The sequence below is a fragment of the Silurus aristotelis genome, assembly GCF_946808225.1.
Source record: "Silurus aristotelis genome assembly, chromosome: 2".
Lineage (NCBI taxonomy): Eukaryota > Metazoa > Chordata > Actinopteri > Siluriformes > Siluridae > Silurus > Silurus aristotelis.
This window is the reverse complement of record NC_139575.1, coordinates 22,351,595-22,476,450: the sequence shown is the minus strand read 5'-3', so window position 1 is coordinate 22,476,450 and position 124,856 is coordinate 22,351,595. Positions and strand designations below refer to the sequence as shown.

The following is a 124,856-nucleotide window of genomic DNA, read 5'->3' as shown; positions in this document are numbered from 1 at the left end:
ACAAAAAGATTAAATTATTTGCAGCAAATGGCAAAGGTCTCTGTTCAAAACAGGTCAGCTTTAGGGTTAGGGTATACCATTTTCCCCTAATGTACAGTCATTGTACTTCTTAGAACAACATCTGTCACATGGAGAAGGTTTCAGATGATTCTGCTATTGTATGTGTGTTGTGAATGACAAGAGGGAAGTATAAAGACTTAAAGGACAGTTTTTTTGAGTGCTGTAAAGGAAACTACCTTCACATTAGCATAACAAAAACCAAGGGGGCTTCTCATTTCTTAAATTGCACCTTCTCATTTCCGTTGCGTGCTTCCCATCCTCATTTCTTAACCCCTTACTTTGAAAATGCAGAGAAAATGAACAAGGAAAGGAAAATAATTACAGGAGTAATCAAGAACTGCTAACTGTGGAACAGATTTTATATTAAATTGATTATACTCAATTGACCACAAATAATACAGCATTACATATGTTAATATGCATGTTCTCTAATCAACATTTTAAAAGCTAAATGTTAATTCAACATCGTGTTTTTGGGTATTTTGTTTGTTCATTATTGTTATTTGTAATTTAATAATATTAAAATTAGCTTTTTGCAATAAGTGAAGCGTTTTAGAGGTAGCCTTACAGCACACACTGTAATAAAAAAGCTTCCACATAGGAAGCACCTGCATATTTGAAGCTTCTGCATATTTTTGATCTAGGAACCCCCTGGTTAACATTAAACAACGAATAAGAATTGGCATGTCCTTAAAAATTGCCATGTCCTGGTCAGGGAAATGTTGTATCAGGTGTCCAATGACATGAGGTGGAAATAGGTCTAACATCATATTCATTGATCATATTCATTGCAATTCTTCATGCTAAAAAAAAACCTGCCTCCCTGTAGCTTCAAAGATTTTGAACAGTGGCCCCAGGGCCGCTGGAAGTAATTTTGAACAGGGGGTGCTGTGAATTTTTATTTATTTTTTGACAAAAAAACCTATGGGCCTATTTAGAATACATTTTAAAAAATAACATACGGCTGTGACGATGGCCCTTTTTTTTTTTTTACCACCGTGGTGGTAGTGGACCAAATACCGGCGGTGTTGCGGTGGTTGGGGGGTTGTTTTGAAATAATAATAAAAAAAACAAAAAACAAAGAAACAACACACTAAAGCCTGTAAGCATTGAAATAAATATCAGTAAATACTGGTAACTTACATAATATAATAAAGTTGAATCCATTAAAAAAAAAAAAAAATTTGTTTTATATTTCCACACAAAGACGCGTTATAGCCTACCGCTCTGCGCTTTGAGAGGGATGTGGAACACGAGCAGGAAAGAGACCACCGATATCTTTTTCTGATATCTTCATGTTGTTGTAAAAGGTACGAAGAGCTAATTTTATCTTCCACAAGGGCAAGGCATTTAGGCTATGTTTGCACGCTGCCAAAGAAAGCCAAACTAAAATCACCCGCGCGTGTGAAACGCGCTTTACAAATGAACTTGAAAAATCAATAGAATTAAAATAATCAAAATAATTAAATTAAAATCCAAAATACACTTAATAGCCTACATGTGTCAAAATCATTTCCTAAAATATTCATAAGGAATTTATAAATTGTGCAAAATATTTTTAATAGGCCTACATTTTTTAAAAATCTCTCTCTCGCACCCCCACTTCCTGCGGCCATGAGTGGCCCTGAAGAAAAAATCACCAAAAGGGTAATAAAAAATGGTATCGCAAAATAATAATAATAAATGAATAGGCCTATAAAAACAAGCAGAAATTTTACACACACACACACACACACACACACACACACACACACACACATATATATATATATATATATATATATATATATATATATATATATATATATATATATATATATATATTTATATATATATATATATATATATATATATATATATATATATATATATATATATATATATATATATATCCATCCATCCATCCATCTTCTCCCGCTTATCCGATGCCGGGTCGCGGGGGCAGCAGTCTAAGCAAAGATGCCCAGACTTCCCTCTCCCTAGACACTTCTTCCAGCTCTTCCGGGGGGACACCAAGGTGTTCCCAGGCCAGCCGGGAGACATAGTCTCTCCAGCGTGTCCTAGGTCTTCCCCTAGGACACGCTGGATATATGGTGTATATATATATATATATATGATATATATATTTATATATGGTTTTATATATATATATATATATATATACAGTGAGGAAAATAAGTATTTGAACACCCTGCTATTTTGCAAGTTCTCCCACTTAGAAATCATGGAGGGGTCTGAAATTGTCATCGTAGGTGCATGTCCACTGTGAGAGACATAATCTAAAAAAAAAAATCCAGAAATCACAATGTATGATTTTTAAACTATTTATTTGTATGATACAGCTGCAAATAAGTATTTGAACACCTGTCTATCAGCTAGAATTCTGACCCTCAAAGACCTGTTAGTCTGCCTTTAAAATGTCCCCCTCCACTACATTTATTATCCTAAATTAGATGCACCTGTTTGAGGTCGTTAGCTGCATAAAGACACCTGTCCACCCCATACAATCAGTAAGAATCCAACTACTAACATGGCCAAGACCAAAGAGCTGTCCAAAGACACTAGAGACAAAATTGTACACCTCCACAAGGCTGGAAAGGGCTACGGGGAAATTGCCAAGCAGCTTGGTGAAAAAAGGTCCACTGTTGGAGCAATCATTAGAAAATGGAAGAAGCTAAACGTGACTGTCAATCTCCCTCGGACTGGGGCTCTATGCAAGATCTCACCTCGTAGGGTCTCAATGATCCTGAGGAAGGTGAGAAATCAGCCCAGAACTACACGGGAGGAGCTGGTCAATGACCTGAAAAGAGCTGGGACCACCGATTCCAAGGTTACTGTTGGTAATACACTAAGACGTCATGGTTTGAAATCATGCATGGCACGGAAGGTTCCCCTGCTTAAAACAGCACATGTCCAGGCACGTCTTAAGTTTGCCAATGACCATTTGGACGATCCAGAGGAGTCATGGGAGAAAGTCATGTGGTCAGATGAGACCAAAATAGAACTTTTGGGTCATAATTCCACTAAACGTGTTTGGAGGAAGAACAATGATGAGTACCATCCCAAGAACACCATCCCTACTGTGAAGCATAGGGGTGGTAGAATCATGCTTTGGGGGTGTTTTTCTGCACATGGGACAGGGCGACTGCACTGTATTAAGGAGAGGATGAATGGGGCCATGTATTGCGAGATTTTGGGGAACAACCTCCTTCCCTCAGTTAGAGCATTGAAGATGGGTCGAGGCTGGGTCTTCCAACATGACAATGACCCGAAGCACACAGCCAGGATAACCAACGAGTGGCTCTGTAAGAAGCATATCAAGGTTTTGGCGTGGCCTAGCCAGTCTCCAGACCTAAACCCAATAGAGAATCTTTGGAGGGAGCTCAAACTCCGTGTTTCTCAGCGACTGACCTGACTGACCTGACCTGACTGATCTAGAGAAGATCTGTGTGGAGGAGTGGGCCAAAATCCCTCCTGCAGTGTGTGCAAACCTGGTGAAAAACTACAGGAAACGTTTGACCTCTGTAATTGCAAACAAAGGCTACTGTACCAAATATTAACATTGACTTTCTCAGGTGTTCAAATACTTATTTGCAGCTGTATCATACAAATAAATAGTTAAAAAATTATATATTGTGATTTCTGGATTTTTTTTTTTTAGATTATGTCTCTCACAGTGGACATGCACCTACGATGACAATTTCAGACCCCTCCGTGATTTCTAAGTGGGAGAACTTGCAAAATAGCAGGGTGTTCAAATACTTATTTTCCTCACTGTATATATATATATATATATATATATATATATATATATATATATATATATATATATATATATATATATATATATATATATATATATATATAAATATAATATAAGAATGAATAACATTCTCGTTTAATTATATTGTAAAGATAAAGAGACTGAAAAGGGAAGTAGTGTGTTCTACTTGTTCCAATGTCTTATGTTTTAAATGTGAATAAAAAGTCTTTGTGCAGTTTTAACCCAGCCATTAGGGTTGCACAAAAGAGTGCACTCTTAGTGCCAAAAGGAGAAGTGTAGGACAATGGAGGTTAGGGTGGGCACTTTAAATGTTGGTAATATGACTGGTAAAGGGAGAGAGTTAGCGGATATGATGGAGAAGAGAAAGGTAGACAGATTGTGTGTTCAGGAGACCAAGCTCCTGTCTGACCTGACGGACGAGATCAGACAGGAGTCTCTGCGGACTAAGTCAGTAGGAAAGTCAGTAGGAGTAAGACACATGTGTGTGAATGAGAGGGAGGGCAGTGGAGTGGTGCAGTTGCAGGGAGAAGAGGTGGAGAAGGTGGAGGAGTTCAGGTACCTGGGGTCAACAGTGCAAAGTAATGGAGAGTGTGTTAGAGAAGTGAAGAAAAGAGTGCAGGCAGGGTGGAGTGGATGGAGAAGAGTGATAGCAGGAGTGATTTGTGATAGAAGAGTATCTGCAAGAGTGAAAGGAAAGTTTATAGGACTGTAGTGAGACCTGCGATGTTGTATGGATTAGAGACAGTGGCATTGAGTAAAAGACGGGGAGGTGGAGCTGGGGGTTAAAATTAATTTGCATTTGATTGTAATATAATATTGATTGTGTATAATATATAAAATAATAAATTGATAATAAATTGATTGTGTATAATATATAAAAGTTTTTTATATACACACATACATATTTATCACTCCTTACATGTGCCCCTGCACTTCCTTTTGTGCCCCACCAGAGGGAGCACGCCACCCAATTTAAACACAGAAGACAAGTGGATCGAAACTAGAGCACAACGCTGCACAATAAGAGCCATATACTTTTTTTTATCTTCTCATTTTTAAATTACATTTTGATCGTTGTCCTTTATTAATGTCATTTTTTTTCTTGTAAAACAGAGTCAAATTAAGCTTATAAAAGAAGCACAGGCATTAGTTGAAATAAATTCGGGGGTGTTTAGGGACTTTTTTTTTGTAGTAAGTGACCCTAGGACACAAGGTATTCACTGTCAGGGAGAGGCCTTTCTGTTTTGTGGTCAAAAAAAAGAAAGAAAAGAAAATAACACTATCCACACTGTCAAAGAGGCGTTGATGTCACGTGACCACGCGCACTTACGGAAGCGGCTGTCATGATGCATATCGCACACTGCGCGCTGGAACAGCACAGGTAAGCAAAGCGACCCGGATCTCTTACTGTTCTTAATTCATATCGCTAATAACACAGACATTCTGCATGCATTCATCTTTACAACCCTTACTAACATTCATCACATATTCATTTTCTGTAACCGTGTTATCCTGAGCAGGATGTAGGATTCATTGATCATACATGTCTTTTATACCTATGCATAAGGTAAGGAGATACATCCTGATCCGTATGTATAGGTATGTAGTATGTATAAATTGGTGCAGCATTGGCTAAATCAGGAATGCATCAGTCTAGAATAAGTAATACCTCCTCATCCTGTAGATCCCTTCTGTCTGGAATGTGACCTTTTAGTTAGCAAAATCAATAACCAGATCAATTACAATACTGATATCTCACCAGGCTTCTTTATGCAAATGCAAACCTTTGATTTGTTTTTGTTTGCAGTTTTAATAAACCTTGCAGCTGACCACATGAAAGAAAAATCACATGATCTTCGGTTAAATCTAGAACCCCTTAATGAGGTTCTTTGTTTGTCTATCTACAAGTATACACTATAATTTATAGCTGTAAGCTATAAACCCAAAACTAGACAAAGTACAAGCTTGGTGTGTGTGTGTGTGTGTGTGTGTGTGTGTGTGTGTGTGTGTGTGTGTGTGTGTGTGTGTGTGTGTGTAAGAGAGAGATCTCAAGAGTTCTACTACAGGAAATCACATCACAGTTGTGTGTTAAGTGTGTTTTGCAGAACTGCTCTGATGTTCTGCCACGTCAAAGTTATGTCCGATGTTGAGTCTCCATCTATTCATTTTGTATTTCAACCAAATAATACAGTCAAGAATCAGTTTTATTTTATTATCCTATATCCATTATACGCTGTCTATGATTTTACTAAAAGATAGACAGCATATACTGGATATAGGATCAAATTCATATGGCCTAAACCAGACTGCTTTTTTTTTTTTTTATAACCTCAGTGGTAGAACTGTTAGTGCTGTCAGCATGACTGTTCCTCACTCTCAGCAACATCACTTCTTAACTGAAGTTTGTGTGAGATCTTAAAAAAACTACTGTCCAAATTTAAACAGTATTATATTTGTTTCTACATGTTTAGTCATTTTCTGTTTGTGAAAATATAAACATCTCTACATAGTATTCATTTGTGAAAAGCTCCAGTTTCACCAAGATGTTCAGAAAACCTTTCTGCAGTTTTATAAAAAAAAAAAAAGAACAAGTTCCTCTTTTACTTTTTGTATTTGCATTTGTCTAGAACATCTATTGTATTAGCCCAGACATGCAGTGAAAATATATTTGATTCTTAACATGTGTGGATTATCTAAGATGTAATGCCTGACACAGCGTAGCACCCACACAGCCTCCTCCCTAATGTGAAAATTCCATTAGCATGGCTTACTCCAAATAGGGAGGATGGTGGAAATTCCTTATAAAAACCTCATGAGGTCAGAAGTCACTCATATTCTGTATTTGACCTCTTCTCTCGCTCTCTACAAATTAAAATAGAGTGGAACAACACTAGAATGAAAGACCAGGTGATGTTTTTCCCCCCATCATCAACTGTTCAGTATAGATGAGCCCATGCCCTTGATCACCTCAGATTCCTTCTGCACACTATGGTTGTAAAGGTACTGGCAGATCAAATCAATCTGACCATTTTCCCTTGACCACTCTTATAAAGCTCTTGACCTGATTGTATGCACAGCCCCGGTACCGCATTATTGGCTGACTGGAAAACTGCATAAATGTGAAGGTGTTCCTAATAAAGTGGACTGCAAGTGAATAATGAATATTTATAAAATAAGTGCGCTATATTAGATTTGTAAAAAAAAAAAAAACGTTTTACCTACAATTATTTTTTCAACATGCACATGACTTATGGTTTGGTTATCTACTTGTGTGAAAAAGAGGTTATCTGACTTCTGAGACTGAACACACTAGTACACACTCCACCTCTGTTTTAGCCAAGAATCATTTCCAGTCAGGGGTCACTACATCGCAGTAAAATTCTCAGTGTTCCTTCATAATTTAGCAACATCAGTGTAATTGTTTAGAATTGTAATCAACTTGTTTATTATAAAAGTACTTAATATTTATCCCAGAATAAATCACTTAATCACATAAATCAATTCAGTTTAATAAAACATTTTCTAGATTCATTTTATATATATATATATATATATATATATATATATATATATATATATATATATATATATATATATATATATATATATATATATATATATATATATATATATATATAACACGTGTTAACTTAATTTTTTTGTTCATGGAATTAAGTCATTTTGAAAAGGCATGACCATAAAATAGAATGCAAGAGCAATCAGACCTGCCCCCACTCCCTAAAAGTCTTTTACTGTAACTGACACAGTCTTTTGGCCAAGGTACTAAACAATCTAAATAGCTTTGTTGGCTTAACCTTGCTTGTGTGGACTCAAATCCAGAGCCGGACATTTATCATTAACCCGAGTGTCTTCTTCTCTGGATGAGCTGATACTGTTGAAACTCAGGCAGTACAACCAGGGATGAGCATCTAAGTGCTCATTATCTTATTCAGACACTTTGTCATAGATTTTAATACTCAGTTGAATACAATATAATGAATGGATTAATTATTTAATAGGACAAATTAAACTGACAGATGAGTATGTATGCAGTGTGGATGATTCATGTTGTTTTCCTGTGTAGTGACAGTCCGTTTAGACATATTAACTAAAGAAGGATGTGTTTATGTAGGGTGTTAACCTAATCAGCAATTACAACTCATGTTCACACTGTAAACAGTGGCGCTTGTAATTTTTATAGTTTATAATGCTGTTGTTAAAGCTATAGTGATGTGCATTTGCTATAGTGCATAATAATACTAAATAATGAAGCCTCGGCAGAGACATTTTCGTCACTACATTATTGCTATGGTTAAATGTAAACTGTTATACAGTATAAGGGATTTTAAGAAGGGATTTTTGCTGTCAGTATAGTCCCAGGCTTCAATGTTGATTTTATTGCTTGAGTGTGTTAGAGCCTTGAAGTTACTACCAATAACTTAAAAAAAAACAAAAAAACAATTAATTTCAATATAATGTTAATAATAACAATAACATTTTAAATGTCAAAAAGACACATTGGATTAGTTATAGTATAATGTTGGGGGAAAAAGTTCATTAGGGTTCAATAGGATATGATATTTAGATTTTGATAGTAACATAACTGTACAATTTTTATCGTGACATCATTAGTACTTTAATATGACTGAACAAAAGAAGTGACTGGTAAATTATATATGGAGTAGTATGGCTAATACTTTCATACATCATTCATATACAAAGTTTATAATAATTTTAGCATTTGCATCACACTTTTGCTGTTAAAAAATAGCTTAAAATGGATTAGTTTGGACTTTTGTGGAGCAAAGTTCAACAGCACTACCAGTGTGATGAAATCCTAGCATGGGTTTCTTTTTAGCCAAAAAAGTACATTTATGCAGCCTATCAAGGGGTAAAATGCAGATAATGTTCACCCATGATGCTGATGCTTGTGTAAAATTTTATCAGCATTGATTAGGTGTATAATTTACTCTTATCAACCCAAAATGCCTTTGGAGGAGAAACTGAAAGTTGATAGACTAAGCACACAAAAGGACAGCAGCTTTTTATTTTTTGTTGTTTTTAAAATAAAAGATGACATTTTTTCTATAAACAAAGCTTTCCATTTTCACAGATATCAAACGTTAACATTTCTGTTCCTACAGAGCAAACTAATTATAATAAGTTAATTAAATATTTGTTTTGTTCTAAAATGTTCCATTATTTGTAAAGTTCAGGTATTATTGCGGTCAGTAAAATTTACCGGTTAACCTAAAATTGTATCTTTGAACCTACTTTATAACTTGGGAGGGGGTATGCCAGAGGAACCGAAATATTTCTTTAGACACTATTTGGCAAGAGGTATTTGGACACATGATCTTTGCACCCTATTGAGGTTTTCCTCCTCCTTTCATCCATTCCATTAGTTACTGCAACAGAGGACACTCATTTGGAAAACTGTCCACATGTGTGTGATCTATACCACACGCCTTCTTCCAGCTCCGGCCCGACCAATTAAAAAGACGGCAATAGGCCATGCTCTCACTGCCACACACCCATATGTGGTTTTTCTTCAAACTGTTAGAAAGTTGAAAACCTGAAATTGTTTAGAAAATATTTTGTATACTATAGCAATAACAGTTTTCCTTCAGTGAAACTAAAGTGTTCCAGCATGACAATACTATAGTGAAGTTCATGGTGGAAGAACTTAAGTGGAACCCTATCCTAAACCCCAGTGACCACATTTGGGATGAATGGGAACTGGACCTGCTTGACCAACATCAGAGCCTGACTTTACTAGTGCTCTTGTGACTCAATGAGCATTAATCCACACAGCCTCACTATTAAATCTAGAGTGGAGTGGAGGGTATCACAATTGCAGAAAGGGACAAAACCCAGATTTAGATTGTAACACATTTAACACGCACATATGGGGATGATGATTTTTTTGGTACAATCACAAGTTTTTTAACTAATGAGATATTCATTATTTAAAGTCTGCACTGTAGAAAGATTAAGATATAATTTATTTAGATAATTCATTTGTCCTGTCGAAATATGTGTTTGTTTACAAGTTTATCTGTTTGTTCATTATGTTTTGTTATTCTGCAAAGGGTTTGGTGAAACCATGTGGAGGATACGATGGTGTCTGCTGCTGCTGGCCACCACATGTTGGCAAAGCGCCCACACCAAGGACAACGAGGATCCTCCGAGCCCTGGCCATGTGTCTGTGGTTATTGTGGGTGGCACTGGTGACTTGGCAAAAAAATACCTCTGGCAAGGTTTTTTCCATCTTTATGCCACTGAAGTAGGCAAAGGCTACACCTTCTCCTTCTATGGAGGTGGCCTCTCATCAACTGAGAAGGGCACTCCACTGCTGTTTGAGATATTGAAGGAGTTAAAATGCCCATCTGAACTTACGACTGAACGATGTGCTCTGGTTAAAGAGCAGTTCTTGCGACTGTCCCAGTACCTACAGCTTAAGAGCATGGAGGATTATGAGAAGCTCAGTGAACAGATCCAGTTGCAGCTGGATCAGGAAGGCATGACAGAAGCAGGACGACTATTTTACATGTCTGTTCCAGCCTTTGCTTATGCTGAAATTGCAGAAAAGATCAATAAAACGTGTCGTCTCCCAGCTGGAGCATGGCTCAGGGTTGTTCTGGAGAAGCCATTTGGACACAGTTTCAACAGCGCCCAGCTTTTAGCAGCACAGCTGAACAATTTCCTGAAAGAGGAGGAGATGTACAGGATTGATCACTATTTAGGAAAGCAGGTGAATGCACAGTTATCCTGAATTTCTGAGTTAATGTGATTCTAAATTAGAATAAGTTTTATATGTTATTCATGTTTTATTTGTTTTCTGTCTTCAGGTTGTCTCCCACATATTGCCGTTTAGGAAAAAAAATCATAAAATGCTAAAGCCAATTTGGAACAAGCACCACATCGAGAGAATAGAGATTGTATTGAAGGAAACATTGGATTGCAAAGGTAATGACTGTGTCATACACGCATGACTGCTTACTACTGCAAACAAATGGCTGCAACATAGGAAAAAAAAAAGCAAAGTTTACATTGTGGTCGTTCTATTGTTTTAAAACCTAGATAAGCATGCATAAGCCATCTGGCTAATGTTTTTTTGTTCTGGCATTTATAGGCCGGATTCAGTTTTATGACCAATATGGGGTCATCAGAGACATGCTCCAGAACCACCTTACAGAAATGATGACCCTTCTGATGATGAACATACCTGCTAACCTCTCAAACAGCGATGAGGTCCTACAGAACAAGCTAAATGTCTTTAGTGCCATTGAATACCTTGATAGGAACAATGTAGTTATAGGTCAGTATGAGGGCTATAATGCAGAAGTCCAGATGGAACTCAACAAAACAAAGGATTATTTTAGTCGTACCCCAACTTTTGCAGGTGAGTGTATGACCTTAACTGGGTGCTTGTTGTAAAATATTATTAGTACCGATATGACCCATTGAAAATATGTTTGCAGGCGTGGTCATCTTTGGACGTGGTCCTCAGTATGCCGGCATTCCCATATTTATGTCGTCCGGTAAGATGCTTGATGAACGTGTTGGATATGCTCGAGTTATATTCAAAAATGACAACTTTTGCATCCAGGACTACAACAGTGTCCACTGCAAACCAAAACAGATTGTATTTTATCTTGGCCATGGAAGTCTCCAGTATTCAGCAATACTTGTTAGCAAAAATTTGTTCAAGCCAGATCTGGTAAGTGATTGGAAAGAGGTTACTGGGCAGAAAGATGTTTCGGTGCTTGGGTTACCACTCTCTGACTTTTACATCCAGACTCCAGAGGTGCCCACAGAGACTTATTATGAGCTGATATCTAATGTGTTCTATGGGCGTAAGGATAGCTTTGTCAGCGCTGAGAACCTAATGGCATCCTGGGCTTTCTGGACAGCGCTCTTGAAGAGTCTGAACAGTGTCTTTCCACGTCTGTACCCGGGTGGTGCCACTAATGGTGACCTCCTTAACTTTCAGCTGCAAGGTCGGCTAGTGTCCTTCATTAGTGATGAGGAGGTGAATATCATTAGGCAAGGTGTCGAAGAGAACTTCCAGGTCATGCAAGGCAAGTTCCGCAGTGCTGACATGGTGTCTGCCTGGTCCAAAGAACTAGTTGAGCGCTTAGCTTCTGACCTGCACAACGTGGCCGAAGAGGTAGTTCAAGCTGAAGGTCAATTTCATCTGGCCTTGTCAGGTGGTTCCAGTCCCATTGCCCTGTTTCTTCAGCTTGCACAGCACCACTACAACTTCCCATGGCACAGCACTCATGTGTGGTTAGCGGATGAGCGGTGTGTGCCACCCACAGAGTCAGATTCCAACTTCCGTACCATTCACGACCAGCTACTGCAGAATGTCCACATTCCTTACTTCAACACCCATCCCATGCCTGTTCATCTAAACCAGCGGTTGTGTGTTGAGGAAGATGGAGGTGCGCTCCTTTATGAGAAGCAAATAAGCCAGCTTGTCAATGGCTCTCGTTTTCATTATATATTGCTTGGTGTAGGCGCGGATGGCCACACTGCTTCACTATTCGAAGACACCAATCTGAAAAATATTGGGAAAAACCTAGTGGCCCTGACTGAAAGTCCAACGAAACCTCACCAGCGAATGAGTCTTACATTCACTGCCATCAACAAAGCTCATAGGGTAGGAATACTGGTCATGGGGAAGAGAAAACATGAGCTTGTTGTTCAACTCAGTAGAATTAAGGGGAAAACTCCCAAGTATACAATCACAAGTGTACAGCTAAATGATGGCCATTTAACATGGTATATAGACTATGATGCACTTTTAGGATAAGAGGCAGAATCAATAGGAATACTAGAACTTGACCTACGTAGCGTTATACTCAGTGTACTATAATATCAGGGATCCACTGGGTGTTTGATTGATTTCAATAGCACTCTGTTAATTATAAAACACACACATTTTTTAATTCTCGCCACAATAATGTGTGCAGAATAAAAAGAAAATTCAACATAAAAAAGGGAACCTTCTTGCAATAAGTGAAATATGGGTACACCACAATGATAATAATTGTCACCTCTTGAAATCCTATATGAAATAGTTTATTTGAGAAAAAGAAAAGAAAAAAGATGCCAGTTTGTATAGATAACTTGGAGTAGGTTTAAATTTACAGATCTATTATAAATAGCAAATTGAAAGGTCAGTTTTAGTACTGCACACTTGTCCATCTTTTCATCCTTTTAAATAATTGATTGCATTCCATGATTTCTATTTCTGATGCCTTTTGTTCAGGTTGTAAACGGGAAAGTACGGCACTGTGAATATTAATATTAAAACAACAATAAATGTGATATTTCAAATTGTTGTTGCGCTATTGTAAAAGGGAAAAAAAAAAATTAGGAGCATGCTATAATGTAAAAACTCCTGCTGTGACCAGTGGGTCATACATGCAGCCCTGTAACTGCCTTTAAAACAAGTATTTAGACACACTAATCCTCAAGGTGTGTCTTTAGCCTGTTATGGCTGTTTTTTTTACATGTACACATGGATGAATGGTATCATAACATTCTGAATCATCACATAAAATGAGATTTTTGGAACTGTTCTTATCTGTGATTAGTCTAAATGAGTGAATGTAAGGATTTTCTTACCTCACAGGCTTTTAAAATACTGGCTTTCTATATTTCAGCTGTAGAAGCAGGCTTTCACGTTTTGCCAATTCCACTTTTGCTTTTTTAAGTCGGACATTCCAGAACTATACAATTACAAAATAATACCTCACAAATAAAGTGCCTTATCATTTGTATCAGTTAAAAACACAAACCTGTTGGTGTTCTTTCAAAGGATACCTTTCTATTTCATTAAAACGTGTATTGTATACAATACAGGGAAGTGGTGATGACACTGGAATAGAATTGGAAAGAGTTTTTTTTATTATTGCTTTCAGTTTAAATGACATAATTGTCTGTTTTAAATGCTTTGGTTGAGTATCAAATGCAAAGTACTGTAAAATCTGCAATGTACAATCAGACAAATAAAACATGCTTTACAGATTGACTTTCCATTCAGTATGTTTCAGATTTTCTTACAGAAAGGATTTGTCAAAATTTGAAATAAAGTGTTATTATTAGAGTGTGTGTGTAAAACCATTCTTTGTGCATTGAATATCAGTGTTGAGCAGAAAAGAACAAGCTCTGGGGGTTTAACATAACAAGACATATCATATGTCAACTTCTATATTCATTTATCTTAGTTAAAAGCAGATTCAGTCATTCATTAAATATTCTAAAAACTAACATTTCAAGATTGACAACGGTCATTTAATTGGATTATTTATAGATTTATTGATCATCGAGGGAAATTCACACTGTTTTTTTGTTGGACAGATAGATGTCTTTTCACAACAGACATTGTCTCAAAGCAGCTTTACAGAATTTTAAGAGTTAAGGTGAACAATGTGTATTTATCCCTGATGAGCAGCCGTGGCGACTGTGGCAAGGAAAAACTTCCTTAGATGTTATGAGGAAGAAACTTTGAGAGGAACTTTGAGACTCAAGGGGAACCCATCGCTATTTGGGGGGATATCTGAAAAAGTGTAAAGAGATTTTATAATGTTTTCATTTATGTCTTTGAAAATGTTCTTGAAAATAGTATAGGAATTACTGTAAAATCTATTAAATGTTTATTTTAACAAATATACAATCTTTGTCAAAATGCCATTTAAATACAGTGACGATCTGCAGATGGATTTACTTTGCATGCATTACCAAAATCATTTCACAATTTTAGATTGTATAGCCAGCAGTGTAATTAATATCCTCTGTAACAGGAGCTCACCCAGCTCACCTGAACACCCGTCTCAAGCTCAACAGAAGGCTCTGAATAAAACATAGGGCTGTATGAAGCTGTGAGCTAGACAGTGGCTCACACGCCAGCCTATAGGCATGCTTCTCTGAACCAGTTTGGATACTTTCCGTAGAACATCCAAAAGCAGCCTCTTATCAGAAAGAATGCTGTATAGACATGTATAGAATTTTTTTGGTTGCTTTAACATTTCTTATGTATAAAGTCATTCCTTCAGATATTCTGGATGCACTTATTTACCTGTTGATATGATACAACCCCATGAAAGTACCAGTGAAAAGAGATAGAGCTCTGGCGTGGTATTCTCCTGGGGGAACAAATAATATATCGCTAGAACATTATAATTCTGGCAGCCCTAAAGATGACTCAATCTGAAGTAAATACACTCACACACTGGGAGGCATTGAAAGTCAGAATGATGGTACAAAGTCCTTGAGTGAATGAGAGCACGCCGAATGTGTGATAAGCTGCTCTAATACTCTTGGGTACAGGATCAGTGAGAGTAAGGGTCACTGCTAAGCCTTCAGCAGACACAGAAAAGGTGATACAGGTGTTAGTTTGTACGATATTTGCATGATAAACATGTGGAATAATCACTAGCGTAGTGAATGACCACCTGTAGCCACCACTGAAAACACAATGAAGGCTATGAGGTTGTTCAAGAGCGGCTTCTCACAGTAGCGAGAAGACTTTGGCCTGGAAAGACATCATTTACAAACAAAGCATTAGAAGAAATGTTAGTTTAAGAATGGTTTTAGCACTAATTGTTTAATTATTTTAATGAAACAGTATGGAGCTGTGTAGATTGTTTAGGACTGTGTAGGACTTGCCTTGTCAATATGTATACTTGGGGTGTCAGAAAAAGCACTACAAACATAAAAAGCACTATTTGGCTGCAAAAAAAAAAGGAGAAAATCCACATCATTTCATAATATAATGTCAGGACATGACTAAGCCTGTACAAAATCAAACTTTAAATCATTCAGCATCATGCAACACTTCTGGATCTGGTTAAAAGCAAGTCAAGCATTGCAAAATCCTCCATAAGTCAGTTACATATCAGCAGCTTACAATTTAAGTCGTTGGTCGCGTGGAAGCCATCTGCTGCTCTGAAATGCAGCATGAACCAAGAAGTGATGAAACATTTTTTTTGCTAAGGGCATAGAGTCGCTCGAACAAGCTGTGAAGATGCAAAACGTGAAGAACAGGTTGCACAAGAGAAACAGTGTGGACAGTTACAATAAACCTCAGCACTCAAAAACACAAAAAAAACCCAAATAATCACTCATTCTTGTGTGACAAAGAAAAATTAAATTTAAAAATAAAAAGATAGAAAATGAATTCCCCAGAATGCTGTTGGTCTTCTTGTGGGCTTAATTGAAGAATATAGACTATTGCATGTAAACTTTGCGTATAGCACCATCCTGTGGATAGACTGAGCACAAACACAAACAGGAGGTTGTCAATTACTATATAATTTCTGGGAAGAAAATCATATAGTCAACCAGAATTCACATGTGGTAGGTTATTTTCATATCAGTAGTGTATAGTAATATGGTAATGATAAGTATTAAAATAGTAAAATAGTATTTTTTTTTCTAACAAAGCTTCTCATTTTCTAGACAAAATGCTAATTACACATTTTACCTATTTCTTTGTAGCCTGGATAAATGAATCACCTGGACCATCATGCACGAACATGCTGAGACCTTCCAAACAAATTACAAATGTAACTAACCACCTACTGTAATCCTTTGTAGCTGCCTGGGGCAGATTATGTACACCACATTGTAATGATCTGAATGAACCGGAAAGGTGCTAAGAGATGCCTGACAGGCTTAAATTACTTAGGAGAGTAATGTGAACCTTGCAGAGCCTAAAGAAAGTGCCTGGTGATGCCCAGGTATCAGTCGTAGCATTTTCTAGAGAGACGTGTCTATAAATAATACCCATGAAGAATGATGCTCCTTGTAAAATGGCATGTCAGAGTAAAATCTTTGCTTGCAGACATATAGACCACCAAATAGGCCAAAGTCTGAACAAATGGTACTGCACTTAATAGTGTGAGGGATATTTTTTTTTCTCAGGGGAGCTTAAGAACAATGTACTGTAAGAATATGGTCTCCATTTTAATCCTTGGCTTGAGTTATTGTGTGTTTCCATGTATGTTTTCACCCTGCCTGTGTGGGTTTTGTCCAGGTTGCAAGTATACAGTGTATAATAGTTTTATTTTAAATAATAATCATTTTAGCTTCTTTGTTGCTTAAACTTTGCTGTAACATTACAATTTCCCTTCTGGGATTAATAAAGTACTCTCCATATATATTTAGTTAGTTAGTTAGTTAGTTAGTTAGTTATATAGATAGATAGATAGATAGATAGATAGATAGATAGATAGATAGATAGATAGATAGATAGATAGATAGATAGATAGATAGACAGACAGACAGACAGACAGACAAATAGATACATTATTCATCCTATCTGGAAATTTACAGCTTCCAGCAGTATCCACGAACATAGGCAATAAGGCATGCAATAAATACTACTAAATACTAAAAATGTAAAAGTAAGGTAAATAAAAAAGAGAGTGTTTGTTAAGTCTGTGCAAATTGTGTTTTCGAATCCTGTGCGACTAAAAGCGTTTTTGGGGAGTTATGTTCAAACCAGTGTTAATGTGCATAGTGTAAGGTGTGTAGTGCAGTTCAGAAGAGCTGAGGAAGTTTAGAAGTTTAGCTGCATGACATGGGGAAGCAACGACTTCCTCAGTCTGTCAGTGGAGCAGAGCAGTGACAGCAACCTTTCACTAAAGCTGCTCCTCTGCCTTGAGATGATGCTGTACGATGTAGTGAAATTTATATGATTGTCTTTCAGCCACTGATGTCAGGCTTTCCAGCTCCGAGCCCTTAACTGAGCCCGCCTTTCTCACCAGCTTGTCCAGACACGAGGTGTCATTCTTCTTGATACACCAGCCTTCTGAGGAATTACAGCCAGCGCTGTCGTCTCCTGCACAGAGCGTCTGTGTTGACAGTCCAGTCCATTCTATCATCCACCTGCATTCCCAGGTATTTGTAGGTCTTTACAATCTTCACACAGTCACCGCTGATAGTCACAGGCTCGGGTTGAAACCTGGGTCTCCTGAAGTCCACCACTATTTCCCTGGTCTTTGTGGTGTTGAAGTGAAGGTGGTTAAATTCACACTATGCAACGAAGTCCTGTACACCTCCTCCTGTCCTCCTGATCTATCAATCTATCCATCTGAAAAGGCACGAGCTTTACTCCGGACCAGCAGATGGCGCTGGTTATATTTCACAGCCAAGAAACAGCTTCAAGGGGAAAAAAAATCCGCGCAAATTAAAGTATAAAGCAAATTGTTGTGAATTTTATTTTCCAGCTTTATTGCATTACTTTAGATAAACTTCAAAGTGAGTAATAGAAAGTAACCGTCTGTAGAATAGAAAGCGGCATCGCAATGGATGAGCAAGAGGCGTACACTCAGGTAGGAGCCTGTGATCAGTGAAATCATTTAATTGTAATACAATTGTAATTGTTATATCATGGCATAATTTTTTGCATTGGTCTGTTTATAAACCGCACTCGTGCTTTATCATAATAAAACACTTTGTTGGCGATCTCAGAGACTGAAGGCTGCTGTCCACTACACGGTGAGTAAAATCTGCCAGAGTACAGCGGCGGAGTGTGAGAAGGAGATGAGCAGGCAGGCTGTAGCTGCAATCGCTGAAACCACTTTCAGACAATGCGGTGAGTTTATCAGCCAACTCGAATGCTTCTTTTCTCATAAACCTTGTTTCTACATTCTAACATGTCTTTCTACATTGTAGAGATATTTGCTAAAGATCTGGAGGCCTTTGCGAGGTAGATGTGACTTTCTGCACTGTTTCCATTCCCCAATACTGATCCTGAAATAGTGATGTATATTCCCATCAGTGAAATACATCATTCAGTCCATATGCATGCAAGGGTTTCTTGAGTGTATGCTGACAGACCTGCAATAACACACCTTATGTGCTCTTTCCAGACATGCCAAAAGACACACGATCAATGTGGATGATGTGAAACTTCTAGCAAGAAGAAGTACAGCACTGGTATGAGTTTTGGAGGCACACACCTAAAGTAGATTCCAAACAAAATTCAATATATATATACTGTGTGTGTGTGTGTGTGTGTGTGTGTGTGTGTGTGTGTGTGTGTGTGTGTATATATATATATATATATATATATATATATATATATATATATATATATATATATATATATATACAGTGAGGAAAATAAGTATTTGAACACCCTGCTATTTTGCAAGTTCTTCCACTTAGAAATCATGGAGGGGTCTGAAATTGTCATCGTAGGTGCATGTCCACTGTGAGAGACATAATCTAAAAAAAAAAAATCCAGAAATCACAATATATGATTTTTAAACTATTTATTTGTATGATACAGCTGCAAATAAGTATTTGAACACCTGTCTATCAGCTAGAATTCTGACCCTCAAAGACCTGTTAGTCTGCCTTTAAAATGTCCACCTCCACTACATTTATTATCCTAAATTAGATGCACCTGTTTGAGGTCGTTAGCTGCATAAAGACACCTGTCCACCCCATACAATCAGTAAGAATCCAACTACTAACATGGCCAAGACCAAAGAGCTGTCCAAAGACACTAGAGACAAAATTGTACACCTCCACAAGGCTGGAAAGGGATACGGGGAAATTGCCAAGCAGCTTGGTGAAAAAAGGTCCACTGTTGGAGCAATCATTAGAAAATGGAAGAAGCTAAACGTGACTGTCAATCTCCCTCGGACTGGGGCTCCATGCAAGATCTCACCTCGTGGGGTCTCAATGATCCTAAGGAAGGTGAGAAATCAGCCCAGAACTACACTGGAGGAGCTGGTCAATGACCTCAAAAGAGCTGAGACCACCGTTTCCAAGGTTACTGTTGGTAATACACTAAGACGTCATGGTTTGAAATCATGCATGGCACGGAAGGTTCCCCTGCTTAAACCAGCACATGTCCAGGCACGTCTTAAGTTTGCCAGTGACCATTTGGATGATCCAGGGGAGTCATGGGAGAAAGTCATATAAGACCAAAATAGAAATTTTTAGTCATAATTCCACTAAACGTGTTTGGAGGAAGAAGAATGATGAGTACCATCCCAAGAACACCATCCCTACTGTGAAGCATGGGGGTGGTAGCATCATGCTTTGGGGGTGTTTTTCTGCACATGGGACAGGGCGACTGCACTGTATTAAGGAGAGGATGAACAGGGCCATGTATTGCGAGATTTTTGGGGAACAACCTCCTTCCCTCAGTTAGAGCATTGAAGATGAGTCGAGGCTGGGTCTTCCAACATGACAATGACCCGAAGCACACAGCCAGGATAACCAAGGAGTTGCTCTGTAAGAAGCATATCAAGGTTCTGGCGTGGCCTAGCCAGTCTCCAGACCTAAACCCAATAGAGAATCTTTGGAGGGAGCTCAAACTCCGTGTTTCTCAGTGACAGGTCAGAAACCTGACTGATCTGGAGAAGATCTGTGTGGAGGAGTGGGCCAAAATCCCTCCTGCAGTGTGTGCAATCCTGGTGAAAAACTACAGGAAACGTTTGACCTCTATAATTGCAAACAAAGGCTACTGTACCAAATATTAACATTGACTTTCTCAGGTGTTCAAATACTTATTTGCAGCTGTATCATACAAATAAATAGTTAAAAAATCATATATTGTGATTTCTGGATTTTTTTTTTTAGATTATGTCTCTCACAGTGGACATGCACCTACGATGACAATTTCAGACCCCTCCATGATTTCTAAGTGGGAGAACTTGCAAAATAGCAGGGTGTTCAAATACTTATTTTCCTCACTGTGTGTGTGTGTGTGTGTGTGTGTGTGTATGTATGTATGTGTGTGTGTATATATATATATATATATATATATATATATATATATATATATATATATATATATATATATATATATATATATATATAAACATTTTAACGCCTCCATGATCACACAAAATCTCTTAAAATATTTCTTGGAATACAGTATTTGGACAAAACTTTGTGACACCCGACCACATGATCTGCATGTGCTTTCTGAACATCTCATTTATTGGCCAGGTGTGTTGAAGTTGGCTCCAGCTGTTGGTGACATTCAAAAGTACAGATATAAATAACAACACTATACATTTATCTTGTAGATCAATAAAATAAAGAATTCACAATATGCAGAGTATCTGACGGATCAGTAATTTGCATAAAGTGTGAGAGTATATGGTAGTGCTAATAGCAGAAGTGTGCAACACATAAGACAAAGAAGTTACTCCAGGACTTTTGTACAATATACAGCAGCAATAGTGTGTGTAATATATGTAGATGAAGTGATATGTTGCTGTTCTTACAATGCAGTACTTATAGATATAAAGCAGGGCATATAATTAATGTCAGTTGTTAATGAGGGTGATTGCCTAAGAAAAGAAACTGTTCCTGTGCCTGACAGTTTTGGTGAACAAAGTTCTGTAGCACCTTCCAGAAGGGAGGAATTGAAAGAGGTTGTGTCTGGGGTGTAAAAGGTCATAGTGATTTTTCCTGCCTGTTTTCTGTTTCTTGTACAGTACAAGTCATGGAGAGTGGGCAGGGGAGCACCAATTATATTTTTTCTGCTGAAACAGGAAGTTTTGAATCGACTGCTTATGTTTTTAAACTTATAGGTGAACTATATAGAACTGTAACAACATTTATATACATCATATATTGTCTTTATAGACAAGTTTGTAGACACCTCATCATGAAATTCACATGTGCTTTTTTATACATCCCATTCTGGAGACTTAAGGGTGTTTGTAAAGTCAGGTACTCTTGTAGTGTAAGGTGACCTAGGGTGCAGTCAGAGTTCCAAATCATCCCAAAGGTGTACAATAGGTTTAAGGTCAGATCTAATGCAGGCCACTCAAAATCTTCCACTCCAACTCATGTAAACTGTATCTTCATGGCTTTGTGCACAGAGGCAGTCATGCTGGAACAGGTTTGGTTCTCCAGTTCTAATGAAATGGAAATTTAATGACATCCAAAGACATCCTATACAGTTGTGTCCCAATACTTTTGTCTACATAGTGTGTGTGTGTGTGTGTGTGTGTGCGCAGTACATAAATTAACATGTGCTCTCATTAAGGTAGGAAACAGAAAACCTGTTTAATGTAATGACTGACTTCTCTTTAGAATCACAGTCTAGTTCTGATTGTGAAGAAATGTTTAAAATATATATAATCAATGTGACTACTCTCACTATAGACTGTTTAACTTTAGAAAGTGTGTAGGCAGTGCATTTAGTGTTTCTCTTGATTATAACGGTTGAATATTTCTTTAACTATACACACTTGAAAAGTATTTGATCTCATACCAAGTTAGCAATAATTCTGACTCCCACAGACCCAAATTAGTCTTGTCTCTTTAAGAAAGAGCTCCTAATATCAACTCATTATGCATATAAAAGACACCAGTCACAGAATTAACCTTCCATTTAAACTTGTTCACCAGCATGGGCAAGACCAAAGAGCTGTCAAAGGACATCAGGGACAATATTGTAGACCGGGACAAGACTGAAATGGGCTACAAGACCATCAGATTGTTGTCTTGGCAATATAGTTTTGGTCATGGTCATGCTGGAAGACCAATCCATGACCCAGTGTTCTAGCCAGGACTAATGTGGGTGTGTGTGTGTTAGAATTCTTGCTTATTTGGTACTGGATCAAATTCCAATAAATTCTATACCATTACATAGTCTTTTTTATATATATTTTCTCTGTTAAAAGAAACCCACCATAAAAATTAACTGTTCATTTCTTTGTAAGGGGGTAAACTCTCAAAATCTGCAGGGTATCAATTATTTTCCACACTGTATCTCAAGGCTGAAAGAGCACTGTTCTAATTATTGTAAAATGCACTCTTAAATGTGTTCTGCCATCACAGTCCAGCCACATCCAGCAAAAGAGTGAAGAACTGGCGGTAAACAACCAGGAGCTGAAGGAGAAGAGGAAGAAGAATGCTGCCAAGAGAAAGAGTAAGGAGATGGAGGGAAATGAGGCAGATGAAGCAGGAGACACAGAGAACTAATTCATATGAACAAGGTCACTGGTGGACACTACAAATATGGGCAAGAAGTGTACAGATATTATTAAAGGGGGACAAAACCCAAAGACAAGTACAGCCTGAATGAATTTCTTCAGGAAAATGTTCACCAGCAGTGCATCAATGAATCACTCACAGCCATGAATCAAGAGTGTGTTTTATTGTAATATAGAAGATGCAAAACATTTTTCACTGCCTGTGAATATTAAAGTGTGACTGTATAAAAGTGTGTTCATAGATTTGAAGGGTGAGACATCTGGTGATTAATATTATTTTTCAAATCCCAGAGTTGACACCATTTTGGTGAAAAAAATAAATAAAATATTGGTGACAAAAAAGGCCAATTATTGCATTATGAAGAAAATTCACATTTTGAACACAACCAAAATTCTGCCATCATTGCCAGTTTGCACCAGAATGTTTGGGCATTATTCTAGAACCAGATTAAGCCCAGTTAATCCTGCATTAAGATTTTAACAGCCCATGGCTAAGCTTGATCTGGCTCTATTAAAAGCCCAATATTGTGGTGGCTGTTGCTTAGCTACATTCTACAGTCTGTATTTCTGTTACCAGAGACGCTAATGGTGTAATGTGGAACCAGATACTCCTCCATCTTCCTCCGTCCCCAAACGGACTTGCCACCTGGGGTTCAGACGCAACCTGCAGCCAGCCATTTTCCAGGCCCCTAAATGTGTGAATTCAGTTAGTCTTTGAATTTATTTTTTATCCCCCATTAAAATTAGAGGTAAATCCAGTATAAAAAACTGATTCAAATTAAGTTTTATTGGATCACACCCTTCTTTTCACAAGCCATATAAAATATTTTTTGAAAACATTAAGCAAATGTTATCTAGAATAATTTCATTCCACAGACATCCACATCACTCAACATACAGGTCTCACTTACACAATCACTCGTTCTCCCACCCCCTCAGTGGCCACTGAAGATGTCATCCACAAGTTCACACTTACAGGTCAAATCACAAGGAAAAGCACACACACCATACAGCATTCAGATCAGTTTTATAGAAGCAAGAAGCAAAAAAAAAAAAAAAAAAAAAAACACTCATCACAACATTCCACTAGCTATTTAAATACATTGTCAGTATTTGATGGGAGAAAAGCAAAATGGGAAGCCTAGGAGGGAAAATGTGATTCTTTAGGTACAAGTAAGCTAATTGTCCATCTGTTCAGGATTGTGTATAGGTGAGGCTGGGAAGTGTCAACAAGCTCTCATTCACTCGCTCACAAAGCCACCCAGTCAACATATCAGCTCTTTCATCGCACTCGCATCAGTCTTTTTCGCTCGCTCGCTCCCATGCCTTCCTTTCTCTCTGTTCGCTCACTCTTCGCCACCACCAAGCGCACTCAACAGTTGTTAAAAAAGTTCACGTTTTCTGTACAGTTCTTGTGAAAATCAGAAAAATATGCTGACAAAAAAAAAAAAAAAAAAAGGGACACCCACCGTGTCAGCGAGCCGAGTGACGAGAGCTTTTAGACATGAGGAAGATGGGATTATGATCTCAGCCGCAGTGCTGCCACAGAGGGCCTTCTTCCCAGGCAAAACCCACAGATGGCAACTGCAGAAGAGATTTTGATGAAGGCTTTTAAAGTTATCTTGATGCAAATAATACATGTTCTTCAAAAAAAGACTGTTTCAACCAGATTCTTCCCAATGCAAGATTTAAAGAGGTACAAATTTGGTGGTCAGTAAAACATGCAAGTTTTTCTGACCACTGAGTAAACAATGCATTTTCGGAATCCAGTTGAAATTTTCCTCCCGAACCTAAATTAATTAACCAATACAGCATAAAGAAGAGGGGAATAAATTACATAGATGATTGTGGTGTAGCACTGCCAGTTTTAAACTTGAATCTTATTTGACATCTTGTTTAAATGTAGAAAAACATTATGATCTCCCCAAACTCCCCATTTGCTCCTGCTCCCACTCCCACAATGCACAAAAAGAGTTAAGTCTTTTGGAAAATACTTACCAAACACACACTAAAAATACCAACACTTCAAAAGCAAACCCCACCACTTTACATCCCCCACCCTGTAGATTTAGACTCCATACTGGAGCCAAAGCTAGAGTTAAACCCGCTGCCACTACCAGCGGCATTAGAGCCTGCGCCCCAGCCGAGTGCAGCTGAGCTGCTGCTGTAGTTGCTGTTTCCTGTGCTGTACTGCGTCTGGTCTCGTGCTGAACTGGCGCCGCTGGCGCTCGAGCCAGGAGTAGCCGATTGACCCTGCTGCGCCAACATCCCCATCATTCCCCAGCTACTCTGCAGGGCGGCCTGAGCAGCCGCCATCATGGCTGGGTTCAGGTTGAAGTTGCTGAAGTTTCCCAGGCTGCTGGAGCTGGTGCGGCTGCTGCTTCCAAAAGCTTGAGCACCGAACCCGTTCCCATAGCGAGCCCGATCCATCATGTGCCCTCTGCCACTGTGCTTGGGTTCAGCGTTGGATATATGCACACTTACTCCCTTGATTATTAGGTCCTCCCCACACAGAGAAGCAGCAATCTGTACAACAGAGATAAAAATGAGAGAAACTACTCCTTCATATTAGATTTGGAAAGAAATTAAATACACACAAAATGTGGGTCTGCGTTAAGGCTGTGTGCCTAAACTGTACCTTAAGCAACTAACATGACGTACCTGGTCGTCAGCAAAAGTAACAAACGCAAAAGCTCGGAAAGGTTTGGGGATGAAGACATCCGTGACTTCGCCATACTGCATGAAGAATTGACGCAGATCGTCAGAGGTCATGTCCTCAGTGCAGCGGCCTACAAACACTTTCCTGCTCCTCATAGGCTCATCAGGACCTTGCTGTTAGACGCGACACAAAAAAAAGGCTGTTTGATGCGAGGCAGCTTCAAAAAACATTTACATAGATGACGTAAATATAGCGATAAATCTTGAAAAAGCTACATGTTCTTGTTAACCTTTGAGTTGGGCAGCTTGCAGTCACACCACCTTCCATCAATCATGTGCCGCTGGGTTATCACTTTACCCTGGGTCTCCCAGTCAGTAAATCTAACAAATCCGAATCCCTTTGAATTTCCAGTCTTTGCATCCCGTTTCACCTGCACAGAAAAAACACGAACTTCAACAACGTTGAAAGAAAACGCCACTCAAACTCCACTTGAGGACACTTCCTATGCACATGAGTAATATTGTTAACGTACCTGCACCATGATTACATCACCGAAGGTACTGAAGTACTCTTTCAGGTCCTGTTCGGTAGTTTTCCATGGCAAGCCCAACACGATGAGATCCGATGTCTTCTGGTCTCCCCTCTTCATCTTTGCAGACGAGGCGTCTATCTCGTCCATTTTGCGTTTGTTGTCCGCAGATTCTGGAAATCCAAGAACAGTGCAATCTGAAATATTTCAAGGGTCAGTTGAGTTTGTCAATTGAATAATGATTCATATTGGGATGGACTTTTTTTTTTAAGTTTAAAATCTGTCCTTTTGTAGCTGACATGCAGACCCCTTAAGGACTGAAAAAACACGAACAGATATTACTTTTTAAACGAGCGTTTAAAATCTCAAGCTACAGTTTCAAAACAGATTTAATTAAATAATTAATTATTCTCCTTAAACGATTAGATTAAAAAAAAATATATATATATACATATATATTCATCTCCCACCTTTAGGGTAATTCACGACGAAGATGAGGTTGCCCCAGCCATTCTCTGGCGCGTGCAGCACTCCTTCCACCAGGCGCACGCCGCGCATGCACTGAGAGATGGGGCTTCGGTAGCGCAGGCCGCACGCGCCCGGGAACTGCGCCGCCACCGTCGACAACAGCACGGTGCCGTCGTCCTCAGTCGGGATCTCCATCGGCTCTTCGTTCTCCTCCTCTGCCACGCGAATGTACATGTCGGCCATCTCGTCGCTGTTAAAAATAAATACAATTAATATTTACACAGACTGAATTAATAATAATAAAAAAAAGACGGCTAATGTTAGCAAGGTCGGCTACTAGTGCGGGCTTAGGGGCCGCTTTTAAAACAACGCAATTCTTTTTTTTTTTTTGGATGTTTGGTTTTGAACACATTTCAGTTAAATGTACCTGGTCTGTAAGGGTTATGGAGTGACCTCAAATGTTAGAAGGCAACAGAACGAGCGAGGCGAGACAGTCGGATTTCTGCTCTTCCTTTGTTAGCAGGCTGCTGTTCGCAGGCTGCCTCCCCCTCTCGAAACGTGCTACAGCTGCTGCGTGAATGAATGAGGGAAGCCGAGCGGCTAAAGTTTCCTTAAGCCCGAAAAGATCCCTAACAGAGCAATACTCCGCTATTACACCGATCTAACACGCTTTTAGCCCGAAAACACGCGCAGTTCTTCTCCCCCGTGTCTTCTCGCCTCACGCGCCTCGCTGTTTTCCTCCAGAAAGAAATTACCTAAGTCCTGGGGGAAATACGTCATCCTTCGGAAGAAGCCATTTTTGTTGGGGGACGGCGACGGCAATATATATAAAGATTTAACGCACAAATACACCAATTATTCCGTTTTCAAGTTCAAATAAGATGCACATCGAGGTTAGATCGATCATTAGAACATTTATTCGGCTACTTACAGCAGTTGTGTCTCCTGGTTATTCTCGTATTCGTTAAGCATTTTCTGTACCCTGAGACCTCACAGACAAGCTGAAACAGGAAATGACCGGATGAAACTCACGCATGCGCAGTTGTACTGGGGAAATAAAGACTTTTATTTGTTTTCTAATTGGTATCCTGTTCTAGTGTCTAAGTAGGGAACTGTCGTGAACACATTATATTTATATTTATATATATTTTTATTAGATTGCACAACATACAGCGTATAAAACGGAACACTGAGCGCTAAAACAATAAATAATACAAGCACGAGAGAAAATGTTCAGGCCACTTGATAATTAAATGCAAAAACAACAAAATAAATAAAATAAAATGAGACCGATGGAGACTTTTAGTAAGTTGCATAATGAACATTTAACATTTAGCAGAAATTAACCAGAATTTTCTCTATGAGGGATCAAAACGCAAATTTGATTGAGGGATATGTCTTAAAATAATTGTTGCATTTACGGAATTTCATCCAGAAAAACTTTAAATGATCTCATTTATTCAATTGAGCAGTTGAGTGTAATGGACTTTGCTCATGGGTTCAGCAGTGGCAGCATTTGGAAGTGTTCACTCAGTGTTTAAGGCGATGAGAGTTTCACTGTTCTGTAAAGTGCATGTGACAAGTAAACAAAACAAAACAAAAAAAATTTCATAATTGGTTGTGCTGGGATTTGACCTCATGACCTTCTGATCAGAAGACTTAACCATTTACCAAACACCTCCCCATAAGAAGTTACCCAGGGTTCCGTTATGTTATTATGTACTAATATTAAAAATACATAATTCAATAAATAAGTAACGTAACGTTGTAATCTGTTTTACTACTGCAGTTTTATTTTCAAAGTTCAGCAAAACAAAGTACAATAAGAAACAATCGGTTTATTGTACAATAGAGTTCAATGCCTAACAAATCAATTTAGTGACCTCTAATTAGAAATATATAGCTAGTCCTTATTTTCCAAACAATTTTCCAAATGGCAATTTTCCTCTATTTTTTCTTTTCTTTTTTTTTTTCTTTTTTTTATGTATGACACGACGAGCCAAATCAAAGCCTACATGCCCTAGTTTGGGAATCTCTGCTCTAAACCCTGTAACTCCGAAAGCTATTAAAGAAGCTGAATTGGCTCTAAAAGTGAACAGTCGTGCCTGAAGATGGAGCTACTGGATCAGTAAAACTTTTCATAAGCATGAGCTTTATGGGGAAGTTGGAGAGACATGCAATGTTCTGCAAATCTGACTCAGATTGATTATAACCTTCAAAATATAGACTTTTCCGAAACTTATTCAAAACAACCTAGACACTTAGTTACACAACACTCAGTCCAGTCCTGTTTCAGTTATGCTCAAATACTTACAAAACGTACAAACAAACGAAAAAGACAATATATTAAGATCTAGTATATTAGATTGTGCCATGTATTAACAATATGTTGTAAAGATACTTTACATGGTGCATAGTTTTGCTGGCTTCTTCTTCTTCTTCTTCTTCTTCTTCTTTCGGCTACTCTCATTAGGGGTCACCACAACAGATCATTCGTCTCCATACCCCCCCTGTCCTCTACATCTGTCTCTTTCAACCCAACTACCTGCATGTCTTCCCTCACCACATCCTTAAACCTCCTCCTTGGCCTTCCTATTTTATTCCTACTGGTGGCTCCATCCTCAACATTCTCCTACCGATATACCCCATGTCCCTCCTCTGCACATGTCCAAACCATCTAAATTTCGCCTCCCTCACCTTGTCTCCAAAACGTCCTACATGAGCTGTCCCTCTAATAAACTCATTTCTAATCCTGTTCATCCTCATCACTTACAACGAAAACCTCAACATCTTCAGCTCTGCTACCTCCAGCTCCACCTCCTGTCTTTTACTCAATGCCACTGTCTCTAAACCATACAACATCGCAGGTCTCACCACAGTCCTATAAATGTTTCCTTTCACTATTGCAGATACTCTTCTATCACAAATCACTCCTGCCGCTTTTCTTCATCCACTCCACCCTGCCTGCACTCTTTTCTTTACTTTTCTAACACACTAACCATTACTTTGCACTGTTGACCCCAGGTACCTGAACTCCTCCACCTTCTCCACCTCTTCTCCCTGCAACCCACCACTCCACTGCCCTCCCTCTCATTCACACACATGTTCTCTGTCTTACTCCTACTGACTTTCATTTCCCTTCTTCCCAGTGCGTATCTCCACCTCTCCAGGCTCTTCTCAACTTGCTCCCCACGCCCATCACAAATCACAATATCATCCGCAAACATCATAGTCTATGGAGACTCCTGTCTGACCGGGTCCGTCAACCTGTCCATCACCACTGCAAACAGGTGGTGATGGACTTCTTCATTTTCACATTTGATAAAATGTGTTATAGTGATTTTTAAAGATTGTAGTAATGCCCACCCCAACCCCCAATTAATAAATAAATAATTCAAATAGTTCTAGTTTATATGGTGACCATATTATTTAGATAATATTTATTTTTTTATGGGAGGGCTGTACATTTCATTTGTATATAAAAATTATATACAGTTTTATACAATAAATACAATTGATTGTCATATTTAAACACAAATGACTAATTGGAATTAGGTGTACATGGTTCAGCATGTATTTATACGTACCATTGTTTGTATAACCTTTTTAACACTATTAAAGATTTAATTACTCTTACCTCACATACCAATTGTACAATTAGTGGACATTTCTTTGGCCTAGCATTTTTATCCAATCATGTGGGAAGAAGCCTCTTCTTGATGAGAGAGGTCAGAATGATGACTGATTTTGGAGGGGTAGTAACTAAAATAATCACTCTCTAAAAACTGTGGTGGGCAGAAAAGCATCGCAGAGTGCACTTTAGACCTGAGGTGAATGGATTAGCAGTGGTACAGCAGAAAACCCACTGAGGACTACAGTATATACAATATATCTATATTACCAATATTCATTCACTTGCTGGACACTTTAAAAGAAACACCTCTATACTGTACTGGATCATTCGTGCATGGATCCCAGCAGAGAATCTTATAGCAACAGCAGTGTATATACAATACTGGTCAAGATCTTTGGGTAATGTTTACATTAATGTAAAAATGCAGAAAAGGTGTGATCTCAGTAAATGGCTTAAGAGCATGCCGTTCTTCTATGATTTTTATGAAGAACATTGTCTGGAATTTATATGGAATTAATTGAAATACAGAAAAACATCTAGTGAACAGTAGTTGTGAAGGCAGAAACACCTTTTCAATAGGAGCAGTCAGAGGAAAATCGACAGACTGGTTCAGGCTGACAGGAAGGATACAGAAACTTAAATAACCACTCCTTACAACAACATAGAGCAGACAAGTGTCTCAGAAAATACAAAATGATCATGACTTGGCTTGCCAAACGTGGACAGCTGAAACTTGGAAAAGGACCAAGAGTTATTTGCCCACTATAAGGACTAAATCCTTTTTTTTATTTTTTTGCATTCACAATTTGAAACCCTATGTTCTAGTGGCTTGAGATGGTCCAACAAATAAGTCACTTTGGTGTTTTGTTTTTCATATTTCAAAAGGCAATAATCTTTCAACATTCATATCAACAAGCATTAATTACCTGCCTTAAATATTGTCCATAAAGTTGTTAAATTTTAGTTATTTAAAATTTTTAAAAGAAGACAGAACACAGTTTTTATATCAATATATTTATATACTTTACAAAACAATAGAAATTCTACCAATAACAATATATGTTCACAGTTGGTGTATGATACCACATTGAAATCATGTCTATATAAGATAAACCAAGGGCACACGGTGACAGTCCATCAAGCACAGTTTAAGGATTCTCTGTTCAAACACATCTACTAACCCTGGTCATTAACTGCCAAGTTAATTGAGGTGTGCGTGAGCAGGAAATTAATATAAACTGGGCTGGAGTCCTGCATTTCAGGCTGCTGTTGTGCACCCCCTGAGTTAGATGGAACATGGCATATTTTAACATATTATAAAGAAAAACAGCAATCCAACAATTTCCTGTCATGAAGGTTGCATCATGAATGTGATAAAATGTACATGAGGAGCTTGGTTTTGAACAGTTTATGTGGGTATTAGGCAGCTATCTATGTGCTAGTGTGATGCTGACTTGCAGTTGTTTTCAGTCCATTTCCACTGCTTATTGTCCTTCCAGTAAAAGAACGAGCTCAATGGCCAGAGTGGGTGGAAATCATCTAGGCATCAGACAGTAACACTGACAATATAGTGCAAAGTAGACAGCTGCATTTTGTAGTGTGTAGGTGTGTTGGAGAATAAGTTGTGACACTCAGCAGGATAACAAAAAGCAGCAAAAATAAATATCAAAAGAATTTTTCATCAGTATACAAAAAGTCTTTTGACTTTTCTTTTTTCTTTAACTTTATCAACGAGTCTGGCAAAAATAAAGGCCTCAAGGAAATTCTGCCAAATGAACTCGTCCACATTGTTGTCATGCGGAACCATCTCACTTCACACCAGAGACTCCATGCTCTCCGCTGGATTGACTTTATCTGTTTTTAGAACCCTCCTATAACTGTCCATATAGGAACAGAACATTTCACTGCCTGTACAACCAACCAGGCTGAGCATTGCTTTGTATAGATACTGATAGTGCTCCTGAAAAAAAAGAGGTAGAGAGAAATGACAGGTAAATACATATAAAAATATATTTAACATTTAGCTTTAAACTATCAATAATGTCTCTGTCTGTCTGTCTGTCTGTCTGTCTGTCTGTCTGTCTGTCTGTCTATCTGTCTATCTATCTATCTATCTATCTATCTATCTATCTATCTATCTATCTATCTATCTATCTTATATGGTTAATGTGGATATTTGTGGATATTTGTGCTTATTCAGAAAAAAGAGAGTAGTCGGAAAAGTTAGATAGGTAGAAGGCCTGGGGCTTAGTCAACATTCCAATTCATCCAAAAGGTCCTCAGTAGGGTTGAGGTCAGAACTCTATAGCAGGCGACTCAAATGAGGAGAAATTTAATACTACCACATCCGAAGACATTTTAAACAATTTTGTACCTGCAAGTTTGGGCTAACAGTTTGGGAAAGAAAAGTTGGAGAAAAAGTAAAGTGTCCGAATACTTCTGTCTGTCTGTATATCTGTCTGTCTATCTACCCATCCATCAAAGCGTTAATTATGCATCCATCCACCTGCATTAATTAAAGGACAAATCCACCCTCAATGGCTTACATATTCATCTTTTTAATTAACACTTCAATGGCATCCAAGATTTATATTCTAATACATTCCAGAGTTATTGTTGAAGCTTTGACTTTTAGATTCTCAAATAAGATACTGATGCAGCAGCGCTTTACTTTACAAATAGTTCAATATAAACATTTTTATTGCATTTATCTATTTTTGTATGATTGGAAAACACACAAAATTATACTGCTCTTAAAAAGCTTACAATGTCTGTGAAGACCCCTGGACGCATGAGATTGATCATCTTGGCCACCTGGTAGATGTCGACTGCACTCTCACTCTCCAACTGCTGACACAGGGTGGTGAGGGCACACAGCATTCCTGCAGAAACACCTCCAAACCTGAAAAATTAAAGCAGGAGGAGTGAGGTACCAGATCATATTTCTATATACAAGAGTTACTGTAACATCTACACATCATATTGTGCAGAATACTCACTCATCATGTACAACAGTGGGACCGTCTCTGGTCATGGTCTCCTCTTTGATAATATTGATGAGCTCGAATGTACTGCTAACAGGACCAGTGAGTTCAGGCCAGTTTGGACACTGAAAATGGCGAACTTCGAGCACGTAGTCATCCTCAAACACACACAGAGAAACATAAGTGTAACTAGGACAGTTTCATTGTCTGATTAATAGCTTACTGTATCTACTGTTTTTTACACATGACAACTAGTGTTTGAGCGATTGGTTTACTCTGAAGTGCCCTATGTGCGAATAAGATGTGCTGCTTTGTGATAGATTGGCAGGGTGCACCCCTATCTAATGGCTAGTATTATGCATTTGTGGTGAGGCTACTTGCATTTCCTACCTCCAAGCAGTAAAAGTAACAAAAACATGCCCAGAATGACACCAAATCAAAATCAGCACTCACACTGTTGCTGTTTATTTAACAAGGACAGTGTTGTTCCCACTAGGGGTTGACACGACAGATTATAGGCCCACATATTAGATTTGGCGTATGAGTTTTATAGCAAATACACTTCCTTACACAACCCTCCCATTTTATCCAGGCTTGGGACCAGCTCTAAGCTTTTGGTCGTATTAACCCCTCAGTGGCTGGGTCGGTCTCCTGCCCAGGAATCAAACCCAATGGCACATTAGTAGTAGTGTTATAAGATGATTTAACATGCAGAAAGAGTATTCAGTTCAATCTATAACACTGACCATATTAATAACAGTGATAATCATCACATTCATCACTCATATAACTTGCTCACTTGCTTCTAATGCTGTTGGTGCACGTTTTTCAATTTCCCTCGTAAATGTTGCATGAATGCTTGATTTTTTACTATTTGTAGATTAATACCAGTAACCACTCATGCATGTAACTGTAACAGTGCAAGATGTATTAGCTGTTTATGGGGCTTACATGCTCTGACTGAGCAAACAAAAGACACACGTTTATGTAGGTGTCTCTGTTGTTTTCTATTTTTCCACTGTTTGGTAGACGCCCTTATACAAAACTGCACTTATCTCATTCATAGATAAACAAGTGAGCAGCTATGGTGTTAGGGGCCGTGCTCAGGGGCCAATGAAGTGGCAACTTGGTGTGGCTTGGATTTGAACTCACAGCCTTTGGATTCAAAGTCCAATGCCTTAAACATTATGATTTCACCCCTCCACTTCATTCCACTTCTTACTTTGAGGTGGGAAAGGATTTAAGTACAACTTGCAATACTTACAAGGGTTATGGGTTATTTTTATTTATTTTTTCAAATATCTACCCTCTTCTATCTGTCCAATTCTATTTAACTAGAGTGGATAAACCTTATTGATTCTTGAAGTTTTGGAGGAGAAAAAAACTAAAAATAGGTTTTCTTTTTGTGATTCAGGGGGTAATGAATGTTGTGATGCTGCTATGGTGCTGTTAACACATCCAATAAAAAATAATGCTTAAAACAATGCTTATGTTGTCATTTTCTAAAAATATTTTTCCTGTATGTAAGAAAATCAGATTGTTATATAGTAAATACAAGCATTTGTGTTGCTGAGAATAGAAAGTACTTGTGTGGCCTCGAGGATAAAGTCATGGATGATGATCTGCCCTTCATTACACAGACACAATTTGTCAGTGTTGATGAGGGTTACAGTAAATGCTGCACAGCTCATGGGCTCTTCTCTGCTGGGCCAGTATACAAACTCATCCTCCGTCTGTGAGGATACACAAGCCACATAATCAATCAGACCGCAGATTTTTTTTTATCTGTAGATATGATTTATTTGCCTTATTTTATAAAAATGTATCCTAACTGCTAGACTAGTACTATAAGCTTCAGTCCCCATCTTACATATAATGCTAAAACCAGCATATAATGTACTGCATAGTGTATACTTTATATTATACTGTATACATTTAAACAATTTCCCTATGGGATCAATAAAGTATTCTGATTCTGTATGCAGGACTGTATGTTTGATATTAGCATCCCCACACTACCACACACATCTTGTGGTCTTCGTAATACATTTTGTTATTGTTGAGTGCAAGCTGGGTTCCGATACAGTTCACTTATAATATTCTGGCTGCTTCTGAACATATTTGTTATTCTAATTAATTGGAAAGTTATAGAAACTGAGATAATTTATACTTAAATATCCAACATTCTACTTACTAGGCTGAGATTATCAGGCAGCATGATGATGATTTGAACGTTGTGATCCCAGATCATCCTCCAGAAGTCTGTGGTTGTGTGAGGCAAAGGATGCTGGGTAATGATGAACTCATTGCTCCTGTAGTAACCCTGTCATAATTCAACACATATTTTAGCTTTAGATTTATCTATGATCAAATATGGTATTAAATTTCTTATCCAGTTGCGACCAGAAATCATTTAGTATGTACCGTAATGTAAGAGGCATTGATGTATTCTGTGCCCTTCATTCCACGGAGAGGAGAAAGTTGGACCCGAGCTTGTTCCGCTGCACAGAGAAAAGTAACACAAAACTGAAACCCATGCAGAGTACATAACACAACATTATGGCCACTATCCTTCTAGAGAAAGATTATTTTGTAATATTTGTGATTTGAAATTAAATCTAATTTGTAATAAACGCAGAAGCACAAAAAACAACCTTTTATAATTCTGAAAATATGAATTTTATAACTCCAATTCTCATGTTGACATCCTTATAATGATGCCTGATATTTAATGAGACTCACATGGCACCACTGAGGAGTTTCGGTTCTTCTGTTTGTTGCAATCTTTCTGGGCAATGTAGCACTTCTGGATGTTACACTGCATCACCAGCTGAGAAGACGTATAACAATTAACCAGCAGGGGGAGCAAGTTAGTTTAACTGAGCAAAGAGTGGAAACATTGCAGCTTGCAGGAAAGCATGCTAATAAAGTCTAATAAAGCCACAATGAAGATTAAATATGCAGTATACGTCCATCCATTTTCTTATCCTACATAGGGTCACAGCAGGGGTGCCTGGAGCCTAAATCTGGAAACTTGGGGAAAAGGGCTGGAGACACCCAGGATGTCGAACCAACCCACTGGAATGCACAATCCTATACACACACACACACACACACACACACACACACACACACACACACACACAAACAAACTCACACGCACACACACACACACACACACACACACACACACACACACACTACAGACAATATTTAAACAAACTAATCAGCCTACAAAGCAGAAACTCCCAAAACACAGGGAGAGCATGGAAAATCTGCGTATACATGGAGGTGGCAGAATTTAAAACCCCAACTCCAGAGGTCTGAGAGAAATGTGCTAATGCTGCCAAATTTTCCATTAGCTCAATCAGCAGCTCTTCCAACTGCGTACTGATATTGCCAATCATAGATTTTTCAAACGATATTGGCAATCAGAATGTTGATTTTTACATACGTTTCTCTCTCAATATTAAAGCTTTTATTTAGGATCCAAAGCCTTTTCTGAGAACACTGCACATGAGACAGCAATACATTTTTAAAGAGGCATCATTCTGAGCACATACCATCACATTTAGAAGCAACTGATCTTTACCAGTCCACTTGCACACGATTTGTAAGGTGAACTCACAGAAAACCCAATGAGACCCAGGGAGTATGGGCAAAAAAAATAAATAAATAAAAATGTTTGCTTGCTAATAAAATCCCAGCAATACACTAGACTTGAAACTGAAGTAAAAATATTTCACATTCAAACAGCTGCTTTGAGTATGTACAGTCACTTATAAAACACAAACAAATAAAATATCACAATATCTAATACACAAACAAATAAATATAAAAGTATTTTTGTTTAGTATTAATTCTTTTTTTTTTTGTTGTGAAGTATTGTAAAAAATAGTGAAGCGGCACTGCTACTTATTGCACCACTATGCTACCCGGCATTTATGTAATATTTATTTGCAACTCTACGTGGGGAATTAGTTTGTTTTCCTTGATAGCAGATGGAAAGTTCACCTTAAACTGTTTCTCTATGTGAGAAGAGCCAGAAGGGCTAGGGGTGAGGATGCTGTTCACATAGCTGTGAAGCTTCCAGGCAGGAACTTCGGTATTTTTACCAAGCACCGCCTCCATCAACGCATCATGGATGAACACATACTGTTCCTGTAGAACACACACACACACACACACACACACACACACACACACACACACACACACACACATACACACACACACACACACACACACACACACACACACACACACACACACACACACACACACACACACACACAAATCTGAGACTACAGTATGTTTGCCAGCAATATTTTTAATTAATTATTTATTCACATTTTAATTTGACACAGTCCAGTGCACTTTGTTTTGCATTGTAATAAATTCTCAGGGTTCTAGTTCTTATACTGGATCTGTATCACATAACCAATTACATATATTTATATGCACACACACACACACACACACACACACACACACACACACACACACACACACACACACACACACACACACACACACACACACACACACACACACACACACACACACACACACACATACACACACACACACACACACACACACACATACACACACACATTACCACCACTACATACTCACCTCTGTCTGGACGAGGTAATTGCGTTGTGTGCGGATGTGTTTGAGAAAGCCAAAGACATTCACCGTGCCTTTATCCTTTATCTGCTGCAGCATGCTGTCGATCACAATATATGTGCCTGTCCTCCCAACACCAGCACTGCACAGACGAGAGAAACAGATGTAAGCTACAAATCCAAACCTGAAAACATTTTATAGCCATTCACTACAAAAGAGTGTATTTTTTCAAACAAAAATAACTCAAGCGCAAAATATTAGGATTCTAATGGCCTTGACAATGAATCATTAGGAAAGGAAATGAGCAGAAATCAAATAAATCCTACAAACAGTTTACTGCAGCAAAAGTAAGCGCGCAAATGGTTGCACAGGGTATCAAAGGGGTCCCAGGAGCGCATTTGTTTATTATTATTAACTACATACACATGACACCAGTTTTTAGTCTTGCTATTTTCTTACTTGCACAAGCTAAATATAGTGCTGCATTCTTTACGAAAATTCTATGCCACCCTGACTATCTGTAATCACCTGATTTTGAAATGCCAATGCCAAGGAGGTAAAAAAAATCTGTAAAATAAATCTTCTGTTTACAAAATAATAAAAGGTGCACTTCTTAATGTGGAATGTGCTGTGTTTTACAGTTTTATATAATTTTTCATTTATAAATGATTTTAACTGATTGATAAGTATTTTGTATTCCTGTTTTGAATAAATAATACATACAAATAAGTTATTTTGTTTGTTTGATGTTTTTCCGTCATGTAAATGTAAAGATTTATTTTCTTTTACTCAAAGTCTGTATGCTGATGTTCAACAAATCAATGGCATCAACAGTAAATGTCTATCAGACTTTTCTGCAGAATGCAAGCAAAATCCATTCCACCAACACACTTTTATCATTTATGTTATTATCTTAGAGTCATCCTTTCACTGACCTACTCCAGGGGTTTGTGGTAAAAACACCAAAAATGTTTTTTTTGTCAGACTGGTTTTTTTTAGTAGTAATCTCAAACCTCTGGTGTTGTATTGCTCTACTATTGATCATATACAGAGCCTTTGCTGTGTTTCTTGTTTGCTCTTTTTGATTATTATTCTGGCTGCTTGTATTGTGCCCTACTGTGTTTGACTCTTGTCTGCTCTTTCATTCTGAGTTTTGGATCATGTTTGTCTACTCTGTTTGCCTGGATTTTTTATTAAATAACGCATCCAAAACGCAAATCCTCAACCTTCTACAGGGTTGCTTTTGATAGAACACAAAATATTTTTTGTTTGCACCCAAACCTACAAATGAATTGATTTGATACTTAATCAAATTATATTTTAAATAGAAATAATTATCGCAAATCGGATTATATGTGCTATTATTGATATAGGGAATTTAATATTAATGCACAGAAATGTACAAACTGACTTTTAGATAATAAAACTAAATTACATCATGCAATTTATACAAAAAAGATTACAGGTAAGACAGAAAATTGTATTATCTGGTAATGCGTATGCTTCCTATTAAAAGGTTTATGCTTTTCAGAAAAATGGTGCAGTTGTCCGTCAGGAATGTCCCCAAATGCATGCAGAAATGCTTAGTTTGCATAAAAGATTGTAGAACAAGGGAGTGTCCTGCCATATTGTCAGATTGTTAATATTTGTTTATATCCATCCTTGTCCTGCCATTGGTTGTATCCCTCATGTGTTTATTGCTCACCTGTTTTCTGTTCCCCTCATGATTGGTTGTCTGTGCAAATGATTTTGTTTCTCTGTTTTTATTCTTAAACTCTGTTTTCTGTTCCCGATTATTTACCTCAGCCTGGTTTTGACCTGTTTATTGATTAGCTGACTTCAGCCTGTCCCTTGACCCTGATTTATGCTTTACATTTGTCTGATTGCTCCTTCAATAAAACGCTTGAACTTCATCTCACTTCTCATTTCATGTGTCCTATTCTGAAGGTCATATAGATCAGACCCTGAATTGAATGAATTTCCATCTCCAAAAAGATATACTTCATATTCTGTGTGCAGCGTTATGATCTTTTATGATAGTCTCAACATTGAGGAGAATAAATATGCTTTCTTTTCTTAATCAGCCAAAAATATTACATATATTATAGCAACAACAATAATAATGGCATTATAAACATAATCCTACCTGCAGTGTACCAGAAGAGGACCAGATTTTGGAACACGAGCTGCAGAGGATCTGGCAATGAATGTGAGAACTGGCAGTGTGTATTCAGGCACACCCATGTCTGGCCACTGAGTGTAGTGATATTGAACCACTAATCTTTCACTCTGTCTTCCCTTTTGACTCTGCCAAAATATATTCATATATATATTTATATAAATATACAGAAAAACACATTTTGCTTATATTGCCCTAACCAAAAGTAGAACCTCCACACATGGGAAATCCATTTTGTATCTTGCTAAAGCAGTGACTAACCTTTGTGACTCTGGTGTTGCGTATAAGAAAGTGGCGTAGTGTGTACCAGGCATGCATCTTCGTGCTCTTCAGTGTCACTACTATACTTCCATATTCTTCACTGTTCTCTGAGGGCCAGTACTGATCACATTTTCTCTGTGGAAAGAAAAAAAAGACAAAGGTCTGAGCAGGTGGTTACAATCCTATATTAAGGAGTTTGGCTACTCTTATAAGAGTGACTGGAATTGGGCTGTTGATTACTTACTCTGCCCTGCTCCACAAGATTGGTGATCATGACAATGACACTTATGCTTTGTTCCCAGACCATTCTCCAGAAGTCTTCAAACGTGGGTTTCAGTGGCCCCTGTGCAGCTATATATGCCCTCGGTTTGTTGTAACCCTTAAAGAGAAGAAAACTGTCTGAAAACCCACAAGCCTACACATGCATAAATACGCATATGTGCACACACAGACGCATACACACCCCTACTTACATCAACATAGTTTGCGTTGATGTAGTCAGTATGTTTGGAATCTTTTCCTGCCAACGAATGCAGCTTCACTCTGCTGTGATCATCTGTTGGCCAGACAAAACATGCAACCCATATTTACATCACAGCTTATTTCACACTTGTGCAAAGTATTCATTTGTGACGCAACTACAAACCCGATTCCAAAAACGTTGAAGCACTGTACAAATTGTGAATAAAAGAAGAAATGCAATAATTTACAAATCTCATAAACTCATATTGTATTCACAATAGAGTATAGATAACATATCAAATGTTGAAAGAAAGACATTTTGGAACACAATCCACTGTGCCAATCGCTGTTGTTGGCTAAAACTCTATATCTTTAGCCATATCTAAACATGATCCAGAATCGCAGGCGTTTTCTCTGGGCCAAGGCTGATTTAAAATGGACTGTGGCAAAGTGGAAAACTGTTCTGTGGTCTGACAAATCAAAATTTGAAGTTCTTTTTGGAAAACTGGGACGCCATGTCATCTGGACTAAAGAGGATAAGGACAACCCAAGTTGTTATCAGCGCTCAGTTCAGAAGCCTGCATCTCTGATGGTATAGGGTTACATAAGTGCGTGTGGCATGGGCAGCTTACACATCTGGAAAGGCACCATCAATGCTGAAAGGTATATCCAAGTTCTAGAACAGCATATGCTCCCATCCAGACGTCGTCTCTTTCAGGGAAGGGCATTTTCCAACATGACAATTCCAGACCACATACTGCATCAATTACAACATCATGGCTGCGTAGAAGAAGGATCCGGGTACTGAAATGGCCAACCTGCAGTCCAGATCTTTCACCCATAGAAAACATCATAAAGAGGAAGATGCGACAAAGAAGACCTAAGACAGTTGAGCAACTAGAAGCCTATATTAGACAAGAATGGGACAACATTCCTATACCTTAACTTGAGCAACTTGTCTCCTCAGTCCCCAGACATTTGCAGACTGTTATAAAAAGAAGAAGGGATGCCACACAGTGGTAAACATGGCCTTGTGTCAGGGTACGGACCACGAACCAGAAGCAGGAGTAGCTCTATCATGTTTATTGAAGCAATGAAACAACACCAGAGTCAGATAGAGTTACAAACCGTGAAGCGGAGTGAGTCCAGAAGACGGGTATGATCCTCGGAAGGAAAGTACGAGGCAGCGTGACACCTGCCGAAGGGGCGTGGCAGGTGGATTCCTGACACCTTGTCCCAACTTTTTTGAGATGTGTTGATACCATGAAATTTAAAATCAACTCATTTTTCCCTTAAAATTAGACATTTTCTCAGTTTAAACATTTGATATTCAATAAAATATTGAAATTTTATTCTGTTTTTATTCACTATTTGTACAGTGTCCCAACTTTTTTGGAATCGGGTTTGTATATCGCAAATTGCCTTGTGTGCATACTAATATCTTTACTGAACACTCACAGGCCACTATGTTGATGTATCTGTTTTTATGCTTGTTCTCTGGGTGGTTCGAATGCTCTGCCGTAATCTCTGTATCTCCCACAGAATGCTGAACGTCCTACAGAAAGAGAAAGAAAGGAATTATAATGATAACATATCTCCCCATGTTGCTCAAAAAGCAATGTTACCAAGTCAGTAACCATGTACTTATTATTCATTTATTCATTCATCTTTAGGAAGCTGTTTATTCTCGTCAGGGTCAACATGGATCCAGAGCCCATCTCTCAACCTTCAATTTGACAAACAAAATTTCTATAGTACATACAGTAAGATGAATACATAAAGTGATAAAAAAAAAAGATAAAAAAAAAAAAAAACGTATACAGAAAAAATTCATTTTAAAATTGAGCTTGGAAAGAAACCTCTAGTTATTCCACCACTTAGCTTTAATCTTGATTGTAATTTGCATAAATTATCCAATTTGTCCAAATCATTTAATTAACTCATCAACGCAACTTTGACTACATTTTCTTCACCGTCACCATAATTACTACCCCAGTGTGCAGTGACAGTGCTGAGATTCATCTTACCATATGGCTAATAGTTTGTCTTTTGTCCTAACTGGGATGTTGCAGCAGATGTTTATTACTTAAACGGATCCCTTCTGTACGAGTATGTTTTGAAAACACTGTACGATGAAACCACTCAGGACTGAGTATGATGGTAGTGAGGATTTATTCGGAAGACGGCTGCAGAGGATTTATGTCTGAATAAAATAGAGCAGGCTGAAATTGAGTAGTGTTCCTGCAGTTAGAGCGTGGCTTTAATGAGACTCTCGTCTTTAATTAGCTCTCCATTTTTTCTTACATTTTTTTCCGGAACCATCTGCATTATGATGAACATCGATGCACATGCACACAATTACACTCCAATAAGTTCATACTCACATTAAATTCTTGAGAGAAGCCTTGTTGGTTATTAGAGTACAGCTCCATTACATGTTTGATGAACTGTCTAACTGAGAGTGCTTCTAGGTCATCTGAAACGAAAACGTGCACACACACACACACACACACACACACACACACACACACACACACACACACACACATTTACCAAATGCCAATCACTTTTAGTATTCTAGCACTATTTTACAATAAAGCATGTTGGAACAATTCTCCAGTTCAAATTTCCTAATTCCCTAATAATTAAGCAAATCAGTACCTATAATGTAGTACCGTAATTTTGGACTATGAAGCGCACCCATATATAAGCCGCACCCACTGAATTTTACAAATATTTTTATTTTAAACATAAATAAGCCGCACCTGTCTATAAGCCTCAGGTGTCTACACTGAAACTAATGAACTTTACACAGGCTTTAACGAAAGACACGTTACACACGGTGTCTGTGCTTATATGATTTCTGTTGCAACTGGAGTTAGTGAGCTCTCCCTTCACCCAGACTCAACGCGCTACAACGGCTTATATCTAAACAGTAGCCGACCAAGAAAGTCATTGTTAACTGTCTTCCTTCTTCCTTTCACAACTATTTCTCTCGGAAATGTATCTTTTGGCATCGGCGTGCGTTTAAAGAAAGCACAGGTAAGGTGCATTTTTTCATTGGTCTAATGTTATGGGGTTCAGTTTTTTGGCTTTAAGTTTGTGAAACCGGGACAACCCCGGAAAAATTTATAAATAAGCCGCTTCGTTGTTTAAGCCGCAGGGTTCAAAACGTGGAAAAAAAGTAGCGGCTTATAGTCCAAAAAATACGGTACATCACACATGCAGTTACTATTAATTGTGAAGATCATTTTGTAAATAAAAGTATTTTTACAAAGACATTCAAAGTAGGACTAAATAACAAAAGACAATATATAAATGAAAGTTTCACATTTTCTTTTTAGTCTTGTTAGCTATAGCATTTTCTTTTCTCAGGACAAAACTTGATGCTCGTGTGTATTTATACTTTATGCTCCTGAGCAGAAAAATGGTCCAAGATCAAAAGGGCAAAATATTAAACCTTTTTTTTAGGTTTTAACAACAAATCATCACAAACACATGAAAGTTCCTTGATATAGCCTTTTCCCTCATTTGATTTCTTTAAATGTTTATGTCTTGTAGATAAACATGCATGTAATTAATGTTGTTCCCTTTAATATTAATGAGCTTTAAAAGGATGAAATATTTAATTAATTTGACAACATTTTTTGTTTGTGTACAAGAAGACTATATAAGTACATTTCTAGCTGTTACCCTATATTCCCCTACATCAAAAGTAAACAAGCAAATGGTGGCACAAGAAGTCTCAGGTGGGCATTTATTTAATTTCTGCACATTTTCTGACCAATTACTTGTTATTAAGACCAATTAAAGCTTAATATTTCCCTTTCGATTTCCATTTCTCTTTCTCTTCCATTTCAGCTGACACTGTTTGAACGCTGTTGGCATCAGAGGTGCAAATGTGTGAGGGATGTTTAATATAAAACAAACTTGACATCTCATTATTTTGACAGCATAAAAAAATGAGGGTTTTTTTGTTCAGTTTTATTCAAACGACAGAAATAAGGTTCAACAAATGTACACTGTCTTTGATCATTTTAATCGTCTTGTACAATCTTTGAATAGCTTTCAGGCTTGGTACATCATGCTGCAAGTGCTAATTTATCTTGTTTGCATAGATAACACCCTGTATTTTTCCACTTGTAGGTGGAAATTTACTTTATTTACTAAGGCAACCAAAAAAAGAGAAAGAAACACACCTCTGTGAATAATGCAAGTAAATGAACTTGTGTATTTTTCTTTCTGGTACATATTATAAAACTTGTAATTTTTTCTCGCCACAGACAATTCTTTCATTAATCGAGGCCTATGTGTGCAAGCAATGGTTCATATGGAATGCTGCTGAATAAACATTTGCACGATAATATGTACAGAGATTCTATGTATTAAGGAATTCTGCTCAGTAAACTGAAGCTGTGACAAATTCTGACAAATGTGTGAATGCTGGAAAAAAATTTGCAGTAATACCAGGCACATACGTAATATTCGGTTGGTTCTTCTAAAAGACCTGTAATGCGCCAACAATTGGTTCCTTATACACTTCATTATGAAGCTGAGAAAGAGGGCTTCTCAGTCCTACGAGGCTGGTGTGATCTGTTTATGGCTGCCTGTCCCAGCACTGAACAGCAGGAGGTACTGATTGTGGGTGATATTTAGAGGGCAGCATCTGTGTATTGGGAACCTCATCAGTTACCCCTGAATAAACAAGGTCTGTGTTATTGGCAATTGTTATATATAATGACCCATATAAAGACATGGCTCATTGCTGAGCGGAAGCATAGTCTGACAGCTGAGACCTTTATTTGATTAGGCTGTGATGTATTAGAATTTGTGGCCTTAGCTGTGGTTCTTTATGATTAATGCTACATTTAGTAAATTGGATTTGGTATTTTATATATATATATATATATATATATATATATATATATATATATATATATATATATATATATATATATATATATATATAAAAGCAAGAGAGAGAAAGAGGAAGAGTTTAACAAGGCTAGTTTGATTCTCCACTTACCGGGACATTAAACTATCACCTAAAAAGTGGCGCACTCTTAAACGGTAATGGTTAATTTTACTACCCCTGTGTACACCAATAAAGGCCTGTCACTCCAGATAAAAGAAAAACCTTAACAAAAGGAGTTAGGAAAGGAGTATAGTTGGCACATCTGCCGGGTGATTTAACACAATCAATTGCATAGATATACCCATTTTTAGTAACAAGATTATATATTTATATATTTTCCCATTTGTAAAAAAGCAGTGTGTGTGTGTGTGTGTGTGTGTGTGTGTGTGTGTGTGTGTGTGTGTAAGTGAGAGAGAGAGAGAGAGAGAGAGAGAGAGAGAGAGATTTCATGTGTGAGAGGGATTTTGTATGTGGCTATACATGTTAAAAATGCACAAAAGCATGACTCACCAGCTATTAAGAATCCAGTTAAACTCTCATTGTGAATCACTTGAGGGGAGTTCCTGTCCTCTATGTACATATGAGCATTCTGGAAAAACTTCCTAAGAATACAGTGATTAGGTTTAGCCAAGCATCTTTCAAACAATCCCAATCCCAGTGTCTAAATCCCACACCAGAGCTTTTTAGCATTTCTACTTAGAATTTCTTTGAATGCAAGAACTTCAAGTTAACAGCAGGTGTACATGCTCTTCAAAAAGAACGAGTAAAGACTGACAAAGCCTCTGATGGTTGAGGAGCAAGAGAACCATTTAGGCATTTTTAAACACCACAAGTTCTGGCTCAGTGCAGCTTTTCAAGCTCCTTTGGTTTGGCACTCACACTAGACAGTAGTCTACTCCCTTAAAATGATCTTACTATAGTGGAAAAGAAAGGAAGCCTTCATTTATTCGCAATAGTGTAATTATAGATATTACAGAAATGCTTTTAAAGAACACCTTACCTGTAACTAATGCAGAGCAAAGAGCAGATGCTATTCATCCTTGAGAGGTGAGATGAAGAGAGAAGAAAAGATGGGTGTTAGAACAGAGAGAACAAATGAAGAGAGGGGGATGCAAAGAAAGAGGAGGGCCCTGGGGATCACCACCTATACCGCATTTATATTTATGACTCACCCTTTAGAAATTATGTTTTATTTTTATTTTTTTTCTATGTGAGATTGCTTATGTATTCTATGTTCAGATTACAGGGTGTTTAGCACAGCACTTCTTTTTTTTTTAATCTGTCTATTTTACCAACCGGAGTAATCTATGTATCTCTGAGCAGACTAACAAAAAAAGGCTCCTAGCCATTCAGATGGATTGTAGCTCACACAATAAACTGATTACCCTATTGACTTGACCGCTTCAAAACTTTATTCCAGTTAGTACAGCATACTTTCTGATAGCAATTTGTAATTGAGTTAAAAATTGTAAAAGATTTAAAAAGAAACAGAGAAAGAGGGAAAAGAGAGAGAAAGAGAGAGAGAGAGAGAGAGAGAGAGAGAGGGGAGAGAGAGAGAGAGAGAGAGAGAGAGAGAGAGAGAGAGAGAGAGAGAGAGAGAGAGAGAGAATGAATATGACACAGTCATTGCAAAGCAAACATCTTCCCTGAGTGAAACAAGGCTAATGCCCTTACAAGGCTAATACACTATAGAGGACAGTATGCTCTGACATCATAATGATAAACCAAACATATTCCATCCTCTCTTGGAAGCTGTCAAATTTCCATATGCCTCCCTTTCATTCAGTTGAAAGATAATCGGTCATCAAATTCCTGACAAGCCTATTCAACCAAATCACCATTTCATTCACTTCACCATTACTTGTTTCCACTAAAGCCAGATTGCCAATTACAGAGATGAGATTAACAAAATAGGTTTCACACAGATAATGATAAAATTAGGAGTGTCGTCACCCCATCCCCCATCAACTCTTATTATTTAGAAATCATTTGCCTGGATGGAATAAGCATACATGGTTGCATTATTGCAAAAATAATCCTGAGTAGTCAGATATGTAATGCTCATTTTGGATGTAAAATCTATATTCATTCATCTTCAGTTTTCTTTGTTCGGGGTATGGCAGGTACAACCACGAAATCTTGGGACAATATTAAAATTTTAATAAAATGAAAACTAAAAGACTTTCAAATCACATAAGCCAATATTTTATTCACAGTAGAACATAGAGAACATAACACATGTTTAAATTGAAAAATGTTACACTTTTATGCACAAAATGAGCTCATTTCAAATTTGATGCTTGCTACAGGTCTCAAAAAAGTTGACAACAAAGGGCTGAAAAAGCCAGAAATTTAGAAAATATTCAGCTGGAAGAACATCTAGCAACTAATCACGTTAATTGACATCAGGTCTGTAACATGATTAGCTACAAAAGGGATTCCTTCGAGAAACAGAATTTCTCAGAAGAAAAGATGGGCAGAGGCTCTCCAATCTGTGAACGAGTGCATAAAAAGATCGTGGAATACAACGTTTCTCAACATCATGACATCATAAAAAGATTCAGAGAGACTGGAAAAATCTCAGTGCATAAGACCGAAGACCTTTGTTGAATGCCTCTGGTCTTCAGACGACACTGCATCACTCATCGGGATGATTGTGTCATTGACATTACTAAATGGGCGCAGGAATATTTCATATTCATATATTTTCAAGTATTCCAGAAACCACTGTCGGTAAACATCATCCGCCGTGCCTTCTTCAGATGCCAACTAAAGCTCTATCATGCACAAAGGAAGCCACGTGTGAACTTGGTCCAGAAGCGTCGTCGTGTCCTGTGGGCCAAAGCTCAATTAAAATGGACTGTTTTAAAGTGGAAAAGTGTTCTTTGGTAAGTCCAAATTTGACATTATTGTTGGAAATTACGGACGCCGTGTCCACCAGGCTAAAGAGGAGGGAGACTTTCCAGCGTGTTATCAGCGTTCGGTTCAAAAGCCAACATCTCTGATGGTATAGGGGTGCGTAAGTGCATACAGTTTAGGCAGCTTGCATGTTTTGGAAGGTACTATAAAGGTTGAAAGGTATATAAACAACAGCATGGCTTCGTGGTAGAAAAGTCCCGGTGCTAAACTGACCAGAAAAATACACCAAAAAGACCAAAAACCCTTCCGCAGCTGGAAACCTATAACAGGCAAGAATGGGACCAAATTCCAACAGCAAAACTCCAGAAATGTATAACCTCGATTCCCAGACATCAGAGGAGATGCTACACCATGGTAAACATACCCCCGTGCCAACTCTTTTAAGATCAAAAACAGGCATCAAATTTGAAATGAGCTAATTTTGTGCATAAAAGTGTCTCTGTTTAAACATTTGTTATGTTCTATTGTGAATACAATATTGGCTCATGTTATTTGAAAGACTTTTAGTTTTCATTTAAGTTTTCAACATATCCGGAATTCGGGAGATGTAATCACTTGGGATGGAAGGTCATTCAGAGCCAGGCATGAACAACACACTACATATCTAAGAGGACTTTACATCTGGCAGTCTGATTACTTGCATGTATTTAGGAGGTAGGAAGAAACCCAGACAACCTCAAACAAACAAAACTCATATAGGCAACAACCTGTATTAAATCTAGGAGTTGGAAGTGATATAGCAATATGATGTCTTGTCTTGCTCCGCAAAATTTAAATTCAATCAATTGGTTGGTGGTTGTCTCCAAAGCAATTTACAATGGAAGTTAAAGCTCTTGCTCAAGCGTCAAAGAACTTTCAACTTATGTTTAGTAGCCTATTTAGTAGCTTAGTTGCTATTGACAAATAGACGTCCTAATACATGACAATTGCTTGTATTTCATAGTTCTCTCCATAATGGCATCTTCAATTCATCACAGCTGGTGTGTAGGCCTCACATATTGCGCACAGCTGGGTCCCTCTTTTATAGGCTCATGGGTTACCAAGGTTTCTCCATCCTACACATTTATGGATAGGTGTGGCCATAATGAGGGTGAGAGAATGTGAATAGAAGAAGCTCCAGTCAAAATAATGAGCAAGTTCATGGAGACAGAGCATAGATTATAGTAGGAAAAGAATATATTAACTTAAGATGATGGTATAATTCAGATGTTTTTAACAGGTGTGTTAAGCTAGACTGACATTCTCTATATATGAAAGACACTATCGGTGATCTTACCTCCAGTAGACCAGGACAGCTAGCAGCAAAATTAAGCAGATCAGCATAAGAGCCGATATCACCATTAAAGGGATAATCCATTCCATCTGGTTTGCTGAGGATGTGGGATCCCTGGGCACCATAGACATGCTATTTTGATCTAAATGGTGAACACAGACAAAACTTACTTTAAAAAAATATATCAGCTCTAAGTTTTAAAAGAACCTTTAAACAAATTTTAGTGACAAAAAAGATAAACAGACATTTGTAAGACTGTCCCCCTTTGGCTATCCCTGAGTTCTATAATTTAAGCTAGAGCGTGATCACAACTTTTATACATCTCACTCACCAGTGTGGATGTAGACAGGCCAGCCACTTTTCTCCTTATTAGTAAGTTTTGTGGCCTGAGTCGGACTGCTGGCAAGCTGCATATCTGTTGTGCAATTTTCTTGCAGCCAAGTTGTTTGGCTTGCGTCTCCTCCTGAAGGTCTTAGAGTAACGGTATAGATTTTCTCCTCTGGGGCTATAGGTGGTACTGTGGAGACTTCTGTATTTATATGCTCACCTTCTTGCCCTCTCTCTCTAGATGGTGAAACAGAAGAAGCTGGCTCTTGAAATGTGGTCTGCTCTTGTTTCTTCTCATTTACTGTCACATTTTTCTCTTTCTTTTTCTTTTCTTCCACCCTATTTTCCTCATTATCATCCTCCTCATCGTCTTCTTGTTTGTGCTCTTCATTGTCTAGCTCATTAGTTATTTCTCCCTCTTCTGAAGGGAGAGGCTTGTTCCCATTCTGTGTGGTCTTGGATGCAGGAGAGACTGGTTGTCGTGTTGGTGCAGGGCCTGAGCTGGGAGAATGGGTGGGCCAAAGGGATCCAGGGAGGGAGGAAATCACACCACCACTAAAGCCAAGGCCAGCCAACAGTGTGCTGGTGACCAGAGATGCCATTGTGGTCTGCCCTCCACTGGATGGTGGCCCCATGCCTGTTGCAATGGACACAAAGGAGAAAGGGAGACCAGAAGATGACCAAGTAGAGGACCCAGAGCTAATGGGTGCCATGTCTGAAGAGGAAGATGCAGTGGGCTGAAAAAGGGCGAGATGAAAAAATGAGAAATTATTATTTTAAGGTGCTCTCAGAGCTCACAGTGTTAATTTAGATAGATATATCTCCAACTACCCAGCAACTCACCATTCCAGTTTTTATAATTCTTGTCCCTTCAAAAATACTTGTGGTATTTGCTGAAACAACACAAATTGAAATTTAGTTGGTGTAATAATTATGATACAAAATAAGACAGATAAATTTACTTACCTTTGAATAAAAGTGTTTGGCTAAAGTCACTGCGCTGGTCTCTCTGACATAAGGCTTGTACCCTAAATAGATACAGAGCATCTGGGGACATGTGTGTGATCACTGCTCGCTGGAGACACACAAATATAAACATACAAACAGTAAAATTTTAACTTGTGAATGACAGGGTAAATAGCATATGGAAACTGAGTTTGAGTATTTACCTTCAAGATTCTTTAAAATATATTTTTCTAAACACACAAGCATGACAATGTGTCACAAACTGACAAGACAGAAAATTGACAAAATGTAATTTTCTAGGACACATTCTGGATGCAAATTCAGATTTATGTCAACATCATGCAGGCCAAAATTGCATTTATTCCTTAAAATTTCCTGATCATTCAATTACAATTTTAGGTCCCAGAAATGGGAAAGCTGTGTAGGATATTCTCCTATGACAAAATTGGTCTTGACTCTGTAATGTATACAACACCCCTAGCTCCAAATTGAAATAAAAATGTAAATTCTGTGCAAAAATGATTAGGGAGACAGAATGTGTTGGAGTCGAGAGCTGTAATTGGGCTTTGGCCGTAGTGGATGGATTTCTCCAATTGAACCCAAATCTAATTTGTCCGAGCCAAGGGAAAAAAAAAAAGAAAAAAGATTGGCAGCTTTCATCACAGAAGTTTCCTGGCTTGTCTGGCCCATCCTTGTTGTCATGGATACCACATGTAGAAGACCAAGCTGACACTGTGACTGATGGAGTGAAGAGTTTGGGGATGTCTCATTCACAAGATGCCCAGAAAGGCAGAGCACATGTCTAATTCTATCTGCTGTGCAGAGTTTTAATGGTATCTGTAGGGCTCCACCTTTGGCTTGGAGGACTGCTTGGCCGTTTTCATTAGCTGCTTTTTGGTGAATGTCTGTTACAGTGATTGAGCTAATATTGACACTCATACCAATTTTGGAGGGCTAAGCTTGTCTTCGAATAACAACCAGGATTAAGACAACAATAACCTTTAGTCCCAAACGGTTCATTGCTTGCTGTTAGTTATATTCTTGCCGCTTGACTGTTCATGGTTATGAACTAGGACACTCACAGTGTGGTGCTCGCTGCTCTGGGTAAACATCTTCTCAATGGTTACATCATCCTTAGCCCAGCTGTAGGTAACAAGAAAGCCCACAAGGGGCGGGTGGTAGATAATGGTAGGTCGATCCCAGGTCAGCACCATTGCTGTTTTGTTCAGAGGGCGACCCTTCATGTTGTCAGGAATGCTGCTGCACACTGAAGTAAAAGAGAATGGGAGGGAGATAGAGGGACAGAGACATAGAAAAAAAGAATCAGATATCAATAACAGAAAAAAAAAACAAGATCATCTAACTTGAGATCCTGTGTCAACAAGAATGTAGAGAGCTTTTCTCATTTGATTAAGGATGGTGTGATTGACGATAAATGAAGCAAATTATAGACGGAGCACATCCATGATCTCAGACACATAGATCCCTGACTACAGACTGAAGGGGCAGCTGAATCTTTTATTGCTGTCTGACTCACCATAGTGTTCTAAGCAGACCCTGCTCCAAAAAGCAAAAAGATTTCATTTCATACCGTCTCCAAGCTTTCAAACCTTTTTAGAGTGCTTGTTTGTGTGTGTACATTCACATGAGTATGTAGGAGAGAGTTTTTGCTATGGGTTTTTGGCAGATATGAGAACCTGAATTATAGCGTTGGTGATTCACAACTTGACTCGTTCACAGAAATTGTGAACTTAATTAAAGGCTTTCTAAAGACTCAACACTTCATATTAACTACATTATAGATACCTCAAATCTCGAACAATAAATAATTTTTAGCCTGAGATATAAGTCCTGCACTTTTGACAACAGAGATAATATTGCAGGTCCCTGATATCTGGACACTGGAGGGATGACTAAAATACCCCTCCTTTTACATGCAATTTATACTACGATCGCAGGTTATTTTGCTGTTCAGATATCAAAAACATAAGCAAGAGAGTAAATCATCACAACATCAATTCAATGTCCATTATTTTAAGGACAATGAATGATGTTTTTGTTACAGACATCATAGAAAACACAGTTGTTGTGTATCAAACGAGGATGAGGATTAAGTATAATAACAATAGCATTACCAGTGATGATACAAGCCATTTTGCTTCTGACATCCCTTATCATTTCCATTGGTCAGAGAGGACCATATACTGTATGTGATTTATTATACTGGACTCGCTTCAGTGGCTACTGTTCAATTTTAAAACCAAACACTTGGAGTGCTTTTCTAAAAGGCTGTTAAAAATATCGCTCTCTAATTCCTTTTTACCCTCTCCTATTTAGCATTAATGCTTCTCTTTATTCCTTTACATTAAATACCTACTTTTTGATCCTTGTATATGTTTTTACTTGATTTATGTCTGTGTTTGGGGTTATTCATATATATATGTTTATTATTATTATTATTATTATTATTATTATTATTATTATTAGTGGTAGTAGTAGTAGTAGTGATCGTACTGTGGTAGTAGCAGAGGAGGTAGTAATAGTAGTTGTTTGTCCTCTTGAGCAGTTTATAAGTAAATACTGTACGGTACAACAGAGCAAAACAAATAATAATTGCTTGCTTGTTTTGTTGATAAGAGCCCTTAAATTGGTATATCTGCATAAGAAAGCACTCAGCAATTCAGTGATAAACATGTCTGCATATGGATGGAGGAAAGCAGATATATAAATATAAAATATAAAACAATTTGAAGATTTGGAACAAGAGGTGATTAAGGAAAGGCCATAATCTGTGTAAGTTGGCCTCCCTGGAGCTCCATCAGGATGAGTGACTCAGCAAGAGACCATTATCTTCATCTGTTCAATCGACAGCTTGATTTTTACTGCCGCTGTACAGCAGTAATAAGCCGGGCACAGCAGAGCCAAACACTGCGAGAAGCAAAGTTTTAACTTTTTAACTTAAATAAGATAGGGTTCTCTATTTCAATGCTGATGCAAGAGTAATTTGTTGGTTAATGCTGTCATGTTGCTATTTTGGTTGGGCGCAAGCCACATTTTTGCATACTCCTGCTTTTTCTGTAGTTATAAATTAATGTGGGGCAGCACAGTGGTGCAGTGGGTTGATCAACGCTATAAAGCAATTATAGAAAATTAATAAATTAACGAATGAAAAAAAAAAAAAATGAATAAATGAAAATTCTCACTTAAAGCAAGGTAGAACAGCATTAAAAGTAGTGTACCATTCAAAATCCACTAATAGTTCACATACAGAGACATTTTCCTGAGAGAAGTCTTGTCCTATTCTTAAAATCCTTTGTTTCTAGAATTAGTAATAAATGCAACTGAATTACTGAAATCTTATTTTATTTGTAACAACAAGAAACACTGGCATTTCAATCCACATTAGCTGTGAGACGTATCTAAAAAACCTCTACAGAAATCCATCAAAATAGAAAATCGATCTATGAAAAAATCCAATTAATTTACATAATAATTAGCCCTATCAATATTGTAAGTCTGGCTAATCAAAGTCACTCAGTCATCATTTTGCTGACCCTCATCATTTCCCAAATTATGGCTCACTTTCACTTTCTTGGATAACCTTCAGTTGATTAAGTTTAAGCCTGCTCTCAAATAATGTCAACATCATTTAAAGTCTAAATTATTCTATACCTTACACAAGTAAAACTTTAAATGCTTCAAAAAAAGTTTTAAAGTGTAAAGGCTTTTTTTTTATTGCTGCTGGAATTGGTGTGAAGCCAATTATGTAAATTAAGCTCTCAGGCACAGGGCTTTAATTCTCTCGCAACATGTAGCAAGTTGTTTCAAAAACAGACGTGGCAAAGATCATGCTATGCAGAAAATGCTTTAAACAAATGTTTTTCCTTGGAATGCAATCTGACAAAAAACAAGTACATATATGCAGCAATATTGTGTTTTTTCTTGGGAACAAACAATTAAAATATAGCCCATGGACATATTGGATACAACAGAGCATTTCAAGAATCATGTATTTTTATTGCATTTATAGTAAGAAACTACCCTGAGGGGAAAATGTGCTCTGTGTGTGTTTAGTGCACAGCTGGAGAACTCCGTCATTCTGTTTACATTTATCACTGACCTTCCGTGAGTTATATTTTAGTGCCTCTGAATAAGCTGTTATTTATTTTTTTTTTTTTACTAATATAAAAAAACCCTTCTGTGTTATTTTAATGGGTCTTGTGGATTATGTGGCAAAAAAAAATAAACAAGAATGAACTCAAGTCTCTATTTCTCTGTCACTGGCAATAAATCTAATGACAAAGATGAAAAAAAATGTATTTGTAAAAAGAAGCATGGATTTAAAAATCTGTAAATGAAAGCGAATGTTATGGGAAAAACTTCACAGATAGTAATTGAGAGGATAAGGAGCTTATCTGACTAGTTATTGCAACATTTCATTCTAACTTTACATTTTATTTACTGTGTGATTGTCATGAAGAGACAATAAAATACAGCACACCAGTCTCATGCCATTTATTTTTTTTTGCCTGTGCCATTTATTGTGACAGAAGAGCCTGTGATGACAGGAAGTCACCCTCAGACATACAGACTTGCTTACTTTAAAAAGACTGCAAATAACTGATTAAAAAAACATGAAGAAAATGTGACAGAGATTGATTTATAAACTAAAAGGCAGGATCAAAATTGCTATCCATGGAGGGTTCTTTTTTTCTATATCTGTTCTTCCATATTGCAGTCTGTTTGAATTAGATTTTTATTTTTTGCCACACAGTACCCATTTTTCACGCTTTTATTTTTAGAATGAATATTAATGATGATTATTCTGCCCCTTGGCTGTGTTACATTGCTCCCTATTCATCACCGCCAACAGCAATCAATTCCCTCTGCCAGGGATGGAAACAACAGTGATTTATGGCAAGAGCATTCAAACTCCTGCCCATTTGATCTGTTTGGCCTGGCATGAGCAGTCTCGTCATGGTACTCTCTTTTATCAAATAAAATGCCTAACTGCTGGTTGCCATGACTCCTGTTTATTAGGGATTTTTCTTACTGATATTAGAAATCTCCAGTTACCACGTGCTTAATATTACTAGAGAAAGAAATACTGAAATAACATCAACTTTTTGAATTTCAGTTTCATATGTTATTTATGGTATTTGGCTTAGAATATGGGAAGCATTTTCTCTTTTCCCTACTGAAAAAAAACAAACATTAATTCTTACCTCTGGAGGGCTCTGTGTCTGAGCTGGCATGCCCATCAGCCATTGGGTCTGGAACCCAAGCCTCCTTCACTGTTGATCTGAAGATTTGTCGGTTGTGCAGATCTTGAGTGGGCCGATAGTTGTTCCTGAGGTAATCTACTGATTTCACATGATCCTGCTGCTCAGTGGTAAAGATAGAGTAGAATGCTTCCAACTGTTGGGCACAAGTGATAAAAAAAACACAAACGGCGCAATGTTAATGATCTGTCATACACCTGGTTCTCATGGTCATTGGAACTCGCCAACTCGTCTCTCTGAACACCTTAAGAACCATGATCATATTCATACTTGACTTAATAAAAACATTCAGTTATTCACTTGGCAAGCATTGATAACCTTGACCTCACTATAAAATTGATAGCTTGTGTTTTGACAAGGCTGTCAGCATCTAACAGCTAACAGTGTGTCAACTATTAAGTGCACATGTCAAGAAAATATATCAAAATGTCTTCAGGTTGTCTGTGGGAAAAAGTGTTTCATTCTAACAGCCTTGGGTAAAGCAATATCTAATGCGAAAGACTCATACAAGTGGCAAGTATAGCGAGCATGCTGTGTATAACTGGAGTGGGCTGATTGAGTGAAGTGCTTGAACACAGCAGTGCAGTAATCCTCACTGGAGGGCAAAGCTGTGTGCGCATTCACACAACCTTTTAGGACCTGATTCACTAATGCTTGTGGCAACATAATGATCTTAGCCGAGAAAGCACTTGCCACCATGAGATTCAGGAAAGTGGACATTCTGCACAATAAAAGCAGTGTATGTATTCACACAGGCACAAGATGCTCTATGGATTATCAGGATTAAAATGTCATGCTACAGCTGTTCATATGAAACAGCTCTGCTACCTCAATTAGGGAAAAATCGTTTTTACATCATTCATTGATTTATTTTCGGTAATCACCTAATAAGGGTCACAATGGATTTGAAGCCTATCCTAGGACCAGAGGCAGAGATACACCTGGAAGAAACACCAGTCCATTCCATTCCTATGTGCATCCACAGATAATTTGATAAAGCGTAGTCTATTTACCTACATTCATGTTTGTTGGGAGGTGAGACAAACAGAGAGAACCGGGAGGCAACCAGAAAATGGATACTGGAAGAACATCTGAATTTATCCTGCTTCTTACTGAATATGTAAATCTGTTTATCAGTAGTTGTCTGCAGTAGATTAGAATGCTTTAGATATCAACTTAGAGAGTTTAGACAGCGTGGGAGAGTGAGAATGTCAGTTGTGGACATTTTAGCACTTTGCAATTCCAAGAAATGTTTATATACGAAAAAAAAAAACCCCAGACACAGCTGGGTTACTTGCATATGCATGTGACGGTGAAAGATAGGAACAGGGATGGAAGAAGGACACACAAGCTGGGGTGATGTTAGTATGGGTGGAACTCTTCTTCCTGTCTTTCCAGTCAGTTTTCTTTTACACAGTTGTTTCTCTACTTCACTAAAGCTTTTTCATACCTTTAGGCTTTCTATATACTGGCATGAAGTCAGACTAAAAAGCATTTTAATAATTTAGTGTTTTTGCAAAATAGCAGGAAAAAAAACTATAAGCAGATTTATAAATGTGGATCTACTAAAAATTACAGTGAAACAGCTTTCAGCTATTCTGTGCAAAATCTAACTAAACAATAGTGTCTGAGTGATAATGATGATGGGGGGGGGGGGGGGGGGGACACACACGGACGGACTTACTTGATGATAGGACAGGTAAACAGGCCGACTGAGGATGATCCACTCCACAACTTTACTACATGGAGGAGTAGTCAAGGAGCCAGTGTAACGATAGTAACTCCCCAAAGAGGATGGTAGCAGGTCCCTTAGGACAAAAGGTGCAAGATTCGTCTCCTTCTCTGGTGATTGCAACACACACAACAAATATACTCACAATGATTGTAGTTTTTTAAGCTATAAACAATAATAATACACACTGGGTTATGCAGTCATTCTCATCTGGTATTTTTTGTATTAAATCCTGTAAATCTGGAGTTTCTATGTACAGTAGGTAACATCCCTCGGAGTGACTAAACAAATAACTAAACACCTTTATCATGAATATTACATGATGGTATAAAAGTTTTTCAATTTTTTATCAGTCCTACACTATCTGGACAAAAGTAAAGGGACACCTGACATTTCCAGCCATATGTGGTTCTACCTCCAACTGTTACCTCAACATTTAAGGCGTACAATTGTATAGAAGCTTCTTGCATGAAATTTTCCCTTTACTTTACCAAGATACAAGAGAAAACTATTCCAGCATGACAATGGCCTGTGCACAATGCCAGCTCTGTGGCAATATAGTTTACATGGTTTAGAGTGAAAAATCTTCAAGAGGCCTGCTAAAGAGCTCTGTCCTCAATCATACTGAACATCTTTGGGATAAATCGGAATATCGAATGCACCCAAGGCCTCTTCACCCTACATCACTACCTGACTTTACTAATGCCATTGTGGTTAAATGAGCACACATCTCTACAGCTACACCAAAATCTTTTGGAACATTGACCTAGATGAGTGGAGGTTATTATAGTAGCAAATTAGAACTGTTAAAAGGGACAGTCAAAAATCATCTACAAATTTGATGTTCAGATGTCGATACTTCTGTCTATATAGTGTCTTAATCTTAAGTAGCTGTAACTGTCCTTTAATGCATCTTTTTCTTAATCTGAAACATTTTATATCTTTAATTCTTCTAAAATTGAGATCTCACTACATGTCTGGCAAAGAAGCATTTATATGTCTCTTAAGCATTGTACTCATTCTTCCAGTCGCCCTTTGAACTCACCATGATGAACAACCCGTTTGAGACCAGCAATAATGGGCTCGGCAGCCACATTGTTCTTTTTTCCTACCTGAAAAAGCCAATAACAAAACTCTCGTCACAAAACCAACACAGACCTACTACACTATAGTGCACACTGTTATAAAACACAAACATTTTCACATATAACAATACAGTTATGCAATTCTAATAAAAAGCATCTAAGCTGGTGAGTTATTATGTATTCAGGTAAAAAGATATAAAATATGTAAAGAAAGCAAAGTTCTAAAAGAGCTCCAGCATGGAAGCTCGTGCTGTGACCAGCTACGCACATCCAAAAGGAATTGACAAATTCTGCTTTAAATGACAACATTCCTCTTAGTGGCAATAGCAATAAACCTATAATGATTCCAGAACTCACAGCCAGTGTTTAGGAGCTTCTTAGTTAGTCATTGCATGACAAAAGACCTACATAAAACACACCTGTGCTCCACTTTCAGCCTGAGAAATAGACCTGTCACCTGAGGGAGAGTGTGAGAATGTAGTGCACGTGTCTTTGTGTCAATGAGTGCTTTGCGAAAACTGAAAAACAAGACTATTGTATTCACTCTCTGCATCTTCATCCCACAAAAGCATCTTTAACCGAGGCAATTCATTTCAAGCCGCTTCTGTCTGAGTGATCGTAAGCATGAGATTAATGATGATGTTCCAACCAGATCGAATCTATGCTAAGAACCGTGAACAAATAGGTATTTGGGTTCACATAAATGCACCTATATGCATTTGTATTTCACAATGTATTAAACATTAAAAACGTATTTTAAACTAATAGTATAGCAGAGTGCAGTAGTATCACACAATGCCCCAAGGAACACATATTCAGAGTAAAAGAACAATATTCTCAGAAAAACTTGTTGCTATTTTGGCACTGTGTGGGGCCAAAGGAGGAGGCTCCTTCTCTGTTTTTCAATTTTTTCTAATTTTATCCAAACATGTCAATGAGTACATTTTTTAGAAATCTACTTAAGAATTATCTTTGCTAATTCAAACAGGTCAGATTTATTCATAGATTGATCAATCAATCCATCCATCCATCCATCCATCCATCCATCCATCCAACCACCAATCATCTTCAGTAATCAATTAATTTAGATTAAAATAGCTTTTGACCTGGAGCACATACACTCTTAATAATATATATATATGTATATATATGTATATATATATATATATATATATATATATATATATATATATATATATATATATATATATATATATATATATACAGTATATTTGTATAATATATACATGAACATATTAATTGTGTTTGTATTCAAATAAGTTTGTACTGCGTTTGTAGCAGCTAAGGTGATGCCATATGAAAACAAATATGACAAAAAAAATGTAACTTTTGATGCATATTTCTCTGTGCATATTCTACAAACTGGAAAATATTGTGGACTAAATCCATGTGTTGGAAACTGCAGAAAAGTATCCTCACCTGGAAGAAGACAGTCATGGCAGCGATGATTCGCCGCTCCTTTATTGCAGTGCTGAGACTGTCAAAGTCATCCGAATTATAGAAGAAAATCTGCATCTGTGAGCACACATAGGAAACTGTGACTGGCATTCATCAGCTTTTTTTTAATAAGCTAACAAAGCACTGAGCAGCTCACACCTATGCACGCCCTTTGCAAAAAATAGGCTACATTACATTGTAGAGGAAATCCTATTTGATTGATTCACACTTCTTTGTCATGCAGAAAATCCCATCCACATTTCCTACAGATATCTGTGTGCAAATAAACTCTCACGCATATCCTCATTCAGGAGCCTATCCACATTCTGACATTTGTGACAATTAAGTATTATTCATTCTCCCTGAGGGATGGATTTAGAGGGAATGCAGAGTTCCCTAACAATTTGCTGAAAGACGACACAATGCACACAGTTCGCATGTGGCCTTGAACATTGTGTCAGGGCAGTCACACAAACGGGTTAAAAAAAAATATGTCAATCTACAAGACACGTGCCATGGGAGAGTAGACGGAATAGGAGAGATATTTAAAATGAAGGAAATAGGATTAGCTCTCTGTTTCTCTCCCTCTTTCATTCTCCTTTTCTCTCACTCTCTCTGACAATGATGTTCTGACTCAACTAATTCTCTGGCAACCTCTCATCTTTCAGCATAATTCACCACATCTTTGTGTTTGCTCACCGTGTAAAATTGCACATATTTATTCACTGTCATCCACTGCACCCAAAATGAAGTATGAACATACATAGTCTGTTTGCTTTGAGACAAGAGAAAAAAATTCCATTCTCTTTCTTAGACCCTTATTACATACACACCTTAAAATGCAATATATACAGAAATCTTTAAAACTTGACATTGACATTGGGAGTAATTTAAATGTAATCTGATTAATAGGGAATAAGCCATATAGCAATAACTGGATGAGGTGGAGTGCAGCTTCTATGTTTTTTTTTTATGCAGATAATTGTAACCAGTACATTGATAGTGATGCATATTTGTAATGTCAGTTATGATTGGCAAAATGATGTAATGCCGAACCCTCTAATGAGGCAGTGGCAGAGAGCTGTCCAATAAACCCAAACTATGTGCATAATACTAATACTAAAACTTTTAGGCAGATCCTTTTTAGATAGGACATTTTTATTTTAGGAACACACTTTTTGTCCCCAGTTACTAATTTAGTTTAGGATAATTAAAATGAATTCATATGTAAATGAAACACATTATCACATTATAAAATATTCAAAGTGAGGTAATTTCTTTTGACAGTGTTTCAATTGTTTTGTGAGAGAAATTGTAGGCTAGGTGCTGCATAAATTCCAAACTTTACTACTTAGGTAATGAAAAAGTGAGCTTTAAGTTCTCTCAGTTCTCTATTAGTGATGTGAATGTGGGGTCACTGGGGAACGAAAAGTACTTTGACCTTTCAGAAAAGTAAAACTAAAATCATGATAACATTAATCCCTAATACTAGCAGATGTCACAATCTGAAGATTAATAACACTATATATGATTAATAACACAGAAATATGATTAATAACACTATTTATATACAGTTCATCTAAATTTTGCTTGCAAAAACTTGCCAAATTCTATACTGTGTAACTTTTAAATAATATACCACTATGTTATAATTTTTTCTTTTCTCTCATTAATTGCAAACTACTTTTGGATAACCCCTTCATCAAGTTTGCCTACATTAATGTTGACCAAACACTGCATACTTTTCTACTTTAAGTGCTTACTTACAATTGTCTACAATGCATTGTATACAATTAAACCTCTGTACATTGATCCTGCCTGATTCTAGAGAGTTTTAACTTCATTTGAAAACAACAGCAGTATGTTCCAGACAAATCAACACATCACAAGACCCCAGGGCATCCACATATGTGCCAGCTGAACACCAATCAGCACTTCCAAAAACCTTAAAAAAAAGAAAAAGAATGAGGAACACAGCGAAAAGCTTGCAAATGAGAACCAATTACTCTTCTGTTGACTTTTTTACTCTTCTTGCAGCCCTTAATGGTGTCCATTTGTAGCTTGTCTCAGCATTCACAGACAGAAACATATTAGCTTGTTTTCATCAGCTTTAAATCACATTAGCCACTTTGCATACTCTGAAAAGAGTATTTACTCAGTTAGCATTGATCTGGGGTCTGATAAACACCTTCACTTACAGATGTTTGGCAAATACACCTAAATAAAATATTAATCATAATTGTACTTATAAAAAAAAAAAATGTCCTAAAAAACCCGACAATATAAAAAAATGACACAATGATCTAAAGAAAGGTGTATATTACAAAAATATTTAAAATATTTATTGTAAGGACAATAAGGACTGTTTAATAATCTGTGTTAACCCATAACATATAATTAGATTCAGTTAAACAGATGTGACAGTTAAAACAAATGACAAAAACATTAATTGCCATTTTTCTATATATTTCTTTTTCCAATTCAGCATGTTACATACTTAAGTCACTCATACACAATTCAGATAAAACATAAATAGATCTCATCCAAGATCTCGGTTGGATCTTATTTAAGATTGGCAGAACCAATTTAACACTGGCAGATTTACTGTTAGAGCACATGTACACCTAATTTCTTTTGTTAACATTCTCAGGGTGAAGCCAAATGGACTGGGAATAGAATAAATGCTAAAGCAAAAAAAAAAGCAAAAAAAAAAAAAAGAAAACAGGTATTTTGAATAATATATACTCATGGGCACTGAAGTTCTTTAACTTACTGTGCTATTTTGAGTCATGGCAATATAGCAGTTAGTTACACCTTCCATGGATGAGTAATTAGAAGATATATATTTTGCGATACCTCAACTGGAAACCGCTTTCCATTAATGCTGTGCTCTGAGCCAGCTGATCCATTGCTGTCGCCCCAGTGAAATTCCACTTTCTCTGCTTTGAACCGCCCAGGTAGACCCGCTCCTCTGACAAAGTAGTCATTCTTCAAAAGAATGGAGACTAGGAAGAAAAAGTAAGGATTTAAAAGAGGAAAGGGATTGAGGAGGTGGTTACGACAGGACAATTAATTACTGCTGCTAAGTTGAGAACTAGCTCCTTCTTTTAATGTTGCGATCCTCCTCCTTATCTAGGGTTAGCATGGAATGATAACTGCAACCTCGTTAGGCATTAGGTTATAGTTTTTTGCGAAATTGTAATTAATGGTAAAAAAAAACAAAAGATCTCAATAAACGAAACAGGATTGATAGCACTAACTGAAACAAAAGGCTCAGAAAAGTGATGTCTGCCTATATATAGGAAAGGCGTGTATAAACACTCATATGCTGTGTAAATACCCGTATGCTGTGACTATACAAATGCTAATTGCACAATGCTAACAGTGCAGTATTCTGATGATAGTGATCACTGGTGGTGATTAATTTAATGATTTGAGATGACCAACGACAAGCATTGGCCTGACATCAGTTCTAATGTCCCTTAAACATTTGTATTATAATATATTATTATGTAATATCTGAAAAGGAATACAAACATACATACATACATATGTATCATGTTTAATATATATATATATATATATATATATATATATATATATATATATATATATATATATATATATATATATACAGTGAGGAAAATAAGTATTTAAACACCCTGCTATTTTGCAAGTTCTCCAACTTAGAAATCATGGAGGGGTCTGAAATTGTCATCGTAGGTGCATGTCCACTGTGAGAGACATAATCTAAAAAAGAAAATCCAGAAATCACAATATATGATTTTTTAACTATTTATTTGTATGATACAGCTGCAAATAAGTATTTGAACACTTGTCTATCAGCTAGAATTCTGACCCTCAAAGACCTGTTAGTCTGCCTTTAAAATGTCCACCTCCACTACATTTATTATCCTAAATTAGATGCACCTGTTTGAGGTCGTTAGCTGCATAAAGACACCTGTCCACCCCATACAATCAGTAAGAATCCAACTACTAACATGGCCAAGACCAAAGAGCTGTCCAAAGACACTAGAGACAAAATTGTACACCTCCACAAGGCTGGAAAGGGCTACGGGGAAATTGCCAAGCAGCTTGGTGAAAAAAAGGTCCACTGTTGGAGCAATCATTAGAAAATGGAAGAAGCTAAACATGACTGTCAATCGCCCTCGGACTGGGGCTCCATGCAAGATCTCACATCGTGGGGTCGCAATGATCCTAAGAAAGGTGAGAAATCAGCCCAGAACTACACGGGAGGAGCTGGTCAATGACCTGAAAAGAGCTGGGACCACCGTTTCCAAGGTTACTGTTGGTTATACACTAAGACGTCATGGTTTGAAATCATGCATGGTACGGAAGGTTCCCCTGCTTAAACCAGCACATGTCCAGGCACGTCTTAAGTTTGCCAATGACCATTTGGATGATCCAGAGGAGTCATGGAAGAAAGTCATGTGGTCAGATGAGACCAAAATAGAACTTTTGGGTCATAATTTCACTAAACGTGTTTGGAGGAAGAAGAATGATGAGTACCATCCCAAGAACACCATCCCTACTGTGAAGCATGGGGGTGGTAGCATCATGCTTTGGGGGTGTTTTTCTGCACATGGGACAGGGCGACTGCACTGTATTAAGGAGAGGATGACCGGGGCCATGTATTGCGAGATTTTGGGGAACAACCTCCTTCCCTCAGTTAGAGCATTGAAGATGGGTCGAGGCTGGGTCTTCCAACATGACAATGACCCGAAGCACACAGCCAGGATAACCAAGGAGTGGCTCTGTAAGAAGCATATCAAGGTTCTGGCGTGGCCTAGCCAGTCTCCTGACCTAAACCCAATAGAGAATCTTTCGAGGTAGCTCAAACTCCGTGTTTCTCAGCGACAGGCCAGAAACCTGACTGATCTAGAGAAGATCTGTGTGGAGGAGTGGGCCAAAATCCCTCCTGCAGTGTGTGCAAACCTGGTGAAAAACTACAGGAAACGTTTAACCTCTGTAATTGCAAACAAAGGCTCCTGTACCAAATATTAACATTGACTTTCTCAGGTGTTCAAATACTTATTTGCAGCTGTATCATACAAATAAATAGTTAAAAAATCATACATTGTGATTTCTGGATTTTTTTTTAGATTATGTCTCTCACAGTGGACATGCACCTACGATGACAATTTCAGACCCCTCCATGATTTCTAAGTGGGAGAACTTGCAAAATAGCAGGGTGTTCAAATACTTATTTTCCTCACTGTATATATATATATATCTCAGAACATACATCAGAAGCTCCAGACCAGTGGATAAGAGGAGCTCTGCACCCAGCTCTGCTATTTTTAGTGATGCGCTACAGTTTGAAAAATAGGAGCTCCTGGATGAGGAACAATCCCTGGTCACTGTACAGGATATGAACTGTAGATCTCAGTTGAATACCATGTTCACAAAGATGCTCTGCAGTCTACTTATCTTATAAAAGAGCTTCTCCTGTTTCTTCAGTGGTGAGTAAATTAGGACAGGGAAGAAGTCTAATTGGCATGGTCATTAAACATGATTGGCAGTGTCACCTTGAAAATAAGGTCAGTAATAAATTCTGTACAGGCACAGAGATTCCAGGAAACCAGTGTGTGGATGTAGGGGAATCTTACGATTTGGTGCAATTGATGTGTGCATGTCCTGTATTCATGGCTGTATGTATTTACTGAAACAAGGGAATATTGCAGTATACATGTATGTCTTTTTAGAAAGACAGCATTACTAATCCATAGGCATTTTTTATGTAATTGCAGTGGCTTCTTCAGAGTAGGAAACACTTAACTGCCATTCACCTTCCTTCCTTCTAATGAAATTCTTAAGGTCCACAAGTAGTTGGAAATACTAACAACTGTATCAGTGTTTATGTCACAGAATGATTAAATTAAATGTTCAATTATGATTGGTCAGAAAGTTTAGTTTAATTTTTCTTTATCCTGACAGTAGTTCTCGAAGAAGTGCTTACAATATATATATATATATATATATATATATATATATATATATATATATATATATATATATATATATATATATATATATATATATATATATATACACAGTGAGGAAAATAAGTATTTGAACACCCTGCTATTTTGCAAGTTCTCCCACTTAGAAATCATGGACGGGTCTGAAATGGTCCATGTCCACTGTGAGAGACATAATCTAAAAAAAAAAATCCAGAAATCACAATATATGATTTTTAAACTACTTATTTGTATGATACAGCTGCAAATAAGTATTTGAACACCTGTCTATCAGCTAGAATTCTGACCCTCAAAGACCTGTTAGTCCGCCTTTAAAATGTCCACCTCCACTACATTTATTATCCTAAATTAGATGCACCTGTTTGAGGTCGTTAGCTGCATAAAGACACCTGTCCACCCCATACAATCAGTAAGAATCCAACTACTAACATGGCCAAGACCAAAGAGCTGTCCAAAGACACTAGAGACAAAATTGTACACCTCCACAAGGCTGGAAAGGGCTACGGGGAAATTGCCAAGCAGTTTGGTAAAAAAAAGGTCCACTGTTGAGCAATCATTAGAAAATGGAAGAACCTAAACATGATTGCCAATCTCCCTCGGACTGGGGCTCCATGCAGGATCTCACCTCGTGGGGTCTCAATGACCCTAAGGAAGGTGAGAAATCAGCCCAGAACTACACGGGAGGAGCTGGTCAATGACCTGAAAAGAGCTGGGACCACCGTTTCCAAGGTTACTGTTGGTAATACACTAAGACGTCATGGTTTGAAATCATGCATGGCACGGAAGGTTCCCCTGCTTAAACCAGCACATGTCCAGGCACGTCTTAAGTTTGCCAATGACCATTTGGATGATCCAGAGGAGTCTGACAATCATGACAATGACCCGAAGCACACAGCGAAGATAACCAAGGAGTGGCTCTGTAAGAAGCATATCAAGGTTCTGGCGTGGCCTAGCCAGTCTCCAGACCTAAACCCAATAGAGAATCTTTGGAGGGAGCTCAAACTCCGTGTTTCTCAGCGACAGACTGATCTGGAGAAGATCTGTGTGGAGGAGTGGGCCAAAATCCCTCCTGCAGTGTGTGCAAACCTGGTGAAAAACTACAGGAAACGTTTCACCTTTGTAATTGCAAACAAATGCTACTGTACCAAATATTAACATTGACTTTGGTGTTTTAGGTGTTCAAATACTTATTTGCAGCTGTATCATACAAATAAATAGTTAAAAAATCATACATTGTGATTTCTGGATTTTTTTTTTTAGATTATGTCTCTCACAGTGGACATGCACCTACGATGACAATTTCAGACGACTCCATGATTTCTAAGTGGGAGAACTTGCAAAATAGCAGGGTGTTCAAATACTTATTTTCCTCACTGTATATATATATATATATATATATATATATATATATATATATATATATATATATATATATATATATATATATATATATATACTGTATATATATACTGTATATATATACTGTGTATATATACACTGTGTGTATATGTGTGTGTATATATATATATATATATATATATATATATATATATATATATATATATATATATATTCTGTAATTAAACACAGAGAATTGGATGAAAGATGCACTAAAAGAAACAGATTAAAATGGCATGTATAATCTTTAATATTCCATTTTGAAAACACTCGCCAGGGATAGCACTTTGGAACTGTCTGAAGCACAGATTAAACTTTATGTTTTCCAACATAAAGACAGCCTGTTAGATCCTCAGTACCATGACTAGCTAAATTACTAACTTCAAGAAAGTTGAAAAAAAGAGGTTGCTGAGGGAATATAAGGATAACAAGAACAAACCTGTTTCGCAGATGATATACAACAATTCCACAGTTATAAATGGATACATTTAATAAGTTATTTATTAAATACAAAGAATAGTGTTGACAAATTGCTGTGATATAGAGCCATGACACCATCCAATCAATGAATATTTTTCCATGAGAGCACTCCAGGTTGTGTTTCATTTGTTACTTAGCAGTTCACTGTAATCTGTATGCCCTCCATCACTTTGCTTTTTCTCAAAAAAGGTACTCAGCTGTCATGGAAAAGGTGGAGGGGTGAATATATCCTTGTTTAAGTGCCGCTTCAGTGCATTCATGCATAGCTGCATTCTTAGGAGTTTAAAAGAGATAGATTCTGTCTCATGAAAGAGTGGACCCAGGGAACAATTTGATGTCACAAGGTGCCATTCAAGTGGCCTTGACTGTTTCGCACAACACTGCAGATTGGCATGTTGTCAATATTCAGCAAAGCCTGCCCTCAATCATATTGAAAGGCTACGCTCACTGTGTCAAACACTTCAGAGCTTTCAATTGAAAGGGCAGTGTTTAAGACAGAAAGAGCTCCCTTGTGTTATTTCTTCATTGTTCCAAGAAATAATGTTTCTGTGGATGATAAACTACAATGGTTTGCTTTTTTTGTGTAGGATTTACAAGCATAATAATAATTTTAAATGAATGACAAAATGGGCTTAAGAGTTTAAGCCGTTACATTCTGCGTACAGGACGGATATAGTCTGGATTTGGCTGTATATCAGGAAAAAAACTGTGACTTTTTCCATTGATTAGTATCAAACCCCACAGAGATAAAAGGTATGCATCCATGGCAGCACCCTATGCTTTCAGCAGGGCAAGAACTGAAATCATTCCTTCATAAGAATAACTATCTAGTCTCAAATTCTGCTGAAGCCATGATATACAGCAGAGTCTTTTATAACATCCAGAATTCTATGACAGCAAGGGAACCAAGTGCAAAACCAGTGTAGATAACCACAGAAAACTAGACAAACTTGGCAACAGTGCCCAAAGATGATCTAAGAGTGTAATAAAGACAGAGTCAATAATACCAACAGAAACAAACCATTAAAATAAATAAACGGCTTAGAATTGCAAAGTGTGAAAAGCAAGACTATTAGGTATGGCAGGCTGTACTGTACTGTGCAGGAGTTGATGAATGCTGACTGAAAGTAGATTAAACTAATTATATGGTAACTATGGTAACAGTTCAAGTTCTGGGAATGGTGGCAATGCATGGGTGGGTGGTTTGGGGTGCTTCATAGCGTGCACATGAGTAATTTTTCTTGTAGCACAAAAAATGGGACTAGTTGGTTCTCCACTAGAAATCCTAGTTAGAGAATATGTTTTTATATCAAAGGGGCATTCAGCCTATTAGGTAGGTACATAGTTGTATTTAAAAGATGTTAAACGTTTGTTCCTTTAAATATTTATTTCTTGTTTCAGTTCTAAAGAATTGGTGCTGTACATACATGGTGCTGTAGATAGATATTTACATTTCTCAAATACATATAGTGGTATCATAAAGGGTGTATACTAGTGAACCAAGACTATGAATCTCTGGCAGGTTATTGTGGACAGTTTTAGATGACATGTCAATAGGCAACATCAATCTTCAGTAAAGCTCCTACTCACTCACAATTGACGTCACAGTTAAATATGAATCAGTGGCTGTGGCTGATATATGCTATTGAATTCTGCACTACTCAGTTATTTTTGAGCTTTGGTGACAGCCAAAAGCATTATGCTTTTTAAAGATGCCTGTAGATTTCTGTTTGTAATGTGCACATTATTGCCGCTGATAGTTTCAAAGCACAAATATCTTCAATGCCTTTTTTTCCAATACATGGCTAAGCAAAGGTCAAGATCAAAGAGAGGTTTCAGGCATTTCTGACATGTCTGAGTTCATTCTCTAACTATAAACCAGGAGTTAATACATACTTTATATTCATATATAAAGAAAAAATAAGTTTTACATTTTGTATTCCTTTTTTTTTTCTAACTATATTATCATTTCTATGTGGAAAAAGTGAATGTAGCAGTAAATGTAGCAAAAATATAATTCATATTTATCATGAGTTTTCCAATAAGTATTTTCTAAGTCTTTGAAAACCGACCGAAGTCAGATGCTTACAATATGTCAAAAGTGTTCTTATGAAATGTCTTACCTGTTTTGCCTGTGTTCTTCATGGAGGTTTTGTTAGATGACTTGACTTCAAAGCCCTCCAGTGTGAGCTCCTGGCACTCCGGACAACTCTTTACATTTTCATCTGGGATGTTGACAGGTGACTGGTTTCTCTCCCCACACTCAGGGTACATTGATGCCCATACCCTTGGCCCATGGAGCCCTTTAAATGTATATAGAACCAAAAATCACACTAGTTACAATTTCTGATGGGGTGGGGGAAATCAACCCCTATATGAAGACTGTCTATTGATTTTTCTATATTCTGGGAAAGAATATTTGAACTTAGTAATAAAACACATTTTTTTAAGTTGCTTAAATAACAAGCAGTTTGTATTTCACTCGGATTTACAGACACATTATAATAGCTTAAACTCAGCAGCTGCCAAAGTGGTAAATGACATACAGTTTCGGACTGTGTTTTGTTTTGGTATACAAAAAAAAAGAAAATGCTTTTTTTATTAAAGAGTTTCTCATGAGTTGGTTTTCTAAATGATCCATGTACTGGAGGTTTTTGTGATGCAAAATCAAGAAGATTTTGGTCAATACCAAAATTAAACAGAATGCAGACCAATCTAAAGCATAGACAAATGCATGGTCAGTAAACAAAAAACAGGGTCTAAAAATATAACAGAGATCAAGATTAGCAAATAAACAAAGGGGTACATAACAAAGCTTACAGTTTCACAATTGCAAGCAACCATTAACACTTTGCACCTTCGCTAGAATCCTTGTGCCATTGTTGCCAGTTGCTCATGAAATGTACTGGGTTACTGAAAAAGTCAAGCAAAATTCACGTGAGCATTCTCTCTGGTGCTCTGGAGGGGGCCAGACTAGGTGTTGATATAAGGTGTTGGTGTAAATAATCTTTGCATCTATAGTGTAAAAAATATTAAGATCATAAACAAAATCATCTTGAGAAAAGAAAATGAAAAACAAATGGGCACATTTATGTAAATATGACAACTAGTCATTTTTAAGTAAAGTTTGATTTTACTTTCTGTGGCGCTGAAAGGCATGGAACTTATTAAACGGTAGAATAGAAAATACTTGGGTAAATAACTTCTGTTTATTGTTCTATTATCTGCAGTTCTACTTTACCTGTCCAATCAAGAGTAGAAATATTATTTAGAAACCTTCTTGTGTGTGTGCACAAGAACAAACGTTCATGACTTGTTTAGATTGTAATTTAGACGTAATATGCATTAAGTAGAAACTAGATAAATAGATATTATTCAGATCTTAAGGAAAAAAAGCACATAATTGTGTCCCACAATGTTCTGATCTAGACCCCTTACTGTTCTGTCTTTTAATAGAGACAATAATAATTTTTAACAGTATTGAGAATATTTCTTCATACTATTGTACTTATTACTTTGGTGAGAGCTATACAAAAGCTAGACAAAAGCATGGCTGAATATTGCTTATTTCATTTTAATCTTGATCAAATAGCTCTCTTTGGTGACTTTCTGTGAAACCACCCTTGATTTGCCTATAACTTATTATTCCTATAACTCTAAAAAGCTTTTTAGTTTTTTAATTTAATTTTAATTCAGCACTCACAGAGACACATGCCCCCAGAAATGCTTTCATAACATATAAATTGAACTGGTGCAATTTGTTTCTGCTTGCCTGCCATGTCCTTTATTAGAAAAAAGTAATTATTTAATAATTACACTATTGATTAGAAAAAACAACAAAGACTTGTAAATGTATTACTGCATTACTGTTATCATTACTGCATTACTGTTATCATTAAGTCTATAGAATATATATATATATATATATATATATATATATATATATATATATATATATATATATATATATAGAGTACTATTACTACCTTAATGTAGACCAAATAATTTTCATAGTCTTATAAACGTGCAAGAAATTACATGAAATAAATTGACAAGAAATGTGAGTAAGAGAAAGGAGCGTCTAGAAGTGAGTCAATCCTGTGGTTTGCACGGAACTCCTTGCATTTCAGGTTAATGTATGGTCTGGGGAAGTTTATTTGATTACTTATTAATATTTTGACTGATGTGTTCCATTGTGTAACACACTTCAGTTAATTCTGAATGTATGAATTGGTGCTAAGAGGTCACACATTCTCAGTGTATATATATATATATATATATATATATATATATATATATATATATATATATATATATATATATATATATATATATATATATATATATATATACACAGTGAGGAAAATAAGTATTTGAACACCCTGCTATTTTGCGAGTTCTCTGTCATCGTAGGTGCATGTCCACTGTGAGAGACATAATTAAAAAAAATAAAAAAAATCCACAAATCACAATATATGATTTTTAAACTATTTATTTGTATGATACAGCTGCAAATAAGTATTTGAACACCTGTCTATCAGCTAGAATTCTGACCTTCAAAGACCTGTTAGTCTGCCTTTAAAATGTTCACCTCCACTACATTTATTATCCTAAATTAGATGCACCTGTTTGAGGTCGTTAGCTGCATAAAGACACCTGTCCACCCCATACAATCAGTAAGAATCCAACTACTAACATGGCCAAGACCAAAGAGCTGTCCAAAGACACTAGAGACAAAATTGTACACCTCCACAAGGCTGGAAAGGGCTACGGGGAAATTGCCAAGCAGCTTGGTGAAAAAAGGTCCACTGTTGGAGCAAACATTAGAAAATGGCAGAAGCTAAACATGACTGTCAATCTCCCTCGAACTGGGGCTCCATGCAAGATCTCACCTCGTGGGGTCTCAATGATCCTAAGGAAGGTGAGAAATCAGCCCAGAAGTACACGGGAGGAGCTGGTCAATGACCTGAAAAGAGCTGGGACCACCGTTTCCAAGGTTACTGTTGGTAATACACTAAGACGTCATGGTTTGAAATCATGCATGGCACGGAAGGTTCCCCTGCTTAAACCAGCACATGTCCAGGCACGTCTTAAGTTTGCCAATGACCATTTGGATGATCCAGAGGAGTCATGGGAGAAAGTCATGTGGTCAGATGAGACCAAAATATAACTTTTGGGTCATAATTCCACTAAACGTGTTTGGAGGAAGAAGAATGATGAGTACCATCCCAAGATCACCATACCTACTGTGAAGCATGGGGGTGGTAGCATCATGCTTTGGGGGTGTTTTTCTGCACATGGGACAGGGCGACTGCACTGTATTAAGGAGAGGATGACCGGGGCCATGTATTGCGAGATTTTGGGGAACAACCTCCTTCCCTCAGTTAGAGCATTGAAGATGGGTCGAGGCTGGGTCTTCCAACATGACAATGACCCAAAGCACAGCCAGGATAACCAAGGAGTGGCTCTGTAAGAAGCATATCAAGGTTCTGGCATGGCCTAGCCAGTCTCAAGACCTAAACCCAATAGAGAATCTTTGGAGGGAGCTCAAACTCCGTTTTTCTCAGCGACAGGCCAGAAACCTGACTGATCTAGAGAAGATCTGTGTGGAGGAGTGGGCCAAAATCCCTCCTGCAGTGTGTGCAAACCTGGTGAAAAACTACAGGAAACGTTTGACGTCTGTAATTGCAAACAAAGGCTACTGTACCAAATATTAACATTGACTTTCTCAGGTGTTCAAATACTTATTTGCAGCTGTATCATACAAATAAATAGTTTAAAAATCATACATTGTGATTTCTGGATTATTTTTTTTTAGATTATGTCTCTCACAGTGGACATGCACCTACGATGACAATTTTAGACCCCTCCATGATTTCTAAGTGGGAGAACTTGCAAAATAGCAGGGTGTTCATATACTTATTTTCCTCACTGTATATATATATATATATATATATATATATATATATATATATATATATATATATATATATATATATATATATATATATATATATATTACACACACACACACACACACTGCTACACACACCTACGCAAAGCACGAGGACTCAACTCCTTGCCATCTTTATATAAAGCAACAATTCTAATTCTCAAATCCTCAGAGAGTCTTTGACATGAAGTGCCATGTTGAATATCCACTGATCAGTATAAGAGAATTGTACTCAAAGCACCAAATTTTAACTGCTTTAATAAAAGATCCACAAATGTGTATGGCCCTGTCAAGCAGATAAATACATAAAGAATACGACATGTGGCTTTGCATGGTTACATGATGTAAAGCTTGATCACTTATAGTGTACTCACTTTGGATGGCAGCTATTTAGACTATAATGGCTGTATGTTGTTATTTTTAGAGGACAGTAAATGCATTACAAACTGCACATTGACTACTCTAAAATATATCCAAGTTTATTTTCTATAGAATTGTCTCTTGAGAAGATATACTTAAATGGTTGCTGAAATGTAAGAGGTGTACTCACTTTTGGGAGATACTGTATACTCTATATAGACAAAAGTATTGGGACACCTGACATTTCCAGCCATATGAGGTCTATACTTTTTCACTCAAGTTAAAGTAAAGAAGTACATTCTCTTATATGTACTTACATAAAATGTAGCCATTACTACTGTTTAATTGTCACGCTGGTAACTGGTAGCATCATATTAATATATTAATACAAAAGAACTATTTATTTATTTTTTTTTTATCATCAAAATTTGTTATCTATTGAATGTATCCAGGCTGAACAACCACCATATAGAACGCAAGCAGAAGAAAGATGATCATGATCAGAAATCACGTTTACATCGCTGACTCCTTCTGTCTTATCCACGTTAGCCAGGCATCTTGTTGCCTTCTGCATTGTTTGTTAGCTTTGTAAACTAGCCTACATCTGTGGTGTGTGAGAGCCAGGAAATCATAGACCAGTGGTAGTTTGAAAAAGCCACGCAATGGCAAGAAATAGGTTGATGTGCTGAAAAACGGCAAAACAAATATTGATCATGTCACCAAATAGAGTAAAACTAAACTAACGAGTCTGGTTTGAAAATGTAGGAAGTAGAAAGTACAGATATTTGTGTTAAACATTTATTGAGTGAAAGTAAAAAGTTGACAGAAAAATAAAAAGTGAAGTAAAGAACTGATACCAGAAAAATCTACTTAAGTACAGTAACAAAGGATTTTTACTTTATTACTTCCCATCTCTGACTGCACCCCAGGCCTCCTTACCTCACCTGTATCAGTACCTGACTTTACTAACACCCTTGTGACTGAATGAGCACAAATCTCCACGAGCACACTCTAGAATCTAGTGGAACATCTTCCCAGAAGATAACTATTACTTACCGCTTACCATTCATTATTCAGGGTATAGTTAATAGTATAGTTTCAGCATATAGTTTCAACTGCACATTGTCTGAAAATGTATATCGTTTACTAATTACAATATTTTCCATATATATTATGCATCATTTTTCAAATAATATTTAATTATAACTTTTAAATATTGCTTTTAGTGATTTGTATTGCAGTGTACTGAGTGTACACACAAACCGTAAGAGGCACATACATGTTTATTTTTTGGTAAATATATATAGTGTACCTTAACTCCTTAAAATCATTTGTTACACATTCACATATGTTAAACAAACAAAAAAAATCCCTGTTTTCTCTTTTTACTAAATTCCTTTTCCAGTGATGTGGTTAAGCAAAAATTTTATATTCATCAGCATCTAAGGCAGAGAGCCATTGACAGAGAAATTTGAGCACAGACTCTTAGCAAACAGAAGAAGAAGCCAAGCTGATTAATGATTTCATTAGCAGTGACAGTCAATATACTGCACCCTATATGAAGTATGTACATGCTTGCAAATACTTTAAATATCATTTTGCTCCTGAGATTTGTTAAGCCCTTAAACAACATTTTGTTCCTGAAGTATTGCTTTGGGAATAATTTATCCTGTTGGGATCTAGATATATCTATACCAGCAAAGATTTCAAGCATGGTAACATAATATAACAGCATTTTGCTTGCCTTTACTTCTATTATAAGAAAAAAATTATTGACCATTATCATATTGACATTTATCAATAAATTCTTAAATTTTCTTTTAATATCATATGACGTATTTAAATTTGAAATGATCAATGTGATGCAATATACAGTGCTGATCTATGGAAATCTAAGTTAAGTAAAGGTTTTTGCATTTTGCGATCTGGTGAATACCATGGTAATTTTGTGCTGAATATGATTGGCAAGTTGGAAAAGCAAGTTGGAAGAGAAGAAACTGGAGACTGAAAGCGAATCACTCCTATTTCATGATCGAGTCTACTCCTATTATCAGGTTAACACACTAACTTTTCCATGGCAACGACACACTCTCCGAGAAATCATCAGTACCACAATTTAACTAGCCACTCTAATTTCATCATCATTACCACCACACACTCTGAGCTCTTCTGGTGGGATCCTTAGCAAGGGTGAAAGCTGGAGTGTAAATGGTCTCCCTTGGATTTGCCATCACAATGCTGTCCCAGAAACAGTGCCATACCAGCCATCAGTGATTATATGTAGTTTGATTTTAGTAACAATTAAATGAAACAAATTCTATAAAAAATAACTTATGTAAATAATTCACATTATCAGAAATAAGTCCTTGGACCTTTAGCTTTTTATAATGTGTTTAACGTTTAGGGAATTTTGACTGAAATGTTAAAATATGAGATTTGCAGTGTATCCTAAACCTGTTCCTGAATTATCACTACCCCAAACAATAGTGTATATCCTGCTCCAAACACACTCACACTCACAACAAATCAGCTAATTAGACCTGTATGAGGTCAAGTACAGGTTTTAAAGAAGGGAAAACACAGGACAAGACTGGGGTACTCCTGGATCAGTATTGGGAACCTGTGACATAACTCATGTGTAATTTCTATCAATCAATACATTGACTATATAATCTAAAAGCTAATTCTATTTCACTCCTGGCTGTGTTCAGTTCCACCTAATTAACTTGATGATACTGTATGACAATCACTTTAAGATGCCTGGACCGATTAAAAATCTAATACCTATATCTTCAGGCCAGGAACAGGATGCTCATGGGAGAGCTTGAAAGATTTTTTTCCCTTCTGACAGATTAAGGTCAGACGACTTTTCAATGGGAGAGAATGAAATCATGTTTCTCTTTTGTAAAGGAGAGGTTGCTCCTTTTACCCAATTAATGAGAGGACAAGTAGGGCTTACAGTTCTAGGTGCATAGCAGTGGTATGGAAGTCTCAGGTTTCTACTAATTGACAGCACCTCCACAGACACACCACCAGTCTCATACTCTATCTGAACCTAAATTTATACAACAATCAGCCATCAAATCCTGCTAAAAGAAGCCATAGCTATTAGGAAATAGCATTAACATGAAGGGGTGTACTTTTCTGTGACAATGTTTAGGTAGGTGGGATGTGTCAAAGTAACATCCTCATGAATTTCAAGACTAGAACTTTGCCCAAGGCATTAAACTGCCCCAATCAGCTTGCCTTCTTGTATCATGATGCCATTTCTTCCCTAGCTAAGTGAAGCATACACGGTCACACATAATGTAACAGAAAATGTGATTCATCAAACTATGACCCTGTCACTGGTTCACTGGTTGTCTTTCCATCACAATTTAGATTGTTGTCAAAGTCACTCAAATCCTCACACTTGCCCATTTTTCCTGCTTGAATCAGGTCCAATTAACTTTGAAAACTGATTGTTCACATGGTACCTAAAATATCCGGCCCCTTGACAAGTGGCACTGTAATGAGATTATCGATGTTAAACACCTGCCAGTGGTATTAATGTTATGGCTCATTGGTGTATTTCGTATGTAATAAAACATAAAACTTTCAACACAAAATTCTTAATGACCAGAGACCACATGATGACTGATTAGGTGACTGCATAAATGTTCATGTGTATGCAGGATCCTATTTAAGTGGACCAATCTATATTGCTTTTGGGGTTTTTGAATGTCCTAAAAAATCGAAGAATATGATTTTTAAGTAGAAAAATAACAACCATGTCATATTAGCTAGCTTGTATGTACAGCCAAAATCCAAGTTTGCTAAATTTGCCAAAATAGCCCCAGACCCCCAATTAATGTACTATAATACTGCGTATTTCTGACAACAAAATATGACTGTATAGAGCAAAATTTCAGGCTGTCAGTTAACCACAATCAAGCGAACAGTGGTTGGCCATTTGAAAACATCAGAAATCTAAAAGCACTTGCATGACTTTCAGCATATGCCAGTACACCAGAACAGAGATAACAGCAGGAATTCATGCCTCTTCTACATGTCCACTTGTTCACATCTCAGTCGGACACTAAGCCTTTTCTATAAAGTCCCAGGGCCTCTCATCTAATAGAAATGCTCCATGGATGTTGGTTTACACTTTGTCACCACCCACTGACTTCTTCCTTGGATACTCTGCCCCATTTTGATTGCTAAAGTGCTGGCAGAGCTGGCCACTGTGTTAGGCCTGGATTTTAGATCTCTACATGTATATGCTTGACTTTATTCGGCTTATTTCCCACGGTTTATCTCACAGTGTGCTGCAGGGCTACTGCACTACAGCAGGCCACTTAAAACACTGGAGTGAAACTGAATGGAGCTCACAGTATGAGACACGGTCTTTGACTTAATCCTTTTCTTTTGTGTAAGCTGGTATATTGCTTCTTTTGTAATTTGTGTTCTTTATTCCAGTCCTGAAGGTAACTAACACATGATTACCATTCAGTTGAGACTAAGCGTTATAAAAACAATCCAAAAGATGTGATCCAAACTCCACCAACAGCTGCTATGCCTCTGCCTGCTGAAAACATTATTAAGCAAACATAACTACACTAATAGAAACAATTGAATACTGTTTAACTGCAACTTTGCACTGAAATCACTTATCACTCAGTATAGAACATGATTTCATATAATACATTATTTCTTCTTTAAGACTACATAATTGAGATGATCAAAAATGACAAAGAAACAATTTTAAAGTATAAAATAAAGTCGACAAATAAAATCAACAAATCAGAGGCAATTATTGTTCAAATGTATCAGAGGATCTCACAAAATGTCTAAATATTTTTGCAGACATAAAATGAAATGACTGGAATTTGGTATTAACTCTTCTTATTTAATCAAATAAAAGCTAATTTAATAAAACGTATTTAATCAATTAAAAATACAGATATTTTTGGCATTTACTTTTGACAAAACTGTATGTTATTTTGCAATATTTCATTCTTAGAGTTTGCTCTAAACATCTCATTTGCTTTTAAGGCCTTCAGGAGCTGGGCAGTATGTCTTACATTTTTGATTAATCACCAAATGAATAAAAAATGCTAATGGAGTCAAGCATGCATATTTTAATTTTCACCATTTAATTGTAACCTTTAAAAGCACTGTAACAGTAATGTTAAAACAGCCTGATTTTCCTGTAACTGTTCCTGCAAAAGGAAACTGAGTTTAAGAGAGGTTTCCTCACTGCTCCACGGTTTTCTCCAACCTTCTTAAAGCATGGTGAAGTAAATAGCTATGATTATTTGCTCCTAGGTATGAATGTGTGGGTAAGTATGTATGTGTGTGTGTGTGGGTGTGTGTGTACAGTGTAGAGTTTTTTAATAGTTAGTTGCTTGTTCATAATAATGATTTAGAGACCAGAAATCTGTATGCTAGAGGGGTTTCTACATAATACAGAATTAATATATTATTGAACTTTCCACCTTTCAGTCTGTATACTTAAGATGCAATTTACAATTTCCCATTTATATTTGTATTTAATTTTACTATGGTCTTATTCTTACTCTTTGTTTTACCACAGTCTCCACCAAAATAGGGACTAATACATGTGCATCATGTTTTTATTATTATTGTTACTATGTAAGAATTTTCATTGCCATCAAAAAATAGCACCCATATTTCATGCCTTGCCTCTTTTTTGGTGGTGTAAAGTCACAGCAGGCACAATTACCTCCATTGCGTGTGGCCACCTCTTCATAAAATCTTCATTGGTCTGTTTAATCTTCTCCTGTCAAAGACTAAACGACTGGTTTGTGGTTCCAGTGACAGAGGCACTGCATCTGTTCCGCCAGCTTGAAATATACTCCTTCTACTTTGTATGACAGTGAGACTGGCATCCCTGTCGCTCCGACTGTGGTGGCGTTTTTTGGAGTTTGAACACTCTCAGCATCTAAGAGTGCTATGCTGCTGTGCTCTTCTGAAGGAACAACCAAATGTGTCACAACATGAAGTCTGCTGTCAGAATGCCTCATCTGTTCTGATTATGTGAAAACTCTGCATGAGGCACAGTAGCACTGTGAGCCACAAGACAAATGATTGTAGTGACAGAGGTTGTGGTGATATTACTGTACTTTCCAATAACTGCCTGAAGTAAAGTCATTTCCAGGAATAAACAAGAAATAATTTTATGACTGAATAGCTGTAAATGAAACATGGCCTTAAAAACAAAACAAACACATGCTAATTTTAAATACTTTAAAAAATTTGATTCAGCTGAATTTGATACTATTATAAGCTACATATTCAGAACACTGCATTATTCTCCCCAGTTATTAATTATCAATGTTGTAGTGCCAAGCTGCCAAGTTTAAACTGGTGCTTGTCTATTTTTTATATGAAGAGGCACAAGGGGTGTCAATGGACCTCAGCTACTGAACCTGAAGTCTAATGTCTGGACTAGACTTACATTTCTTGACAGACCCTTCACAATTAAGTTTTAAACAAGAAAATTTCAGCCTTAATTTATAATACAGTATAGAAAGCAGAAGAAATAACATTTCTGTCTCAGGCTGAATTCATTGTGGTTTGACCTAGTCTAACCCCAATATCTGCTTCTTCACATGTCTTCGGTGCTTACATTTCTGTTGGGAAAAATGCATTACCCAGCAAAAACATATCCCTTAAAATCCCTTGTGAGCAGGATAAGGAAAAGCTAGATTCATTTATTTCCAAATTAGAAACATGGCCAGTAGCTGAAATAAACTTGGATATGAAATAATATGCAATGCAGATAAGTTACATTTAAATAACTTTCTTTACAGACCGCTCACCACAGCATTAACACAGCAAAAACTAAAAAGAATAAACAACCTCAGCAATATGCTACATTCTTTTCTTCCTGTAATTCTTTCGACTCTTGTACTAGAGGTGACAAGTTCTGAGCAGAAACTTGCTGAAAGACGATAGGCGGCATAGTATACCAGAGGGAAGTGTTGGCATCACAGCTTCATGCTGTCATAGTTATGCTGAGCTCAACAAATTGACCACATTACCCATCAGCCCCTGCATGCCACATGACCTCTCACATATCGCTGAGCAGCACTCACACCTGTTGGGTGTTAGCACTAATTAGCACCCCTACTTGATTTCTGCCTTTTCTTGTATGCATCAATGTCAGACTTTTGTCTTTGTCTTGCATATGGTGTTGCATGTTCAACATCATTGCCCATAGTTTGCTTGTTTTGTTGTATATCGAGTGTTTGTTTATGATTCTTTTTTAACGCTCTTTGTCCTTTAAAATAAAATCTGCACACTGCCTTCTCCAGCCAAATTACATGACACATATTTAATCCTAAACTCTGGTCACTGACTTTCCAAGGTTTCTCATGTTCTTGTGTCCATGTGCATTTACTTTCACCTTTAGAAGGCATGCTGGTAGATGGCTTGGCCCCAAGGTGTGAATGAGAGAGTAAATGTGTGATTAAGTGTGTGTGTGTGTGTGTGTGTGTGTGTGTGTGTGTGTGTGTGTGTGTGTTTTTCCATTCCAGGGTGCATCACGCACTGTACATGGTGTAACCTGCTTTTGGATCAACTGGGACTAAAGAAAAAGTGTTTACTAAAGATGATTTTTCAGGATTAAAAAATAAAAATCACATATAAATCCACGGTTGATTGTTTGATTTTTCTTTTTAATTATTATGAATGATTACTATTTAATGATCAGATCTCTGTATATTCCAGTGATTGATTTACTGATTGATTAAAGATATCCAAGACATTCCCTGGAGCATGGATATCAAAGGTGGCAGTACATCTGAATCTCTGAATACTGTACCACAATAGCAATTGAACTCAGTTTCATTTGTAATAGGGAAAGGTAATTCTAAATATAGAAAAAATAAAAGACTTTTATTTTTTGTTTGCTAATTCGATTTCTACAAACCCTAATCAAATCTCTAATTTCCATCTATTTTATCCAAGACATGTTCTTTGTTAGTATGACATACACAAAATAATAACATTTCCCATATTTCAGGAATGTACTTTAAGTTGCAGATTTCTATCTGCTCCCATCCGGCATAAATACTCAGCAGGCCAATGTCACAGGCAGCATAGCAAACAACCATGAACTCCATATCCCTAAATTATTAATCAGCCCAAGCACTACAAGCTGGGACAGGTTTTTTTATTCAGTTTTCATTCAGGTTTTTTGACCCAGAGACCAGTCAAGAATACTGCTTAGTCATCACTGAGCTGGGACAATAGTATTCTCTGGGTCAGTAGCAAGATAAGCTGATTGAATAATATTTTACCGTGATCAACTTTCTATTCAATATACACTGCCACTTTATTGCCACAATTCTTTTTTTTTATATATTTACTCTATACAATTATCTGTCTGTCTGTCTGTCTGTCTGTCTGTCTGTCTGTCTGTCTGTCTGTCTGTCTGTCTGTCTATCTATCTATCTATCTATCTATCTATCTATCTATCTATCTATCTATCTATCTATCTATCTATCTATCTATCTATCCTATTTTAATCGAGTTTTATCTTATCTGATTTAGAGTCTGGCCCTTTATCTGACTTTGATTATGTTAATTTGGATTTGTCCTTGTCTGCCTTATGAGTATTGATAAACACAATTGCATGCAGCCCTCTGCCTTAAACCTGACATTTACTTTGAAAATAACGGGGGAAACCCATCGTAAAAAGATGTGGCTACCTTAATCTATCTTAACCTCCAAGTTATCGATATTGGATTATATTTTTAAAACAATCAGCTATCAGTATACTGTTTTTATTTAATTGCATCATCGTTTCTACTACTTGAATGACTGATCAGCAGACTGGGGTCATGCCAAAAACGCCATTTCTTATTTTTATTTTTTTTAAATAAAAAAATACATGAATGAATGAATGAAAGAATTATATAGAGAATAGAAATAAGAAGAAGAGTATAAAGAATACAGAAAGAATCAACAAACAAATAAATAAACTGCATAATTTACATTTTGAAGAATTCATGATGAAGTGTAGAGTTAACAAATTTAGCATTTAGTAACCTACCAAACCCACAGTTTTCTTTTTGTGTGCATCTGCAGAAACCAGGTACAGATCAATTACTGACGTATTGCAGCAATTTAGGAGTTGTAAAGGTATGGATGGAAAACATTTGTGTCAAATGTTTGCATGCATTGATTTGTTTTACATCAGTTAACATTACAAACATTCATTCATTCATTCATTTTCTCCCGCTTATCCGTATTTCGGGTCGCGGGGGCAGCAGTCTAAGCAGGCCCCCGCCTTCGACTGCTGCCCAATCCTCACAGCACCGTCCCTTACGGTCCCTCCTGCAGGTGGTGAGCCCACGGGAAGGCGGCCCCACGTCACTCCGACGTCACGGACCTTGATATTTCCCTCGTAAGGGACCCCCGGAGCATAAAGGGGTTAAGGGCCTTGCTCAAGGGCCCAAGAGTGGCAGCTTGGCGATACCGGGGCTTGAACCCCGGACCTTCCGATCGGCAACCCAGCGCCTTAACCGCTGTAGCCACCACTCCCCCTTTCATTACAAACATTAACAGCATAAAATAAATCAGCATATTAACTTGTAAAGTTAATGGCAATTAAATCACAATGTGAAACTCAATCCGGTATTGATCGAGTATTTCAGGCCGAAAAGTCCTTTGCAGCAGCAGAATGCAGTGCATCTCTAATCCCATTATTTTTTATTATAGGACTGCTGTTTGTTTGGTTTTGATACTCAAGGTTTTAAAAGAGATTAAATGAATGCATCTCTTAAAACACCACTCACACTAATAATTTAGTATTACTTACTGACTTGGTGTTTTGTCAACAAACATTCTTTAGCAAAGATAAGCTACACACAATAATACACATAATAGATATTTTTGGAGCTTATTTTGTTTTCTTTCTTCTTTTCTGCATGCCCCAAAATACTTTGTCACATCTTGCCAAGTCATATTATTCTCACAGCATTTTTAATTAGTGTTCAGAACAATCTCAGCTAAACAATTAGAAAGCATTGAATTATATCTAAGTCTTGGAATAGCATGCTAATTAACAGAGACACTAATTGGATTAATTCTGCATGATCTAACAGATCTGCATTATCCCAGACAAATCCTGCAGCAGCTAGTCAATGATAATGAGAATGAAAATAACCTTTCGAATAAATATAATTGTTTTCCTCCATGAATCTGATAGTGAAAGACAGGTCAGATTATATAAACTTGTGAAATCATGCTCATATCTCCCCCCTGGCCTGATTTTTGGCCTCCTTTTCCCAATGATCTGCCTTATCCAATCTTCTGATGCTAAACCCATTCACATAACGTGATTAAATACTACATTTTTTCGTTAGGCTTGCCTTTGTTGCTATGCATCTTGTCTACCCCTGCCCCATCTGTTTTAGTTTATTAGTTTTTCTTTTGCTTCTGTTTTTTTATTCTGCATTAGCAATATTACCAGATTTCAGGTTTTCAGTTTTTTTGGATTGTGATGTGTATGTTTTGTTTTGTAATAAATTGCCATATGGTGGCATCCTCAGTGTTTTTTTTATAGAAGACTTTACCTTAACCCGATAAGGATCACAAGGAGGTGTTGGCAACAGCTCTACAGGGTGCATTTCAAATAGCAACAATAAACTCTATAACAACGGCATGGTAAAAGTAGGAAATTTTACAGACCCAAACGACCACAGTACAACTCCCACACCTCAAATAGTTTCCTAATGACTATGACAATGTCACAGCTATGGTGGCTCACCCAGTACAGAGGTTTTTGTAACAGTGCATTTAGTGTTTTGGGTTTCACGCATATGATTTTATGTTTAAATGCAATGAAAATTGCAACAATAATTCCCTGTTGAGTAGGAGGACCCTGAACCATGGTGTGGAAACAGCATTCTTATAATGGCATGTCTTTAACAGCTTGTGCTTAATAACTCCCTGGATGAAGAGGGGAGCTGCTCGACTGCAACTACATTTCTCTAATATGTCTGCACTTTTCTAGCTTCTAGTGGAAGAAATGAGCTTTATGGCTGTTCTCAAAAAAGGACAACTTACCTTTTCAATCTTTCCAAATGGTAGGAACCATTCATCATGAGATCATTGCATTCTTAGTTAATTTTTCACCCAGATATAAAGAAGTATTAACTACTTCCATGGCTCCAAACTCATACTCACGCTTTGTGTGTGGGTGACTGGTTAAAGACTTACTTGCTCTCCTTAATGGTGTGAACTGTGACTTCAATTGCCGTGTGCATCGACTCCTTCGAGCAGTTCTTTCACCCATTTCCTGACATATATTTCAAATACAATTGGAACATACTGTACAATATCTATACTGTTATGAGGATCTCAAATAGGTTTTCACCAAGAAAAAGTGATGTCTCCCTCTTCATAGCCCTGAATAAGATGTAATTGACCACCTTTCTGGCACTCTGCCACATAATCCTATCTATCCTCTATCTGTCATAGAAACCAGAGCTATGGAAGTATATATTTAAGACACACCTTAGCAGTTTTTTTATTTTGTAAAAAACCTTCTATATATTGCCAGAAAAGCATAATTAGACTACATCTTTGCTAAATACTGTCCCAGCCAAATTAAGCAAGCCACTTCAATTATATTTTACAATGACAGAATAATTAATTAACCATTTAAGCAAAGTATTTACAGTCCTCACAATCGAATAGCAAATTACAGATTAGGAATAGCAAATAGTACAGTAGGATTGAATCAATGCATCACCACCATCATTTAAATGATAGACAGGACTTGTTTATCGGTCATTCCTCTCTACTCATTCACTGACTATGAGCTGCTTGCATGACATTATGATCTGTCTCTGTTTCTTCGAAGACTTTAGCCAAGTTTACGCCCTCTCATGTTGTTGCTCAAGTATCTCTTTCATTATAGGGAAGAGCACACATTAATAGAGTGGGCACAGTGCTATTCCAATACCAAGGTCAAACCCAGAAACTATATTCTTGTGCTTCTATCTCTCATAAATGATCCCACTCTGAAAGGACTTGGCAATTTGGTCCTTTCAATCTGCACTTGTGGAGTGGCCTTTTTTTTTCCCTAGTGTACTTTTTATTTACAAACACAATACTAATGGGGGTGTGTGGTGCAGATAACTCATGTCCAAATTGTTTTATAAACTTGTGCATTTGTAATTATACACTTCAGTATACTTACAATTTTAAATAGCCCACATTAAGCTCATTTTGGGTAGAGCACATGGATTATTAGCCATAAAACCCTTTTATTACTTGTGCATGCTTTGTCTGCAATCTGTTCCAGTCAGCCTAGTCATTTAGTTTGATAGACACCATTCTCCATTGCATTCCCTCAAGTCCTGCAGTCACATGTTTGTCTCAATACACCACCTTTGTTACTGTGCTTGCAATCCCATTAACCTTGGGGATAAATAAGCCCACTGTGGTTGCCAGGGGAATGCTGACAATGTGGAGATTGCCTTGTCATGTCCATTTTGTCCCCTGAGGAAAAAGGAACACATAGCACACTATTTGGCAGCTCGAGCAGATTTTGGCAGAGCACCGCTTACGAGTCATGTTCAATCTAACCCTCAATGTTCCAGAGACCAGGCACAGATGACAGGAAACAAACACACCATGTTGACGATATTAAGAGTGACAGTGGAGGGGATCAGGGTTTGGATTGTGGACCTGTAGTTATTGTCATTTTTCCTGCTTCACTAATAGCTTCTATGAGTGACCAGGGACCAGATGGAATATAGCCATCTTAGATAAAAGTAGTATAGTGATTCATACTTTAAATCATAATTGTACAAATACAAAGAAATAAAAATATTCAGCACTGCCAGCACTGACCATACAATAACAATTTCTCAGCAGACAGAAATAATATGTAGCTATATGCATCCTGTATAATGTATAGTAATGTATAGTTACCTAATGGTAGATTTGCAGACTAGTAAACTAATGCTATTGTTAATGTTTCTAATAGGACTGTCAATCGATTAAAATAAATATTTAATTACGATTAATGATTGTCGGGTTAAACTCGTGATTAATCTCAAATTAATTGCACATTTTTATCTGTTCTATGTACCTTAAATTAATACTGAACTATAAATGAACCAGTTGAGCGCAAACTGTTCACATCTTGTTCGTGTGTTCCTTGATGTTTGCAATGCAAGTTTTCGCTTTGTTAAATTTTTGTTTAGTTTAGTTAGATTTTAACACAAATTTTTGCTCATCCTGCAAAGCATTTATAAAGCACATTACTCACAATGTCACTAGGTTACATATGTTGCTATGTTCTTTCAGGAACTCGAGCTGCGCCGAAAATGCTTTGGGAACAAGTGTCCAATCACGCCATACTGGCCAGTCCCTGCCTAGTGTGTCTGAGCACAATTGCTGGTGGATTCTCTCCAGAACTCCCGGGAGCAGCGTGATGGGGGAAAGGCGTACAGACGTAGCCTCGACCACGTCTGCACCATAACGTCCAGCCCCAACGACCTTTGGCGCTGCTTCGCCTCGGCTCCCATTGCGCTCCCATTTGGTAGCTTCCTGGTTTGCGCGACCTCGCCAGCCAATGACTGCCTATTGGCGCAAGGCGTTCCCAAAGCGTTTTCAATGCAGCTCGAGTTCCTGAAAGGGAACTCAAGGTTCCACTGCACTTAAATCATCAGCACACCAAAAGGAAATGTGTGCTGCATTAATCGCGGGTTAATAAAATTTGTGTCGTTAAAATGAAAGTGTTAATTTTGACAGCCCCAGTTTTTATTATTGAGTTTCTAGGTCTTTTAAAGTACTCTTACCAGCTTTAACTCCACAGCATTTCATTATTTCATTAGCCACTCTAACCTGCTGAGAATACTCAGCCTCACCACTAGCGCTTTTCAATGACTTAGCAGTAACATTCTAGGAAAGCTGTCAAAACAGAGAACTAATCAAATCTATTTTTATGAATAAAATTTAATTATTAAAAAACATACTAAATAATATATTGTGCTCATTAAAAAATGTAAATTTCTTGTTTAATTATGGAGAAGGGATATTAGTGGACCAAAGTTGTGATCTCTAATTTGAAACTAGTAAATACTGTCTCCTATTTTTCTAAACTATAAAACATCCACAAATATTTTTTTAAATAATTTTTACAGGGGCTTTAATCTCTTAGCCTGTCTTTAATTACTTATCTATATTCAGTATGATGGGTTTAAAAAGCCCTGCACTCTTAAAGACATTAGCTTTGATACTTATTTGTTCAAAAGAAAAATAATCTGTTTAGGAGAATAGTGGTATAATTTACTTTCTAGCATGTGAGTGATCTTAAAGTCTAAAATTTGCTTTATTTTACTTTTAGGTCTTAAGCATAAAATGCAGAGCTAGCACTAGCGCTTGTACTAGTTACTGTCATAAACCTCATTTTTAATGTTTAAACCTTTAGCTTATTTTGGTTTTATAAAAAAAATAAATAAAACACTCTGGGTTATTGAACAGAAAGTCAGTGGTTCAAGTACTAGCACTGCCAGGCTGATGCTGTTGGGCCCGTAAGCCTTTCTGTGCAGAGTAAAAAGAGTAAGGAATGTAAGTCTGGACCTGCAGGCAGATCCTTGGAGTGTACAAAAACAAATGCCTTCATTATCGTTGTACAAATACAAAAGGGTTCAGTAAAGAGTAAAAGAACCACCTAAAATATATGGCCTGTCTCAAGCGCTAAGACATAATGTTAATCATACAGTTTAAAGCTCAGTGTAAATTGTACCACTGGTTCATGTAATGAACTCTAACTTTTCTAGCCTTTCATATGGAACAAGTATTATGCAGTGTGTAACCTGAATAATAGTTTTTAAATCATATTCAGTTATATTAGGAAAGAATAGAACAGCCTGTTAATAATATAATATAATATAATATAATATAATATAATATAATATAATATAATATAATATAATATAATATAATATAATATAATATTTTTATTATCATATACAAGTATAATTGTTATATAAATATTACATTTATATATGACTATCATTATATTTCTGTTATATAACTGGGTTCAGCTGTGTTCTATTTGTAGTCTTTAAAATAGCACAGAAGGAGATGATAAATCAATCTGCTGTTTACATTTAATTAGCTGGCCCAAAACAGTTCCAGACAAAACAAATTTGTTTTGTTTTTTGCTATCTGCTTCAATGTCTCTGCATCCTGTTGAAGAAAACGTGCATCTCCGCTAATTGAAAAAAAAAAAAAAATCTGTAATACCAAGAGAAACTCAGTTACATCAGTTTTTAACACATATTTTCTAATTCTGTTACCTAAACCTATTTCTTGACGGAAAGCTAAATACTTTAGTGCAAGGTAAAACAAGGGGCTGTTAAATTGTTTTAAGCCCCATGCCAGCACTTCGCAGTTTCAATTTCAATTTCAATTAAAAAAGCCCAATTGAAACAATGCTTCATCTAGCCACCTCTATTTAAGTCATTAATTATAAAAAAAATTAGGCCATTGAAAGAAAAGGTTTACAGTTAAATGTATTGCATTTGTATTGCTTTAAAATTATTGAATTCCACAAATGCATCTTGACTAATACTGATCTTACAAAGACATACAAGTGCAATTATTTACAAGGGTTAGTACTAAAATATTGTGTATTAAAATAATGACAATCATATTTTGTTATGCTGTCCCACACCTTTATGGTTAAAGGCACTTATATAATTTAGTAGCTTATAATATTTTGTCTTTCACAAACTATTTCCAACATAAAATGTGACATATTCCTACATATTTTGTATAACCCAAAAATGAAGTTGCACATGTTAAACCCACAAAATACAGTGTTTGAACTTTGCAAGGAACAATTAGCACTACAGATGAAATTGTGTTGTTAGATGAGAAAATAATGTTTTTTCCCCTTTTTTTTCCATGCATACCAAACCACACCATTGACTTAATAAAAAGAAAAGTAACTACCCTTCGTAAATTGGGTGGTTAACGTGCATAACTTTAACGTTGTGATTTAAGCAAACTTTGGTCTGGATTAAGAGTTGGAATAAATGTGATCCATTTTTGGCATACCCAATTAAACATGCAACTGCCATGTCCTGACACTGCTGTGTTAAGAATGATTCAATAACCAATTATTGTATCAGCGGTGGCCTGTTTCACTGATAGATGTGGGAAGGATTAAAAATGTCGCAAAGCCGCAGGTGTTTACCTACTGGGAATGAGTCTATATTTTCAAATATTCAAGTCTTTAATAAAATGAAATACTAAATTGAGCATTTCTGAGTATCATTTAATAATAATCCAAAAGTTGCACAGTTTCAGAAAAATGTGCCATAGATGGCAAGGTGTATGCCTCCAGGCTATAAGCATTTCCTCAACCTGTGGTTAATGCACTGCATTATCTTGACATGATCGCTGTGATTTAGGTCTGAGAAATCAGAATGCTGTTGAACAGTTTATTTTTCTGGATTCATTTTTGAGTGGACCTCATTTGAGACAAAAGGTCAACCTCATTGTTCTATTGAAGTGTACCTCTCACACTGCAGTACATTAACTCAGTGTTACAGTAAATGTGTAAATGATTTGGTGCTGATGAATTAAAAAAAAAAATGTCGCGTCCATGCCTGTTATGAACTGGAACATCTTTCTACATCTCATACAGTGGTTTGTCTCAGCAGTTTTTTTCTGGAGGGTAGGCGGCAAAGAGGGTCAAGTTTGGTTCGATTAAACTTTAATTGCAGCTGCAAGGCATAAAATTAAAAAAGGAACCGCTCTATCTATCTCTCCATAGCAAAGCCGGGTTTAGCCATTGTGAAGCAATTTTGTTGTATCATCTGTATGTAGACAACTTAGTGTGAGCGAGAACATTACAAAGATAGGTAACACAGCTAGTGAAACATGCTATAAGTGAATTGACTGCGATGTGAGAATGCTGTAAAGTCCTGGTTAAAGAAGTAGTGTTGACATGTGCTGGCTACTGCATCCACACACACTGCAGTACAGTAGGATAAAGAGTTAAATATCCATACATGCCACCTTGCATCTCTAAAATTTTCTTTAAACAGTTTTATAATTATTCAAGTAATATTGATATATTTGATAAAAGCATTACATTTTTTATGGCTATGGTACACCTAGCTGGGATATTTGCATGTAAAAATTTGTGTAGTTTCTAAAGTAGATGTAGGTAATGTATTGAATACTACTTGGTTGTATGTAAAAGGCATTAGCTTTAGAATAACATTAGTCAAGGCCGGCAACTAACCGCATAAAAAAGAGTCGACTATTTCGAAATTTCACTAAACTCCTTTCTGCCCCAACACCCCCCACCCCCCAAATTTTTTTATTTATTTTTTTAAATAAAAAAAATATTTTTTATTTAAATAAATAAAAAACTAAATAATAAATAAATAAATAAACTGGTTCTAGAGTAATCAAACATGAATATATTACATAACTTGTTTTACACAATTTTACAAAAAAACATTTTACACATACTTTGCCTTTTGTTTGTTATTAAATCTATAAAATAAATGTAAAACCATTATGCTTTGACAAAGACATATTGCACTGGCAATGGCAATAAAAAATCTGCCATTATTATATTATTGTGCTTGCTGTGTCTGCACTAAACTTTCATTGAAGTACAATTCAAAGACACGATTTCTTTATTCTGTAGATCACCTCTAAAATACACTACACACATAAGCAGCAGAGCAGCTGAAACCTCACACTGTGTCAGTCACACACAGAGCTAAAGAAATCAGATGTTAAAAAGATTCACTGAATTCCTAGTGATTCTAATTGCATTGTATGTGATTCGAACACTGGAGCTAAACACAGAACTCTAAACATTTTTTTAGCAAGAACACATTATAGCTCATGGGATATGCAAGTACGCTTCCAGTGATCATCTAAAAGAGCCATCTCAAGAGTTGTCTCGTTCAGGAAAGAAACATCACTAATGCATACACTTGTGTTTTGATAAAGTGGAGGCAGATTTTTATTGTAAGAATCCAAACTGGCAGAATAAAGATGTATGCAGACAAACAAAGTTCAATTTATGGGCAACTGCAGCAATAAAGACAACACAGAAGCGAGTTGAGAGATCAAAAGACTGCAAACAATGTTTGGAAATGCTCAAAAGCCTCACAAACTGTGAGCCAACAGATTGGTCGAAATTCTGAGTTTGATAAATAGGATTAAAAAAAAGTAAGCATAAGTGTGACAATGTCAAGTACAAGATTAGGAACCGATTGTGGAGTTCTAATGGCTCCTGGGCTGGTGGTGGATCCAGCAGTTACAGTCTGAAGGAATATTTAATATTCAGGGTTTTTCTTGTATTGTTATTAGCTTGATATCATGAACAAATCCATTAGAACTAAAACTTACAGTATAACTATATTTAATCCAGAGATTTCTCTTTGAAAATGATCAGGGAGGTACGCCTCCAGTCCTGTTCCACAGCTTTCTTACTAATGAAATAGTAGGGTCATGACATCCTTGTTATAGTTATAAGTCCCAGAGGTACAGAATAACTTGAATGGTGGAAAACATACAGCCCTGTAAGAAGAACATTTGTTGATTTACAGAGTAATAACTGGATTCCTCAGCTAATCTATCGTTTATGCCTTCTCTGGAAACTCATTAAAGGGGATCTTGGGCAAGGACTACAATGATATAATATGATGTCAACGCAGTACATGTTTTGTGAATGCTGCTAGCTCTGATATTGATTTTACACACTGGAAAAAGACAAAAATCATGCACTGTAAGAGAATTCTTCGGTCAGGAAATGCTTAGAACACATTACAACGCCCAGAATCGGAAGCCATTGATAAAATGATGTCATCGAATGATACAAAATACATAATATATACATATGGTAATTACAAATGTACAGGAAATAATATATATAATTTTTAGGTCAAGCTTACTTTATATGATCCCATTTTCTGAACAAGTCCAGATTGTGCTGATGTTATAGCAGAGCATGTTTTTGATTGCCGTTCTTTCATTATAGGATCTTTATTGTATAATTTGACATTCAGAACATGTTACTGCACAGCCAGTTAGAGAAGCTGGCAAAGGTTTTATGGGGATCATTGTAAAACAAGCAATAATGTTAAGGGATGACTTTAATAGAACAGCCATAATTAAAAGAAAAATAATTGCTTTTTATGATTCTTAATATGGTAAAGCATCCTAAAAAGTAGACCTAGGTTCACAAGCCAAACCCATCATTAGCTCCACATCCACTTCCTTCCAGATACAGAGATTCTAATCACATAAACAGTCTATACTGCAGTATGGGTGGGGAAATGTTTTTGTCAGGATACTCCCTCCAAAACAAAGGCCACATTCTGAATTCTTAAAGACCTTGTTAAAAAGAAGCATTAACAGCAACTACACAAGCCCAAGTGATCATTTTTATTCTATCATATACATGATAAAACATTAAAGCCACAGGCTAACATAGCACATGGACTATCAGTGATTATAAGTATCTGGTTTTTATCAAGGGCAGGTACGCAGGATTGAGCATTGAATTTAGATTGAACCAAAAATTCTAGCACTCACCATAAAAATGGGCAAAAATATTTTTTATGAAATGCCCATTACACAGAAACTACTTACACCTTTTTTTTTTTAAATAGTGTGTGCCAAATATTTTTGAAAATGTTCAAAGCTTTTTTGGAAAAACATCACTAAATTGAAGAAAATAACCTGAAAGTGTCAAATTAAAATTAAATGCATGCACATAATGCATTACTGTATCTACACCATTAACATTTGCACTTTGTGGACTACATAGATGCAGCATCTGATACCCGCTGTAAAATATGATGCTGAACACTTCAGTAATGGCCATCTCCACTCAAATCCTCATTTCAATAAATACAGCATGTCAAAAAGCGAAATATATTGTATGGCATTTTCCTTCAGTGGCATTGTGATACAACAGAGCTTTTCGCAGCAATCACCTTGAAAAAATGTTTGCCGCGTAGCCTTGTAAATGACAGTAGAGCGAGGCTTCTGTAATAATGTCATATTGCAACAACAGAGAGCTGCCAAACATCAATACTTTCTTTTAAGCTTAAAGTGAATATTTGCTGAAGTACAATGAAAGCTAGGCAGAGAAAGAGGAAAATAAGAAAGTGATGGAATAAAAAGAGAAATATAAATTGCACCCTTCAGTGTGCAATATTATCTGTCCCTATCTGAGAAATACCTGCATAAAAAGACACTAAAGAAATAAAAATCGAATCTCAACCCCCTGGGTAACTTAATTGCCAGTGTGCGGCTAGATTTAATAACAGTATTCAGGCCCACTTATGGCAGTTTTGTAGCATTTTTCTCTGCTTAATTACATTTAAATTACCTCCTTTATATCATTTAGGTGTAATTGACTTACTGTTCCACCTAGAGTGATCCTTCTCACATGTGTGATTATCACTTAAAAAACAATAAACAACTGTTCAGAAAATATAGCTGAAAGTGGCATAGTTTAGATTAGAGACTGAATAGGTCTCCAACTGAGATGAGGCAATTTTAATTTGCAGTTAAAAGCAAAGCACAAATTAGAGGCCCCAAATGCATGGAGGGAAGAGTGATAAAATTGGAAAGGGAGGTTAGGGACCATGGGGTAGCCAATCATGTGTATGTCGTTGTGTGTATGTCGGGGGTGGGTGGGGGGTTTGTGTGTGTGTGTGTGTGTGTGTGTGTGTGTGTGTGTGTGTGTGTGTGTGTGTGTGTGTGGTGGGGGGGGGGGGTGTTGCGGGGGAAGACAGTCCTGAGAAATAAAAGAATTTTAAAAGATGGCACTCCCTCATGGAGATGTTATCAATCATACCCATGGCCTAAATACTTGAAGACACATACTCTACAGCCTCTGCAGTGGTTTCATAAAGCCACCCACAGATATCTGAGAAAGCACACTGGTGATCACATTGTCTGCACACAGCGTACAATTGAAGGCTGCATATAATGGCACATATTGGATATACATACAGTGCTGTGCAAGAATTTGGCACACGTATCAAATTGCTGTAAAGCAAAAATTTATTTAAAAATTACTAAACATTTTGTCCAAAAATTTATAAAGAGCAATAAACAGCAGTAAACTAAACAAAGCCAGTATTTAGTATGGTACTCATGGTGCCTTTAAAAAATGCCTCAGTTCTCTCACTTTTCAGTTTTATAAAGACAAGTTTTTTTAGAATTGTTTTGAGAATCTTGCAGAGTTCGCTTGTCTCACTTTGTTTCCTAGGAATCAGCATAACATTTTCTTTGTCTGAAAAGTGGTCTATTGCATAAAATGTTCCCCATTGCATACAAATATTGATTGACTTAACAATAACTTTTTAGTAAAAATGATGACTTTTGTTTCTAATCCTGTAATGTAAAAGTCATCAAATTACCATTAGAAATTTCTGAGATTTTTTTTGTTTTAAATGTTTCTTAATACTGGATTTATATTTCTTTAAGAGTGTATCCTCGTGGTTAAATGGCACTCTAAAAATAAAGTCAGTTCAGCTCTCAGTGTTTTTTCACTGAGCATGCCTGAGTTATTTGTACCTTTCCCAAGACTGGAACCTTGTAATTTGTCTGTAAAAAAAAATTATTGTGATTAAAAATTATGCACAGCTTGGTATATGTGTGGAGCTAGATTTAAATTTTTTTTTTTACTGCATATAGGTTTCTGAAATGTACTTGTGTGAACATTAAACAAATATTCACAACATTTGATGAGTTATAATTGATTACCTCCTTCTCTCTCTACATCTCTACATCATTACCTGAGCTTAAAGAAACCTATCATTTTAACATGAGTCCTACTGTGGTCTCTCTGATGCACTAATCACTGTGCTAACATCTGTAGGAAAAGAATCAATGATTGAGTCATTTGTGTTCTGCTGGTTAAAATGTATTTAACATTTTAAAGTTACAATTAATTTATGGCTTCCTAATGACATTTCATAGTATATTACAGGCAGAAAAAAGCCAGTAATGGTCAGTTTGGTCACTCAAACAGTGCTCCCACCATGTTTGATGACATCAGTCTCTGATTGCTGAGAGTGCCTATTTTTCCTCTTCAACCTTTTCAGACACATCTAAAAGTGTCCATCAACATAGAAAATATGCTCACTTATTTAAAAAAAGAAATAAATAAAATCCAAAATCCAAGAGATGTAGCTTCCCTAATAAATTACAGAAGTGACACACTTTTGATTCACAGGTGCCAGGTTTGTGCTTATTTATAGATTATAGGGTTCAGTGTTTGATCATTTCCTCCCTGTGTTTTTTATGTTGCTTTTCTGTACCGCGTCCAAAGAAAACGTTTGCTGCACAAAGCATTAAGACGGAGGAGCCTACAGAAATCTTCTGGCACAAAACTGATTGTGTGAGCATCAAAGGTATAACCACCTTCTGCTTTCTCTCAGAACACACACAAACACAGATATAAAAAAAGGAAAAACTTGCCAATTAAGATGCCTCAAATGTCAGAGGATATGAAAGGTTAAAACAGAAGGGCTATTGAACAGCTTCTATGAAATCTGTGCTAAGCGGATTCTGTTCACACATCGGCCTCAAGCTGTGGGATATAACTTGGCATATTTTATAATGCATTTGTTAGACCTTAAACTAAGCTTGCCTGGAAACAGTCAGTCTGGTAACAATGATCAACCATGTCTGACAAACCTGATGGGCCATCTGTCAAAGACAAATGTCCTCCATGAGGTAACTTGATGCCTGTATTTCTGTTTGCAAATCAATAGAAATTACATCAAACATGTTCCCAGTTCACAGCATGCACGGCCTAAATGCAGTCTAATTTAGTCTTTTAGAAGAATCAGGTAGGTGAATGCATATAAAATACATTTATTCTGAGTTAATCAAAAAAGATATAGGGCTCTCACACTTTATCAGTAGAGTAGGCTGGGTGTACTAACATGCCTTAATTTGTGCATCAATTTTTTTGTAACTAATTTTACAGCCTTGACCCAAAATAAGAGCACAAAGTGCTTTCTTATTAACATGAGTATTCTTATTTTTGAGGTCACCTTGAACATTTTGACACAGCATGCTGCAATCCTCCTTTTTAAAATTCCTGGTGTACACAAGCACCCAAACAAAGACACTGGAGTGTGTTACTTCTATAATAATAATTTTGCTGTGTAAGGTCTCCAAGACAATATAGCTTGCATATACAGTAGATAAAGCTTTTTTGAGGAAAAAAACGTATACAAAACCTCCCCTTCCAAGTTACCAGACTCAAGACAGAAAGCTCTTGGGACATTTGCTTTTTCAACAGCAAACACACTCATGAAGCTATCATCAAGGAGCACATAAAGCACAAAAGTAGAGCACTTAAAGAGCATTCAATGTTGGAAGCCTGTTGGGAGTGCATAAATGTTCCATGTTTTTAAGGAATCTCTTGGAGGCTACGTTCTGGGATTATATGTAGGACAATGATGAAGAATCCATGTATGATCTGTTTGCCCCATGGAAGAGCTTGCAGAATGTTTCACACAGAATTTTTGAAAACACTTTTTTGTTTACTAGTGCCAATGGTAAGTATTACTACCTGGAAAGAGCAGTGGCATGACTATGAATAGCTCAAATCCTAAACCCTCAATTTCTACATATAATTGTGTAAAAGACAGTGAAACTCATTTTTGGAAAGTAGCACAACTACAATTAAGCGCACAAAGACCTCAATTTCCACCACATTTCTGCTGTATGCTGCACAGACCATGCTCCAGGGAAACATTCAAATTCACCACCCTGAATGTTTTTTGAAAAATCAGTGACCTCTCACTGAAAAAATCATGCTGCTCTGTAATCTGTTACTCTTCTCTTCTGAAGTTGTTAAAGTTACCAGGGGAATGACATTAGCAGTCAGTATACATGCCCACAAAGACAGATTAGAAACAAGATGGCAGATTTGTAGTGTTTAAATATATCATCTTGGTATGGAGTTTCAGAGCTGTTTTAAAGACATTGCCAAAATAGTGTGTTGTGAAATAGAATAAAGCCCAAAAGATAATCTGTAAAAAGAGAATATTTTCTTCTTCAGACAGAAGAGAGAGAATAACAATGTTTTTGTACAGACAGGAAAAGACAAAAAATAATGTATCGTAAAAGAAAATTGTACAATAACAATGTTCATCCAAAAGGAAAACCTTTCAACTCACCCGAATATGCCCAGTAGGGTTCTCCTGCGGCTCTCTTCTCTCTCTGATTTGACATTCTTCCATGTTTCGTTCTTGGTGGTACAGCTGATAAAGACACAATCAGAGAAAAATAACGTACCTTTAAAGTCAAAGTCCATGAAGTTGCAACCGTCTTGCTTTGTTTACTACTTAACACTGAATCTGTCCTGCTGACCTAAGCCATCTTCATCTTTTATCATCTTATTATTGTTTAGTTCAGTTATTAACAATATAAAACATTTTTGAAAAAAGAAAAAAAAAATGGCATCCATTGCTATTTCCTATTATGGTACCATTATAGAAATCTGTATTATATTTATTATTACTATTATATATATATATATATATATATATATATATATATATATATATATATATATATATATATATATATATATATATATATAAATTCTTCTATTCTGTATTTCATAATATTAATCATAAATAAATTAGTTTGTGCATGATGTATATTATTAAATTGTTATAACCTGGTAAGCAAGAAAGTGCTCCTGGGAATAAGTTTAAACGTGGTGTAATGATCCTAAAATGTATTGCTAGTTTGCTAAGCCTTAAAATAACTTTTCCAAAACAAACTTTGTTTACCTAGTAATCTGTTTCTCTTTATTTTCCTTAAAAAAAATCACAAAAAAGTTATTTAAAAAAAATTTTATTAACTGACTAACTTAACAGACTAATCACCTCACATAATTTTCGACAGTTTTGCAGTTTGCAGTCTGGATTCTACTGCAGAAACATTCTTGTCTTGTTTTCTCCACTCACTTCAATGGGTTTTATTTGCACAATTAGACAGATGCTTAAATTTGCCAAGCCACCAGTGCATTTTTCAAGTTCTTTCTTCTAGCATAAATATTAGAGTTAGAGTGCTTATTAGTCAGGGAGATCACATATATGCCTTAATGGTAGACAGACGTTTGAATTTACCTTATTACTGTATACCACCAACAAACACCCTCTCCCTAGTGGATTAAAATCCTTGTCTTAATGGAGCTGCCTTTGTCAGAGTAATTCATCTGTATTCATATGTATCAAGTAATTTATCTATGTTTATTTTTAAGTGTATGCTTCCCTATTTGTGTGTAGTTATCCAGCTGATGCATGGTTTTATTGAGATCTTTATACATTGATGATTACAATATAACAATTTGTACAATGCTTTTATTAAATATATTTATAACAATGTCAATGCTTGTTAAATGCTAATGGTTGTTATTTTTTACTTAAGGGTATGATATTTAAATTTTTATTTAAAAAAAATCCTGAAAAGGAAGGGTTGTTCTAGGGGTGCATTCTGCAAATATATATATCTCGCATACTACACATTATATTTGATTGAATGCAACAAAGAAGGCATAGAAGTTGATTTTACTGGGGAGATTTAATCTGGAGCGATTCTGAGAGATTCTCCAACCTCATCAGACAGTATAGGAGAAGTCCTATTATCTTGGCAAAGGAAGTTTAGCACAAAGCATTACCTGAAAGGGTGCCAAAAATAGTTACAACCGCATTGTGTTTATATGCGTAAATATACATATATGTGTTTACATAAATGTTTATATGTGTATATATTAGCAAAACTAATTTTTAGAAAATGAATGGGACACTAAAGGGCATAATAGAAAAGGGAGAGAGATAAAGAGAAAAGCAAAGGAGAAATAAATACTAATCTAGAATTAAGTAGTGAAGCTTGCACACCTTTGCTCATGCATTAGTGAGCTTCATGCTGGGAAAAATCAGCAGCCTACTCTCCGTTAAAACCACGTTTTAAAACATACTTAGCATAATTTTTCCAGCAATTCCCAGGGTTCAGTAATTGTCCTGTTTATCTCACTCAGTGTGTTTCGAGGCCCCACTACACCTGCGCGAGAACCCCTGTGTATGTGAACGACATCTTCAGAACTTGGAGAGGAGTTAATATCCCTATGCTGCTCTGTTTGAGCTTCTATTTTCTCTCCACAATGAAGCTGGCATGTCTGAAAGAAACAACAAAACAACAGATGACAACCTGCTATTAAAGGGGCAGGATAATAAATGAATGTCTGAATTTGATTGAATGACTGTAAACAAGGCAGTCTTTATGGAGCTTATGGTGGCATGAACCTGCTGGCCACGTCATCAAAGCTCTAGTGTGACTGCTTGCTCCTCTTGAGATTTGTTTGGTGCTTCTTCAGGGCCATAAGGGGATTCCTATATTTATATCTCAGTTCAAAGCAATCACCACCACCTTACCAGCAGCTCAGTCTCGGGGGAAGATGCTGTATTCGCATAAACACATTTTCCGAACCTCCACACTGTTCTTACCCCTGCTTGCATCATTACATTAGAGATTAATTAGAAGCTGAGCTAAGTCAATTCAGTCTGTCCCAGCAATTACGGCCGCCCTTATTGGTTAGCAAACAATTAGGCAGACTGTCATTGGCTAGTGAGACGTCCTGCCTCGTTTGCTTTTTAATCCCCTGACAGGCAGATCGGCTGATCACGCAGGCAACCGCACTGGAACTGTAAACAATTACTTGTTTCTATTACAGCTTCAATAAAATATTCAAAGGTTATGCATACTGAAAGGCAGGCCGTTGTTTTCTCATTATGTATTATTGACTTCAAATAAAGGGGTAGGCTTAATAACATTCTTGAAATCCTGAAATGATTATGTATTCTTATAATAACCACATTTAATCAGTAAGCCTTTTTACAGTAAGCTTCAGAATTACTGCCATCCTTATTTCCTTTCCATAATTAGCTTATTCAGATGCTGAAAATATTTACAAAACCCAACCATTAATTAAATAAAAAAATGTGTTTTAATAATAAAAAACAAACACTCATATCAATAATATTTCACAATTGTTGGCACGCCTATACAGACTTAAAACCTTCACAGCAATGCACAACACCTGCATAGCAAAGCTTGCCGGACAAGCTTGTTTTTTTAACTAACCAGTAAGTAAGTTTTATATTTAAAAAAAAAGGACTGTTATACGATAAAGAACTGACTCCCCAATCTCAAATATAGTGGAGGATCTGTGATGTGGGCTGTTCTTCCTCTAAAAGGCCTTGCTGCCTCGTCTATAAAGTAACAGAGAATTCTATATGAAAATATAGCCATCGCTGCCAAGAAGCTGCTACTGGCTTGTCAAAATGTACAATAGAATAAAGCGTATGACATGTCCATCCCAATCCCCTCTGCCAAACTACATTGAAAAATCTAAATACTAATGTGAGTGTTATCTGCAGAACACTCAGTGCTGTTGAAAATGTTAAACAACATGCTATGTTAGGAGAAATGTTTAGTCACACAGTTCTGTTAAATATTTCTTTAAAACATTTCAGGTTTATTTTTTTTTTAAAGATTATATTTACTTCAAATAAAAGTAAGATTTCTCTCATGTTTCCATTGTGAGATTTGACTGTAATTATTGTTCTTTTTTCCATCTTAACAACGATTTTATTGTTATTAGTTCTGAATCTTACTGTAGTTATAGTTAAAATTTTTATATTATCTTCTTTCTATTTACACTATTAATTTGCAAAAAATTGTATTATTTATTTTGTTTTTCTGAAGTGAATACATTAAAATATTATATTGGCGGGGCGATTACGATTAGAAACAAAGTTGGGTAGAATTTTGTGACCCAGTCCCAATCAGGGTGTTTAAATGCCTTATTATACTTAGTTATTATAAATATATGTAGCTTTCCAGCACATTCGATGTTGCTATGTGTATGGTAATACACACGTGGCCCCCTGTTGTCGACCCTCCATTTATACCTATATTGAGAAACGAAGATCTGCAGTTCTGCTGCTATGGAGGCTGTCTAAAGTGCTCTGCAGTATACTTCCCTTGGGTCTTGTAACGATGGCTACAAGTCGACAGCCTCCACAGGAGTGTGTGCGTGTATGGGTCGGGAGTTCGACAGTCACAGAAGGGGAATGAGTGTGCGGCAGTAAAGAAGAAAAATATAGCAGGTTTTGAATCGAAAGTGACAGCGTAAAGATGCAGCCATACAAATCCTATGCACATTATGTCTGCCTCACTCCAGCTAGACAAAAAAAACCTTCATGGGTTTAAAACACTTGTATGAAACTTGGATTGTTTTATTGTTACATGCAGTTATTATCGATGGTTAACAATGATGCCTGTTTCTGATGCATTTTTTTTAACGGCTGGTTTTACTTCGTTTAATCAAATCTAAATTTTTTTTTTTTTTAATCTAAATACTAGTTTATTAGCAGATCTACTTGTAAACATTTGACATTCACCCTGTTTTTATCCCTGCACCTGTTCAAAATTAGAAGATTCTCTTGAATTCTCTATATAATTATACAGCAGTCAAATATGGGCCACTAATTTAAAACATTTCTAATGAGTATAACTTTTCACTTAAAAATAAAATCAGATAAAGATGAAAAGGATGAAGGGGGAGGCAATCTGACTGAAAGCCCCATGTAACAGGAATGTACAAATTAATGGGAGCTTACAAGCGAGCTAGAATGAATCTTCTTCTGAATCTATTTTCAACAGCGAAGCAAAACAGACAAAATATTTAGCTGTCAAAAAGAAATTATTTGATATTAATTTCTTTTTCACGGAACTGAAAGCAATGCTGTGCTTGCAGTAATGAGGCATTACTGAATATCGCCAATTGCATTCATGGTGATATTCTGTATAACCGGTCTTACTCTTGCCTCTTGCTCATGCGATATTGCCTAATTAGAAAGTAATTATAAACTGCTGAAAAAATATTTTCACAGTCTGTAAACTACCATTTAGTCATTATTATTTAGGCTATAACCAAACAAATGGCACACAGAACAAAGATTAATACAGTATATGCAAAGTCTGCAGTATATGTAGTCTAACAACCTTGCAGCAGTGGACAGATATGATGTAGTAATTGTCTTGCATACATGCTCCATTAATCAAAACACTCCATCATACTGTAGCACACTCAGCAGAAGTCCAAAAATGCTCCAGCTATGTACACAAGGGAGCACTTACACTTGGATAACCTAGCACATAAACAGCCCACAGTCACAATAGGAAGCTGGAAACTAGGTTTCAGTCTAACATGGAAGCATACAGGCTTAATTACACTTAAACAAGCATTATAGCTCCAGTAAACAAAGAAACCTTAGTAAGTGAGAGGTTTAAAGATGGCCGTATATGCCTTCAGACATACAACAGCTATACATAATGACAAAAACAAAGAATGTTTCTGTACACGTCACAGCGGGTGCGTCTGTCTCCTGTGTGAGCTTGGAAAATCCTTTTTCTCCACATGTTTATCAAAGGTTTCTAAAAGTGTTGAACAAACAGCAAGGAGAATAGCACAGCACATATTTACACTGTGCTTCAGAGCAAGCTCTCAAAGGCCAAAAGCAGAACACACCTCAGCTGAAAAGGTCACAAAGACTCATGGCTACATTAAGACTCTCTTGGCCATCATCAATACCCGTCACGGAGTATTTTAGAGTCCCGCTGTTCATACACAACGTCAACCTTGGCGATGACCTGCTGGATAAGCGGGTCTGGGTGTTGACATACCTTTAACCATCTATCCAACTTCTGAATGACTTTTGTGTGTGAGGGTGTCAACAGTGGCAATTTATCTGCTTTAGTTACAGTGGCTTTGCACCATGCAGTGAGCACTTCTGCTCTTATATTCAGTCAGCCTTCTGCTTCCCACGCTAGCTGGTTAATCTCAGGTGTGTGTGTGTGTGTGTGTGTGTGTGTGTGTGTGTGAATGTGTGTGTGTGTGTGTGTATGTGTGTGCATGTGTGTGTGTGCATGTGTGTGTGGTTAATATTTATGTATATAACATTATCTAAACAGAAATGTTCTTAAAGAAATGTGCAAGGTTACAGAGACATGTTGGCGAAATTTGTTTATGGAAAGGTTTATGGAAAGAAGTGGACTCAATTACTCTTATTTCAAATCACATGAGCTACATTACATCGACTTTGTGCTGCATACACCGCAAATGTATTTTACGCTTTCTGTATTTTTTTTTATTTAGTCTGTAAAACAATACAAAACATAAGGCATAGCAAACGAAAACTATAAACTGGGTAAAAAAAAATAAAATAGAGACTAGCAGAGTAGTGAACATGAATAGAAAACAATACAAAAACCACATAACTATTATCTTGTGACTGTGATTGGCAGACATGTGAGCCTCTGCCCAAGCAGCTGACTGACAGCTTCTGCTAGTTGTGACTGTCTGCTTACGCATAAAAGTATACACAGAGGAATAGTAATCAAAGGTAGAGGAACAGCTAACACAACCCGGCAGGCTTTTTGTTAAAAGTCAGCCAAAAAACTTCCAGTAAGAGCTTGGGATCATGTCATATTCAAATATTTTCATTTGAACATTTAATTTGTATTATACCAAATTAAATTGTATTTTAAACTGAAATGAATGTGTGCGTTAAATACTGAAAGAAAATGTTATTTTATATCTCTGATAGCATTATTGTAACTCAACTGTCTAGATCTTAAAATGAGATATAGATTAAACAGTGAAAAGGCAAAATAGCAAGATATTTAATGAAAGTGTAAATGAGACTAATGTTTTAGGTAGTATGTGGCACTTGCTGGGTTTACCCAATCACACAGTAGATTTTCTTCGTACAGCTCATTTTTCTATTTCAGTATTGTGTAGAAGTCTTAGAAATCTTATCAAAACGATCAAAGTCAAAGGCAAATAACAAGATGGATGTCTAGCCTCCATAGTCGGCAAAGTGGAGTCAAAGCAATGAGGCCTGCATTGTTTGCATAAGCCAGCAACATCCTGGCTTTATCCTGTATTTATGGACGTAACATTAGTCTATTGTCTTATTGTTTCCTAAGAAGTACAGCCTATTTAAAACGTTAATACAGGACTTCCTGAGAGGGAAAGTCATTAGTGAGTGGACCACTATATACTATTCAGATGTATTTAACTTATAACAGGTTAGTTAGTATGATATTTCTAATAGGGTCATTTATTGGTGAAAATATTATAACAAGTATTTCATAATTTGAAGAACCAGATAACTCTGATGGTTGCCGAGACATATGAAGTGATAACTCCGCAATTAAAATCTCTATGGGCCAAATCTCTTATTTAAACGCTAACATAAACATTAAAATGACCAATTGTCCACTAACCAATTCTATCAAAGCCATCAGGTAAATTCATTAGCAGAATTAATTATATATAAAATACAGTTTTATAGAAAGAGCAAGCATATCTTCTTTTTGTTAACATCATTTATAGAGGCAAATTATAATCACCTAATCATGTATAATTCTAATAAATGATTTTTTAAGACGATTTAAAAATGCTCATACTGTGTAATTGGAAGAGATCAAAGTCGGTGCATGGCCAGCAATGTTCACTGCTTGGTAATATATAAAATAATTTATAATAATACCATAAATTGACAAATAAGTCTTCATTTAGTATTTACACTAAGGCATTAGCAACTGTGAGGCGATTATAGTTTCTCCTCTTGGTAAAACCCCTTGCTGTGATCAAATTCATTTTAGTTTCTTACATTATGTCAGATAAAAAATACTTCCTTTTTCTTGAAACTTTTTTTACTCCACAGACTGATTGGGTGCACAGCAGGGCAACTCAGAGTGAAAGAAATAACACATCAGTTCCAAAGCTTTAATTACAACACCAAACTTTGGCCCCCACAACAAACACAATTTTCTCTGATTACCAGCTTCCAGCTTTACCTGTTCAAAGAAGCGGCACTGATAATCAGCCAACAAAGTTGTGTGTATATATATATGTGTGTGTGTGTGTGTGTGTGTGTGTGTGTGTGTGTGTGTGTGTGTGTGTGTGTGTGTGTGTGTGTGTGTGTGTGTGTGTGTGTGTCTAAATGGTGAGGAAAAAATCTTCTTGAGACAATAGGAATAAGAAACCTTGATAGGAACAAGACTCAAAAGAGAACTTGTCTTTATCTGGGTTACCTAAAAAATCATTACAGTTTTTACATGAAATCAGCTTTGTTTAAGTTATCCACTAATCACTGACAGAGTGCAAATTTAAGTGACTAAAGTGCAAGATACAGAGAAAAACATGTACAATCCTATTCAGAGAATTCCAAGAAATACAATATTACCTGGAATAAAAAGCCCTGCTAACCATGTTACCTGAAAGAATCAAGTAGGCTTAAATTATTCATCGTAAGTCATGACTCATTATGACTGCTAACATAACACAAACATTGATACAGTGGCATATTTGAGAAATGGAAAAATGTCAGTAATAGCTCACATGACATGTTCTGTTAAGGTAATTTAATCCAATTAGATAGCAATATATTAAAAAACAGAATTTTCCGGTAAGCAGATGGTCTTGCGAAACTAATGGTGCTTTATATGTACATTTAAGAGTTTGATAAAATAACCGATTCTTGAGTGCATTCTATATGAATATAAATATTATATATTTATGTGCAACAATGATGCTGCAAATAGTCTAACAGAACAGTCTAACAGAGCCAAAAAAATCTTTCGAGTCCAATCTAGTCCTATTGTTCAAGCTTAGACAATTCTCAATAGACAATTCTCAGTAGAAAACATAAATACAAAATAATACAAAATGCACTAATAAAGTGAGTTCTTACTACTAACATTCTTTCCCTGTTTAGTTATTAATTAGCTGAATCGTTCGCAATGCTTACTGAGTAATAATAAAGATAAATATCTAAATACTGCAGTGTTTAGTGTCTGCACTACAGACTTGTAAATTTTTGCAAAAGTTGTTTGGTTATTTGACCTGTAGACAGATCAATATTTATCCATATAATCCCCACATGTGCAGTATTTTCAGAGAATGTGGAGTTTTGTACGTATTCATATACACACTTAAATATATCATGGCTTTTTCACACCCGGGTAATAACTCTGTCTAATATCTTAGGAATCCAAATTAATGTAGCGTAGCAGCATGAGACCATGCATATGCAATCTAATTAATAAGGGCAAATTAGTAAGCATTTTGGGAGGCATTGCTTTAACTAGCAACACTTTTATGTTTTTTTATGATGATCCATTAATAAAATACAGAGTGTATTGAAATTTAAAGGATCTTGTTTGTGCTTATTTAAACATTTTGTCTATCTGTATTTGATTTAGTTCTGACTGCTCCAGACTTACGTTCCTCCTTTTGTGATTAAATACCTATCCTTTTCATTTTACTGTACTGTAGAATATCAGCAGGGTTAGGGTCAGATTGGTATCTTTCAATTTAAGATCAATAACTTGAAAAGCTGAGAATTCGAAATAATTATTGACATAAAAGTGGAACCTTTCCACTTTTTAATTAGATTTTTTCACAAATTTATGCAAAGCTATTTTACAAATAATCAGCAGCAGAATGCAAACAATGATGCGCTATAAAATAACATTATATATTATTATTTGTTATTATTACTGTATTAAATAACATAAACTATGTTTTCTATTTTTCCATCTCGGACATATTATAAACCTTGGGCATCACTTAAGATATTACCAGCTCAGCATCCACAACACTTCAAACCTCCAAAACACTTAAGAGCAGACCACTTAAAGAAAAGAAAAGAAAAAAAGTAAAAAAAAAAAAAAACTAGACTTAAAAGCCAAGTGACATGTGTAAAAGTCACACCCATCTTGTGGATATGAAATATGGATCTGGATCACTGCATTCCATTAAGTTTAATGCTTCCTTTGTATTGATTTTCACTCTCTGCTTTCAATTAAACGATTTATAGGCTCTTTTTATACAGGTCAAGGTATTGAAGATAGACAGATTAGAAAAAGGGAAGGAGAAAGAATTCCTTTCTGTTTTCATTACACAGACGACCATTCAATCACAGAGCAGAGGAGTGCTCATTAGAGGAGAGTGAGTGCTGCTGGGGAAAGTGAAGGGCAAGGTAAAGCATTCAAAAACTAGTGTCTTCTGGCAAGTGGCCCTTGATGGATTCGGTTGTCAAGTTGGAGCTTCCAGCAGAGCTTTATACCTATTTGACAGAGGGGCCAAGAGTCATTCTCAACAGGGCACTGTGATCTCTGACATACCTTTCACACACACACACACACACACACACACACACACACACACACACACACACACACACACACACACACAAACACACACACACACACACACACACACACACACACACACACACACACACACCTTTTTTTGCCATTTATATCTACCATATGGAGGCACTTTGTAAGTAAACAATTACTGACCCTAGCCCATCTGTTACTATATACAATATGTCAGCTCCCGTTATTCCTTTCCATCAGTAAAAAGGGACTGACAACCAAAAGTCTGTGTGAAATGGCATGTATTAAAAAGAAAAAGAAACTCATATAGGAAACAGTTTATACAAAATCCGAAATCTCTTCTAGTATCCCTCATTTTAAACCCCACACACAGACGGCAAAGGAAACTTGAGAGATTATTTAGTAATTAAATAATATAATCCACAAAACGTTTAGTTCATTTGCTCTTTCAGCTATATTAAGCATAACAATAAATCAGGAAAATATTTAGAAAACCAAATTAATTTAACAAAGAAATAAAAACACAATTATAACAACAATTAAGGATTTACAAGGGCCCAGCAGCTATAAATACCGCTTTCGAGATACATTCTCTAATGCCAAAAGTACATGTACTTCATTGGGAAACTCTTGAATAATCAAATTCTTAACCAGAAAATGAAACTTTAGAAGCTTTATTAACACTTAATTAATTAACATTTAAAAGCAACCCCTAACCATCAAATCACCAAACCCTGATGACTTTCCTGTTTAATGCATTATGAGAATAGCAGGTAAGATTAAAAAAGCAATGGGCACTGCTTTCATGTCACTAGTGCTTAAGCCAAATGTGGATCCAACAATAGCCACAGTATTTATTAATAACAACTCCCAGCATTAATGGATGTGGATGGATGGAAGGATATCCACTCTCCCTATTACTGTTCAGATTATTCATAGCTTCAGTAATTAGATAAAATAATATGACCAACATCGCTTCAAAGACAGACAGTATGATGCAGACAGTATGAAATAGTGTTTTTTGTAGAATCCATTACATTTGCTTTAATAGTTCACTAAGTTAATCAAGAAATTTGAAAAGAATCTGATTTGTCTGTAAACAGAAATACATTTTAAATGTAAAGTTGCAAGTTAGAGACTAAATACTAGAGATGGGCGCATCGATCCTGAAGTATCAATATTTTGGATACTGGCATAGTATCAAAAGGATAGATTCTAAAATAGAAGTATCGATCCTATCTGTTTTTTTTTTAAACAAGTGAGTTTAGAATATTTTAATAATAGTATTATGCCATATGGTATATAAATATTTCTAATACTTAAATAGAAATGTCAATGTGAACTATATCTTCTTCCGCTGTACCACCGATTGTCATGACAACCTTGTTTAACACAATCAAAGCACACAATCAAAGCACACTATGTTTAAAAGGGGATTTGAGTGCATGGTGCGATCATAACTGAAAGAAAAAGAAGCATTATCTGTTTCTTTTTACTTCACTATATTTAACACTGATGAAGCTTGATGTCAAAAAACAATATGCCACTATGGAAATTACCACAAATATGACAAAGCATCTAAAAGTAAAACACCCTATTGAGCAGATATGACGATATTACAGAATTTAATGGGGAGCAGAATATTACACTGCATATGAGTATAACTATTTGAACTGGACATTTTGTTTTAAACAGTAGGATATTTAAAAAAAACATTTTATTAGCCTATATCTACATCTGTTACCTTGGATCTAGTGGATATTCTAAATGAAGTCATTTTAATATTATTTCTATTATTATAAAAATGTATGTCTATCCCAGTTTATTTAATATTAATGATGATGGCTATCAAAATACACTATAAAATCATTCACAAACAAATATTGATAACGATACTGCCGATTCTTGTTTTGAAAGTACTTGGTATCGGATTGGAAAAAAAGAAAATTGGTATCGCCCACCCTTACTAAACACTCAATTTACTTTAAGCACAGGCACTATCATCCTCCTTAGTCTGTGTTACTCAAATGTAACTTTAAAGCACTTATCAAAACTATTGTATAGAAGCCGACTTGACGCACTGGAATGCAGTACCAATATTTATAACAGAAAGTATTATATTTTATTGGATTCCAACTCACCACCTAACTAGCTGGCTCACAAAGCTGGACGCAATACAAATCCAACAAATAAAAAAATACAACTCATTTGTCATACAGAATTGTACCAAATGCGTACATGAAACTCTAATGCATCATTCATGGATGTATTTTTTATGCAAGCGCACTGCCAGAACATATCAATCATGGACCTGCTTTTTAAAGCACTTTTTAAGCCTGGTGGAATATGAACACGACCGTGTAAGCCCAGACTGACACCAAAGCGCACACCCAGTCAAGATTTATTCTGACTTCTTAATAGTAAAGAAAAAATTACATTTTATATATTTGCATTTGAAAAATAATGTTGTTATAAATATTCCTTATATGTGGCATAGGTAAAGACTAATTTCCCCTGTATATTTAATTGTTTAAAAATGTAAAGAAAAAACTTCTACATGTAATAAATCTGAAAGAATCTCTAACACTGAAAGAAAAGATGAACACGCTGGCAAATCCAATTAAATTTCATCATCCGATGAAGACACAATATCACTCTCAGTTAACCAAATGAGGAAAAATGTCTCAAAATTAAAACCGATCTCAGCATTTGAACTCACTTTTGTAAATCCAGAGTTATTATAGATAAAATCATTACCATCAGCATCTTCAGTGTGAGATTATTCTCAGAACACACATCAGGCAGTACACTACGCATTTTGTGGGATTACAAACCAGATGCTTAACTTTACTAACAACATTTGTACATTTGGTTATCCACCCCAGTTATTGAAAAGTTTAATGAAATAACATAAAAGAACACAATAACAATAGCACAAGAAACAAATCATGCACTTGGGTTACATTATTAACTTTTACATAAGCTGACATACTGATGCTTATAAAGCAATCACTAAGTATTCTAGCACCAACACAAATTATATATATATATATATATATATATATATATATATATATATATATATATATATATATATATATATATATATATAATTTTATGACACTCATATATAGCAGTAACATTCTGTATGTCTAGATGAACAACACATCTACAAAACATTAATATTTAATAGCGTTCATGCTGCACATCCATCCACTACCTCCTTTCTTTTTTTATTTTGTATTTTTTTTATTTTGTCTATTTGTCTCTTTTGTTGTCAAATCATATTTCTGTATAAACTGTCAGAAAAATATATTTATTTTGCACATGTGCATTAGTTTTCTCTGTTTTTTTTTGTTTGTGTGTGTGTGTGTGTGTGTGTGTGTGTGTGTGTGTGTGTGTGTGTGTGTGTGTGTGTGTGTGTGTGTGTGTGTGTGTGTTTATTTGGCATCCAAATATATTTGGATAATGAACAAAAGGAGGGAAAAAAAAGATGGTGTTTTGCTCTTCTGTCTTTTTCTTTCTGTATTTTATTGTCTGCTCTGCTGTCAGATTGTGTATTGTTGTTGATTTGCCGTCATACATGCGCACCATTTTCTCTTGTTATTGTTCATTTTCTTTCATTTTTTGTTCTCTTCCTTTTCTTTTCCTTCTTCGTTTTTTTCTTCTCCTCTCTTAAAATGTAATCTTTATTTTGCTACCACAGGACCGCCACAAGACTATACGGCTGCAAAAAAATATCATTTAGCAGTAGAGCAGTCTCAACAGAGCACTTTTGAAGTTATTGAAGATGAGCTGTATTCTCTAACAGTGTGGCTAATAAAGTGGCCAATCAGTAAACCAACCAGTAATGATACTCTCATACAAACAACATACATGCATTAAAGTGTTGGATAGTCCACAACACAAATAGCACTGATCTGCTGTGTTCCAGTGGTGGGCCATTTTCAAAGAAACTGTGCCCCAATTTGTTCAGGTCAACAAATCAGCTCCAAAGTGACCTCGTAAATGGATAAAAGTTGGTAGCTTAGTTGTGTTCAATAAATGTTGTGCCCTAAGTAAATATCTTTTTTAAAGTGAAGATATTTAATGAATGATTTAACAATATTGGAGGTTAATTTAGCATCTTTCTATGGAATAAGACATTGTCTAGAATTAAGCTTAGCATCTTATATTATAATAATAGTGTACATTTGTATTTGTGCAATCACAATCCAAATAATCAACACATACATTTGACCATATTCAAAATATTTTCACATGCTAAGGCATGAAATGTTCACACTGAATTCAGACAAGAGTTAATGGATCCAAGCGATTTTATCTCTGGAAACATAAATTCATAAAAAATACCATTAACAAACACTCATATTCACACTGGACACGTTATAGAACACAAATGGAATTCCAGCTCAAACTGGATTACGTAATAGGAAATCCCAACCCTTCCGCAACCAAATTATTTCAGTTTTTTTGTGTTCCTTTGAAGAAACAATGGTAAGTGGCTGAGTTCATGCAGTGCCCCATTGTGCGTTTTAGTACACAGTACCCACCCCTGGACATTATACTTAGACCAGGCTAAATATGTCTGAACCTCATTAACAATACAAGCAAAAAGTTTCTTCTATACACAATCCATAGGCATTACTGGCCAGCAGAATGCTTATACTCTTTTGAAACAATCACAGCGCAACTTATTCTCTATATAAAGCCATCAGTATTTACGACTGAGAAGTCATATTATTGGGAACTAAATTTTATCTAAATATAAACTGCTCTATAAACAACACATTCAAAGTATGTCATGTGAACACACTTAGCCCAAACTTAGTCAACAATGATCTGTGCACTGAATCTCTCACATTATTTTTTATAAACCGTAGTAATCTATTAGCAATTTGGTCATACCTGTCATCATAATGATCTATTGGGCATTTCATAAATATTAATAAAAGGGTGACATGAAGCAAGCTGCAGGTCCTGACGATTATGCCTCCATTGAATTTATATCATTCTGGCTATCTTTTATTACATTTTTTCCAAATCTTTCGTTCATCATCCAAATATGTTTATTCTTCGTTGCTGTTAAATAGCAGGGATTATGCTTCCTCCAAGCTCCAGATTGTATATGTGTTTATAATGCATCCTTTTTATAGGCATACAAAACTCTGGCTGTAAGTTTGACAGGTCAAACCTTCCTTCAAGCTTTGAGGCTTTGTTTTTTTCTGAAATCCCTATGATACGGTATATGTAGAATGTCAATAGGCTTGAACTAGGATGGAGAAAAACTGACAGAGATAGACTATCATCAGCCTGGTGACTAAGCCAAGTGCAACCTGGTGCATCCTTGAGAGATGACAGGGCTTTTTAGCCACAGCATTTATCAGTCCTCTAATAAAGCCATGAAAGCCTAATACAGCTCGCAGAGCCCAAAAACAACATGACTTCTTTATGGTAACCTGAACCTGACAATTTGAAAAGCATTCGTGGCAAAATCGGATTAGTGAGAGTGTGTAGCTCAGCTTTTTTTTTTTTTTTTTTTTTTACATGACTGTGATGATGTACATTGCAGAGCAAACATGTTACAATAGCTTAGCAGTAAGATGCCTTTTTGGGTGTGGTCCTATACCTATACCTCTTACGGCCATTAGGCAACCATATACTGTAACTAATGTAAAGGTAGTGTTGTAAAAACAATACTTAAAGCAAAGAGCAAACATGGCAGGGTTCCATGCGAAATTTGATGATCCTCATTAGACTGACGTTATGGTTAATTTGTAATTTTTGTAAGCTATATCTAATGCAAATAGATCTAATTTCAAGAGGGAAATAAATGGAGAGTAAGTGCTCCTGATGGATGATCTCAGACATCAATAAAGACTCCAGCAGAGTAATATGTATTGTGAGTACTTACTGGCTCCGGACCAAAAAATTCTTAAGGTTACATCACCTGCAAGGCTCTAAGAGCAAATGTAATGTACTGAAGAAAAAAAATCTTAAGCCCTGACTTAACACATAGAGCCCTCACCTAGAGCCCTTAACTCAAATCAGGCAGGGCACAAATCATATATAAACACTCTATAAATGAATTGTCTTCCGTGTTTTACCAGCCTAATATTTACCCATAGGGCTTAAAAACCTTGTCCTTGTCTATTTATTTATTTGTTCAATTGTTTGTTTGCCTTCTGTTAGTAGGTAATCAATACATGTACAGTATATGAAGCAGATGTCAAATCTGTTTTTGCCAATGTCTCAAGAATCCTTTATTCGTATTGTCTTTGCCTCGTATTAAATGTTCAACGGAAGAAGTTGAACAACTTTTGTTTGTTTTCGAGATCATGTATGAAGTGTGTGTATGTGCACTTACCGGGATGCGAGCTGATGGACTGGATGAGGATCACAGACAGACCCCAACACAGGAGCCTGTAACGGTGCGGGTTTCTGACACTCATGTCACTTAGAGCAAGAGGCCAAACAGCAGAAGGAAACTGAGAGTCAGGGTTGAGCAAACGCCGTATTCAAAACTCCAAGCGCTTTTAATGCAATGTCTGCGCAGATGAGCGAAATAGTGCAAAAGGGGAGCAAGTAGTATTAATGTTTTGGAGCATATCGCGCATCCCGCGATCGGAACACACTCTTCACATTTTCCGAGATGAATCTTGCTGGTGCACACTTTCACCTCGCTCTTCTCTCGTTTTCTTCACCGTAGATATCAGCGTTTAAGCGTTCGGTGTTGCGAGCCTTCGCGCTGCTTCGTGCAGGAAGTTGGGAAGTCGAGCTCACCAGCAGGAATCTCTTACTGTTTTTTTCCCCCTTTCTCAACATCAGCGAGGCGGGAAGGCAATGCAGAGTCCTTCCCCTCCGGATCCTAGCGCCCTAGGCTGTTCCCTGATGTCTGACTCAGGCACATGCAGAGCTGCTGGAGATATAAAAAGAAGGCTCGGCTTTTGCATACAGCCCATTTCCAACACGGAAGGAAATCATGCGCGTTTGGGTACGTCAGGTCTTATTTGTGGAGCAAACTTCACCATTTCCCATTTCAACCCCCTCCCCCTCATCCCCCCTTAGAAACAGATGCGCAAATTCTTTAAACAATACATCATATTAAGACATTTTTAATATGTTATATTATATTACATTATATTATATTAACTTGTTTAATCCAGCTAATTCGTGGAGGATGCTTGAAATATGTAGGACAGATCTTCCCGAGGTGTGGACAAAAATAATAATAATAATAATTATTATTATTATTAAAAATGCATGCTCTGCTCATGTGTAAACGTAAAGTTTTTGAATAATCAGCAGTTGATTAAACTGTAGTGTTTGGTAACAATTATATGATCATAATTATTACTAATTCCAATTCGGTTTGTGGGTTTTTAAATAAAGCGCAGTTGCCTACGCTATCCAAGGTGCTGAAATTGTGCCAAGTCTTTGGCTTTGAAAAGGCCTGCCCTCCCCCATAGTGATACAACATGAAGAGGTCAGTTTTTCTCATTTTCTGTAACACAGGAACATTTGCCACTATAGTTTATAGATGCTGCATAAAATCCCACCTTAACATCATAGCAGCTTTGCAATCTTCCTCATAAAATGTGTCTTATGTGCCCCGAATTAATGAATGCATCCCCAAATATTTTCTCAGTGATAGCTTTTTCTCAGTGTCAAGCAAAAGCTGGCATGAAGATCAGAGAAACAGAACATAACAACAGAGGCTCCTCTACTTTTCATCAGTTATCTATGTGTTACACTATGAACAGAAGTGACTAAAACTGTTATACTGGCACCCCAACTCTACACACAAATTCTACACTCTAGTTATCCTTTTCTCAGGCCAGTTTTGTTTTCAGTATCTACCTGCCCTGTCACAACTGTGAAGACAATACTTTATCATTAATTATCAGCTCCAGGCTGTCTCTCTGCAGCAGGTAGGTTTTGCGTTTTGTGAGTCATCTACAGTGAGCTCCACAGACAGCTCATACAAAGGAGAGGCATTGGGGATGATGAACAGCAGGAGAGTTTGGGAGAGAACCCAGCTGGACTTTAATTTGAAGAATCTGATTAAATTCAGTATTTAATTACCCTTTTCTCAGAGGAGCTGTTGGGGACTGTCACAGTGTTCTGCGTGCGTAGACTGTGAGCCATCTGCCTGCATTTCTGGAACTCTCTCTAGTGACCCCAGCAAAGCATGCAAGAAAACTCACACACACACACACACACACACACACACACACACACACACACACACACACACACACACACACACACACAAAAGCAAATAATTTTTTTTATTAAGACTTATTAATATTGTTGACAATCTTTTTGCATGCCAATTTTAATAGACCAAAAAACCCCCCAAAAAACTAATTAATTCCTTAAGCAGTCCTCAAAATGCTTTGTCATGAGACTTGCATCTCAGTTAACAGTAATTGATACTGACATTTAGTTCATAGTCTTTTCATGTATAAACACAATATCACTTATACAATACCTCCCCTTCCCTCCCTCTATACAAGTCCATGCTTCTATATTTATCAGCATTTTTTTTAAATAATTGAATAATATTTCCAGTGGTTTGTCGGTTTGCGCATAATATATGGTGGAGTATATCAATTGTGTATGACTTATTTAATAAGGCAACAACATTACATCACATAAAGTTCATCTGAGTCATGTATTATGAATTTGCCTTATGGCCAAATTTCATGTTTTCATGTAACTAGTAGATTCACCCATGAGATATGCAATAAGTGTATTCAAAACATACGCAATTCTTCTTAGAATAAATTGTAAAAATAATTCAGCCCTAAATCAAATTTGAATGTGATTAATTTACTGTTGCATTACTTAGGATTTCAGAAGTCCTTCAAAGTACAGCACAGTTGATGGCTGCTAATAGAACAGTCCATTAAAGACTCCCTACTGATATTCAGGTGAGTCAGAAACCACAGGGGGCTTCTTATTTTCGTTATCTCTTTCAGCGGATGTTATCTCTGGTGCTGATGCTAATCAAATACCAATCCAAAAGCCCTATTAAATTATTCATTTATCTGTGTGCATCTCACCACATTCAGGTCACTACTGTTTTGAATGGCATCCGAATACAAATTATTCTTTATTTGAAAGGTGGATGCATGTCTGAGCCACTGGTTGACACAGACTGGCTTTAAAGAGTCTTGTTTTTAATGGGTGCTTTTCACATGTATAGAAGATTCTACAAAATGATACATGACTCATATAGTTTAATTTGCATACACTCTGTCACTGTAGTACTGATTGTATATCGAATTATACATTTAATTTATACTTGAACATGTCTTAACAAGACCCACTAACAGCTACTATCCTGGGGCAACTACTCTAAATAAAGATGAGAAAACAGCAGTGCAGTTTCTGGCAATTTGATGTTATATTTTGTAATTAGGTCATTCTGGGATTATGGAGTTTCGATTTTGAATTTCAGCAAAAAAACATGCTGTGCAGATCTGCTGTTCCTGGACTGTTTTACATTTCTGCTTTTGCCTTCCAGCACCTCCAGGCACTATGTGTTAAGCATTTAAAAGGTGCTAACTTGCTTGGTTAGTATCAGAGTAAGAGAAACTAAAAGATCAGGCATGACCTAAAAGTCTGGAGGGGAAACAGTGTAGGGTTTTGCAAAGGTGTCTAAGCTCTGACTTGTTTTAAAAGTGCTGACCTGCAGGAACATATAAAAATACATATCCAAAACCTAATATTTATTTATTTATTTATTTTATTTTTTTTCACAATTTTATAATTTTTAATGCAAAACTGGCAAATCAGTTCTGTAGAAAGATTGTTTTCTCCAGCTAAAAAAATGAGTTCAGGAATAGCTATGAAATGCATGTACAAGTTTTTAATAATTCATACAGATGTCCAAATTAGAAAAGTGAATTATAAAAATAAACATTACATACATTATAAATAAATTCTTAAATGGCTTGATATTGCACTTTTTTTTTCTGACAATAATGCAATTCAAAGAATTTCCAGCACATTCATTTTAAATGACATACAAAGATCTCAGTAGGGAATTAGACAGGCGAACAAGCTATTTTGTACAGTGGACATCAGACTAGTGACTTGATCTATACATACTGTCAGGCTCATCCCTCCTGAACACTTGTTTCTCTCAGCTTATTGGCTGCGAGATCAGTTTATCAATATCTTTAGCAATCAGTTTTCCCAAGGACATGTACACGAGGGTCAAACACAGCTGCTCAACTTAATTAAGGTGATGGTGGCAGGCAGCTAAAAGCTGGAAGACTGTTAGCTTCCAGGAAAAGTCCCTTTGCTGTCGTGCAAAATAAAAGGGCAGACGCTCTGCACTAGCAATTGCAGCTGATGCATTTTTATTATTAAGAGCATCTCATAATAGGCTCACAGGAACTAAGGTTAAGAGTGAGTGCTTGTGACAATGACACATACACATTGACTGAACTGGAATATCTTAAGATAAAATGTTGTACCAGGCCATTTAGGATGTGGAGTTGTTTCAGTGATTGATTGCAAGCCCTATATTTAGAACGATCTATCCTTCAACCAGTAGCTGTGAAAATGGATCCATGTCTGATCCCCAAAGTAGTAATAATTGAATACAGTGAAAACATTAGGGCAAAATGAAAGCTGTAACTTTTTTTATTGAGGCATGGGCAATTTTATGAACCCACAACAGCAACTTTAACTAGGCTATTTATCAGTTTATAAGTATATGACCCAATGACCAGGTCTTGGATATGTGACTTTATAGGATCTCATGTGAGGAAGTGCAGTATTCTTCCTTTGCTTATGTTTCCAATGGGAGCAGCCTCGCTGGAACTATATGCCTTTTATATTAAATTGGTAAAGCTATATGCTGAATTCATTTTTCTATTAGTTGGTCTAGAGGACATTATTGCAGCTTCCTGTAGATATGTATACAAAGCATGTGTAAATAAACCTTATTCTTAATCCTAATAAGAATATCATAATTTCATTTACATTAGCTCAGCTAAAGCAGATGTTGTTTTTACGGCTAAAATCAATATATTGTGCATTTGCCCATGTTTGTTAGATCAGAAGAATTACCAAGAGATGTTAACATTTGTCATGCACAGCGAAAAAGGAACAATGACAACAATTAAAATTTCATGCAGTGATAAGATTAAGTTAGCCTGAGGTATAATCCCAGTGCACAGTGGATATTTGAATTGCTTTACCCACCCAATTTCCTATTCAAAACAATATTCATTCTAGTTATAACGTTACAAAGGGGACACAGAATAAGAGATCATACTCTGAAGAAAATATCACCAATATTAAAGGATTATGAACTTTTAAAGTTAACTAGTTCACTGCATATTTGGTTTATGCACAATGTGAGAAGCAGTCTAGAGTCGATTATAAAATATGATTTGGATGAAGGAGTATTTTTTTTTATTTTTCATTAAAATGAAAAAAAAAAAAAAGGTGCTTGGTTTATTGTCATGAAGAAACACTAACATAAAAAAGAGCACAAATAGAATATAAAATATTTGTAATGATTGTAAAAATATGTAAAAAAAAATAAAAATAAAAATTAAGAAAGAAAATAGAAATATTCCAGAACAGCTAATACTTACTTGCAAATAATGCATAGGACTATCAACACAGACAAATAAAAATATAACACACAAAAAAAAGACTTTATGTTTATTATATCTATTAGCAAGGGCAACTAAACAAATTAAAGCTAATCAGTGACTCAGCAATGCTTCATGTGTATGTGAAGAGAATCACAGGATGACTGTACACATATTTAGATGCTGACAGGTAGCAAAATAAATCTGAAATCAAACTAAAGCTGAAAACATTTGGAAAGATTAAGAAAGCAAAATAATAGGGTCAATTTAATTAATGAATACTACAACCGAGACTTAATTTAACAGACGGAATCCAATGCTGTACATAAATATCCAATATCACATTTGAATGTTTGACTGGTATCCTATGCAACATATTTTTACCCAGTGTTCCTAAGATCTGGATCTACTTCAACCTGATGAGGATAAAGTGCTTTCTTAAGATTAATAAATGAATAGTTACAAATTTACTCCAAGTGTGTAGTGTAACCATGGTGAAACCTTCAGAGTAAGAATGAGACAGCAAACAAGACAGCTATTTACACTGGTACAAGGAGAGTTCAAAGTCATTATCATTACCACACTGTGGTTGAAAGAATGTATGCTAGTAATTATAGAGCATTTAACAAAGCAAGTTGAAGCATCCCTAGATGCCCTTTGTACACTCACTGTTAGGGTCGAAGTATTAATATCAGATATAATTCCCAGGGTATAAAGAGAAATATAAAAACCGTAAGGCAAGCCTTGGGAATTAGACAAAAGCTTTACTATTAATTCCAGTAGCAGCATTTAGGCCTTGGTGAGTGTACAAATCACAACCTGAAATTAAAATAACTAGCAATCCAGATCTTTTTATTTCTATGAAATAGCTGGACAACACATCCTGTAATGTTTTTCTATTTGAATCCAAGAGAGACAGACCTACCCTTTAGTTGTAACAATCAGGTATTTAAAAGACGGCATAATTAGGTAGGTTCTGACATTGCTATAAAGTTAATAATCCACAGCAAATTTTAATCATGATAAACAACATCGCTCTGCTAACTGTATGATTAAAATCTTTGAAAAGTGACTTGAACCTAAGCCAACATAAAATTCTAACTTTTAGCTAACAGGGTCTACTAGCACCTCAAATTGTTGGCTACCAAGAGGTGCAACAGAAAAGCATTCACCCTGTAATGAGAGAATGAGATTATGTTTGAACTAAGTGATTCCACCTCCATCCATGGCTGCTCTGAGTTTACGTAGTGCTTTATTTCAAGACTTTTACATTGTTACTGACTGTACCAAACGCATTATGGTTTTTTTCAACTCATATCACAGATGTTTATATGAGTATAGAAAACAGATTCCTTGACCCACCAGCAGTGAGTAAAGCCTGTTTTAGTTGTACAACCACTCACAAATCATCTTTGTTTTTTACAATCAATCATTGATTTACATTTTGAGGTATAAATGTCCCACATTAGATATTTTTTTATGGCGGACATAAAATTGACAACATATGATATTTTGTTTGTGTTAGAGAAAACTCATTTTAAAGTGGTAAGGGTATTCCAGCTATTATGCACAGCTGAATATGGTTATAGTCCACAAATTTATGATTGACCACTGCAATGTGTTTAAAGTAATAACATTTTTGTACTTTACTACTGGGAGAAGTAATAAAACTAGCATCGACTCTACCTGTTGCAAAACTACTGCCAATGTTGTTTTTGCTAAAAAATAAATTAAATGGTTAGGTCAGTCAGTCAGGTAACTTTAGTTAAAGCTCAGTAACTAAGCTTTCTTAAATCATGTTATACTGTTTAGCTACCATCACTGGATCTCGTTTTGTGTTACTAGTTGCAGAAAATTTCTTAGGCATTTGTATAAAGGTTAAAAAAAGCAGCTTGATTTTAAAATCAAATGTAGTAGTCAGTCAGTTCAGGAATTTTGTAACCAGTGTGTTTTGTAATTAGATTATTTTTTTAAATACAGTTGCATGTTTGTATTTTTAGATCATCTTTATTTTTTCTACTAAAAGAAGTATAAAGTTCCAGTTAAAGCATAAAGTCTACACCAGGTCAATTTTAAAACTGAGAGGTCAGGTTACATAAACAGCAGATAGTGCAAAAAGGAGACGAGAAGGAAGCAGGTCGATGGCTGGATGATCCAGGGAGTGTTATCACCTCTGACACGTCTGTGTTCTGTTACATTGGCCCACCATATCAAAACACAAGGAATAAGAAATACAACATGTTCCGAGACAGCCCTAGGCATAAAGCTGTCATGAAAAATGGAATATGTTGCAAGTGGCAGTGACCATGAAACTTTCACACATGGTCACATCTGAGGCAAGACAAATAATTACATGGAATAGTTTCTCATCAAAACAGTTGGAGAATCTTACAGTAGTCATTAAGCCTTACATTTGTCGTTTAATTATACAAATCACACTACTGAATAGTTTTATGCTTTTCGATGCGTAAACTACTATGGCAACTTTCAGGCCTCTTGCATACTTTAACTTTGGAGCTTTAGCTGACCTAGCCTCATGGTTAATCCGAACAAGCCCACTACCAATTAAGAGCAACAGTGACAAACTCAGGTAATTTACTATCCAGGTACAATGACATATCAGCAGCACTGTGTGGCTTTTTCACCTCATTAAGGTGTAGAAAATTAACAAAGACCACCTGGTGTCCAATTAATTTCAGCACCTTTTCATTTAGTTTTAAAGTAGAACCCAGCTGTGACTGATCTGCTCTGGCTACCTTTCAGTATCTGTTTGTTGCACTGGATAAGGTTAATGATCCTAACTTGAGACTGTATTAGGGAGGCCCTTTTGAAAAATAATTATATCATGGCCAGCACTTGCTTTAATTTAGTTTGTGTTGCTGCCATCAAAATACTAAAATATTTAGCACAACGCAACATTTCTTATTGTTATTGAAGCAAAAGGCAGAATGAGGACAGATGCTTTTTTTTTTCAGGTGATGGATTTCATTTTCGGTGTGACATTTTTGCAGAACTCCAGTATGAATAAAAAGGCTCAAAATGATACTATTGCCCTATGGGTCTAAATAATAAATAGGGCTTTATTTCTGTTTGTTTGTTTTTTTTTATTTGATTATTTTATACATTCTATCATCACCTCCAATTACACAAGAAAATCAGTTTGAGGGATAAACATTGATTTTTTTTTGCTGTGTTTGTTGTCTCTTATTAGACAGTTTCATTCATTTGATTAAAATACTTGTTTTCCTACACAAAACCTTTACATGAGCAACCCGTATGATATTTTGCTTTTTTGAACTGCCAGCTATTGCTACATGCTAAAACTCAATACCTTCCAGTAAAGCTGACTTTATAACAGTGTGTCACTTTTTTATTCAGGCTTTAATAAAGGGTTTTGTTTAAATGATCATATCTTTTTATTCCTATTGCCAGAGTATAATGTGCTTTCACAAGTAGTATTAGAGATGTTTGTGAATTCTAAAATAAAATGTATTCTTTATACTATAACAGATATCTTATGATGTTTTAAATGATCGATTCTGGTAGAAAATCTTTTGCCTCCAGTTTGTTTAGTTTAAACTGAAGTAAAAGATAATTTCTGGTCTGTAATCTAAACAGAATGAAAAAATAAAAGATAAGTATCTGTGTAGCTATATAATTATAAATATAAATTGACAGACATTTAATTTATTTTTAATGTTTATTGCTTTAATCATATACATTTTTTTCATCTTATAGTCAGATTAGATATGATTAGACAAGATTAGATTATAAAAATTTAATATGCTTGCTATCAAATGCTTTTTATACACTTAACAAAACCACATTTTTATATACTTAGTTTTTAATAAACTTCAATGAGAATTTTTTTTATATATATTTAAATATTATCAAGCAATCTTTCATATTTGAGTCTTTTCAGTTATTTGCAATCTGATAATCATGAAACAAAACATTATGAGAAGTTCATGTTGGGAAAGGGTCATCTGTACGAACAAAAACTTTGCTAAAGTCCATCTGCTTTTTCATCATGCTACAATGCAAGCCAGTCACTTCCCCAGTTTATATAGTGATTGATGGCATTCAGAGTTATTCACTAGTAAAATTGACTTCCAAGATTATATCATCAT

The 124,856-nt window shown here is 36.4% G+C and overlaps 5 protein-coding genes across 13 annotated transcripts; 2 read left to right on the top strand and 3 right to left on the bottom strand.

Annotated features, from left to right (window-relative positions):
* The first annotated feature begins 4,818 nt into the window (after positions 1–4,818).
* Positions 4,819–13,961, top strand: h6pd (hexose-6-phosphate dehydrogenase (glucose 1-dehydrogenase)). Its single transcript, XM_083529762.1, has 5 exons — positions 4,819–5,225; positions 9,937–10,598; positions 10,696–10,813; positions 10,980–11,249; positions 11,329–13,961. Exons 2-5 carry the CDS (start codon positions 9,951–9,953, stop codon positions 12,660–12,662), a joined length of 2,370 nt encoding a protein of 789 aa, XP_083385888.1. The 5' UTR covers positions 4,819–5,225; positions 9,937–9,950; the 3' UTR covers positions 12,663–13,961.
* On the bottom strand, positions 12,872–15,996 carry LOC310720455 (uncharacterized protein). The gene is made up of 7 exons (XM_083531027.1): positions 15,765–15,996; positions 15,524–15,586; positions 15,310–15,389; positions 15,084–15,214; positions 14,934–15,000; positions 14,676–14,842; positions 12,872–14,414 (listed from the first exon to the last, which is right to left on the bottom strand). Exons 1-6 carry the CDS (start codon positions 15,854–15,856, stop codon positions 14,766–14,768), a joined length of 510 nt encoding a protein of 169 aa, XP_083387153.1. The 5' UTR covers positions 15,857–15,996; the 3' UTR covers positions 12,872–14,414; positions 14,676–14,765.
* Positions 15,997–18,025: 2,029 nt separating this feature from the next.
* Positions 18,026–23,063, top strand: cenps (centromere protein S). The gene is made up of 5 exons (XM_083560775.1): positions 18,026–18,192; positions 18,332–18,455; positions 18,536–18,569; positions 18,733–18,799; positions 22,679–23,063. Exons 1-5 carry the CDS (start codon positions 18,166–18,168, stop codon positions 22,820–22,822), a joined length of 396 nt encoding a protein of 131 aa, XP_083416901.1. The 5' UTR covers positions 18,026–18,165; the 3' UTR covers positions 22,823–23,063.
* On the bottom strand, positions 22,979–27,556 carry tardbpb (TAR DNA binding protein b). Of its 8 annotated transcripts, none has more exons than XR_014536690.1 (7): positions 27,421–27,556; positions 26,492–26,739; positions 26,025–26,218; positions 25,782–25,922; positions 25,495–25,665; positions 24,303–25,359; positions 22,979–23,522 (listed from the first exon to the last, which is right to left on the bottom strand). XR_014536690.1 is itself a non-coding variant. In XM_083560722.1 (6 exons), exons 1-6 carry the CDS (start codon positions 27,459–27,461, stop codon positions 24,880–24,882), a joined length of 1,275 nt encoding a protein of 424 aa, XP_083416848.1. In that variant the 5' UTR covers positions 27,462–27,556; the 3' UTR covers positions 22,979–24,879. The 8 variants fall into 8 exon arrangements, 4 of the variants coding, with proteins under 4 accessions (XP_083416848.1, XP_083416849.1, XP_083416851.1 ...); XR_014536691.1 differs by having other exon boundaries at positions 26,025–26,194; XR_014536692.1 differs by having other exon boundaries at positions 26,025–26,194; positions 26,917–27,508.
* A 3,565-nt stretch (positions 27,557–31,121) lies between these two features.
* On the bottom strand, positions 31,122–116,087 carry ca16b (carbonic anhydrase XVI b). 2 transcript variants are annotated; one of them, XM_083529033.1, is made up of 30 exons: positions 115,473–116,087; positions 99,016–99,099; positions 70,602–70,781; positions 63,455–63,603; positions 60,581–60,676; positions 59,101–59,167; positions 58,008–58,165; positions 56,267–56,459; positions 52,124–52,308; positions 51,042–51,150; positions 50,919–50,968; positions 50,080–50,812; positions 49,752–49,890; positions 46,557–46,595; positions 46,067–46,158; positions 43,026–43,117; positions 42,100–42,196; positions 40,653–40,735; positions 40,424–40,558; positions 40,180–40,314; positions 39,886–40,046; positions 37,746–37,881; positions 37,122–37,268; positions 35,850–35,937; positions 35,532–35,608; positions 35,302–35,430; positions 34,694–34,840; positions 33,123–33,265; positions 32,890–33,025; positions 31,122–32,083 (listed from the first exon to the last, which is right to left on the bottom strand). In XM_083529033.1, the coding sequence occupies exons 1-30, from the start codon at positions 115,555–115,557 to the stop codon at positions 31,937–31,939; spliced, it is 4,212 nt and encodes a 1,403-aa protein (XP_083385159.1). In that variant the 5' UTR covers positions 115,558–116,087; the 3' UTR covers positions 31,122–31,936. The 2 variants fall into 2 exon arrangements, with proteins under 2 accessions (XP_083385159.1, XP_083385160.1); XM_083529034.1 differs by lacking the exon at positions 46,557–46,595.
* Between the last annotated feature and the right edge of the window lie 8,769 nt (positions 116,088–124,856).

What these genes read in the sequence shown, in the direction of transcription:
- LOC310720455 (XM_083531027.1), bottom strand. Translation starts at nt 15,856, where the DNA reads ATGCCCTTAGCAAAAAAAATGTTTCATCACTTCTTGGTTCATGCTGCA. An exon ending in CAAGTATACATATTGACAAG is followed by an intron (nt 15,390 to 15,523) that starts GCAAGTCCTACA and finishes ATGTCTTTCCAG; the next exon opens with GCCAAAGTCTTCTCGCTACT. An exon ending in GTTTTCAGTGGTGGCTACAG is followed by an intron (nt 15,215 to 15,309) that starts GTGGTCATTCAC and finishes TGTCTGCTGAAG; the next exon opens with GCTTAGCAGTGACCCTTACT.
- ca16b (XM_083529033.1), bottom strand. Translation starts at nt 115,557, where the DNA reads ATGAGTGTCAGAAACCCGCACCGTTACAGGCTCCTGTGTTGGGGTCTG. An exon ending in TTTACCTGTCCTATCATCAA is followed by an intron (nt 56,460 to 58,007) that starts GTAAGTCCGTCC and finishes TGTGCCCAACAG; the next exon opens with TTGGAAGCATTCTACTCTAT. An exon ending in GCTTCTCTCAAGAATTTAAT is followed by an intron (nt 42,197 to 43,025) that starts GTGAGTATGAAC and finishes CTCTTTCTGTAG; the next exon opens with GACGTTCAGCATTCTGTGGG.
- cenps (XM_083560775.1), top strand. Translation starts at nt 18,166, where the DNA reads ATGGATGAGCAAGAGGCGTACACTCAG. An exon ending in AGCAAGAGGCGTACACTCAG is followed by an intron (nt 18,193 to 18,331) that starts GTAGGAGCCTGT and finishes TGGCGATCTCAG; the next exon opens with AGACTGAAGGCTGCTGTCCA. An exon ending in CAAGAAGAAGTACAGCACTG is followed by an intron (nt 18,800 to 22,678) that starts GTATGAGTTTTG and finishes CTGCCATCACAG; the next exon opens with TCCAGCCACATCCAGCAAAA.
- h6pd (XM_083529762.1), top strand. Translation starts at nt 9,951, where the DNA reads ATGTGGAGGATACGATGGTGTCTGCTGCTGCTGGCCACCACATGTTGG. An exon ending in ATCACTATTTAGGAAAGCAG is followed by an intron (nt 10,599 to 10,695) that starts GTGAATGCACAG and finishes TTCTGTCTTCAG; the next exon opens with GTTGTCTCCCACATATTGCC. An exon ending in GGAAACATTGGATTGCAAAG is followed by an intron (nt 10,814 to 10,979) that starts GTAATGACTGTG and finishes TGGCATTTATAG; the next exon opens with GCCGGATTCAGTTTTATGAC.
- tardbpb (XM_083560722.1), bottom strand. Translation starts at nt 27,461, where the DNA reads ATGCTTAACGAATACGAGAATAACCAGGAGACACAACTGCT. An exon ending in GTGATGTAATCATGGTGCAG is followed by an intron (nt 25,923 to 26,024) that starts GTACGTTAACAA and finishes TTTTCTGTGCAG; the next exon opens with GTGAAACGGGATGCAAAGAC. An exon ending in GCAAGCTGCCCAACTCAAAG is followed by an intron (nt 25,666 to 25,781) that starts GTTAACAAGAAC and finishes CGCGTCTAACAG; the next exon opens with CAAGGTCCTGATGAGCCTAT.